The 115801-nt window shown below is 42.2% G+C and overlaps 5 protein-coding genes and 1 non-coding gene across 8 annotated transcripts; 3 read left to right on the top strand and 3 right to left on the bottom strand.

Moving 5' to 3' along the window:
* Positions 1 to 7759: 7759 nt before the first annotated feature.
* On the top strand, positions 7760 to 7846 carry trnay-gua (transfer RNA tyrosine (anticodon GUA)). The gene is given in 2 exon segments: positions 7760 to 7796; positions 7811 to 7846. It is a non-coding gene; the product is annotated as a tRNA-Tyr (tRNA).
* Positions 7847 to 7947: 101 nt separating this feature from the next.
* On the top strand, positions 7948 to 31247 carry LOC113026554 (ETS transcription factor ELK3). Of its 2 annotated transcripts, none has more exons than XM_026175470.1 (5): positions 7948 to 8499; positions 26785 to 26993; positions 27309 to 28091; positions 29548 to 29670; positions 30441 to 31247. In XM_026175470.1, the coding sequence occupies exons 2-5, from the start codon at positions 26787 to 26789 to the stop codon at positions 30537 to 30539; spliced, it is 1212 nt and encodes a 403-aa protein (XP_026031255.1). In that variant the 5' UTR covers positions 7948 to 8499; positions 26785 to 26786; the 3' UTR covers positions 30540 to 31247. The 2 variants fall into 2 exon arrangements, with proteins under 2 accessions (XP_026031255.1, XP_026031254.1); XM_026175469.1 differs by lacking the exon at positions 7948 to 8499 and adding an exon at positions 23401 to 23822.
* On the bottom strand, positions 10281 to 17098 carry hal (histidine ammonia-lyase). Its single transcript, XM_026175468.1, has 20 exons — positions 16775 to 17098; positions 16517 to 16577; positions 16277 to 16304; positions 16121 to 16195; positions 15957 to 16029; positions 15776 to 15842; positions 15622 to 15659; positions 15399 to 15524; positions 15131 to 15270; positions 14910 to 14957; positions 14408 to 14555; positions 14194 to 14289; positions 13864 to 13922; positions 13574 to 13654; positions 13354 to 13419; positions 13107 to 13272; positions 12740 to 12874; positions 10952 to 11060; positions 10764 to 10833; positions 10281 to 10688 (listed from the first exon to the last, which is right to left on the bottom strand). The coding sequence occupies exons 1-20, from the start codon at positions 17019 to 17021 to the stop codon at positions 10557 to 10559; spliced, it is 1965 nt and encodes a 654-aa protein (XP_026031253.1). The 5' UTR covers positions 17022 to 17098; the 3' UTR covers positions 10281 to 10556.
* A 66-nt stretch (positions 31248 to 31313) lies between the features above and the next one.
* LOC113026555 (cyclin-dependent kinase 17-like) lies at positions 31314 to 67060 on the bottom strand. 2 transcript variants are annotated; one of them, XM_026175471.1, is made up of 17 exons: positions 66859 to 67060; positions 53456 to 53604; positions 47170 to 47337; positions 46341 to 46474; positions 42319 to 42444; positions 38765 to 38821; positions 38495 to 38609; positions 36525 to 36619; positions 36276 to 36338; positions 35406 to 35529; positions 35156 to 35276; positions 34637 to 34734; positions 34367 to 34472; positions 33861 to 33903; positions 33575 to 33665; positions 33340 to 33417; positions 31314 to 32596 (listed from the first exon to the last, which is right to left on the bottom strand). In XM_026175471.1, exons 2-17 carry the CDS (start codon positions 53571 to 53573, stop codon positions 32559 to 32561), a joined length of 1575 nt encoding a protein of 524 aa, XP_026031256.1. In that variant the 5' UTR covers positions 53574 to 53604; positions 66859 to 67060; the 3' UTR covers positions 31314 to 32558. The 2 variants fall into 2 exon arrangements, with proteins under 2 accessions (XP_026031256.1, XP_026031257.1); XM_026175472.1 differs by having other exon boundaries at positions 47170 to 47334.
* Positions 67061 to 71988: 4928 nt separating this feature from the next.
* ucmab (upper zone of growth plate and cartilage matrix associated b) lies at positions 71989 to 81504 on the top strand. The gene is made up of 5 exons (XM_026175467.1): positions 71989 to 72161; positions 72285 to 72347; positions 72442 to 72537; positions 80445 to 80543; positions 80620 to 81504. The coding sequence occupies exons 1-5, from the start codon at positions 72104 to 72106 to the stop codon at positions 80715 to 80717; spliced, it is 414 nt and encodes a 137-aa protein (XP_026031252.1). The 5' UTR covers positions 71989 to 72103; the 3' UTR covers positions 80718 to 81504.
* Positions 81505 to 82183: 679 nt separating this feature from the next.
* Positions 82184 to 109830, bottom strand: camk1db (calcium/calmodulin-dependent protein kinase 1Db). Its single transcript, XM_026175465.1, has 11 exons — positions 109016 to 109830; positions 96034 to 96165; positions 93776 to 93850; positions 90857 to 90995; positions 90155 to 90281; positions 89822 to 89897; positions 88297 to 88409; positions 86227 to 86305; positions 85415 to 85502; positions 85142 to 85304; positions 82184 to 83536 (listed from the first exon to the last, which is right to left on the bottom strand). The coding sequence occupies exons 1-11, from the start codon at positions 109108 to 109110 to the stop codon at positions 83385 to 83387; spliced, it is 1239 nt and encodes a 412-aa protein (XP_026031250.1). The 5' UTR covers positions 109111 to 109830; the 3' UTR covers positions 82184 to 83384.
* Positions 109831 to 115801: the final 5971 nt, after the last annotated feature.

Below are 115801 nucleotides of genomic sequence, written 5' to 3'. Positions count from 1 at the left end.
ACATTGGAATGTCGTTCGGACTGGAGAAGTGTAGTCGGATGGTAACAAAGAGAGGGAAGGTAGTCATAACTGAGGGGATTGAACTACCAGAAGGCAACATTGCAGACATAGAGGACAGTTACAAGTACCTGGGGATCCCGCAGGCGAATGGGAACCATGAAGAGGCCGCTAGAAAGGCTGCAACCACCAAGTACCTGCAGAGGGTCAGGCAAGTCCTGAGGAGTCAGCTGAATGGTAAGAACAAGATCCGGGCCATCAACACGTACGCCCTGCCCGTGATCAGGTACCCTGCTGGGGTAATAGGCTGGCCAAAGGAGGAGATAGAAGCCACTGACATAAAGACAAGAAAGCTCCTTACCATGCATGGAGGGTTTCACCCCAAGTCCAGCACCCTGAGGCTGTACGCTAAGAGGAAGGAAGGGGGCTGGGGACTGGTGAGTGTCAGCACCACAGTCCAGGATGAGACAACGAACATCCAAGAATACATTGGGAAGATGGCCCCAACTGACCGAGTGCTCAGTGAATACCTCAGGCAGCAGAAACCCAAGAAAGAGGAGGGAAACGAGGAACCATCATGGAAGGACAGGCCCCTGCACGGTATGTACCACCGGCAGATAGAGGAGGTGGCTGATATCCAGAAATCCTACCAGTGGCTGGACAAAGCTGGACTGAAAGACAGCACAGAGGCACTAATCATGGCAGCACAAGAACAAGCTCTGAGCACAAGATCCATAGAGGCTGGGGTCTATCACACCAGGCAAGACCCCAGGTGCAGGCTGTGTAAAGATGCCCCAGAGACAATCCAGCACATAACAGCAGGGTGCAAGATGCTAGCAGGCAAGGCATACATGGAACGCCATAACCAAGTGGCCGGCATAGTGTACAGGAACATCTGTGCCGAGTATAACCTGGAAGTCCCGAGGTCAAAATGGGAGATGCCCCCAAGGGTGGTGGAGAATGACCGAGCTAAGATCCTGTGGGACTTCCAGATACAGACGGACAAAATGGTGGTGGCTAACCAACCGGACATAGTGGTGGTAGACAAACAGAAGAAGACGGCCGTAGTGATCGATGTAGCGGTTCCGAATGACAGCAATATCAGGAAGAAGGAACACGAGAAGCTGGAGAAATACCAAGGGCTCAGAGAAGAGCTCGAGAGGATGTGGAGGGTGAAGGTAATGGTGGTCCCCGTGGTAATCGGAGCACTAGGTGCGGTGAGTCCCAAGCTAGGCGAGTGGCTCCAGCAGATCCCGGGAACAACATCGGAGATCTCTGTCCAGAAGAGCGCAGTCCTGGGAACAGCTAAGATACTGCGCAGGACCCTCAAGCTCCCAGGCCTCTGGTAGAGGACCCGAGCTTGAAGGATAAACCGCCCGCAGGGGCGTGCTGGGTGTTTTTTTATATATACGTATATATATATACACATATATACACACATATATATAATGCTTCTTTTTAGAGTTTGGAAGGTGACAATATAAATCTAAAAAGACACTTTGAAGTGGCCGACTGTGATTCTGCTGTAGAAACACGTACAGATGGAAACTGAGGTTTCAGTGCTGCAAGTCTGATTGTTCGTCACTTCCATTGTTACCCATTGAAGATCAGGGTCTGGATGCTGGGCTGGTATTGGCAGACACTCAATTTAATGTCAGTCTGGGTTCTTTGCTAGCTTTGCCTTAACATGTCGTGTCTGTATAACACAATTGTTTCTGCAGTTTGCACTTTATCACTAGACTTTTGTCCTTTCATGCAATACAAAGAAAAGTAATTTTCGTATCTGCTTTCCTCAAAACTTGTAGCCGGAAACCATTTTTTGGTTCTTTTTATTTCTAATAAACAAATAAAGAATCATCCGCTCAACACAACATTCATGAATGTGCCTTCCTCCCTAAAGCAGGATTTAGAATTCCATTCAAAATCCACACAGGTGTTACATTCCTGCTACATATCAGCACTTATTTCTAACTGCAGCTCATTAACCACACTTTATCTGTCTGAAGTTGTCAGACAGGCAACAGCCCCAGACCTGAGGGGGTCACGCAACCCTTGACCCAAATAATTATCCGGTTGCATGCCTTTTTTTTCTTTAGCTTTTGTTGTTACTTAACCCCGAGATTCAAAAGAGTCATTTCAAAGAAGAAGGGAAAAAAAATGTGACAAGCAGGGAGCAGATTTATCGAGCTCATTTGATACTGTGGAAAAGGTTTAAAGTGCAGATAGATAAAAGAAAATAAGAGTAAAAATGCCAGAGACATAGTGATGAGTGATGAAAGGAGGAACATGCTGTCAGGACTAATGTTTTCTCACAGTAAAATAAAATAAAATAAATGCCTATTGTATGACTCATCCTCTTACACATGTGCATGTATATGTTAAAGGAGAGCAAGTGGCGCGGTTATGAGCAATCTCAGTCTCTTCCCTAAGGCATCCCGGCCCCGATGGATCAGGACATTCCTGGAATACTGTGACTCTCGTCACAGTGACAGCGTCTTTAAAGGGGACAGAGTTCATGTCTGTGTGTTTTTAGATTTACCACGGCTTATTTTAGGTTTCTCCACATGATCCACTGGAGCACAGGGTGATGCACCTTGAGCCTCTTTGCGCATTGCTTGCATGTTTTTCGATCTTAAAATCCCAGGAGTCACCGTGAAAAATGCTGCAGGAAGGATGTCTAATCTTGGCCAGTCTGCGCTGTATTCCCCTGGCAGGATGAAAGCGAGGCACGTTGCAAGAGAATTCCTCTGCTCGCTTTAACTCCAGCTGTTTGTTGTTTTTCTTTGTTACACAACTTCCACTCGGTCATATTTGATACTTTGACATTGTTGGGAAATCACTTTATTGAGCTTTTTAGATCAAAAAGGCAAACACCATCTTCAAAATTTGATCTGGTTAGCAGTCAGAGAAAAATGTTGAGTAAAAGCTGCCCAAAGCACATGATTAATTACGTAGCTTGTTGGTGTGGCAGACTGCTTTTCATGCGGTCATGTGTAGGAGTCCTTTTCCACCCAAAGGTTGCTCCCACAACCTTCTGAGATGCCGGGAAGTCCACTGAAGAACTAGCTGTGCACAAAAACTTCTGTAAAAAAAACACAACTTGAACTTTTGTGACATATAACATGTTACTAAAGGAGCTTTAGAGCGTCTGGCAGTCTTTATGCTGGCTGCTTCATAGCTACAAGTCTGTGACAGTTTTTCTTAACCAGGAATTATATTTGATTTCTCGCATATATACATAAATGACCAATGTTTAAGTGCATGTCAAAGGCAAAGACAACTGTCTGATTTGTTGTTTGGTGCACATAAATGCAGTTATAGATGTAAAAGGCCAGTCTGGGGAAGTTCAGTAACACATGAAATAATGCTTCCCATGTCAAATTACCTCCCTGCCTGCTGCAGTCTGGCGCTGGACCTCCAACAGCCAGCGCTGCTGTGATCCTGTCATCTATGGCCCAATAAGAAGACAGACACAGGGCTGCTGGCCAGCTTTATTTCCAGACTATAAAAGGATATGGTTCCCTCCCCTCCCGTGCTTCCGTGTCACCTAGTACCTTCAGCCCACTGAACCATCTCAACCTTTGCAAGTAATCTGTCTACTCTCCTGTAAAAGCCAGACAAAAAGCCAGACATGCTCCAGGCAAGCAAAGAAGGTGCCCTGCCTGCAGGGTAAGCATTAAACAGATGGCTCTGAACACCCGCTGTCACTGCTTTTCCTGCCGTTGCATTTTTATGACATTTATCACTACTATCTGTCTGCTCGATCCTAGCCATAACATCGCTCCCACCCACATTTCATCAGGCAGTGTAATCTGCAGTGCCAGCTCTAAAATGCAAATCTTCTTGTGATGTAACTCATTTGGAATTTAATGCTGTTAGTAATTCATATCATATAGTAACAATAGCAACAGCCCAACACATATTATTTTCTGCTCAAACACTTCTAGGAATTTATATTGTGTACCAATGAGCTTATGACACATTAGGAAAGAATTAGCAGATAGCTGAGTGCAAGCTCGATGTAAAGACAAGAGTGGACACAGAAATAGGGAAGCTGTGGAACTTTCACCTTCATGTAAGCCGAGCAGCCGGACGTGTCCCATTTTTTATTTTAAGTGTTGTGAGAGGGGAAGAGTCCCACAGAGAGATAAAGTGTACTGATGTCATGTCATCCGCTCCATGACATGAACAGTGGTAAGAATAAAAACGGAAAAAAGAAACTACAGCAGGAGGGACGCTGTAAAACGCTTTAACTTTGCAGAAGTAGCAGGTGTGAGTTCCTCGTTTTGTCTTGTTGAAACGAGATAGCCGAGGAAGGAAACGTTAGAGAGAAAAGACTTTGCAGATGATGTGATTAGTTGGGTGTATAAGCGGGATGTTTCGGGTGAACGGACCTGTCACAGTCTCATGATTCAAAATTTTAAAGGTTTTCAAAGGGAACAATAACAGTATGAAGCAACCAAGTATAAAGCGCAGCTTCATTTTAACTTTCACTCAAAATTGTTTGTTGCCATCACGTGCATGCTCACTGATTCTGCTGATGAGCAGTGCTTGCATGCTTTAGTATAAAACTAATTGTGTATTTACATTTCATTGACTTTTTTTAGGTCTCAAATTGTTTATGCAAGACAGAAAAAGTTGTTCAGGTTTTTTGTTTTTGTTTTTTGCTAAAATATCTGTTTTCACTTTTCCTTTTATAATATGAATATGACACTGGTTGCAGTGATCTTCAGTACAAACACTTATACTCTACATTAACTTATTGCAAACTAATATCAAAGAGAGTGCATAGTAAGTGAAGTAAGAGAGAGGGCACCAATGCTGTGGCTAAAGGTAGGGGCATGGGGAGCACCAAAACTGTATATAAAAGATGGATGTAGCCATTGTGAAATCACTCATTTGACAGTGAACAATGTTGGGCTCTTTAGTCAAAAAAAGGAATGCATTACACATTCCTTTATTACTCCCCAGAGGAAGTAAACTGTTAAACTACTCATCACTTAACTTTTCTGTTATTCTGTAACATCCTGAAATGCATCATCATCAGTTAGCAATATAAACTAAGGCTAAAGTTCCACATAATGACACAAATCCCTATTGTAACAGGCAAATACATACGATGCTTCTTTTAGAGTTTGAACGCAAAGCTGAAAACCAGGTCAAAGAGACTTTGAAGCGGTCGCCACTTCCACTTAAACTCTGCTATAGAAACGCGCAGGTACAAATTAAGGTCACAATGCTAAAAACCCGATTGTTCATTACTTCCTTTGTTACCAGTTGACTATCACGGTCGGGTTGCTGGACTGCTGTCGGTGAACACTCAGCTTTAACGTTACTCTGGGTTCTTTGCTAGCTTTGTGTTAGCATGCCATCTTTGTCGATCCTTGCAATGAGCTGATGTTATATTAGCAGCACAACACAACATCAGTTATTTTGCATTCAGCATTTAATGCTATTGCTACTTTTTGAACCTAGAATCAAAAATGTGGGGTGAATCTTTCTGAGGAAAACCACTTGGTTATTAGCTACCTGGCTCTAAAGCATACTCTGCTTTATTGGCATTTTTTACTGTAATAGGGTAAAAAGTTACATTTAAGTTGCGGCGATTGAGACAGTAAACCAATTAGAGGAGCATTTACTCGGTTCCCAGTGCAAGTGAGGTTAAGACCATTTGTCCTATATAATTGAAAAAGCCCTTTTGCAACTAGAGAAGTCAATGTCTACTGCCCACATTTAAGGCTCTTCCTCACCTGCCTTACTTTCCAGATCAGAAGGCTACATCCATCTTTTCTTCCCTCCCAAAACTGTGTCATATTAAGAGTGGAAATTAAGAGTGGAAATTATGGGTGGGACACAGGGGAGCAGATCCCAGTATTGTCTTTGCCAGTGTGCTATTACAAATATAGCAACATAATATTCAATAATATGATCATTTACATTGAATGCTTTTGTGCTAATTACAGACGCAAAGCAATACCCTTTCAGTCCACAACCAAAGGCATTTTTTCCATTATATATAGTCTATGTGAAGGACTGAGGTCACACTGCTTTCAAAAAGCCACGTGATGATTTATGAATTATGGGATGTCAGACAGCAAACTAATGACCTTAGCCAGGTGTCCATCACTGTTATTTCAGGCTAAAACTTTAGAAACAGCTGATAATTTGTATATAATTGCACCACTAATATCTTCTTGTTTATTTACTACTTTTAAACAAAGTTCACTGATAAGAAATGTGCAGGTTAAAAAAGTTGTTAGCAAATGCGACTTCTCGTGTTCCTGATGAAGACCCACCCTTTAAACCTGCCGTAGGGTTTTGGCTGGATATCTGTCGCTCCCAGTTGAGACCAGTTGAGACTGGATGATAATCTGGGAAAAGGCCGGGGAAGATCTGGGGATTGGAGCCTGTGTTATGAGAAGAATGTCTGCTGCCTCACAAGCGTGACCCTGTGGTACATACAGTACAGACATGTAATGTAACGAATTGCCTCACTGTCAGACAGGTCAGGACAAGAATGAATACATCAGAGAGCAGCCCGACAGCAAGCCCTGTTTATAATTAAAATCCTTTTTTTTAAAATATGGGTTGTGTTTGTCAGATGGAAAATTTAGGACGTTTAGAAAAATAACACTCACATAGATATCCCACTGTGGGATGTGCTGGTTGTGTTAAAAATGTTAATTTTTCCTGGTCCTAAAACTGAGATATAGATTTATGGTGTTTATGAATATTTATGAATAGAATCATAGAAACCAGTCACGTTTTGACTGTATGCAACAATTTCTTTTTTCTTTTTTTTACAAGAAAGAAAATGTTTGTTAACATATAACATGTGAAGTTCAAGGAGATTTTTTTTAATTTCCTTACATGGTGAAATATTACCACCTAGTGGTTGATGTTGGATATCCTCAACTTAATTTGTTTTTTCATAACTAAGCAGAAAGCTATGTCTCTAAGTCTCAGAATTAAAATAAAATAAATAAAATAAAAATTAATTTATGTTTAATTTTCAAGTTTTGCGCTTAAAAAGATAAGCAGTTTGGATTTTTACCATATATAATTTTTTTTACTATATATCAATACGTTTCTTTCTTTCTTTCCTTAAAAACAAACAAAACAAAACAAACTTTATTAGCCATAAAAATGACTCCCAATCAAATGAAAGATTTTCAAATCTTTCTAGCTTTTCCGCAAAGGATATTGCAGAAAAGCTAAAGCATACCTGCCTGCTGAGACGCTCCTCAGCAGTGCTAATGGCCATTAGCACTATATGTGCAATATATGTAACTACTGTCCACTGTATTTAGCTTGAGCTCTCACCTGCGGAAGATTACATGCAGGTTCGTTTCGTTTCCCAATCTTTAGCTAAATGTTTGTCACTTTTGTTTCAAATAGAGAGCGCCGTTTAGCAAAAATATCTCAAAAAAATAAAGTCGTTATTCAGTGTTTTTGTTGTTTCGGTTGTCACAGTTCTGCTGTAATGGAGGAGCTGTTGACTTGGTACTATTTTAAGTTATTTCGCCTAAAACATTAGCTACAGCTGGACAGTTCAGTTTTTTGCGAGAGACTTTGAATGGAAGCAGTGTGGTAGCTAGCTAGCTATTTATCTAAAACCAGTCGTTGTGTGTTCGCGTTTTCATCAATGATTGTACCTCAGCTGTGAGAATGAAATTTCATACATTTTTGAAATCTATGATATAATATTCCGGGAATGGTACATTTTATTAAATACTGTGGAATGAGAAGGATGGACACCGTCCCTTCGATAGCTCAGTTGGTAGAGCGGAGGACTGTAGAGGCGAAAGCTGAAATCCTTAGGTCGCTGGTTCGAATCCGGCTCGAAGGAGACATGTTTTTTTTTTTTTTTACACACTTCTCAGTAAATGTTTTGACATACGGCCAGTCGTTTTTGTACTGTTTAATTTAAACGTGTGCTCATTCATCTTTCATTGACAGAGGAATGCGATCAGTTCAGTTGTTCAGCAAGATTACTGTGAAACTCCTAAGCCAAATTTAATGAACCTTGGTGGAGAGGTGGCGCACTGGAAAAGCAATAAAGCATTAATGCTTTAAAACTGCAAGGTGAGATTGCTGAGAATGCCTTTGTAATCGTCCATGCAATTAATGTTAGTATGCTATTATTCTGTAAGCTTCTTTCAGTTCTTGTCCTGCTAATCTGTCTCACCCCTGTGGTAAGGCATACCCCACCTCTTACTGAAATGTGCCCCAGCTCTGCCTCACTCTGGCTGGTAAAGTAAGGAATGGAATGAGTGCATATATGTTAAACTGAATCTATAATTGTAGAGCTATAGCATTTTTTCTAACGTTGAACCGCCTCTGTGCATGTTAGATTTCTGCTCCTGTGCTGCTATCTTGTCCTGAGCTGTTTGTTGAGCTGTTTGTGCAACCTTTGAGTTTATTGACTGCAGACCTTCTGCTTTATTTTCCACAGGCTCTTCCTTTTGGCACCTCAAGGTGGTGGAGCAGCTGTCCAGCCGGGTAGGTGCTGTTTAACTGGGTAAGGAAGCTTCTGCCAACCTAACTTTGCTGAAGTTCAACACACACAAAGACAGGACAAATGTAGCACCTCCAAACTAATTAGCATGTTATTCTCAGGGTATGCTGATGAGAGGCTGGAAATCACTGGCACATTTACTAATTTTGTGTTACTTCACTGAAAACGGTCAGGTTTGATTGATTTTTGAGATATATTTCTACAAATTTGCCTCTCTGTCCCTGATAATAGTATAAGGAACATTATTCACACAACATGACCTAAATGGATGAGAATAGGAACGCTTAAAAACTTTAATTATGTTAAGCTGGAAATATATTAATGACAATTAAATAGGATTTAAAATACATCAGCAAAATCACAGGTTGTGCTAAGATAATTATGACTTGAAAATTGTACAAGAAGAAATCATGTGACAATAAAGAGTCAATTAGGCACGTTTAAAAAGGGACAAAAAAGTTTAGATATAAACAAGTGGAATGTACATCAGGGTAAGGTGCAGTATACACAAGTTAAACCCGATTGACTATGTGCACGTTAGCATATGCTACTTCCGGTGCGGAAACTCCTGTGGGGAGCTTTGTTTCCGGTGTCCTATTCACGACCTGTTTACGGTCCAAAACAAGTTAAGCAAATGAATGAATCAAGCGGCGATTTACATTTCTATAGATGTCTTGGGCATTTACCCAATATATCTGTAAATGATGTTCATCAACTTGTCGATATTTTTTCCCTGTGCCTCAGAGCAAAAGAGAAAAGGGATTCAAATGTTATATTTCTCAGCTGTCCCTCGTTTATCGCGGGTGTTATGTTCTAAAAAATAACCAGCAATAGGTGAAATCAAGTAGCCAATTTTATTTTTTGACGGTGCAAAACGTTTCGTGGACATACAGTACTGCACTTCAGAGTCACACTGCTAGCGATCGATGCAGCGATTCTGTACTGTACAGGAGAGACGTCACGGAGGAGATCGTCTGCAGCGATCAGGACGCAGGACACATTGTGATGTAAAAAAGCATGCAAACTTGCACTAAAAAAATCTGCGAAACAGTGAGGTAGAAGGTGAACCGTGTTATAGTGAGGGACCGCTGTAATTTTGAAGGTAAATCACAACATACCCTTCGTAAATGCTAATGTGTAGAAACCTTTACCAGCAATCATTCATTTTTTTCACGGTTTGTTAACATGCTGTGTAGGTGTGTACTTGACTAGCTGATCTCGACATAACGGGGGAAACATCTGGTTTAACTATTCTTCACCTGTAGTTTGAATGCTGAACATTTGCCTGTTTAAATCATAAGACGAGTCACTATACAGAGATGTGCTTCTGAATGTGGACGAGTTTTCTGCTGCAGTAATGCAGTTCTGCTTGTGTTGAGTGATGTAAACAACTGATCGATCTAAACTCTTTAAACGTCAAAATTGATCATTAGATTTTTTATGACACAACAGCGGTGAGTGTTCCCACCTTCTGCTCTTTGTAACTTAATGCGATCTTTCCGTTTTCGAGTTTTGGACATGATTTTGTATATCTTCGCAGTAGCGATTGACCGCAAAGTAAAGCTACCGGAAATGTACAACCCTACATCCGGTCTCAAACCAGGAAGTTAGCATTTTCTCGTGCACAGGGTCAGTAGTTGCTTGCATAATATTCTGTATGTAGAATAGCCAGTTCATAAGCTCGTGAGAGAAGTCAGTGTGTACATTTAGTCTTCAAGGGACATAAGAATACAGCATCCTGAAATCACATCTCCTGAGGTTTGGGTGACTTTCTAACAATTCTTTAATGGGAATAGAAAATTCACAAATCCAACAAACTCAGATGCAAGAAAGAAAGAGCCTGCACACCGCTCTTATCAGTGAAGTGTCACAGTGAAGCGTAAGGATCCGTTTCTCCCATTCTGCTCCAGTTGGTCTCAGATAATGGCCACACACTTTTGACTAACTGTGGTGTTGACCAAGATCACTGTGTAGGATCTTTGTTTTTTTGTGACTGAAGTAATTGCCAAAAAAAAAAAACAAACTTGTTTGGCGTGTGCTTTCATTCGTGGCGAACACGCTTCCTGGGGGAGGCCGGAGAGTCCAGGGAAAAGGCAGTGGGAGAGACGGGGCGGGACTCGGGGATGTACTCTGTCTGGTACTTCTCAATGTAAGGTTTGGCCACATTCCACACCTGGGTTGAAAATATAAGCACATTTAACGACATGCCACGTGGAGCACGTGCACTGAACAACTTTTTAGAACTTGCCTTTTGATCAAGTAGCAGGCGGTGAACCGCTTCGATATCAGGCGACATGAATCTGTCTTTAATCCACGGTCTGTTTAACAGCAGGAGAATAAAAGGAGAAAGTGGAACAACGGGTAAATATTAACTATTAGGTATATAGTTTCAACAGGCTCAAAATTTTGTACCTTGGCCGCATCTGTTTGACTTACTTGACCACGCTGCGAACAAGTTCATAGACCTTCTCCAGTGGAGTGGTGGTACGGAGTGGGCGGAGGAACTCGATGCCCTGACATGCGGCCAGCAGCTCTATAGCAAGGACTGGTAACAGGAAGTATCAATTCAGTTTGGCCAAATCCCAAAAATATATCTCTCATTTTAGTGATAAATATTGAAAACATTAAATAACATAGATCACAGCCAATTGAAAGCCATCTATGGGTTTTTACTGCTGTTTGAGCCTTTAGTTTATTCCATGACTTACAAGAACTGTGGATTTTTTTCCTCAAACTTTTTTCAAAAGACGGAGAAAATAATTTTAAGCACAGAGATAAATTATATTTGATGATAGTTTAATCATTTATCTGTTTTTTAAAACCTGTTGGTTTAAGGTTAACCTCTGTATCCGCCCAGTAACCTGCGGTTTTGTCTTGTCGGTGTACACTGGCATGGTTTTCAGCAGCGACCTTTGCACTTTTTGCAACAGAAGCAGCGGAAACTGACCGGTTAGTCTCTTTGATTCAGGGACGCTTGTTGTTTTCAAAGAGTTACAGTAAAAACAGTTGGTTATTTGTAAATCTGATAGTGGTAATGCAGCAGAACTATGGAACAGATTAATCATTTTACTCACTTATTTGTTGTCTGTATAGAGTTTTATTGGAATTTTAGGATTCCCCACCATAAATCTATTAATTATTATACATAATCACAGAATCACGTTGTTAGGAACACCTGCTCAGTTGCTCGTTAGCACAAATGTCTAATCACCCAGTCACATGTTAGCAACTCAGTGCATTTAGGCATGAGACATGATCAAGACAGCCAACTGAAGTTCAAACTGAGCATCTGAATGTGGAAGAAAGATGATTTAAGTGAACGTGGCATGGTTGTTGGCACCAGATGGACTGTCCCAAGTATTTCAGAAACCGCTAATCTACTGGGGATTTTCCCAAATAATCATCTCTAGGGTTTAGAAAGAATTTTCCAAAAAATATCCAGTGAGTGGCAGTTCTCTGGGTGAAAATGCCTTCTTAATGCCAAAGATCACAGTAGAGTGACCAGACTGCTTTGAGCTGATATGAAGGAAACTGTAACTCAAATACTGTTGCTACTCATTAGAAACACAACAAATCACACTTTAAAGCAGATGGCCTACATTAACAGAAGACCACTCAGGTGCCATCTATGTCAGCTAACAACAGGAAACTAAGGGTACAGTTTTCACAAGGAAAAAAAAATTGGACCACATAAAACTGGAAAAATGTTGCCTGGTCTGATGAGTCTTGATTTCTACTGCAAAAGTTAGATCCTTATGACTGGTAGGGTCAGATTTTGGCATAAACAACATGAAACCGTGGATCCATCCTGCCTTTTATCAACAGCTCAGGGTTGTGGTGATGGAGTGGTGCAGGGAACGTTTTTTGGTGCACTTTGAACCATTTCATACCAACTGAGCATTGTTTAAACACCAAATCTTACATATTGTTCATCTTTTAAATGCTTCTTACATCAGAAGATAGACACAAAGCTCAGATAATCTCAAAGTGGCTTCTTAGACATGACAGTGAATTTGCTTCACAGTCACCAGATTTAAATCCAACAGAGCACATTTGGGATGTGATGGAGCAGGAGATTTACGTGATGGATGTGGAGACAAACCGGCAGCGCCTGTCATGATAGTATGAGGAATGTTTCCAGCTCCTTGATGAATCTGTGGCACAAAGAATTAAGCCAACCCAGTACTTGTGAGGTGTACATAATTTAACAATGCTATACCTTACCTTGCTCCACATGCTCTATTACCCTCAGGGCCTTCCTAGCAGCCCATCCTCCCATAGACACGTGGTCCTCCGTGGCAGCACTAGTAGACAAAGAGTCCACAGATGATGGGTGACACAAAACTTTGTTTTCTGAAACTGAACAGCGTGAAAGAGTTGAGATTAATGTCAGTGCTCCTGCTCAAATATTGGGTAAGAAGAAAAAAAAAACCCTACAAATTTATAACATTAGAGCTTTTATTAAAAAATGCACTCTGAAGTGTAATATTCAATATCAAAGCCTGTTTAGTAAATAATGTTATCATAATCTCATTGAAATTGGAATAATTTAGTAGGAGATTATATGTTACTTCATGTTTTTCACACAAACCTAAGGCGGCTGCAGTGCAGTGGGCAATCATGAAGCCTGAGTTGAGTCCACCCTCGTTGACGAGGAAGGCAGGCAGCTCACTCAGAGAGGGGTTACACAACCTCTCGATCCTCCTTTCGCTGATTGAAGCCAGCTCGTGGACTGCAATGGCTAAAAAATCCAGAGCCTATGAGAAAGAAAACAGTTGTTTAAGAAAGAAGAATCAAATCTAAAGCGAACCGAAACAAACTATCTTATTACTACATACCTTAGCTGGGTATTCCCCATGGAAATTCCCACCTGAAATGGTCTCACCTCTTTCTGCAAATACCATCTGGTGAGACCGTTAAGACAAAATTAACTGATTTCCAGTAAAATCCTGTGTGCAGTTTGTGGCAGATCCAACTTCAGTTATCAGACTTGAGACCAAACTGGCTAAATTTCATAGATCAGTCTTTTCCTCTAGTTTGAAAGACAGAAAAGGATACAGGGTTGTCAGTGGCACTGTTGATTTCTGTGTTGATGATATTCTGGACAAATGCAATTGTGTCATTGGCAATTCCATGAACCTGCGAGCAGAGAGAGGACACAACACTCAGAAAGAGATGTACGATGCTCAAACATAGTTTTGCTGCAGCTCCATATCTGCTTTCTATGTGGTAGACCCACTATCTATCATGTGAGAAGTTTTCCCTTTCCCATCTAGAAGCTGCAGAAGCTTTAAAACGCTGTGGGAGAAACCTGTGATTTGGGGATTTATAAATAAACTTGGGGTTACCTGAGGACAGCAGCGCATGGTGTAGGCATCCTGGACTCTGTCACAGAACCTGTGGCTCTCTGTAAGAACACACCAGAACAATATGACACTCATTAAACACAGCATATTTAAGGCTGCATGATATTAGAAGGCTATACTCCATTAATGCCTGTTGGCAAATGCACCCCCAGTAACTCATGCATCTCATCTTGAGGTGGTGCAACTCTGAAACCACTGCCAGTGGTAAGAGCATTTCTAATATGCAAACAAGTTTTCGGGAGGAGGAAGGCACACAAATGTAAAATGCAGTGATCAGAACTTTACATGAATACTATTTGATGTTCATCAAACCTGCAATCTGGGATGGGTGGTGATCAGAGTCCAACAGTGAGCGGAAGCGTTGAGCCACCTCTATTTGCCCCGGATGTGGCCGCAGTGCATGGATGTCTGTGGGAAGAGACCAGAAATTGAATAAAGATGGATGACATGTAGTGCAGTTATACAATTGGAGGTAAATAATTTCATCTAGTTTCTGGTTTTCTTCGGGTTTATAGCTTCTGCGCACCACTGTCAAAGGCCTTGGTGGTTCCCTTTAGCACCTCCAGGGTGAGAGCAGCAATAATATCTGCCTGCTGGGCAATCGCCTGGGCTCGCTCCACGGCCTCTGCCCCTAGAGAGGTAATCATCTGTGTCCCATTGATCAGAGCCAGACCCTGTTAGGGAATCCCAGAGATTGAGATGGGTGTACAACCCCAATTGCAAAAGAAGAAAAAATTTGAGTAGGTGTGTAAAATGTAAATATAAACAAAACGCAGGGATTTTGCAAAGATAATTTTTTTAAGGATTTTTTTACAGTGTCATTATTTTTACAAGTTAACCCTCATATTACCTTTTATTTTGCTAAAATTATTTTAATTCCATATATTTGGCCTAATATGTATTTTATTGTATATTTATGATGCAAATGCAGTTTATACTTCAAAATCTGTTATCAGTGAACTCTGGGTCAAATCACAACAGTGCAGACAAATCAAATAGATGAGCTTTTCTTTTTTTTTGAACATTACCTCTTTAGGTTTTAGTGATATTGGCTTTAGTCCATGTGCCTCCAGGACCTGGTCAGGAATGAAAGATGAAAAACATGTAAAAAGTCCAGGGTCATCAGAAAGCAAACAATGTTTCCATTTGCACCCTGAAACCTTTCACTCTTGTAAACAAGAGACACGTTTTCCTACGATAGTAGTTGCCCTCTTGTTTTACAACTCCAGAAAAGTCACTCTGAGCTTACGTATTTGGCATCAGCCCACCCGCTCGTGGGAGACCACATTTTTCCCTCTCCCATGAGTCCGAGGGCCAGGTGAGAGAGGGGTGCCAGGTCACCACTAGCACCTACTGTTCCCTTTTCAGGGACAAAGGAGAGGCAGGAGGCTGAGGGGACAAAGTTATGGAGACAAAAGTAAGTCCTATGACAGCTGTCCTACCCCTGTCCTTAAATAAAGTTATCCACAGTTTACTGAAGCTGATATCTCACATCAGCTAACTGGTTTGAAGCTTACCGTTAAAGGCCTGGATCATGGCCTGGAGGGTTTCAAGAGAAACACCACTGTGCCCTTTGGCCAAAACATTGATCCTCAAAGCGAGCAACATGCGGGTCCTCTCTGGGCTTAACGGGTTCCCCACACCTATGCGTCACAGCATAACTCTGATTAAGATGATTGACGTACAGAGGGCCTGAAAACATTAAAATCAACATATCTGCGTCACAAAGAGTATCATCACCTGCTGAGTGTGAGCGCACCAAGTTTTCCTGGAGCTCCCTGTGGAACGAAAAGTGCATGGCATCAGTCAACAAACAAAAAGGGCTCTGTGTGGGTGATTACAAAGACCAGAAATAGATCGTAAAATGTATTTAAGGACAACTTAAAAACTCTACTTGAGTTTGCTGACAGGAATGACAGTTCGGGCAAATTTGCCAAAACCCGTTGTGATCCCATAGACAACTGCAGGAAGAACACACATAGGGAACTGAACACACAAAGTCTCCTATTTTTCCAGATACTGTAATTTAGCCAGTTTAAATTAAGCTCATTTGCACTGAATCACTGTATTTTAACCTTTGTTTTCTTTGACAATGGTGTCCAAAAGCTCTCTGGATTGCACAACCTTTCTTTCTGCCTCAGGAGTCAGCTAAAAAACAATGATAAAGGGAGACATTGGATCAAGTAAAAGATTACAACGGAGCAGTTACGGACAACAAAAGAGGTTTGTTGATCATTACCTTTATCTTGTAGAGTCCTCTGCCTAAGTTGATGAGATCTGTTGACGTCAGGCTGTTGCCATCTAAAGAAATATACTGGACAGAGAGTTTCACGTTTCACGGAGTTAGTTAATATGATATGAATATGTTTTCAATTTTATCGGAAAATACACTTACCTCTTCAGGCTCTTTGTATGCTGCTGTGCTAGTTGACAAACTTAATTAAGGATAACATTTGGCAAAATGTAGTGTCACTCTCAGATTAATTATAATTTCCCACAAGGACAATTTTAACCCGAAATTAAAACAGTATGTGAAGAAAAAATGGCATTAAAAAAAGATTGAATCGTTTTTAGTGCACACTACAGCACCTACTACAGCTGCTATGGCACAAATATCCAACAAGTTTAAGGATACAGATGAGAAACTCCCGGTTCACACGGAATAAAGTCAGGAGACATGGTATCTCCTTCAATAGCTGAAATGCACAGGAAAATAAATCACAATGTGTGCATTCCCCCCTTGGTTCACACAGTAGTTATATTTAAAGTAAATTACTTATTATACACAATTACGCATCACTGAAGCAGAGTTAAAGGTAAACCATCGTCACCGTCTTTTAAATGTGTTGCACACATTTTTAATATATGCATTCTTCGTGTAGAAAGTTATTACCAAGCTCGACAAAGTCGTTATCCTCCAGTACATCTTCGATGGTGTCATCCGCGTCCAGCAGACCCAAACCCTGGCACCTGCGCACAACAAAACGAGTGTCTTTCACAGCCGTGATGCCGCCGTTGTCCGGTTTGTTCTTTATGTAACGTTTAAGCGCTTCCTGTCCGAGCCACTGGATGGTTTTGGAAGTGTCCCGGCAGGGCACTGCCAGCCACTCATCTCGAATGTGTACAGTAAAACGAGGCATCGCGCATCAGCGGGACTTGGCTGCAGTGAGTCCTGCGCGCCGCTCTCTGAGGTACCACTCTGGGCCGTTTACAGTTCGGCCACCAATAACACGCAGCTGGGGGAGCCACGCCTCCCCAGCATCACACCTCTAGAGATCATTGACCCACACGGACCGGTCTCAGTCTCACAAGTGCTTCCAATCCAATCGATGCGTTCACGTGATGTTTGAAAGTGCTCAAGTGTCTATAGAGGCTAAACACAGTGAATTAGATTAGAGGTCACCAGAGGAGTATGGGGCACCGTTTGTAAAGTGAAACATGCTGAAATTAACATCAACATTTTTCCACATTTAGCTCAAAACCTTACAAAAACATGTTTTTTCGAGTCATTTTTTTTACAACATTTAGTAAAATATTTGTAACTTTTCATATTTAAAACACAATTTTAAATGTTAAATCTAAATATTAAATTTAAATCTAAATGTTAAATCTAAATATTAAATTTAAATCTAAATGTTAAATTTAAACGTTAAATGTTCAATCTAAATGTTACAGGAAAGTAAATATTTAGCTAACGATCGTGGCTCAAGAGTTGGGAGTTCGCCTTGTAATCGGAATGTTGCCGGTTCGAGCCCCGGCTTGGACAGTCTCGGTCATTGTGTCCTTGGGCAAGACACTTCACCCGTTGCCTACTGGTGGTGGTCAGAGGGCCCGGTGGCGCCAGTGTCCGGCAGCCTCGCCTCTGTCAGTGCGCCCCAGGGTGGCTGTGGCTACAATGTAGCTTGCCATCACCAGTGTGTGAATGTGTGTGTGAATGGGTGGATGGCAGGTTGTGTAAAGCGCTTTGGGGTCCTTAGGGACTAGTAAAGCGCTATACAAATACAGGCCATTTACCATTTACCATAACATGCAAATCTATTGTACGGGTCAACAGAAATACCAAAATATAAGCTTTACGAAAACCTCCGGTGCAAAATTGTGTAAGGAGCTTGGAAAGAAAAGCGTCTGGACTTCTTACTTGAAGACGTTTCACCTCTCATCTGAGAAGCTTCTTCAGTTCTAAGGGTCAAATGGTGGAGAGTCCCAGATATAAACCCAGTGGGAGTTTCCCCCCAAAGAGGGACAAATGACCCCCTGATGATCCTCTACCTAATCACATGAGCCAAGGTGTGAAAGCGGGTGTGGGTCACAATCAGCCAGGATTTCGGGTGAGCTCATTGTGAAACCTGGCCCCACCCTATCATGTGATTTCCTGAAGTCAGGTGGCCCAGGATGTGAGTGGGCGTTAAGGCGTCTGGGAAGGGATCTCAGAACTGGATTGTAGATGGCAGACAGCTGGCGTCGTAAACCACTGCCTCTGTTCAAAGATGGTCGCGCACAGTGGACGTAAATGGCTTCTTTCACTCCTCTTTCAAACCATCTGTCCTCTCTGTTCAAAATGTGAACGTTGGCATCTTCGAAAGAGTGACCTTTGTCCTTTAGATGCAGATGAATCCCTGAGCAAAGACCACAACATCACTATATTACCAGCTGATAAGGGAAGGTGCACCGTGGTCCTAAACACAACGGATTACCACACAAAGATCACTACTCTCCTCAGTGACAACAATACCTACGAAGCCTTAAAGCGAGACCCCACAAGCAGCTACAAAAAGAAAGTTATAGCTTGCCTTCAAGACCTTGAAAGAGACAAAATCATTGACCGCCTTACATATCACCACCTTTACCCAGGGGATGCCATACCCTGCATTTACGGACTTCCTAAGATCCACTCAGACCCATTGTCAGTAGCATAAACTCAGCCACTTACAACATCTCGAAACACCTTGCTACCGTCCTAGCACCTCTCGTGGGGAACACCCCACATCACATCAAGAACACCGACTTCACCGACAAGGTCCAGAAACCTACCCTGGACCCAGATGAAACCATGGTGTCCTTTGATGTAGTCTCCCTCTTCACTTGCATACCCACCACGGAGGCAGTGGAGACTGTCAGAAAACGACTACAAGAAGACAGCTCCTTGGAGGACAGGACCAACTTCACACCCGATCAGATTTGCACACTGTTAGAGCTCTGCCTCACCACTACATATTTCAAATACAACGAGGGTTTCTACAGACAAAAACATGGCTGTGCCATGGGTTCCCCCTTGTCACCTATTGTAGCCAACCTTTACATGGAGGAAGTGGAAAGGAAGGCTCTTGGCTCTTTTAAAGAGAGAGTACCCAGCCACTGGTACAGATATGTAGACGACACATGGGTCAAAATCAAAAGACAAGAAGTGGAATCCTTCACCGCGCACATTAACGCTGTGGATAAAAACATCAAGTTCACTAGGGAAGACACAAAGCACGACTGTTTGCCTTTCCTGGACTGCGCTGTGCACATTGAAGAGAATGGCAACCTCAACATTGAAGTTTATCGGAAGCCCACACACACGGACCAGTACCTCCTGTTTGACTCCCTTCACCCTCTGGAACACAAACTTGGAGTAATTAGGACCCTACACAACCGGGCAGAACATGTTCCCTCTAAGCCTGAAGGGAAAAAGAAGGAACACACACATGTAAAGGAAGCACTGGAAAACTGGTTATCCTAATTGGGCGTTTATAAAGTCAGCAAAGAGGCAAAGAAAAGAAGATCAGACACCAGCGAGGGAGGATAAGAAAGACAGACGCAACAACATTGTCATCCCTTATGTAGCCGGTGTATCAGAGAAACTCAGGAGAGTTTTCTCCAAGCACGGCATCCCGGTGTACTTCAGACCCAGCAACACGCTCAGACAGAAACTGGTTCACCTGAAAGACAAAACTCCTAAACACAAAGTTAACAATGTGGTGTATGCTGTACAGTGCAGCAAGGAATGCCCAGACCTCTACATTGGAGAGACCAAACAGCCATTTCACAAGCGCATGGCACAACATAGAAGAGCCACCTCCACGGGACAAGACTCAGCAGTTCATCTGCATCTAAAGGACAATGGTCACTCTTTCGAGGATGCCAACGTTCACATTTTGGACAGAGAGGACAGATGGTTTGAAAGAGGAGTGAAAGAAGCCATCTATGTCCACTGTGCGCGACCATCTTTGAACAGAGGCGGTGGTTTATGACACCAGCTGTCTGCCATCTATAATCCAGTTTTGCGATCCCTTCCCAGACACCTTAACGCCCACTCACACCCTGGGCCACCTGACCTCAGGAAATCACATGATAGGGTGGGGCCAGGTTTCACAATGAGCTCACCCGAAACCCTGGCTGATTGTGACCCACACCCGCTTTCACACCTTGGCTCATGTGATTAAGTAGAGGATCATTAGGGGGTCCTTTGTCCCTCTTTGGGGGGAAACTCCCACTGGGTTTAAATCTGGGACTCTCCACCATTTGACCTTAGAACTGAAGAAGCTTCTCGGATGAGAGGTGAAACGTCTTCAAGCAACTCAAAGAAGTCCAGACGCTTTTCTTTCCAAGCTCCTTAGACTACGATGACCTGGATGACTGAGAACCTTCACAGACATACTCCGGTGCAAAAGTGTGCCGGTAGTGGTCAGATTGTGTCTGCTCTCCCATGATGGTCACTTCTCACCGCCATGAGCTGCTTCATTTCTTTCCTACCAGCATGTCCAGCGATTTGGCTGGACATGTGCTGCAGCGATTGTGAAGTGGAGCCAGCAGCTGCCGAGAGTCCACTACTGCTGAACCTTTGGATGGCCGACAAAAGGGATCTTCCGATGTTTTCAGCTAAATCGCTGGACGTGCTGGTAGACAAGAAGTGAAGCAGCTCATGGCGGTGAGAAGTGACCATCAGGGGAGAGCAGATACAATCTGACCACTACCGGCACACTTTTGCACCGAAGGTTTTCGTAAAGCTTTTATTTTTTGTATTTCCGTTGAGCCGTACATTAAATTTGCATGTTAGCTAAATATTCAGTTCTCTGTAACATTTAAATTTAACATGTAGAATATAATATTTAGATTTAACATTTAGATTTAGATTTAAATATAATATTTAGATTTAACATTTACCATTTAGAGTTAAATATAATATTTAGATTTAACATTTAACATTTAGATTTAACATTTGGATTTAGATTTAAATTTAATATTTAGATTTAACATTTAGATTTAACATTTAACATTTAGATTTAACATTTGGATTTAGATTTAAATTTAATATTTAGATTTAACATTTAGATTTAACATTTAAAATTGTGTTTTAAATATGAAAAGTTACAAATATTTTACTAAATGTTGTAAAAAAAATGACTCGAACAAACATGTTTTTGTAAGGTTTTGAGCTAAATGTGGAAAAATGTTGCCGTTAATTTCAGCATGTTTCACTTTACAAACGGCGCCCCATAGTGGAGAGGTAGACTTTTTTTTAAAACTTAAAGTGTAATAGTGCAATCAGTGATGGTTTAACACTGAGATCAAGTTTTTAGCTGCTTCATTTTATGACATGCTCAGTTCTTAGAGCGCAGTCACAGATTAAAGGAATTAAAGCAGAACCTTTGTACCCTGCTGCCTTCACTTGTTAGATATTAAAAGAGGTGTTCAGTGCCATAGCAGCCAGACAGCTAATCAGCTACTGAATAAAATGCCAGCTATATCTTCACAAGTTCTTTCACATTACAACAAAACCTCACAATTTAATGTAATTGGATTCAGTTCTTGCAAAAACGGACACTCTAATGCAGGCTGTAACCTCTGCTTTACTTTTTCAACAGTTATTAGACCAACAATTATTTCTCCTTTTTTCTATGGGAGTCAAAAAGGCCACTTATCTACAAGGCCAAGCTTCAAGTGGCAGCAGCTCAATATGTCGAGAGGTCAAAATCATTTTAACTTAATGTATTTAATTTCAAACTGATGCAACACCATCAATATCCAGTAGCTCCGAAAGTTGCTATAAGTTTGCAAGGATCAACTACATGCAATGATAAACCTCAGGAGCCCTGTAAAAGTACTTAAAAATGATTACAGGAGCCACATCAGTACATCAGTCAGATTTTTTTTCTGTCTTTCATCACAAAGCAAACACAAATAAACAACCATCCAGGCTTTTAGGAAAACATTATTACCAACAAACATTTATTGCACAGTCAGATTTAATCAGTGCAGTGTAATTGGTTTAAAGGTACAAAGGACAGTCTTTTTTTTTTTATTTAATAGGAAAAAGAATATTGTAGTTGTAGATATACACTGATTAGTGGGTAATTGCATGATTAATGGGTAATTGCATCTTCCAACAAAGGGATCTTAAACTTAGAATTAATCCACTAAAAATCCACAGGAGCATGGACGGCTTGTAAACTGCCATGTTGCTACACCATCTTGAATCCAGTGGTTGAGATGGACATCACCATTCTGCCTAATTGTGTTTTATGTCTGTGGCTGGAGACATAGTGCGCCAAAGGCCGAGGACAGTCAGCAGAGTAGACATGCGACACTCCACTCTCAGGTTAAACAACCTCATCATTTTAAGATAATGTTAGGCCTTAACAAAATCACACCTTCCCACACTCTAAGGAGTTTAAGCAGTTCAGACTGATATGAGGCTATGTGAAATGTAAAAGCATCACAAGTACATTTCAGTGATAAAGATATTTAACTGTATTTAAATTTGTCAAACATAAATAAACCCCTAAAACAGTGTTTCACAACTTGCTTGGCTTTTAGACAGAAAACCTGTCTCACTGTCAGACCTCCTCCGCCTCATTGTGCACTGCATCAGCAGAGACACGCTAATGCTGACTGAGATCACAATGCTATATTTATTTGTGGTGAGGATAATTGGGTTTGCAGATGACTCAAAGCGCAAAGTTTCCTAGTACAAACATGCAGGATGCCTTTTCTTTGTGCTCTCGAAGTGCTCCAGGAACTGGTCATTCTAAACTGGCAGTAGGTGCGGATGTGAGTGTGTGTGCGGTGCCTCTCGTCCTCTGACAGCTGGGATAGACTCCAGCCTCCTTCTAAGCCCCAGGTTGAGTGTTTGAGGTCATGGATGGTTAATTGTGTTTGCCTTAAGAGGTCCGGTGAACACATAATTCACATTTTAGAAGTTAAAAAAAGACCTATTACGGAAGATAAAACACTCATCACTGTCTGAGACATTGTCGCCTCGCTGAATAGTGTTATAATGCGTGTCACTCAGTAGTCTCTTCTTAAAATTAGGAGGCTCATGTCCCATGCATCTTCCAAAATATACACATATGCATTCCTGCTTCATTTCCTTTTTGTTGCACAGGTTCCAATTTTGCCTTTTCTATCTGTTTCTGAAATCAAATAACCAGAAATATGTCTAAAATGTATGAGTTCCAAATGATGTGATGTAAAAAGAAAGTGTGTCCCTATTCAGATGCAAATATAGTCAATTATAATGCGGTGTATCAGCAAGGCATATTCAGCAGTATTGATTGGGGGAGGACTTCTGGCCTGCTAACGAGGCGTGCCTGAACGCATCACAGTCTGCAGACCGATGATGTCAGTTTACGAGATGTAGGAGTCTCTGCATCACCATGTGTGCCGACACAGTATAGGCCTACTGCTGACCGTCAGCGGGCAAGCAGTGGAGAAAGAGGAGGGGAGGAAAAGTGTGTTTACACAGACGGCAAACTGCCTGGGGAATCGTAGGGGAGAGGAAGTCAGCCGGCTCTGTGTCTGCCTGCTCCAACTTCCTGCTCAGAAAAAGAAAAAGCACAGGATCCTATTTCAGTCCAGCACAACTCCTGTAGACCAGAAGTAAGCATGGAAAAACAAGGAATCACACAAGCGTCGCCGTAAACTTTTTCGGAGGGACCAGACCGAGCCGGAGATCGCAGGTAAGGTCAAAAATAAGCGGGCGTCTTTCCGTGAACAGCGCTTTGTTGCCTGATTGGTGGCTTGTGTGTGTGAGAGAGAGAAATAACGCATGCCGAGTCGGGCGAGCGGCCGTAATTGCGTTTCAGTTAATTGTCTTGGCTGTAAACACGTTTGGTTTTTTGTTTTCTGCTTCAGCTTAAAGTCTTAAGGTCGAGCTGGTTTCTAAGTTTCTACACAAGAATGGCACAGATTTGGGGTCAGACAGAAATGTATCGTCTTCCGGTGCGAGCAACATCTTGAAAATGAGTCAGTGGGGCAGTGTAGTGATTCAGACCTCCGTGCGTAAAAGTGAGTGTAACTTTGCAACTGAGCAAAGAAAAAGAAAAGGGAGAGGCAAATGAAAAAGCAGTGGAAAAAAACAACAACAGAAAAATAGCCTCAGAGTCATTAAAACCTGTTTTCAGATGCTTTTTTCTTGCGGGTCCCCCTGTTGAATTTTCCACCGCCAGTGAACAGGAAGAGAGCAGATTTAGTCATGGCTAAGTAATGTCTGCATACACCATCTAATCTCATTAGGAGTTTCCGTTCAGCCAACACACTGGATGGCTTTGTGCACACGCGAGACTTCTCGGGGCGAGCATCCCGCAACAGGGCTCGTCGTGCCCCGACCAAAACCACCACAATATCCCCCAGATATTCTTAGAAAGACTCCTAGCACTATTTCATTTGCGGTTCTCACAGTGACTTGTTGCCTCGCTGCAGAGCTGAGATGTGGGCTTTTTAATTTCTGTTTTGCTAGGTTTAACTCTCTGTTGTTTTTTCCTGTAGTGGGTTAGTTGTACTATATTTAATAGGTTATACTCTATGAAGCTACTACTGAGGTCTGACCTGCTGCAGCAGCAGCATGCTTAGAGCATCTCGCAAAGCGGAATTTTCAAAGTCACACTGTCCTAAATTGCAGATCTGCCTGCTCAGTGGCCCCTTGCTGCAAGCGGAAAGCTTTACTTTCTAAAGTCGAATTGAAGGCTGGGTGTAGAGTGGGTTAACGGGTGGAGCTGTGAAAAAGGGGACAATGACGTGCTCTTTTGACCCTTATCCCTCTGGGAATTTTGTGGGAAGTGTGGCAGGATCAGGGAAGCACTCCCCTGCTGTGGGATCCCCTCTCCTCGCCATTTGTCCTTGGAAGTAGAATAGGAGGAAGTCCTGACTTTGACAGGTTTGTAGTTTCACATGGCAGATAGAAAACTCAGGGGATGGCTTGTGTCGGAAATTAGTTCAGCCCTCTCTCTCTGCCCGTCCTTTCTGGACAAAGATAAGCAGCGGTTGAAAATCTTCTCCATAATCTCAGTTTTCTTTAGTGGCTTGTCATTTCAATTTCATTCATATAGCACCAAATCACAACAGCAGTCATCTTAAGATGCTTTATATTGTAAAGTACAGAGCGAAACCCCCAACAAACAAACCACCCCATTTGAACAAGCGCTTGGCGACAGTGGGGAGGAAAAACTCCCTTTTAGCAGGAACAAACCTCCGGCACAACCAGGCTCAGGTAAGGACAGCCATCTCCCGTGACCGGTCGGGGGGTGATGGGAGGAAGACACGATAATGAAATGAGAGCACAGTCCTTTCCATCAGTATTCAGACTGTATTATGTCAAAGGTCTGCTGTAATCATTTCCAAAAAAGAAGCTTTACATCATTCACAGTTATTTGTTGCATACTGGACTCCTCTGTTCATTCTCCACCTAAAACAAGCCATTTAACCTCCTTGTGTTTTTTTTTTTAACTTTCTTCTTCTTTCTTGGCTTCTCCGCACAAACAAAAGATTTGAACTTGAGTTGGGTGAAAGTTCTGTTTTAATAGTTAGACCTTCATGACATCACAAAGAACCAACAACACTTTCGTCTCAGAGGGGTTTTTTTTTAACGGAAGCTAATCTCATTCTTTGAAATTTTGGCCAAAAAAAAAAAAAAAAAAATCCAAATCATGTAAACGAGAGTAGCGATATAAACATGAGTGAGATTAAAACTAACGTACTGAAAATCATTCGTCATCAATCACATAAAAATAAAAAAATAAATAAAAATGGCCACCAGTTTCTCCTAAGGTGATCTCTCACCATGTTATCAGATAAACGCACTATTCAGAGTGACACAACTACCGAGAATAGCAGCGCATCACCTTACAGTAAAATTCTGGCCTTTGTTACTTGAACTATGACTTAACACATCATCTGCTTTATTGTCAGTTTCTTAGTAGTCATGTGATTTAATTTTTGTATTTTGAAATCAAGCAGTCATTCGAGCTCCGCTCTCGTCAGAGCTGTGGGGACAGAAACCCCCACTGCCGTTACTAGCATATGAGCTCCTAGCAGGCAGGCAGACAGGAGCTCCGAGGCTGCACATTCCTCTATTAAAGGAATAACCCACCCCGGGCCCGTCGTACTTCCTCTGGAGAGAGGGCCAGGTTGAACCGCAGCATATTTCTGGCTTGAGCTGTTGTTAGCCCCCCCCTCCCTTATTTTTTTCTCTCCTGTGGCTCCTGCTGCTGTTACATTACACTACACTCTTGACACACACTGTTCTATTCATTGGCGGTCTGCTCTTTCTTGCACCACATGTTGGAGCTCAAACAGATCGGCCCCTCTTTAGCCAGTAACTTAATTTAGTCTGTGTGCAATAAAACACAGTGGCAAGGCAGAACTGAGAAGGGGCGGGGGGGATAAAGGGATTATATTTAGATGAAATGTTGGGTTGTTTTGTTATAAACAAGTTATAAATGGACCTAAAGTAAAGTGTAAAGAGGGACTTGCCTTGTTCCCCTCCAAAGCTTTAATTTGTGTGCTTATTCTGTCACTGTGGCACCAGGCAGGTGTTACACACGCCAGTAATTTGGGTGCTTTTTCAGTAACGGCTCGCATCTGTTAGCATGTTTGGTGCTACTCTCCACACGCTGACCTAATCATTTGTGCGTCTCGCTGCAGGAATGGACAGTGCCATCACTCTGTGGCAGTTCTTGCTGCAGCTGCTGCTCGATCAGAGTCACAAGCACTTGATATGCTGGACGTCCACAGACGGCGAGTTCAAGCTCCTCAAGTCGGAGGAAGTGGCCAAGCTGTGGGGGCTGCGCAAGAACAAGACCAACATGAACTACGACAAGCTGAGCAGAGCCCTGCGCTACTACTACGACAAGGTTAATTAAAGTGATTCTAGTTGCCTCTCCATAATAGCACAGCTAATCGTGTGACCGCAGCTGCTGTGATAGGTTAGCCGGGAGAGGAGTGTGACGCCACGACACATTCTCTGTTCTTCCCTTTAGACTCACAAAATCCCCTGATAGACACTTCTGCTTCCTCTTTCTTGTAAAGCGCACACACAGATCTGACTGTGATGTAACAAAGCACTACTTTAGTGTGGCCCCAAACACTCCTCTGATATTCTATGTGTGTACCTGGTTTGTTTTTCATAATGATCTTATCGCGGTGAATTGTGTTTGCATGTTTTGCAGAACATCATCAAGAAGGTGATTGGCCAGAAGTTTGTTTATAAGTTTGTGTCCTTCCCTGAGATCCTTAAGATGGACCCGCAGGCGGTGGAGATGGGCCTGGCTTCGGGAAGGCTTCCCCTTCAAGAACAAGAGGCCCAGGAGCTGGAAGTGGAGGAGGAGGAGGAGGAAGCTGAGGAGGAGGCCCAGAGGAGGACCCTGGCAGCCTTGGGGGCACAGCAGTGTCGGAATGACTACCTCCACTCGGGTCTCTACTCGTCATTCAGCATCAGCTCCCTGCAGAAGCAGCCCGAACTCCTCCGTGCCCTGCAGGAGCGTCAGGAGGAGCAGCGCTCCGTCATCCGCTTCGGCACCAACGCCAACGAGAGGAGCTCTCCTCCCTCAGCCAAGCCCGAGTCCTATGTCTCACCGGGGCCATCTAAACTCGCCTCTCATTCCCCCTCCCCGTCCTCTCCTCACACTCAGCGCGGCCGGAGCCCCGCTGCTGAGGAGGAGGAGCAGGAGGACTCTGACCAAAGCGCTCAACCCCTCAATCTGTCCTCCGGGCACAGAGGGCGAGCCCTGCAGCCTCCTGAAAAGAGGAGCAGCAGCGGCGGTGGCAGAAGCAGTTCTCTTAACAGTAGCGCTAACCACGGAGATGGACTCCCCCCAAAAAGCAAAAAGCCTAAAGCTCTGGAGATTTCAGCACCGCCCCTGCTGCTGGCAGGGAGCGACATCGGCTCCATCGCACTCAACAGCCCGGCGCTGCCGTCTGGGTCACTCACTCCGGCCTTCTTCACTGCACAGGTGAGCTGAGCAGCAGAACTCTACAGATGCTACAATGACACTAGTTCCTCCCTCATTTCTAGACATGAGTCATATGTTGAGTCTCAACTGTGATTATGTGAGCACTTTGAGGACTAGTGACTCATTCATTGAGTGTCAAGGTGCTTTCCAGCATTTTGCCATCACATTGGATTAAATACGATTTGATCCCTAATTTAAGATCTAACACTTCACTCACACCTAGGATTGCACTCTTCATCTTGCTACAACTTTCCCTTCTCACGAGCACTCAGTCGCTCCCTTTTTTCCCCTCTTTGTGATTTAACACAAACCCAGTAATCTCACTCCCTGCCAGACCACAGCTGAACGATACAGAGTCTGATAATAATCAATCTCAGAAAGACGATATTTCTGCCCGTGATGCCATCAGTGCCGTCCCCCCTGAGCGGTACTGTGGCTGATGATTGAACACCAGAGTATGACATCAGCGTCCCCAAAGCCCCTTATAGCGCTTTCTATATTTAGTCGTGCCTTCAAAAAAGGTTTTTGCGCAGTTTAAAACATCATTAAAATATTTGTGTGATGTTTAGACCAAGTGCCGCATTTCTGTGTGGCAGTAATGTTTTGCTTTCGTCTGCCTGTGGAGCCATTGTTTTTTTTGTTTGTTTTTTTCAAATTTTATTTTCTGCCACAAGTTTAGAGCCAAATTCATCGAGCTACAGCATTTTGGGATTATACCAAAAGATCAAAACGGCCCACGGCTCCGGCACAAGCACCAACTTGAGTTTCATCATCTAATTTAGTTAATCGCGTGTTTGTACTGGAATTGTTACAAAGAGAGAGAAAAAACGAGCGCCACATCAGAGAGGGGTTCGTCCGTGCGTCGAGGAAGACTTCGGAGCTACGCTCACACCGCCCGCTGACAAGGGCTGCGTACGATGAGATCAGAGGAGAGCGAGCGATTTACGCAAATCTTCGGTGAGTCCAACCTGCGAGAGGAGGGGAAGAGGCCCTAAGCGATGCCATATGCTCCAATAATTCCGTTAATACTCGAGCAGCAGGGCTGGGTCCCCTCGCAACACTGGCTCACTTCTCTGAGGTGACACAGGGGAAAGTAGGGGAGGAGGGGGGGAGAAGACTAGGGGAGACGGAAGGAGGGAGGGAGGGAGAAATTGATTTCATATGTTTTCTCTCTAGTTCCAAGTGCTTGACGACCACTGCCCCCCCCCCCCCCCCCTCACATCACCCCTGTATTCGGGAGTAGAAACCACAGACTTCCTTCCTGCTTCGTCAGTTTGTTTTTCCAAACGCTGATACATGTCCGTTCACCATTTTCAGCATGTTGTGCATTAGCAAAACCCTCAGAGCAACATTCTCAATCCGCTGGTTGTGAGTTTTGTTTTTAATTTTGTCCCCACTAGTTTCTCTCATTTATATAAAGCCTCCCTCCCTGTGTGTTTTTCCCCCCACCCGTCAGACTCCCTCGGGTTTGCTGCTGGCTCACAGTCCGCTGTTGTCAGGCATCCACTTCTGGAGCAGCCTGAGCCCAGTCGCTCCGCTCAGCCCCGCCCGGCTGCAGGGCCACAGCTCCCTCTTTCAGGTAAGAAACACATACAGGTGTAGCGGAAGACAGAGGGACAAAAATAGCAGGAGATGAGAATAGAGGGTGTACTCAAAGGATTATTTACTGGTAGCGCTTTAAGCAGAGGAGGAAGTTGGAGAGGCTGCTGGGGCCAAATTAGTGCTTCTGCAAAAGCCTCATTGTTTCCAGCGGTTGATAAAAGAAAAGAGAGCAGAAGACCAGGGCAGGAAAAGCTTTTAGAGAGGGCGATTATGTGAGCTAGGTGAACCAAACTTTTTATTAAATGATTTCTAATGCTGCCCAAATGTTATGCAAGTATTTACCAGGAAGCTAACAGGAAGCAAGAAAACTTTTTTTGTGTGTGTGTGAGTGTTATTTGCAAAGCAGCAGTCACAAAGGGTTGTGAAACTAGTTGAGACTCAGTAAGCAGGTCCTGCAGAGGTGTCCTGTTTCAGAGCTTGTGAGAGGGAGAGGAAATCCTGTGAATACTTCCTGTTTGAGCCCAGGGGAGCCAGTCTGAACAGGGTGGACTGGTTTGAGAGCTGCTCCTCATTTATGAAACACACACACACACATTATACCGGATTCATTGTGCGTAAATAAGACGACTTCTGTTGTAGAGTTGGAGGGGAGAGAGACAAGAAGGAAGCGGCACAATGAATTAAAAAAACAAAAAACAAAACAGGAAACCAGAGCAGTGACAATGCAACAGTTCCTTACCGGAAAGCGGTTTTCATAGAGACTCCATCCCCTCCCCACTAACTCTGTCCCTTTCTCTTCCTCTGCAGTTCCCCAGCCTAATCAACGGACACATGCCTGTCCCCCTGCCAAACCTGGAAGGAACACCCTCCTCCCTGCTCCTGTCTCCCACCACTCACAAATCCTGATCCAGGATCTGTGGAAAATGCCGCAAATTCATCGTTCTCTTGTTGAAAGTTTCTCATCATAATAATCAGCAGCAGCAGCAGCAGCAGCGATCTCTTATTCATGATGTCAGATTTTGTCTCAGAAAAGCAGAGACAGTTATGTGACCTCACCTTTTTTTTTTTCTCTTTTTTTTTGCACTTGACTTGCTTCAGATTCTGAGTGGTTGAAAGCACTTGGTAAAAGCCATACGCCACGATGTCTCAGAGACATCTGGCCTCTTTATGATAAAGAACAGCACGTTTCTACACCAGCCTGTCCGCGACGGACAGAAGCGCAGCTGCGAAAGGCTAACCAGCCGCTCAGCCTGCGCAGAGCCTGGTTCTTTTAATCTTTAGAAAAAAGAAAATAAAAAAAGAAACAAGTCTACTTGTTAACAATGTGAAACTGATCGTTTCACTTAACGTGGTATTGTATGTAACGTATGCACTATGCTTCTCAGATAGTACCGGCTGTGCCTTGTTGTCCTGTTTTTGTTTTCACTTTATTTCAAAATCTTTTAATGAAGACGAGATTTCAAATGAATGAAAACCTTGTAACACTTACGTTCTTGTTTTTTTTTGGGTTTTTTTATACTGGACTTGGTAATACAATATGTATTCTGTATATTTTTTTTTTGTATTGTGAAGAATGTCATTTTCAATAAACAAAGCATTGAATGCTTAAACAGAGTTGAAACTTTGTAGAGCAGCTGAAACAAACAAAAACAAACACTTTTGGTTTTAAACCTTTAGATTTAATTTTTCTTTACTCTGGAAAAAAAACTGAAATATGGGAGGGCATCTGCAATGAAATCCCACACCAACAAAAATTATTCACAAATAAAGAATATCATACAAAACATGTCTTGTAACACTGTTAAATAAGGGCAGGACTATAGCTAACGCTTCCTGAATTAGGGGTTCGGTGGCTGTTGTGTGCTTCCTCATAGAAAAGAGCAGGCATGCACCACAATGACAGAGGAGGAAAAAAAAAAAGATCTACTTTTACAGATGAGGGAGATGGGAATGGCAGACAGGTAAACCATGGACAATACACAAACAGGGCACTGCAGATTCCAACAGTGGGAGCTCATTTTTGCAGCTCCTCTTTGTAAGAGTGGAGAAAGAACGAGGACAGGAGGGTGATCAGTGTATTTCGTAGGTGTAACTATTCCTGTAATGCCCTAGTTGACAATCTGTGTTGCTCTTTCCCTCCTCTCTCTACTGCATTTGTTCATTGGTCACGTCAGAGACCGGAGCATCCCTGGAATGATATGCCAGCAAGTTGTTTGTTTTAAATGCACAGATCTACCAAGTTTTGTGTGCAAAAACATAATGTCGTCAACAACAACAACAACAAAAAAGAAATTTCACATTAATCTTCGGCTGGGATAAAATGATTAGTTATTATATCAAAGCTGGCCTCGGAAAAACCTTCAGAGTAAATGGTCACATGTGATTTGTGCAGCTGAGTACAGCACCATGGCAACAGAGACAAGAATATGAAACCCCTTTGAGCTGCTACAGAAACCTCCCTCCGTCTGTGTGCCTCACACACCCACACGTCGTCCAGGAGCTTCGAGGTGGAGTTTTAATGTATGAAAATGGAAACGACGACCAATAAAAATAAAAAAAAAAAAGACAAAAAAAATATATCACCCACTTCAAAAAAATCTATACACATTGCATGTTCTCATTAAAGTGACTGAGCCTGTTAGAATTCTAGACAGTAGTTGGATTTAGCAGCAAATTCACTTGTCAATAAATATAGATGTACAGTGTACAAATGTCTCTCTGGAGCCAGTTTCAGACTAAACTTGGGACGGGGTCAGACCGTGGAAAGCCCCCCCACCTCGCCAAAAAAAAAAAAAAAAAATTCTGGAGGGGGACTGAAGGTGACTACGACATTCCACGCCAACTCTCATCTCCGCGTTCTGATCCAGCGGCAAGACTGTACAGCCAGTATATCGTTCCCAAATAACTGTATCCAGTCCAGAGATTTTAAAACAGCATGCTTTGTCTTCTGCTTTTTCCATTGCCTGATGGGAAACAGAAAAATAAAGTCTTTAAATATCGATTCAGCTATTTTAAATGACAGAAATCTGCATTTTCCAACTATTCCGGGCCATTTGATAAGCAAATTGGAGTAAATCAATCCAAATAACAAGGTTAAAAAGTAACTTACTTATCACAGTGACTGCTATTTAACCTGTTCGGTGGGTTTGCCCACGAAGGAATAAACAATGGTATACACATTTCATTTTTAAATATCACCGTTATCGTGACATCCCTGCTTTGGTTGTATAAATCGCCAGGTTCCAGGTGCTCTGCGGTCATAAACAGGAAGTGTAATGTGGGCTACAACTTGAGCCTTTGTTAGCCTGTATGTGTTCACATTTCATGATCCTTCATAGATCTTTGCACTAGTTGTTTACAGTGTACAAATGTTACAAATACAGTGGTTTGGTTTTTTTAATTTACATGTGAGCATCAGTCTTTGAAGGACAGCATGAAATTTCAGGAAGTAGAATGTAACAAAATTTACGAGCACATGTTTAATTATACATGTGGCACTATGGCGGTTTAATATAGTTAATCCTCATAATGAGTTTATGCAGATTGTGGCAATTATGTTAAAGTATCTCAGCTTCCTCCATGAGCTGTGTCTATTTGGCCAATTGAGTGGGCCGTACTACAAAAACCTACGCTTGCACTTGTCTCTTTTCGCTCACTCGGTTTCTGTGCTTCCCACTTCCCCTCTTCTCGATTCTTTATTCCTCACCTGATTCGGGGTATGATGAGTTCCGATAGCCGGGATCTCTCTGCAGCTGCACCTCCTTCAGTGTGAATATGGATACGGCTGCCAAAGACACAGTCAGTCAGTGCAACAGAAGAAGAAGACAGTGTTTCTGTTACAAGGCTGTAAGTGATCCTCTCTGTACACTGCAATACCCTTCAAGTTGTACTGAGCGGATGGTGCCAAGTCTGCATTACTGTATCACCGTTTCATTACTCACTCTCTGGCAGCGTGTGCACACGTGGCCCCAGGCTCCTGAAGTATGGCTGCCTCATTGCTTCATCAGCAGAGATCCTCTTCTTCGATTCATACTGAAATTTAGGGCAACAAAAGTTTCAGCCATTAAAGAACAACAAAAGAACTGGCTCAGCAGCCTGCGGTCGCATGCGAATGTGTTGGCACGCCTTCGTGCGCTTCTTTCCAAATACACAGTCCTGACATAGCTGCAAAATGTGTCACATGTTTTTAGCGTCTCTTTAATTCCTGGCAGATATTGCGAGACTTACCTTTAGGAATGACATCAGCAGGTCGATTCCATCATTGTCCAACCTGTAGGTGTGGGGGAGGGGTGGGACAAGAGTTTGGAGGTGGAAAAAAGAACAGGAGGGATGGGGGGGGGGGGTCAGTAAAGGTGGGCTGACTCATGGATAGAGGCGAGTGTTAAGGAAGTCAAACAGAGTCAACTATTCCACAGGATTTCCTTACAGGAAATGATAAAGAGCACACGCTCCTAACTACACAAACCTCCAACACTCATGTCTAACTAAAAGCTAAAACAGCTCTGCTTACAAGCTCTCCTCTTATATTTGTGTCACAAGAAACACTTTTCCACCTCCAGTCATCAGACAACCAGGCAAGAGAGGTGAATGGAGGGGTAACGGTAAGGTTTATATAACTGCTCCATAAATACCTGAAACAACCAGCAGCAACACAGCCTAAGCTGGGACATGTTGCATCTGGTGTAGAAGTAAAGTTATTAAGATAAAATGAGAGAAAAAAGTATCAGGCTTACCTGGGGGCATGATTAATGAGGGACTGTGCCTTGTACTTGTGGAACTTGTAGGACTTGAACTCATCAATGGAGGATATTCCAGGCCAGCTGTCTTCTGTAGGAGTGCCTGTGGAGGGACATTTAATAGACCTTGTTAGAGCCCGCGTCAGCTGGATGGGGCTTTTTCATGGCGCCGCGGAGGGGGGACGGGGCTACATGCCAGGGTTAATGCGATTAAAGGCTCTGGTTAAAAGGCTGAACGCTCCTCTGTCAGCAGAGGGCAGCACTCACCTAGCAGCCTGAAGATGAGGTGCAGCTCATCCTCCACTGTGGAGCCTGGGAACAGCGGCCTGCCTGCAGCCATCTCATAGAATATACAGCCCACACCCCTGACAGAATGACACAAACAGGTGGGAAAGGTCACAAAGATGCGTCTGACTGAAGCTTAAACAGCAGCCTGACTCAACAGGTGTTCCATCTCTAAACCAACCCTGATGTTTCTCTCAATTGGAGATCGGAGAAACCATTTACAGCTGCATTGTCTTAACAGCGAGGCTGTGTCCATCAGCAGCAAAGTCTCTTTACACCTGCGCGCTAATAAGGGCGCAAACTAAACGAAATGAGCTCCAGACACCTCTGCCCGTTCCACAAATCACTGAAGTGGCAATTTCACGACAGAAAACCAATCTGAGAGGATCGCATCGGCCTGCGCCGTCGCTGTGCAGCCATACGGAAATAAGAGAGTAACCACGAGCATCGTTAGCGTTTCCTAATAGTTGCAATCCCCCCCGTCGAGCGAGGCCCACTCACCACATGTCGATCTGTGTGGAGTACTCGGAGGAGCCGAGCAGCACGTCAGGGGGCCGATACCAAAGAGTTACCACCTCGTTAGAGTACGTTTTAGTGGGCACAGACTTCGCCCTCGCCAGGCCTGTGGAGCAGAAATATGGACATATTGGAAAAATGTCATGAAATTCATACAAAGGAAGCTATTTAGAATACTCCAAAAAAAAAAATTTGCTCTGTAGAAACATTTTAATGTAATGTACTGATTTTTTACCAAAGTCAGCCAGTTTTAGTTCTCCTCTGTCATTGATGAGCAGATTTTGGGGCTTCAGGTCTCTGTGGAGAACTTTCCGCCTGTGACAGTAGGCCAAGCCTCGCAGGATCTGGAAGAGGAAAATCTAAAGGAAGAGATTTTCTCGATCAGTACATATGATCGTGTTGATAAAGTTATTATAAAATAGTGGTGATCGAGCCTTGCTGCGTGTGGGAAGTTGGAGGCTAATCACTCACACACATTTTGGTCATGTGCCAAAATACGACGCGCTGATACGAGATCACCAACAGTACTGAGGTCTTGTATTTCTGTCTACTTAATGAGGATGTGGTTAACAAAAAAAAGCGACTGGTAACTGAAATTACTGTTAGCCAGGAAGAAAACAATTAGAAAAAAATTCACAAAAACCAGAATCACCAGGCCTCAAACGATGGATCCGCACCATCAGTATTATCTATGCGATGGAACAGATGACCTTTAGCCTAAGCTCGCTTTACTTAAAAGTGCGAGACTTCATAATACATCAAGTAAAATTATATGGACCCAAATATATATGTATGCTTAGTTGGGGTTGTTTTTTTTTCTGTCCATGAACTAAAAACTCTAAAATAAAGAGTTAAAAAAAACAGTGGTGTTCAGCAAAGTAATATATTGCAGATGCACAATCATGAATGAAATTCTTTAATTAAATACTCTAAAAACAGGGATGTTTAAAGAAGGTTGCAGCAGCCCATTTTACTTATCCCCTTGGGTCTACACTTCTCCACCAGGGGGCACACTGACAATGCTTCTTGCACCCACACCAGCAGCTACAAACTCTTGACAGGTGATGAAGGTGCTCAGGCCAGCAGGCAGCCTGCGGAGTCTCACCTTGACATTCTGCATGCTCAGGATGTTCCCACAGTCATCCATGTACTGCTTAAGGTCTTTGTCCTAGAAGAGAGGAAGGGCGTTAGAGCGGGGACGCTACAGGCACACAAACTGCAACAGTTGGTAAGCCTTCATACTCCGCACAGAGTCATGAATAATAATAACGTCAAATATTTTAATCTAAGCATCCCTGCAGAGAACATCGTGAGTCATGCAGGAGGGAGGCTGCAGAGGTTTTGCTGGTCTCACCAGGTATTCAAACACCAGTGTGAGCGACTTGTCTGTGTGGACGATGTCGTGCAGCGTCACGATGTTGCCGTGCTTCAGGTCCTTCAGTAGAGACACTAAGAACACACACGCAGAAAAAAAGAAGAAGAAGAAGAAGACGACAGCTGTTACAGCAAGGGTGTGATTACACTCAGCTTATTTTTTATTCTCTCAAAGTAACATTAACCAACATTTGCTTTACTTCTTGCTCTGATGCCTCTGTGTTCACGCTGATTAAGCCAAGAGAGGTTTATTTATAAATCCTTCAATCTTACAAAAATGTCTGAGACTTACAAAGAAAGCTTATCTGGCTCAAATTAATCAACAAAGTCTCAAAACAAGAGTGTGCTGCCAACACCGCTCTCCATATAAGGTCGCATAAAACTGCAAAATAAAAGAAGAAAATGCCTCCAGTTCAACCCCAGTGAAGGATCCATATAGACTCTCAAAGATGACAAACTCAACGTTTTTTTGTGAAACGTGCTAAACCTGGTGATGAAGAAACTTGAATAAATACATTTATCCATCTAAAAAAACACAAAGCACCGTCAGTGAGCGCAAACTGAATTTACTCAAGCTGCCAGAAGATGACACTGAAATACAGTGTTTTGCAAAACTCTTAAGCCACGGCTCATTTCTTTACATTTGGTAGGAAACTGGAAAATAGGTGCAACGATTTATTAAAAGTATAAATGGAAATGAGGCGTATAAGGCATAAAGAAAGTTTGTAGAATTGTAAGTAATCTTCAGGAAACGTTCTTTCTGAAAGACATCCAAAGCTCTTCTTTGGATGTTGGCTGCCTTGTATTCAATTCTTTGTCAATGCTTGAATAAAGCCGAGGTCAGTCTGTGACTAAGTGTCGCGTTGTGTGATTTTCTGTCCAGGTATGCTTTCACTGCACTGGCAGAAACAAACACTGCCAGTCAGGCACTGCACGATCAAAATCGGACTTTATTTGCATTCGTAATTTCACCAATTTTGACAAGCTCTCCAACATCGCTGTCTGAAACGCAGCCCTGATTCATGGCAGCGTCTCCAGTGTGTTTTACAGATGGATGCAGACACTCCTGACCTTCTCTGTACATACTGACAACGACTTGAACCAAAAATGTCAAATTTGGTTTCATCACTTCGTACGACGTGTAAGTCAGTGATTTTCAGTTCACTTCTTGTGTAATGTGGCATGCCACAGCATTTTCTCACTATTCTTCTTCTTGACAAATAGCTTCTTGATAGCTCTCCGTCCACTGAGACCACGTCTGATGAGGCTTCAGCAAACAACAAGCAGGGCCAGATGCATCTCTCAGGTCATGTGACAGGTCTTTGCTGGACTGTTTTCCTATTTCTTAAGGATATGACTTCAAAATTGAGTTCATCTGTTGCAGACACATTTTTTTAGGTCTATCACTTCGTTTGTCAATCACTTGTGCAGTTTCCTCAAATTTGTTTTAATCACACTGCACACCACATAAAGAGTTTTAGGCTAATAGCTCTTTGGGAATCACCTTGTTGGTGCAAAAATATTATTTCAAGCATGTTAAACTGTGTAATCTTTAGCTAATATCTAAGTGTAACTAAGTGGATAAAGATACAATTTAAAATCGGTCCTTGCTAAGTTGTCTGTTATGTGCAGACTCGGCTTGTGTAAAAATTCCACAAAATTCCAAATCTACCAGTGTCTGCTCGTGCTGGGATATATTTACAGACCTGACCACCTACAGGCACGACCTGTATGTTTGTATTTGAGGTTGTTTTCTAGGAGCATTTATTCTAAAATCTGCTTTTCTATTTCAGTTAACTAAGTTGTTTTTTGCACTCCATCTTGCTGCAGATGTTCAAACGTCACTGTTCAACGTAAAACAAATCAGCTTATATAAGTAAAAAAAGTTCAAGCACTTATATTTGACTGCTTGGTGACCAAATAGCGTTCTGTGGCTAAAATCTTTTGTACCTTCTCGGATAGCCGTGCACGGTGCTCCTTCTTCATGCTCCAGTCTGATCTCTTTCAGCGCCACGAGGTTGTCTGTCAGCTTACTCCGCCCCTTGTACACAGTAGCATACGTGCCCTATACAGCAGGAAAAGAAGGGGGGGGGGGGTTCAGTGTTTCAGGTTAAAAGTAAACTCCACAACTGTGCCTGTGTGCACTTTAATCACTCACTATGAGAACGTTTGCACCTGGGGTGATAAGGAAAGGCTTTCAAGGTAAACTGTGCCACATACCTCCCCCAGTTTGTCCAGTTTGATGTAGGTCTCCAGCTTCCCAAATCCAATTTCTGACTGGAGGGAAGAAAAGGACAAACAGCATTAATGAGGGTAGTGTCTTTATTAGCAGTGACAGGCTTACACACACCAGGACAAATCCTCATGATGGCCTTGCAGCATCACAGAGTGGGGCGTGGGGGTCACACAACCAAACCAGCATCCCGACTAATTGCTTGTGACAAAGACCCGATGGCTTTTTACAACGTGTCTATGGGCGAGTCGAACAAACAACATGTTTTCATTTATATTTTTGAGCTAAATATATAATAAAAAAATAGCTAGTTTCAGTTTCTCTAATATTTGGATTTTTCTCCGTTTCTTATGTGTGCTAAGAAAAATATTTGAGGTTGTGAAGAAATCCCATACGGTTGTGTCATTTTACATCATATTTTCCTACTCTCATCATTTAATATACCAAGGATTGGTTGATCAATTGACCCAATATTCTCCACGATAAATAATAACTGAAACAATCATTACTTCCACGCATAATAAATCACTAAACGCTTCACAACTATTCAGTTATAACCAGAACACACACAAACTACTTAATAACTGAGCTATAACTGTCACTGCTGCAAGCCAGCATCTTCACAAGGCTTAAACAGACCTGTGCACTGGATAAAGACCAGCGCCAGAAAAGCTGAGAGGTCTGACAGCCAATCATCTGAGCAAATCCAGTCAGTGCTTTTGAAAAAACTCTGCAAAGGGGTGTGTATGCAAATAAAGTTGGGCCTGGGCGAGGCCGAGTGTTACTTACTCCTCTGTTCTGCTTTTGACAGATGCACAGGACAATCGTTCAGGCTCGTGACAAAAATGAGTGCTGAGAGGATGAGCTCTGATCGGCTGAGGATAAGGTGTGAACTCTGACGCTCTCACTTCTGTTTCTTGCTGCATTTAAATAAAACATTACCCTCAGAGCTATCTTTATCCATGTGCAGCCACTTCCTGACTCTTGCTCTGCTTCCATTTCTCTCATTCTGGTCCACCCCTGATTCTCAAATTAGCACTCTTCACTGTCGCTTTTGCCAAAAGAAAGAATTTAGTTTTTAATGTTATTACAGTTTTATCTGCAAAATGCTATATGATGAACCCTGAAGCAAATATGGCTCTGCCTTTTAGAATTTACTACTAAAAACTCCCAATAATGTAAAAATCAATAAGCAGATCTTTAATGATCTGTGACACAGAATGTTGTACTTACAAAACTGACACACTGCTAACACCAACAACATTAATTAATGAATACTTTTGGGGAAATTAATTATTTATTGAGTTTATGGTGTCGTGGTTATTCGGGTGACATGAAGAGATCACTTATTCAAGACCCATCCTCAAGGGGTCATGAGCTAGTGTGATCACTGTGGCAGGATGGCCACTGAAGCTGCAGTTATGGTTGATGCACTCGCTATACAACAGATATGCAGTCATCAGCTGCTTTTGTTAGGTACACATGGTCAACTGAATGTTATCTATTAAGCCAATCACATATCAGCAATTCAGTGCATGTAGACATGTACAGGATGACTTGTTGAAGATCAAACTAAGCATCAAAAGGGGAAATAAAGGTGATTTAAATGACTCTGAATGTGGTTGCTGGTGCCCGATGGGCGGGTCTGGGCATTTCAGAAACTGAAAGCTGAAAAATGCCAGCTGAGGTTTTCCTGCACAACCATCTCTGAGCTTACAGAGAACAGTCTGAAAGAAAGAAAATATTCAGTAAGCAGCAGTTTTCTGGGAGGAAACAACAAGTGGAACCTTGAAGCAGACCGGCAGCAGCAGCAGAAGACCGCACCAGGTCCACTCCTGTCAGCTAAGAACAGAAAACTGAGACTACAATTTTCATTAAATGGCCAAGAAAAGTTGTAAAAACCTCGCCTGGTCTAATGAGTCTCAACTGTTGCTCTGACGTTTGGATGGTGGTGTCACAATTTGGTGCAAAAACATTAAAGCGTGGATCAATTCTACCTTGTGTCAAAAGTTCAGTTTGTGTCACAGTCACTGGATATCTAATAGATCACCTTAACGTAATGGAAAAGGGAGATTCGTATCATGGATGTAGCTGACAAATCTGCAGACATGCTATCATGATGTGATGCTATCATGTCAATATGGACCAATGCCTCTGAGGAATGTTTCCAGCACCTTGTTTAATCAGTGCCACAAACAATTAAGGTAGTTCTGAAGGCAAAAGAGGGCCAAACCCTGTACTAGATGTACCCAATAAAGTGGTTGGTGAGTGTATACTCACACTTCAGGTGTGCTTGTCTCACCTTCTCCTGTTCGCCTAAATGATGGATTCTGCAGAGCATGTAATCATTTCCAAGTGCAGCCGTTGCTCTCTGTGCCATATGGAAATGCACTGCATTGATGTGGCTTCAAAAAGCTCACAGGGTTTGTGCCTCCAGCCCAACCTCACCGCCCACGATGTGCCCGACAGGTTACAAAACTTGGGAGATGCACAACAAGCCAGTAGTTGTGCCATCACTTCTGGCTTGCACCACACACAAGGACGACTACAGCAAGAATAAACCTGCTTTCCAGTGAACCACACAGGGAATTTCTCTGTGTTTCCATCTTGGCCCAGATTCCTAGGCTTGCAATGACTTTGATGACTAAATAAATGAACTAAATGCACATTTTACTTTTAACTATTTTGTCGTAATTTTTCTCAACCAAATTCCAAAAATAAGGAGAGTATATTAGCCAATGTGTCTGTGAAGGTTCTCAGTCATCCAGGTCATCGTAGTCTAAGGAGCTTGCAAAGAGAAGCGTCTGGACTTCTTGAAGTTGCTTGAAGACGTTTCACCTCTCATCCGAGAAGCTTCTTCAGTTCTGTCCTCTCTGTCCAAAATGTGAAAATTGGCACAGAGAGGACAGATGGTTTGAAAGAGGAGTGAAAGAAGCCATCTATGTCCACTGTGAGCGACCATCTTTGAACAGAGGCGGGGGTTTACGACACCAACTCTCTGCCATCTATAATCCAGTTTTGAGATCCCTTCCCAGACGCCTTAACGCCCACTCACATCCTGGGCCATCTGACCTCAGGAATTCGCATGATAAGGTGGGGCCAGGTTTCACAATGAACACACCCGAAACTCTGGCTGATTGGGACCCACGCCCAGTTTCCCACCTTGGCTCAGGCGATTAGAGGATCATCAGGGGGTCCTTTTGTCCCTCTGTGGGGGGTCACTCCCACTAGGTTTATATCTGGGACTCTCCACCATTTGACCTTAGAACTGAAGAAGCTTCTCGGATGAGAGGCGAAACGTCTTCAAGCAACTTAAAGAAGTCCAGACGCTTCTCTTTGCAAGCTCCTTTGACTATATTAGCCAATGATGTGACCCCTGCAAGTCCAGCTTCAAGGTGAAGGACATGTGCAATAGGCCGACTTCCTGTTTACAGTATCACTCTGCACTTGTCTCCTCTCTGACAACTTGTAATTGTCTCCCGTGTGTTTTCAGCACCTTCTCTCTTACTTCTTCCCCTCTAATCCCTCTTGTTCTTCTCACCAGTGATGCTCTGCGGGAGCGTCGGCTCAGCGGCTGGTCGAAGGGTGGGCTGCTCATTTGAAACTTCTCCAGGTAACCGTCAGGTATCCGGATGTCAGCTGGCAGGGACAAACGTTTGTTCAGGTCCTACACAAAAACAAGAAAACTCAATTAAAAAAAAAAAAAAAGTCGGTATATCAACCTGAATGAATAGACAAACAAACCCTTAGCAAACAACATAATCTCTGAATAAATACCTCTGATTGGATACAAAATGGCAGAAACCCAAAGTAAACAAGCAGAATCTGTGGGTGTACTTTAGGCCTCACCGGTTAACAGAGAAGCCAGTGTGGTACGTGCGTGTGCAGCCACACAGTGACAGTTTTAGACTTGTGTTCATGGTAAAGGCCGTATGTGGAGCCCTTAAGAGTTCAGGGTAAGTCTTTTTAAAGAAGTAAAACAAGCACAGAAAGCATGATTCTAATGATTCTTTATATAAAAATCCCTCAAACACACATAATACAATCAAACAGTTAAAATCTAACACCTGGATTCTTCCCATCATGCATTTCCTCTGTTTGTTAGATTACTATTAATCCCACGTTTCTCTCTGTAAATCTACTTCCACTCCCTCTGAGGTAACACCGGACACCCCACTGCTTCCTCCCTCCATCTTAGCCAACACGCACAGAAGCAAAACGCAACCTCAACCTTTTTCAAATTTCAACACAAGTTCAGAGACAAGCTCATAAACCCGTAAACTGAAATTGACCGACTTCTAGAAGGATCGGTGACTTTCAGCCTTTGCGTTAAACGGTGACTGTGAGTCAGCTTTCTGCTCTGTGGTTGTTAACAGCAAACACATTTAGCCATGTGATCAGCTTCCAGGAAGTGTAGTCTTCATTAAAACTTGGAGCAAGTTGACATCCTGGTGCAGATTCGGCATCTCTATTGTTTTGTGTGCGTACAAACTAAATACAAACTCATAAAAACATTCATTTCAAGGCAATAAAGAGGTTTGCTTATTGTTTTAGCTTTAACTGTTCACAAAAACATTTTTAAGTAAAGACACCACAGCTCTGGATTCTCAAAAAGAGAAAACAAAAGCACTCTGCACATATCAACATAACAGGAACTCTGCTTGTCTTTATTTGTTTAAGAATATACATTAGATTTCGCTCTGCTGCTCTGTGGTTTCAGTGTGCAGGGCCAGGATTGGTGGCTTGTCCTCAGAGTAAGTGATGCCGTCCATCACCTGACCTTTGCAACCCCTCCACCCCCCTCCAGTTTGTCCAATCAACTCATCCTAATCTGTTACAACAGGGGCCCATCTGGACCGTATTACAGTAATCCTCGTGATGTAATCCCAAAATGGCACTGCTTCCACTGCAGTCCGAGGAGAACAATCTGCTACCTGACCAGCCCAAAGGGACGTCCTCGCTCCTCCTCCTATTTTTTCTGCTCTGCCGTCCCTTCTCCAAGTGTCACAGTGGCACAGAGGGGACAAAGAACAAGGCCGCACACTGATTTCACTGTTGGATCACTTCATCAACAACAAGCCTGCAGTCAATCACTCTGTTCATTCAAACAGTACACTGGATTTGCTGGGCTGACAGAAGCTGCAAGTAGAACTGTGAGCGTGTCCAAAAAACTAAAAACTTTATCTGGCTGTGAAACAGTCACAGGAAGTGTGAGGTGTGCTGCTTGCAGACACGCTCAAAAAAGCAGCAAGAGGTGATGTATCATCTCTCTGTGTGGGCAGCCTCAAATGCAGCTTAACTAAACCTCAAGCATTTTTTTCCCCTCTACTCGTGCAGGTTTGCATGCTTGGTTTGTCTGTGCAGATGCTGCTATCTGCTTGTAAACTCCCACAGGGGTTGCAATCAAAGCAACCAATAAACAGAAGGAGGGAAGTGTGTGTTGTTCAATCAGAACTTTTCCTTCCACCCAGCAGCTAGTGTGAAAACATGTGGTTCAGTGGCATCAACTGTACCTATAAAAACACAAGACTATAAGGAAGCCCTTTTCCTTACAGTTTCTTTTTTTCCTCTCCTTTGACTCCTTTTATGTAAAACTGGAAAGTCTTTCTTTGCATTTTATATTATATTTTGTATTAACACAAAGAAAAATAAGTCTCTGAAAAAGAGAAAGACAGAAGGTGAAAAAGTGTCTAAAACAGTGATGCAGAAAAAGGAAATGAAAACTATGGATGGATATGAATCTATTTTCCTGTCATGCTTTTTTTTATATAATTTGAGTTGAGAATGGCGATGTTATGAAGTAACTCCTGCCACAGTTCAGGGGGAAAGTGGGCGGCTCGTTGCATTACTTTATGTCAGCTGCACGGCCTGAAGTCCTATTGGTAGAGCTTACGTTGGGCTAAAGGGACCAATTATTGGTTTTGGGAGGGATTGGGTCAGATATTGATTGAAACAGTAAAATGACATGTTACCTCTGCTTATATGTAAAGAATAAAACTTTAAACAGCTGTTTGACAAACTTCTCTATGATGATGATGACAATCCGTCACCATTTCCTTGCAGATATGAATTAATACAGATATCTGCGGATCACTGGAATAAATGAGTTTTGCAAAGTTTGATGTAGTAGTAGCGTGCTTGAGTCAAAGTAACATTTGTTTCTCAGTAAAAGTAAATCTACAATAAGTTAAACTGGACTAATAAAAACATACATAACAAGTTGTTTTTTATTTAAAGCAGACTTAATGCGCCCATCTTTGGCTCCACAGCTATATTCTTTGCCTCTGCTAGACCAGTTTTGAATGTTTAATAAGGCAAGGCGACTCTTTACCCATTGAAAGCCTACCAGGACTAACGCTTCACCCTCTTTTCTGAACTGAGCTCTTTGCGTCATATTTCAGGCCTGCTGTTAGAACAAAATTACAAAAAGGTGTGCATCAGAAGGTAGTGAGGCTGGCCTCGGCCTATCCAGCTACCCTATAAAAACTTGGAACCTTTTCAAATGGTTCATGGTTATTGAGTACAGAAGTCTTAAGTACAGAAGAGGTTGTCAAATGTTGTCTCTATGTGGGGAAGAGATAAGGCTAACTTTCTTCTGATTGGCTGCACCTAGCAAATAGATTGTTTGACCAACAGGTGGGTAGGGCACCTCCATGTGACATCATAATGATCCATGAGAACACAAAACAGGGGGTGCAAACACAAACACACATTTGTGTTTATTATTTGTTGTTGTTGCACAGGTACTCTGTGTCCATCTCTGTAATCTACAGTATGTGAAACAATCAGATTCATGCCACAGATTCTTCTTGTTGGCTTTGAACATACAGCTTTAATAAAGGAAACTATTTTGGAATCATGTTCATGTAGGAACAAAAATATAAATCAATGAAATAGAAAAGAATTACTGTTGTTAATATGTGCAGAAATAAACGCCCTGGATCCAAAAAAATACTTGTGGGAAAATGGAATGCCTTTTAGATAAAAGCAATTACAGTGAGATGTCTTCTGTAATGTGTTGAGATTATGTAACCACCGGAGAAACGCAATCGAACTGCCCATGTCTGGCTCTGTGTGTTTGAGAAAGAGGAAGTAAATCAGAGGAGGTTTTGGGTGGGTGGATGTGCTGACGAATAAAAGATTCTTTAAAGTAGATTTCAAAACCAACTTGAGAGGAACATTACATGAAATCAGTCTGAACATTATGTGTGCGCTGCTCACATTGCAACAGGAGCCGAGGATTTGTGTATTTGTGCAGTGTGTGTATATGACACACTGCACAAATACACCCACGCCGAGTTACAGCACGGAGCTCACATTCGCGTCTTACAGATAGGTCTATTGTCATTTATCAGTGAAGTCATCGCAGCGCACGCTTATTAACAAAGTGGAATTTGAACCATCACACCGGGTGAGGAGATGTGTGGCAACACAGTCAATCGTCCCACTGAGTTAAGTGTAGGCCCTGCAGTGACTCACACTACAATATATCCACACTTTGCAAAGCAGAGAGGCTACACGAGGACAACGACGGAGCTCTGAAAACACAGAGCCAAATCTCACCTCCGCAGAGATGCGTCTGTTCCCTCTGTTCCTCAGACAAACACCCGTGGGCGACTGCACCTCATCAGAGGAAGTCCCGGATGCCTGGTCGCTCTCTCCGTCTGACCCCATCTTCAGGTTCTCGTGGACGATATCTGGAGATGAGCGAAGAGAAAAGTTTACAGAGAGCACGGGGGGTTGACAAATGGAGCAGGTCTGTAAAAACAGGGCAGGGTGCAACACCAGATAATGACTTCAACAGGAAAGAAAAACACTCTCTCGGACACTTTTATGACTCCCTCTTTTCTTATCAAGCTACTGGCTGTATCAGACAGACGATATACAAGAGGTAAATATTCTTAATGAGTTTGACTTAGATTTTATTTCAGTGCCACAGGCTTTATGAGACAAAGCCATACATCACGGAGTAATTTACCCACGCCTGAGAAAACTCTGCTCTCATTCATACACTATTGCAGCATTTTCATTCCCTCCAGGGGTTTTATTCATATTTTGAATTTGTATCTGGGCTGAAAATCCAAGTTGACAGCAAACTTGGTTTTCAGAGTCGTTATTTTTAGTTATATTTCTTTGCAAAAAGGACAAAAATGCGGCCACAAAAGCGGATAAATTGAAGTGCATCTTTGCATAAAGCAATGATTTCTTTGAGCACATGCGTGATACAGTTCCCTCAACAGAAATGGGTATGACAAGGAATTTAGGCCCAGCAGCAGCTCAACACCTTCCACGTATGGTCACAAAAGAAATCGTTGGCTATTTCTTCATTTCAAGCCAGAAATATAAAAGTCAAATATTAAATTTGACAGCAGGCAGGTTAGGCGTGACTCACCAAGGCGACTACCATTGCGAGGCATGACCATGAGAGAGCCTAGTCCTCCTCCGATGACGCTCTGAGGCCGTCTGAGTGGTGGCTTTTTAAAAGAGCCTGTGTACTGGTGAAGAAATGAGTGGACACTGTGGGCTGATGGAGGACGGCCGTTCCTCACAATGGGCTCTGCTGGAGAAGAAAGAGTTTGTTGTGTTTTTTTGATGATGACAGGACACACAGTATACAAGCACATATCAACAGATGAGAACAAAATACAAAACCCCCAAAACAAAACATTGTAGTCATGGCGCTGAAAGAAAGTGGTATTAATGTGAACAAGACTCATCATGGCCAATATGTGATTAATGCACTTCAAAGCAATCCAATGATAAATTCATCCTGAGGTACTCTGACAATCTTATGTGTCGGATGATTTATCTTGCTGATTGCGTCACTACATAACAGCCAGTTCTTATAAAAACTGGGTGGCGGATGGGTTGTTTTCCCCTTTCTAAATGTTATTAAGCTCAAAATTTGCATTATGGGGATCACGACTACTTACTAACAGCTAGATACTGACACAGAGGAGGCACTACCCATCTGCTAGACGGCACCTCTGCTTATTCAAGTCCCTGAATCTTACCCACCAACAGCGTTTTGTGGCATTTAAGTCTTTTTGAGTGGTATTATCTAACAAATATCAGAACACGCTGGATGCTACAGACCATCCAAGAAGTCTACTTTAGTTTTGGTGATGTGCCTCGCTAAGCTATAACACTAGTATTACCAACTAACTTAGCACTTTACCGCTCTCATACTCCTGGTTCTAACAAAAAGAAGACAGTGGCATTATTGAGGGAAGGTCAAGGCTTCAAATTTGGAATTAACCAAGGGGCAACCTCCAGAGATTAAAAATGAAACCCCCCAAAATGACAAAAACTGCAGTTCCTCTAAGTGCCACTTGAGGCTCCCTCCAAAAGGACATAGTTTTGGTCAATTTGATTACATTTACAGAAAAAAAATGATAGTTTCAACTTTCATAACAACTCCAGGTTTTATAACTCATCCACCTGGATAACTGAGCATGGCTGCACTGACTGAGGCAGCTGGAGCCACTCAGAGTCTGGTAAGCATCCTCTTCTGTCAGTTATTAAACTGGGCCTCTTCACTGTGTGTGTGTGTGTGTGTGTGTGTGTGTGTGTGTGTGTGTGTGTGTGCGTGTTTCCTGCCTTCTGTAGCATTTTAATAGACTGACTGATATTACGGCTTGCTGAGTGGTGCAGACCATTCCAGGTATTTGTGCTTATTGTGACTTCTGTTACTTTATTAGTGCGTTCTTAGCACTTATTTTGTGTCTCTGTGCTGCAGCAGTACAATTCAAGCATACAGCTTGTTAACCAGCCTTGCTACCAATAGTTGATAAATTAGTAGTCCACCCTTTGATTCATCAAAGTAACTTCTAAATCAGAAAGAAATTCTACATGACTGCAGCCAAAACCTTTTATATTAAGGCCTCAAAATGTGCCTCTTTGATACTTTCCTTATAATTACCAAACCACTTGGTGTCACCTTCCATCTTTTATATACACACTGTATTGTTAGGCTTTGTATCAAGGTGACCAATAAAAATGAAACTGCTGGGTTGATATACATTAGGTTCTACACTGTAAATTAACAAATTTCTCACTAAAAAGAACAAAACAACCCCCCCCCCACACACACACACACACACACACACAAAACAAAACAAAACAAAAAACAGTGAATTAAATTGAACCTTAATCTGTTTTGATATTTGAGTATCACATCTTCCCAATGAACTTCGGGTTACCTAATTGTACACATAGCCAGGAGAACAGCAATGTTTTCTTAATCAGTGTAACCCCTGTACTGTAAATAATCAAAAGTGTATGAAAGTCTGTAAACAAATGCCTGACAGTCTAAGGCAGGGGTGGGGAATTCGGGGGCCGGTGTCCTGCAGGTTTTAGATGTGTCCTTGATCCAACACAGCTGATTTAAATGGCTAAATAACCTCCTCAATATGTCCTGAAGTTCTCCAGAGGCCTGGTAATGAACTGATCATTTTATTCAGGTGTGTTGACCCAGGGTGAGATCTAAAACCTGCAGGACACTGGCCCTTGAGGCCTGGATTCCCTAACCCTGGTCTAAGGTGTGTGAGTTTGGCTTGTGGAAAGGATCTACCACTGACAATGAACAGCTTTTGTCCAAAAGCACGACTAGAGCTGACAAGAGTTGAATGATTTAATATCTGGAAGATCTAGCACCCAGCAAAACACCAAATATGACAATGAGGAGAAAAGAACACCCAGGAGAAGATGAGCAGAAGTCAAAACTCAGACAGAGGCCCATGTATGCAAAAAGAGCAGACAGGACAAGGACAAGACATAAGTCAACAGTTACAGAGGAGATAATTACTTCCCAAGAATAATGATTATTGATTAGATAGATTGGTTTATGTCCCTGCAAAAACAAACAAACAAACAAACAAAAAACAACTGTCAGGCAGAAAAGTGTTTGTATGTGTTTAGGACCTGTAATGCAAGGGCTTGGGTTTTACAGTCCACCGCTGTTTGTCATGACCTTGTTTGGTAAAGCCATTAACATCATCAGCCTTTGAACACAGAGTGGATTACCTGGTTTATCAAGAGTAGATCAATTTTGTTTAAAAAAACAAACAAACAAAAAAAACAGAAACAAAACCCACACAAAAGCAAGTTAATAGTAGGCAAAGTTTTCGTGTATAGAGAAAATTTAGGGAACTAACCAAAGTGCTTTTAGCTAGAGTCAAACGCTCATTGCTAATTTGAGGTGGGTAATGGTCCAGTAAAGTCACACCAAACAAATGGTTGTATTACGGGTATGTACTCCTGCACGCTCTATCCGTGCTGCACTCTCTCCTACAACAAATTGTTGAGCGTTTATAGACAAGAACGCATCTGAAAACATGGTTAGACCAAAGGAGGGATTCTCCTCTCCAGCACCTGGGAAGGTCTAGGAATACTGCAGAGAATAAGGAGTTGAGGAATTTCATCCTGGCAACAGGACATTGAACCAGATCTTTACCTTCTCGAGGTGTGGGGGAGTTTCTCCAATGTTAAAGTGTTTTATTGACCCACAAAAGGGGCTTGAGGAGGACGGAGTATTGAACTCACTGTTCAACCACAGTGGCAGCTCGTTTCACATAAATCAGACCTGTTTCCAGTCAGACTGCCAGAGCATCCCTTTGTCACCAAATGTGCTCATAATTTTTATGGATTTAATTTTTAGACACAATCATAGGTGGAGGGTTCTGTGGTCAGAGGATCTCATCTTGCTTTTTGATGTGGTTCTGTTAGCTTCACCAAAAGACGACTGCCATCTCGCACTGGGTCGGTTTATAACTGAGTCCGAAGCAGCTGGCATGAGCACCTCCAAGTCTGAGGACAGTTTTCAGTCATAAATGGCGGACTGAACACTTGGGGTCTTGTTCATGAGTGAGGGAAGGAGGGAATGGCAAATGGAGATCGCCGGACTGGTGCAGCATCTTCTTCAGTGTTGTTGATGCTGTACTGGTCTGTACAGCAACCGCAACACTAAAGAGAAATGTGCACGTAACAGCAAAGCTGTCGATTTACCCGTCAGTCTACGTTACTAGTCTCACCTATGGTCACAAACTCTGGGAAGTGACGGAAAGAATACGACTGCAGAAACAAGTGTTGGAATCAGCTCTCCCCAAATGATGATCGGCCTCTTCCTTAACCTGCCAATATACCCTCTGCAATGGTCACATCGCTCACTGCCACGCCGTCATCACACATATGCAGCCATTTATACCCGGCATTACAGCGCAAGAACTCGCTGCAGTATTCTCCTAAAGGTGTCGCCACCAGGATAATATTGCATCATAAGCGCTGATAAGGAGAAGTCAAAACTAACAAATTTGTAATTTGTGTGTGTGGGGGGTATTTTACATTTTGACAGATTTTCCTGATTACAGCTGAGTGAGATTGCTAATGATTCTATTCAACAGTTTCTGAATTACTTTTTAACTGGTCACAACCTCCACATACTTTCTGAGTTATACATGTCTACTTTTTTAAAAGTACCCCCTCTTAAAGTCCCACTCTGGCCAGGAATAACAGCGTAGTCATTACCAGCCTGCATATCATCACCACCAGCCTCAACAATATTAGCTCACCAGTTGTCTGGTTTCCAGTTTCCAGATCCAACAGATTCTCAGTGAATTTTTCTGACGTAAATCCCCATTGCCAAAATTAAGCTTACAAGATTCAAGCTGCCTTTTCGAGACCGATTCAGACTGCTGTGGGTGTTCAGGTCTCGTTGGGCTATAAAAACAGATTTTACTACGCCAACACAGTCGCTGAAAATTCGGAAAATGGCATGTTACATATGTATTACAACCATGATTATCTTTCTTTTTTGTTGTTGTTGGGGGGTTTTTTGGCACATCATGACAGACTGACATCATATATGTGATTTAGCAGGCATGTATTATCCCGGCCCTTATACCACCTCTCCCTTATCGCTGGGCAGCTGCTGCTGCTGCTGGCCTCAGTTATGAGCGTTACATAATCAGATCAGGACCACAACGCTTTCCCCAATCAGAGAGTTCAGATCAAATCTCATCTGGCTACTCCATTCTGTCTCCTCTCTACCCTACTTGCTGTTACACAGGCTGCTAAAATCCCCCACACGCAAGCAGGCACACACAGGAACGCACACACACACACACACACACACACACACACACACGTCATAGTTCTCTGTCCCCACTCAACAAGCACAGAACACTCTGGCCAAACTTGGTGTTAGTCGCTGCACAAAAAGCTCTTTACAAAGTCTAGTTAGTTCTCAGAAGGCGATGGGGGGAGGGGAGGGGCTTCGTGGGAGCTTAGACAATCTGATTGATTGAAAAGGGAAAAAGGGGGGAGAAAGGGTGGAGGGGTGCTGAAAAGAGAAGAAGAGGAGCAAAAAGATAAAAAGAAAAAAAAAGTGGGGGGCAGCAAATGGATCAAGATGCTTCGCTGGTTTCACCAAGTCATCCAAGTCGCCGTGGCAATGTCATGGAAACTCTAAAATGTTTCCAGACCATGAGCACCATGGCAACAACTTGCTAGCACACCGAGACGTGCTCCCTGGCTTGCTTGCTCCGTGCAGATTTTGTAAATATCAGAAGAGATAGGCGGCTGTGCCACGGCTTTTATTTGACGTCTAGAAGGCCACAACCTTCAGCAGGATGGAGATGAATGGTAAATAAATAAATACAGTGTCTGCCAGCAAGAACGGAGTGTCTTTACAGTAAAAAATAAACTGACAGATTGAGCACAACAATCAATACAGAGCTGGGAAGTGGAAGAAGTCATTCCTGTGAAATTCACATTTATTGTCTGAACAGTCAGTATTAAAGGAGCAGTTCCCCCTAAAATCAAATTTGCATAAGGGGTGGTTGTAATATGCAAGAATTGTGGATTTGTGGACTTTTTTGAGTAAATGGGCTCTTTTTGGCAGTTTAGGTAGTTTATATTTACAAGAAGGCAGATATGCCTACCTTTTTTTTTTTTTTAAACAGCTTTTGTAATCAAAAATATGATCTGAACGCAGTGTTGTGCCAAACACATTTGGCTTTTCCAAGATGAGTTATTTAAATTCTATATAGGCTCCTCTTGTTCATGTGACTCTTATCTTATGTTTTTAATTCAGTTATTAAATTACAGGTCTTATATGATTATATGAGTAGACATCCCTACAATTCATTTCAAATCTGAGCAACTTCCACCAACCAGTACCAGCCCCTTTAAAAACTGGCATTCAGAGTCTTGAATGGACATAAAACTTATTCGACAGGTTCGTTGTAGCGAGCAAATTCAGAAAGAAAAGGAAGAAAAGGACCTCAATCATCAGTGTAACATCTTTTTGCTAACGCCAAGCTGAAGCTAAAGATTACACTTTGAGCAGTTTAAACTTTCAGATTCTGGGTCAGCAATAGATAAAAATGTGGATTTGGATTTAGATGAAAGTGCCAAACAAATTAAGTCCATTAAAATTCAGCCACTAAATCCCATTTCAGACACGGAATTCATTATATAAATGTGCTGGAAATTCTGCATGGCAATCTGGTGTTTGAAATAAATCACATCAAACAGACTTTACAGACATTTTGACATTTTGTATATAAATCTTAAGCTGGGTTCCTCCACTTGAATCGCTTTATTTATAAAGTTGTGACAAGCTGTGCTGGTAGTGGCAGTATACTTGATAGACGCGATTTAAGAGTTTTAGGCCTCACCGCTGTCCTTCAGGCCGTTCTCCTCGATCGTTATCTGCTCGGCCAGCTCTGACAGGGACTCGTCGATGGTGTGACTGCCTCGAAGAGTCTGAGAGAGACGTCGCCGGAACCTTTTCATCTTCTCCACAGAGCTCTCAGGAAGGGGAGGCCTGAAGAAGACAAACCAAACAAAAATGTATACACATTACAGGTGTTACCCACTTACTGCAAGAATAAGGAGAGCTACAGCTCGTTTCAACCACAGAGGAACAAGATCAATATCGCTGAGCTGTTTATCTAAGCTTCGTGGAAATGCAATGTAAACTGCCTGTAATTACAATTAAAACAAAACAAAAAAACGTCTGGCTGCCATCATGCTTCACAATCCCACATTCAGAAAGAAAATGTCACTAGTTCACCAGGAATCTGACTGGGCGAACAATGAAACGCACTAATCAACAGACGTTAATTATGACTCAGCTCACACTGCATTCCTCCTCCTGGGAAAGCATGACAAGTCGGTGAGAGATTCTTACGGCCGAGTTTAGAATACAGGCCCTGGCACACAGGACTGTAAAAGCAAATCCTAAACCGGGGGGATTAGCGGCTGAATGGCACAGGGCTAGCCTGGGCCGCATCGAGTCCACATCACACATTCCAGACACATTTATTGTGTGCGCGAGAGCGACTGATTGTGAGAGCCTGTACGTGTGAGCGAGAGGGAGAAATGCAGCGAGACAATTTATGGGAGGAAATGAAAAAAAGATTTCAAATCAAGACAGGCAATATTTGAGACCGATTGGCTGGAGGAGATACCAAACAAGCCTCTCCCTGTGACTTCAATGCAGATATCATGACTCCACTACGTCTGCAGATCAGGACATGTGTGTGTCTGTGATGCTGATGAGTAGAGCCAGACAAGAAAACACATGAGCGCAAACCCTGAGGGCTCGCCTGACTGGCAACTACTCCCTATTGACATCCTTTGTCTTGAAATACAACTAATAACCCATATTCTGTCCAGGGACGCAACTTACTCACTTACCCAGAGCCAAACAGTAGAAAGTAGTCTTTGGAGGACAAAGTGGACTAACATGGCTAAAAACCATAATTGACCTTTAAATGATGATGACTCATCAGTGAGGGACCATGATTCGGACTCGTATGAAGACTTTTGCTTTGTTTTTGTGCACAAAACAAAAGAGGATACAGTTGTTGCAAAGAAGGCATGCAGCTGAAAACTAAGTGTAATAGGAAATCCACCTACAGAGACGGGAAAAAACTGTGAAAAATGACTAACATTATAATGTGAAAGCCCAAGACGATGCCTAAGAATTGCTCATTTTGTGCAAAAAAAGAAAATAGAAAAGAAAAAAAACTGTAACAATGTGAAATGAAGAAAAGAGGAAATCCTTTCATTTGAGATGCGGGGAGGAAAGAAACTGGAAAAACTGGCAGATCAGGTTGCAAATCAATAATCAACAAGACAACAACAGGTGACAACAGCAGTGTTTGTGTGTTATCCACATAAAAAGAGCAAAAATCTGTCTGTGCACATCTTTTGCTGCTCTGTTCTTTCCTCTGATCTGCTAATAGCTGCCCCTCTGTTATCTTGGTTCTGCTACAGGTGTCTTCCTCTTATAAAAGAGTTGCTCCTTTTCAACATTGCCAAGTGCTCATTTCAGATGTTTGGGGTTTTCTCTCCAATGTCTTTACTTTCAAAAAGCAGCTCGAGATAGTTTCTGCAAACTGGAGCTAGATAAACAAAACTGAAACTGAACAGCTCAACATCTCCAAGTCGAGTGAAACAGCAGCTGGTTTTAAAAAGTGATTACACACAGAGGGTTACAGGCTCTTAAAGGGGATCCATTTATCTTTTTTTAGCGTCACATTGTTGGTCTTGTTCTGCAAGATAGTAGCTTTAGTTTACATGATTTGCAGTTCCTTAAATCAGCCTTCTTAAGCTTCCTCTAGACAGGAAAGATTTCACAGCGTCCAGGAAACCATAGATCATAGAAAGTAAATGACGCTGAGCAATTTCAAGCAACTAAAGTTTTTTCAAATTTGAGGTGAGCAACTAGAAACGGAGGTCATAAGATCTGCTAGCATCCATCAGTTTTAAAGTGATAAGCAGCTTTATTTTTATCCAACATTCCTCTAATTGGCAGAAGACATGACCAGCATATATCCACTTTCACTGACATGTTACAGTATAATTTAAGATTAAAGTATCTCCATGTTAGATCACGGTTCTATTACTATTATTAATATCAACAGTATTCTTGGTAAGTGCACCTTTATATAGGTTCACAGTGGTTGGCTCTTGTGTCAGGATGTTGTTAAAAATAACGAAAAACAAAACATAAACATTACATTTGGTACGGGGTTATACAGTCAATTGCCTGATTTGCTCCAAGGTTAAACGTAATGTCAGAGTGAAGCTCTGGAGAGTCTGACAGAGCGTTTGAAACAAACTGTCACAACAGGTGAGGAAATGCACGTCATTATTACATAACCTCTCCTACCTCAAAGTTAAAGACCAGCACAGAAGCAGCGTGACTGCAAACAACATCCTACCAGGAGCAATTTTATTTAAACTGAAAAGCTTAGCAAATAGCAAAGTTGCAAAGACACAGCTTCTCTTTAATGTCACTGAATGTAACCACAAAGCCCCGCCCAACTGTTTTAACAGTCTATTATGATCACTCGATGGTTAACACAAATTGTTGCATGTCACGGTGCATTCTGTCAGACAATTTGACGTGTAAACCCTTTGAAACCCACAGCAGGCGATGTGTCCGTTCAATGATTAGAGGCATGTGAAAAAACGCATATCATATGAAATTAAGGCTGGCACATAAATGTACCAGTCTTAAACCAAGCATTGAGAACAGTGTGAACCCTGAGCTTTTGACTCACAATGGACTACATCGCACTAATGTGTGATATTCATATTCACAACAATATTTAATTAACAACTCGATGTCAGTGTCCACAAAAAAGCTGAATATTTTAGAGCTCATCAGTGCAGACTTGGATAAAGAAAGCTGGCTGTTTTACCCAAATATGACACGCACTGTGGATGTTTTTATGAAATTATTTTGCGCAGCTTTTCTCGTACATATATGATTACTCCCAATTAAAATGCTAAGCAAGAAGCATTGTAATTAATCCAGGAATCAAGATGAGAGAAAGCACGTCAGATCTGCTGTCATAAGAGCTGCACGTCACTCAGTTCAGCCTCATAGCACATCAGCTCCAACGCGGTCAGCCAGCAGTCTGTCATCTCCGGAACAGCTCACTGCGTTACCCTGAGTTACACACACCCTTCGTGCTAGACGGGAAACAAAAAAAATTGCACTCGTAACTCTAATAAAAAGGCCTATTTATCCGTCACAGCTGAAGCATGAGATAAGAAGTGAATTACTCATCGGCGAAAGTCCAAAGAAAATTTACAGCATGTTTTAATCAATTACTTAATCAACAAACAATAATATCAACACAATCAAGATTCTTTAGCGAGTAATGAAACGATTCAGCTGTTTAATCAAGCAGAAATGTGAAATATTTTCTTGCTCAAGCTTCTTTATCACTGCAAATTAAAAAGGGGAGTTGAAAGGGCTTACACAAGTCTTACAGTGGAAGATAATAAACAAATGAAGTCAGCTCAGGCTTCAGACTGCTCTAAAGGCTTTTTTTGTAGTCTTGGTTCAATGATGTCAGGGAGAGTGGTATGGGCAGCCAATCAGAACAAGTTTGTCTTAAAGGGAGGTCCGCCTTAAAGAACAGGCGCTAAATCAGCTTGTTTCAGTTAATGGATGAACTGATGAGACAGTATAAGATGAATAAAGATGATTCTGCCATGTGAAAAGCTACTCTGGTAGAGTCCAAGAACAAAATTATGGAGCTGAAAATATGTTCGCCTTTAAATACCGTCTTTGTCTGAAAAACAAGAAAAAACAAAAAAACTACTTTGGGTTCTCTGAACTTCTCAATCACCAAGCAGAAAAAAACATAATTCACAGATTATTCAATAACAACAATAACCACAATCTTTTCAGACCTAATTCTGATATTACTCTAGACAGCCAAAATCCTTTGTTGTGATTACAATCACTGCGATAAGCTCAAATCAGGATTATGTGGCACCAAGTTGGGATAAACTGACAGGCCTCTCACTTTTGGCTTTTGTAGTTGATCTGTCCTCAGTTCCACGGTAATATCCACAATCCGCTCTTAATTTATGAATGTGCTGAATATGAGAGGGATTGGAAGAAGCACATCTCTTAAACGACAAAACCTGCTACTTAGCAGACTATGGATACAAATCACCTTCTGAGGGGTTTGAGTACAAAGTAAATGGCAGCAATAGAATAAAGACGAAGAGGGAGGAGAAGAGGGAAGACTGTCTGCTGCGCACCAGTATCCGCTGGCACATGCTCCTGCTCTGGGATCGAGAGTGGAGCTTTGGACATGATCCCTGGTCTGAGCCTGATCCCTGCTCCCCTAAGTAGGCCGGTCTGAGGTCGCAGCTCTCGATCTGCTGAGAGGTGGCCAGGGAGGAGGAGGGGGACGGGGGGACGGGGGGGAGGGGGGGGGGAGGAGGCGGCTGCAAGGGTGGTAGGGGGGTGTGGAACAGAGGGGTGTGCGCTCTGTGCTGATTTGGGATTTGTTGCCACGGCAACCCCCGCTGCTTTTTCCATGTTGAAAATGCAGAGCACCGCAGGAGACTGCTGCATGCTGATTTTCCGATCCCTCTCCCCACACTCCCCCACCCCATCCAAATATCCTACCATAGTGTGCCTGAGATGTTACAGACTCTTGACATCTTCACATGTGTGCGAGGCTGTGTCTTTGTAGAGGGGGAGAAGAGAGAGTGGGACATTAGATGCTGCAGTGGTGCGACAATACCATTCGCCGCATATGGATTCAGTCCTTTGCGGTCGTAGCTGTGCTGATCATCATGAGCCACTTACAAAGGTAGGAGCCAGAGTTCCTGCTGTGATAACCCACCAACCCCTACATCAGCAACGCAAGGCAAGCACTTCACACGAAACCATTACACACACCATGCAGCCACCAACCCTGCCATACGATGACGGCTGTCTGGGCCACAGACACAAACAGGAAACTCCAGGTCACAAACCCTACCTGACCCCTACGGGGTTCAGTAAACCAGCTAAGGTCAATGCCTTGAGGAGCTCGGGGGCCGCCCCCGAGAAAACACCCACCTCTCTTCCCTGGCAGCCTTCCTCACAAAAGACGACAGAGAACAAGCGTGACTGCTGGCATGATTCACGGGTGAGCTCAGCCCTGGTTTTCTAAAGAGCAGCCTTTTCTCAACCTGGCCAAGACAATGAGGACATGAGTGAAGGAGTTGGCTCCATTATGTGGGTCTTACATAAAGGTTGCATTGTACACAGTAAAAAGTGGGCTTTTTCTAGTGATGCGGGATGTAGTGGGGTGGTGCGTGGTGTCGAGCTGAGGAGCACTGAGCATGGCAACCAGGCAGGCGTGCTACCCCCCCCCCCACACACACACACACACACACACACACACACACACACACACACACACAGAGCAGGTGAAGCTTTAAAGCTAAAATGTGTTTGAAATTGGCAAAATGTGTCATCGAATTTGCCTTTTTTACATCATACATCAGGCACACACACATCATCTCCTCCCCTCACCTTGCTTTCACACTTGTCCCACATTGTCACCTACGTGTCCAAAGAGCTGAGATGGGCTGACAGACGGACAGGTCAGGTTGGAACAAGAGACCAGGCCACAGATCTTATAAGATTCAACGCTGCTGCTGTGGTTAAAGCAGCCTGAGTGACAGGCGTGCTCCTCTTTAAGCTCCTTCTGTGAGCCAACACTGCCAGAAATCAGGCATTGGATAACTAACTTCAATCCTGCATGTCGGTGCATCACGTTTCGATACTAGCGCGGGAATTATTTCATTACTCATCTTTTCCGATACAGTCACGGCTCAAAGATGTGGGCGACGCCACTTTAACAGATGTGCAGACAGGTGTGTTTCAGGTTGCTCTTAAAGACACCTGTTCAGACTCTGTTTAAGCTTGTCCAATAAAGTGACGTCACGGTTGTTAGTCAAGCTGATAATAACTCAATGAAATTACTGTAGGTGCTATAAAAGTTTTGAAAAAGACAAAGATGACAACCAAATAAAGGTGAGGCCGAAATGACACTTTATTCTTGCCACCAATCTTCTTCTTGCAAGTATGCATATTTAGCCAAGATGAGCTACTTTGGAAAAAGAAACAACCATGTAAAATTATCTTTTAGATTTTAAATGTCATTTACGTGGCATACTAAAATAAACATGAGTGTGAACCGCAGCTACCCCTCTCCGTTTGTGTTTAATTTAACAAGAAATTTTTTTGTACATGAGCAAAAATAAAACAAACAACCACAAACACCACCAGTGTAAACCGCTTTAGAATTACTATAAATATTAAATTGCCATGACTGCATTAAGCCGATGAAATTGAGCCCAACATTGTGTTCAACTGCTGTTTGTCGCTCTGCTCTCTGTTTCACCTCTGCTCGGATATTCCCTGGGTTAATGGAGTGACACGCACGGCCCCAATTCCGTTCCACCACAACCCTCCCACTCCACGATGAGTGTTACTCCATATGGAGTCACACTTGCAGCTGCTGAAGAGTCTCTTAACTAAGCGGTTAGTGTAGAAATACTTTCACCTTTGCCTCTCTCCTACAGAAACAAGAACATGTAACTGCCGTCTTCTGGGATTTATATTGCTGTGAAGGAGATCATCACTTATTGGAAAAAAGCATCTATTTCATTTAAATTTTGTTCAATTTTTAACTACACTTTCCACTTTGTTCTTTACTGAGACAGTCCTGAAACAATCACAGTACCGGGAATCCTTTAACGCCCCCATACTTGACATAAAACCGGTGCTTCACCTTCGCAGAAAGCAGTTAATGAGCCTGATGTAATGCAGATTCTGTGTTAGAGGGATTAAAACCCACCTACACTTAATGCTAGTTGGTGAAGAGCAGCTTAATGTGGCGGGCCCTCCACGCAAATACACAAACAGTGAGTAAAGTGTTTACGGGGCAGGTGTAGAGGACGGATTGGATTCGGGCCATGATGAAACAGAGGAAAGTATTAACTACCCCGCAAATGCAACATAAGTTACGCAACAACAAAAAAAACCATAATAAAAAAAAGACAAAAAACCTTTTTGTCTTTTGCTAAAGAGCCAACATCCAGATCCAGACACACGAGCGACTAAAAGGCTGAACAGAGACGCTTGGAATAAAAACCATGCACCAATCCTGCTGCTGTAAAAAAAAGAAGAAGAAGAAAACGACAAAATATTTTAAATAAAATCACAACAAAAACTGGCCTTATTACGCGTACATCATGGGAATAACTCTGAAATTAAGCATGCGATTTGAATAAAACCGGTGCTTACTAAGCAGCTTTCACAGCGGACATGATAACAGTTTGTGAATGGGATGAAAAGACAGCATGTAATGTGACAGATAAGCCTTGGGGACCCAGCTTGGTTCAAAGCAGGGCACTGAGATCATAAGATTATGATTTTATCTGGCAGGCAGCAGACTAGCATCATTTCCATTGTAATAAAAGATGACCAAATAAAAACAAAAAAGAGAATATTTTTTCCCCTAACAAGTGGAAAATCCCTGGAGGAGACACAGATCCCTTCTGAGGTTGTACGTACACAATCAAAACACGTGGCAACCCCTTGTGAATGATGTCCCGGTTAACACTGTCCACAAGTCTGCTTGGATCCCATAAATTTTGTGTGGAAAGTATAATCAACGCTTTACAATGCACCAACTATAAATGCGCCCCAGGCGGCGAACTTAAGAACGCCTACTCGGCCATCGGGTCTCCAGCTGTCTGTGTCCGCATCGGAGTATAATTTAATCTAAAGGGAGCAGCAGAAAGAAGCTTCTTCTACTTACACAAACAGTAAAACTGCACAGGTAATCGCAGTACATGTTGTACTTGAGTCAAATTATGAAACTAAAAATTTACTGAACGCTTTAGACACATCAATACCTTTTGTTCGTACGTGGTTATTACCCACTTCTGTTCATAATGGAGTGGGCTCATCTGATCTGAGGCTGACTCAAGTCACCTGTTGTCTTTTTGTTGGCAGGCATTAGCATCAGAGAGAGTGACAGTCAGCCTCCCCCTCACTGCCCATCTGTACTCATCCACCTCCTGAAAGCCTTTCATGGCTATTAAAAGAGAGCTGGCTACTATCTAATTAAGCCCAGACAGCAGGATGGGGTTATCACAATATTAGTTTTTATATATAATCAGTCTTATCTGGGAAGATAAAAAAGCTCAACGTGATTTGATTACGTTTTTACACTTGGTGTTTGAGAGTGAGACAAAGTGACAACATTAGAAAGCTGCTCAGGTACGAAAGAAAAGGAAACGATCACAGCTAGAAGGTGAGAGCGTCCATATGCTAAACCTGGTTTTACCAGACCCCTAACCCCTAACCCACATGCTGATATGACCTTTGAAAGCTTAGCAAAAATGTAATTTTTCTGTCCATGGCATTAAATGGTGCAGTGAAGCTATGATATATCCCATGGTACCGATTCTCAGGGGTGATCACGGTGCAAAACTGTGTTTTTTGCCTTTAGCTTGTGACATTTGGAGTTGATCTGGATGCAGCAGAGTTCAATTGTGTTTTTCAGTCCTGAAACCCTGATGTACTTCCAAAACCTCAAACACAAAAAATATTTACAGTATGGAGGTAAAATTTTGTGAGACTCACTGACTTTTCATGGAAGGACCCATATCAAAATGCAAACACAAACTCTCAGCTAGAAGTCTTTCTAGTAATTTCATGCAGCCCACATACCAGAAATTGTTGTGTATTAGAGCAGCCGAGCAAAACTTGGCAGTAGTTTGAGGCAGTATACCTTTTTCAACTAATTATTTTCTGCTAGTGTTGAAGCTGTATTGTAGTTTCATAATTTGCAAACCATTACGAAGCACTGATAAATTCTCATTAACCTCCTAAGACCCGAACTCTTCCACTGCATGCATTTTTAATTTCTCTTTGATATTTGGACATATTGGGGCCCGATGAATGTAAAAACAAAGAATTACCAGATTCTTTTTTTTTGCCTTATTTTTGTTTTTAAGAAAAATGAGAGCCACATATGAGCATATTCATTTAAAATTTTGATAGAACAGTAGCAGCATAATGTCCTCGTAAGTGGATATCAGGCCCTTGTAGAGCAAAATTCTGTATTTTGGTCTAAATAACCCAAAATGTGATGTCCACATAAGTGGACGCCTGGTCCTAGGAGGTTAAAGGGAAACAAATTTGCCTCAAATGAATCAGAGGATAACCAATCTAGTAGCATGTCATCCGTAGTGCCAGATATTATGTAAACTTTTGGTAACACTTTAAAATACGGCCCACATCTAAGGCTACGTTCACACTGCAGGCGAAAGTGCATCAAATCCGAATTTTTTGACCCTATGCGACCCATATCCGATCATGGTATGACAGTGTGAACGGCACAAATCCGATATTTTCAAATCCGATCTGGGTCACTTTCGTATGTGGTACTGAATCCGATACATATCCGATGTCTCAGAAAGCGACTGCTGTGTGAACGGTCAAGTCGCATTAAATCCGTCTTTTACGTCACTGACACAAGACAGACGCCAATTATCAGCGCCAGAGAAGCGCCTGATAAGACATCGCGAACGTTTCCTGGCCATCCGGTGAAACTGCTGGGAAGACAACGCTGGAGAAACGTTAACATTTTATTTGTACTGCATAACCTGCAGGTTCTGACAGAAATCTGCAACTATCCTTTGAAGCACCGCTCCTCTAAAACAGCAATAAGGATGATTATTAGGTTATCTACATTATTATGTAAATAACAAAATAACTTAAAGCAAAAATCGGGAAACATGAAGTCCGAAGTCTTTATATTAAGGCCATCAGTCAAACAATATAGTTTGTTCTGGGTCTAAACAGAGCGCGTTGTGTATGACGTCTTCGTTTGCGCATGCGGGACGCTTTGAGCGTTCACACTAGAGCGCGTTTGCTGTCGCATTTTATTTGTAGTGTGAACGAGCAGACAAAAAAATCGGATTTGATCAAAAAATCGGAATTGAGCATTAAGACCTGCAGTGTGAACGTAGCCTAAGGGTGTAATAACCATGTAATTACATGGAATTTCAATGTATTTTGTTTCAACTTACAATAAGTATATTTACATAAAATACTTAAAGTCAGGCACACTGCAATAAGGTGATAACAAGACAGGCTTTTGCAGGAAACAAAGAAATAACTATATTATAAGTAATTTTAAGTAGTTTTGCAGGATAACAAAACAATATTTCTCCGTCTCCCATCGGAACCTTCAGCCTCTGAATTAAGTCATCTTGCACATCAGCCTAAAAAACTGTCTGTAGGGGGAAAAAATATTAATTTTACCTACTGTTAATTTTACCTACTGTCTGTTTTTCTTTGCTTATTCTTTGTTGTCATTATTGAAAACTGCTTTAATCTATAATGAATAGTGATAATGTAATTACAAGGGAGAAGAACATTTATTTATTTATTAGGTGTTGAGCGGCAGTCTGCCCCTGATTAGAAGGAACAACCAAGCTGAGATTGGATTGGCCCGAGAGGCAGGGGGTAGATTTGGCTAATAACCCCCCCCCCCCAAGGAAAAAAACCAACAGCAGCATTTTCACTTGGATTTCTGTTAAAGAGCCGTCACAACTTTCCGTGAACACAAGCATCTCAAATATGCAACGCTTCTGCAGCAGTACTTTGAATGAACATGTGTGCTTCCAAATAAAGAGAAAATAAGTGTTTAAACAGCTCCTGGAAGTTCTGCCAAGAATGATAGGGAGAAAAAAAAAAAGGGGGGGGGGGGAAATATTTGTCCCTCACCTGTTTCAGACATGAATGCTACAGATGATGACCCAGATATGTGCTGTGAGGTATTACTGATATAGCTCACACAGGTTCTCAGCCAACTGGCTCCAAGCTGGACAAGGAGGAGGAGGGGAGAGGGGTCTTTAGCATTGACAGGCACTTCCAGATTCAGACACAGACAGAGAATGAGGGTGTGGAAGTGGTCAAACTCGAAAGGATCAGCATTTGTCTTCTGGGGCTGCATGCCTGCGCCGCAGCTCTTATGTTAACGCATCGGAGAAAAGAAGTAAAGTTTGTATTCGTGGCTATCTATAGACAGGAGCGGTGCCCTCAGCTGCTACCCAGAGAGCAGTGACACATTAACCTTCAGCCAGCTGCCTTGACCTGCTGCTTCAACCTGAGCTCACACACACACAGAGAAGATCGGTAAGAACGACTTCTTCCATCAGTCAAAACACTGAATAGATACGAAAATAATTTCTCTCAAAAAGTCAGTGAATTTCGGTTTAAATTGACTTTAAGCATTGACTTGATGCCCTGAAGGCATGAAAACCCATGCATTCAAGTCCTCGCTCTCTCTCACACACCCACCCATTCACATACTGGAGCATCATCTGATCTGCACTGGGACTCAAGGGATCAGCACCGAGTGGCTACAGCTGTTTCACAACGGATCACGTTACCCTGCCGCCACCATCCCCGCGGCCCTCACCAAGGGAACGACCCCACTTCAAGCCAACCCTCGGGCACACTGTCCTCCAGCAGCTCCCTGACCTCCTGCGGGCACCGAACCCGAAGCAGACACACTTTCGAAAGGTCCTCAGGGACACCCGTGGCTCGAGGAAGCTCAGCAGCTTGAGTCTGTCAAAGTGAAACCTGCTTACAGGAAACTGAGAAAGTGGCAGCCATCAGTAAACACTGTAAACGGTGTGGAATATCACTGTTTTTGTGTTGTTTGTTTTTTGCAGGGTATTACTAAAATCAGTCAGAAGTGACCTCAATCATCATTTTTTTGTCCCGGAAGTTTGTGGCCACATGTTTTTGGCTGCTCAATATTGAAGCGTGCCAAGCCTGAAAGTAAAACAGGCATTGCTTTTCTAAAACTGTGCTGAATAAAGTTCCATTTTGAAAGCAGCGGCTCCTCGTGTTAATCTAAAACTGAAACAGTGAGCTGTTTCAGCTACTGAAACACGAAATGCACAGCATTTACTGGCAAAGGTGCTAAAAAACAATAACGAGAATATTTTTCAGATATTTCTATATACACTTCTACAAATTAAACTAATTTTAGTTGCTGAGCATACCCATGGATTTAAAAAATAACTGCCTTTTATTGAGTTATTATTTGTTTTCCAGAGTCAATCTGACATAAACTTGAGTGTTAGACATCAGTTTGCTTGACTTTTTACATAAAAGTTGGTATATTCCCATAAGCACCCGTGATAGGTCTGTTAGTAAAGTGACTATTATTATCTAAGTTCCGTCTGAAATGCTTTAAACTCCATTGCATTTGCAAAAAGCTTAATTAGAGTCAATCCCCCGGATTTCTCTTACTTCCAGCAGAAATAAGCCCGCAGTGAGGTTGGTTTTGCAGGACTGATGCATTAACTTTGACTATACAGAGTTAGCATGTACTCTCAGTCAGCACACTCTCCGTAAGGTTGGTGAAACTTGGGTGCTTTCACACAGAAATCAACGTGCCTTAGGGGGTGTTTTGCTGTAACAATGCTGTCTCCCTGTAAAACAATTATTCTCTGCTACACAATGACAATCGGGTAAACTCCCCATAGAAACCCACTGGAAGCTCAATTTCAGGGTGAGATCCCTAAAACACAAACTGCAGTGGTGTTTCTCCAACCATTTTCCGTGCAGGCTCTCTGTCTGCTGCTGTCTTGGCCTTCACACAACAACAGCTGAAACGGCTTAAAGCTGTCAGTAATGGCTGTCAGTGAGCTCAGAGACTAGTACGGTCTGTGCCCTGCTTCAGGTAGTTTGAGAGGGTGGGGGGCGTGGAGCAGAAAGACTGGGCATCTCTGAAATGTGGGGCAGTGACTGTGCAAGACGATACAAGCACAGCAGCCAGTCAATCCTCCTGTTTTTTACAACCCCAGCCTCACACAGTTCGCTGACGAGCAACTGCTCTTGGTGGTATTTGACAACAAAGCTGACACTTGATATTTAACCAGCAGCTCTCTGTGGCAGTGAGGATAAATTATAACCCTCTCTAGAGGTAGTTTAGTCGTTATTCGTCCAGCTCGGAGCTCCTCTCGCTGTTTGTCTTAGTTAGAGGTGGCCATTCGCCGGTGAATGGGGCAGGCTGAAGTGCTCACACACAACAAACGCTGCATTCAAACTGCGGCTGTGAAGTAAACATTGCTACGTTGTTCAGGCTGTGTGCGCCTCTAACTTGCTCTAACTGCGTGGTTTAGTTCACAGAAACTAGTCCCACAGCGAAAATGTGCGGACTCTCACCAGAAACGATTCGCGTTGGTCCGACCGGAGTCCCCGACCTCGGAGCTTCTTCTCAGGCCGGATGCCGTCTTTCCCTCCGAGTGTGAAAAAAGAAAGCACCGACTGCTTCTTCTTCTTTGTGGTTTCGGTGAGGTCGTAGATACTTTCTGCTCCGCAGTGTCGCTTATATCCGCGGGGCTGTCGCGTCCAGCGGCATGGCTTGTTTACGGGCTTCAAAGTTTCTCTCCCGGTAGAAAATAGGAAGTGCTGTCGTTGGGTTTTCAGTCGAGGAGAGCGTAAGCAGTGCGGGGGACGACGGCGATTACTAGTTGATCTGAGTGTGTCCTCTGCCAGCTGACGCTGCCTGCCTGCCACCACACTGCCGTGCTGTCGAGGTGTCAGCGGGGAAACAGCGACACTCGATGGTTGTGCACAGGAGAGACCGAAAGGCGGCCAGTGCAGAGCTACAGCGGCCCCTAGTGGAGAATGTTTGTATAGCAGGCTACCTAAAGTAAGGGGGTGTCAAACACAAGGCCCGGGAGTCACGGATCGGCCCGAGAAAGAACCCAATCAGATCCACTGGACAGCTTTGGAAAAGGGCGTAATTCCTACTGATAAAGACCTTCGCCACTGCCATTCATAAAACATCATTGTAATTAAGCAATAGATAAGCAATAACAACTAAAGTTCAAAAAGTTCCTGTTTGTTCACTATCTATTATAGAATTTATATTTTTTTATAAAAGGTCCATGGGGAGGAAGGGACATTTTCTGAGCAGTGAGCTACCAGAAGTTTATCTGTTATTATTTATTTTTCCTGACATATTTACTGCATTTACTACAGCAGCATTTCTGTATTGTACAAGGGGAAAACCAGATTTACTCATTTAATTGCACTTTTTTATTATAATCAGTTGGATTAAATATGTTAAACATCTTTACCCTGACAAAAAAAGGAGTTTTGCTTGTTCTGCATACTTAAAATCAAAGTGAGCTGTATGTAGCCCATATTGTAAAATGAGTTTTAAATCCCTGACCTAATCCATTAAAGATGCTTATTTCAAATTTGTTTATATAAAAATAATGGAAAAACTCAATCATAGATGTACTGCTGCAGGAATAAACCAGATCCTGCAAATTAAATGTGGAACAAAGAGTGAAAGGAGTTTAATAAATATATTTTATTTGATTAAGACCTTCCATACCCCTGCAATAATCAAATACAGTGAGCATAAAGGGAAGCTAAAGTTCAGTAACCCAGTCATTCCAGTAACAAAAACTGCTGTTGCTGGTTTTTCTAATAGCCATTTGGTTTCCTCAACCTCAACCTCAGTCTGCGACTGGGGAGAGTGCCCGCCCTATGGAAGACATCCTGCATCGTCCCGGTCCCCAAAAAGAACCGGCCCAATGAGCTGAATGACTTCCGACCGGTGGCACTGACGTCACATCTTATGAAGACTCTAGAGCGGCTCTTCCTCAACCTCCTCCGACCACAGGTACAACATGCCCAGGACCCACTACAGTTTGCATACAAGGCGGGTGTCGGAGTGGAGGATGCCATCCTGTACCTCCTACGCAGAGCCCACTCACACCTGGATGGGGGAAAAGGCACGGTCAGGATCCTGTTTCTTGACTTTTCCAGTGCCTTTAATACCATCCGGCCCTGTATGCTTCAGGAAAAACTGAACAGGATGGAGGTGGACCCCTGCCTGGTGGCTTGGATCTCCGACTACCTCACCGACAGACCACAGTACGTCAGGCTGAAGGACATCACGTCTGACACTGTGGTCAGCAGCACAGGAGCACCACAGGGAACTGTGCTGTCCCCTCTTCTCTTCACCCTGTACACCTCTGACTTCTGCTACAACTCTGAATTATGCCATATTCAGAAGTTTGCAGATGACACGGCCATCATGGGGTGTATCTGGGATGATCAGGAAGAGGAGTACAGAAGTCTGGTGAGGAACTTTGTCGCATGGAGTCACACAAACCACCTGCAACTCAACACCTCAAAGACTAAGGAACTGGTTGTGGACTTCGGGAGGTCCAGAGAAGGTCCACTGCCGGTTCAGATAGAGGGGGAGGAGGTGGAGGTGGTCAACAAGTACAAGTACCTCGGGCTGTGGGTGGACAATAAACTGGACTGGTCATGCAACACAGAGCACCTGTATAAAAAAGCCCAAAGCCGACTGTACTTCCTCAGGAGGCTGAGGTCTTTTAACATCTGCAGGAAGCTCCTGAGGATGTTTTACCAGTCGGTGGTTGCTGGAGTACTTTTCTATGCTGTGGTGTGCTGGGGGAGCAGCACAGCAAAGAAGGACTCATCCAGGCTGGAGAAACTGATCAGGAGGGCTAGCTCTGTGGTCGGCATGAAGCTGGACACTCTGGTGACAGTGGCAGAGAAAAGGACATTAAAGAAACTGATGGACATTATGAACAATGCTGGGCATCCTCTGCACACGGCCATAAACAATCAGAAGAGTCTGTTCAGTGACAGGTTGCTTCTCCCCAAGACAAGAACTAACAGACTTAAAAACTCCTTTGTCCCACACGCCATCAGACTGTTTAACTCCTCTCTGGAGGGGAGAGGGAGGGGAAACAGGAGGACAAAGGAGGGGGGAACAACTAAGCTGTAGTGCCTCTTCACCTCACTGTGCAATACTTTTGTTAATAGTCAATGGTGCAATAGACCTCAATACTTGAAATGTGCAATTCACTTGTATTTTTATTTTTTATTCCTATTTATTCTATTTATCCCCTTCGTATATTTTATTTATATTGTCTCTGTATTTATATATGTGTGTGTGTGTGTGTGTGTGTGTGTGTGTGTGTGTGTGTGTGTGTGTGTATATATATATATATATATATATATATATATATATATATATATATATATATATATATAACAATTCTGTAACTGTAACTTCGGTCGTTGCTGTGCTTTTTGGAAGTCGAATTTCCCAGAGGAACCCACCCGAGGGATTAATAAAGTTCTATCTTATCTTATCTTATCTTATCTTTCCTCCATCAACTGGCTCATCTCTTTTTGATCCACAGGTTTCTTGCATTATTTAAGAGAAAAAACAGACAAAATGATAAGCTCAGCGAGTAATCCTCCACCAGGTTCAATCAGTTGTTAAAAGTTTATAATGTCGCTGAAGTTCCTTTTATTTGCTGCAATTTTCATCATAATTCGCAGAAAACAGCTGTTAAATTGACATTCAAAGTGTTCACTGACTCAGGACTGAAGCTCCTGCATTAAGTAACTTCAATAAAAGAAAAAAAAAACACCCCACCTTTCAAACTGCACGTAGCTGCCGGTGTCAACATTAATGAGTACAAATAAAATGCTTTTATTTCAACCATTTTTTCATTTAGAGGAATAATTAGGAATAGTGTTGCTTTTTTCACATGGACACTTTATTTTATCCAGTGGTCACTGACCTGTATCTCACTCATCTGCTAAGGCTTTTCTTTCTTCCTGTTTGATATAAAACAGAGTAAATAAGAAATCGTCAGATATGTTTTCTTTTGATCTGCTTCCACGCTATTAAATTTACTGCATTATGCTCTTTATGGACATTCGGCACTGCTTATATCTATTTCAAATTAAAAGCCTTTAGTCTTTTACTGCACAGAAACACTTCATTTCTTAACTAGGCTCTGCATCAGGCTAGATCAACAGTTGAAAAAAAGAAGTGCCAGCATGGCTGCAAAGGCTCAACTATGTGCATGGAAGTGGGTGAACATGTGATCACACATAGCACTACATACCTGGACTTGATGTACAAAATGTGTGTGTTGTAATGAAGTGACATCTACTGAAGCAGAGCTGGAGCCAGGCTGTACTTTCATGCAATTCCACCCCGCACCACAAGATGGTGCAGTGAGATTTTTATTTTTGTATTTTTCTTAAACAGGCATGACATTATGACCATATTCGTATTTACAATAACAGCCCAGGAGCAGGAAGCATATAACTGAAAACATCTAAACACACATACTGGTAAAATTCTGCCTCCTGCTGGTGACAGCTTTAGTTACGGTCTGCAGAGAGTAATTAGTGAATGTACCTATAATGAAATGAATGAAAATTGCCCTATGAAGTAATATCTTTTCACAGTTGCTCAGATATTGTAAAGGAAGGCGTGGAAAGAAACACAGACACATGTATTTTTTTTTAATTTTTTGAAAATATATTTATTTATTTAACAGGGGCGGTGCATGGTAATAAACATGAGTATAAAAATATAATGTAAACGTGCCAGATTGTTGCAAAATTAATTGTTTGCAGCTGTAGCCCCTGAGCAGGTCACAGAAAACTTTAAATTATTCAAGTCACAGTCTAGAAATATATAATCCAAATGCATGTATTATCAGCACACTGGGTTTTTTTCCCCTTATGCACTCGCAGACATTGTTGTTGCTGTTTAATGTTGCAGTTTTCTTCAGTCCCTATGTTGTTCTGTTTCACACCTACCTGAATAAAATACACTCACCACATATCTTCTCAAAACCCTCACTCCAGAATCTCCGTATCTCTCTGAGCACCAGTCCCCCGACTCCTGGATTTTCCCTCAAAACAATTTAAACATTCACTCTTTTCTGGGGCCCGGCCAGAGTACAGGTTGGAAGAAATTCAAGCAAACAGAGGGCTGCATACTTTCCTGCACAACTCTTTGCCTAGCAGAGAGAGCGGCCTTGTTGAGGGGGCCCGTTTCAAAGGAGACATTTGGCAAGGAGTCCCTGCTCCGGCTCCCGGCCTCAACTGTTTTCTGTCACTTTTTAAAAAAAAAAGAAACATCAGTATTTTTGTTGTCTCCCATCCATCGTCTCTGGAACAAATATTATCCAGGAAGCCAGAGCATAAGCAGCCCGGACTATAATTTTTCTGGTTACACCTACAGTATGTTTTCTCTTCTTTATTAATGAAACAGTTGCAAGTGTCACTGATGCAATAGTTCCATAGATTGTGTCATTTCAGGTCATTTTAATTTCAACTAAAATTCATAGAAAAAAAGAGAGAAGCAGCATGTTTGCTGAGCTGAAATGAAACCCTCGGCACCTTCTTGTGACTTGGAAGCCCTCTGGCATGTTTGTTGGTTTCAGCCCCTTATCAGATCTGCACGATCACTCCCTCCCTGCACTGAGAAGCAGTCGATATCGCCCCAGGCGCCCCATCCCACCTCTCACATACGTCTTACTCCCCTCTCTCCCTCCTGCTCTTCTTCATCACTCACATCTCTCAGTATTTCAGAGTTTAAAAGATGTCCTGGACGTATGCAACCCTCTTGGCTCTCCTCACTGTGCTTTTTGCACTTTCATGTGAGTATGATGCAGGAGTGAGATTTTTTACCAAAAAAAATTGTCTTATTAGTTGGTTGCAGGCATGAGAAAAACTGGAGTCCTTTTGAATTTAGACCTTTCATGTTTTGTGCTTCGACACAGGGTCTCCGGAGGCCAGCTCTGCAGCTGTGCCCGGTAGCACAGGCAGCACCAAAGATCCTCAAGGTCAGGGGCTGCATCAGCTGCGTTTCTTTCCCTGCGTATCGCCCTGTGTATCACTTTACACTGTGAACTAAACTCCCTCCCGCTTCCACTGCAGGTCCACTGAAAAGGGTCTTTATGAAGCAGGCCGATGCCTCAAACTTCTTCAGAAGACGCAGCAGACGTGGTGTGAAGTCCCAGGATGAGCTGGACGGTGAGTTCACTTTGAGTCAGTTTGCAGTCGTTTGGAGTCTGACATGGTCAGCCAGACTGTGTTTGCACGGTGAAGTCTGTTTGTGGTCAATTCTGGCATAAAATGCTAGAAAATGCTAGCTTTTACCTGTAAAAACAAGAAAAAATTACTTCTGCTAATGTTCTGCTAAATGTGCTTTAGGGCTGTACCTTTAATACCCACACACAATTCAAGATGTGACAGAAATAAGCTACAGTGTCATATGCTGTAATCAGATCTAAGAGGACGTGGACAGACAAATTACCGGCATCAACAGGTCCTTAAAGACTCTCAGAAGAGCTGTTTATGTGTTATGTCATGATTTAAAATCACGTTGGAACTTCTCAGAGAAGTTTAAATCTAGATGTGAGGGACCAAGCAGTGAAGGCATAGAGGACACAGGAAATACAACCTGAAGGTGGGTTCTATTTTATTTTACCCCAATAAAAGAGCTAAACTAAATATGATTCTACTCAAAAAATGACTTACAGAAAATTCACTAGGCAAAAAAAGTATACACAACTTAAACACAAAGACACAAGAGGGTAACTTGGATAGTGGTTTGGCCAAACCGTTAACATACAATAAGGGAAACAGAAATAAACACTAACTAAGCACAAAATAACCTAACTAGCCCTAAAACACCCCCTTGCTGACACGCACATAGTTGGTCCTGCTGAGCTGGCGTTGTACTTTCAAAGTCATGCCTTTTGCTTAGGCAGGAAACAGCCAAACCAGGTTGAACAAAAGAAAGAGAACCATGATATAATATACATTTAATTTGACAAAATACATTTTAGAAACCACACAGCGCTACTATGTGCGGACTTCATAATATCACTGTTAGGTTTAAGTGAAGAAATGAATGAATGACATTACTGAAATACATTTTTAACTGCAAAACCAAACCAATGAGGTGAGTGGACTGGTTTTTTACCAATGTGTGGCTGAGGCCATCACACCAGGTGTGACTGTAGTTGGTTATAAACAGAAAAATGAGCCTAGAAATGGGCTTTTTGTAAAGCTTTGAATATCTGATTGTTTAAAAGATGGTTTAATTGTCAAAAAGACAGCATGGGTGAAGTACAGGAACATGCAGAAGACTAAAAAGAGCAGGAGGAAATCTTCACTGTTACTTGAAGATTTTTATTTTTATTTTTTGGCACTGAAAGAAAGCCTGATACGTCAGGCAGATAAAATATCTCTGAGATCCACAAGCCTCAACATTCATCATGTGCAGAAGTGAAAAATGTAGTGGTGCCGAGGCAAAGATAATAACGTTTTACACATTTGTCATCCTCATCCTGAACATAAAGATGTTTGATACTGTGATGGGAACAAGTGTCAGAGTAAGATAAGATAAGATAAGATAAGATAACCTTTATTAGTCCCACACGTGGGAAATTTGTTTTGTCACAGCAGGAAGTGGACAGTGCAAAAGTTATGAGGCAAAAATTAGAATACAATAACAATAAATACAGTACACAACTGTACAGAATAGAATAAAATAAAATACTATGTACAGTAGAATAAAATAAAATAAATATACAATAAGATAAAAATAGAATACAAATACAAATACTATATACAACTGAGTAAAAATACAACGATGACAGAAAGGATTATTGCACTTAGTATTATTGCATATGTATGGATGTGTGTGCTTGATCAGTTAAAGTCTTTATTATGGAGTCTGACAGCAGTGGGGAGGAAAGAGTATTGCTGAACCCCAGTGATGAATGTATTGAAATAGTTTTATTGTATTACTTGTTTTATTAAAAATGCACTTCTGGTGTCTGTATTAATGATGAGATGACTCATAGAGATGCAGCCCTTTTGTTTCCTGACTCTGCTGTGAGGGAACATGTTTATGGCAGCCTGAAGGATTTTATAGTCATGGCAGCCAGCAGCTGTTAACCTTATTGTGGACCTGGCATGAACTTAGACCATCCCAGACCTCAGTTTCCTGTCCTGGCGCTGCAGCAGGACACACGGGGCGGGACACACCAGTTTGCTCCTGTCAACGTATTCGCATTACTGAACAATGTGTGGCATTCTTGAGCGTTTTACCGCCGGCTGTTATGCACAGTTTTACCAGCAGGAAGGTGAGAGCGCACAACAATGCTGCTGTTCTGAACTGCAGTTGCATAATGTGCCGTACGTGTGATAACAGCGAGACACTTTGTGCAAAAAACCCCAGAAAAAACAGGAGGAATAAAATGAGCACAAAGCAGAGAACAGACTGAAAAGACAGAGATGGATGAGTGAGTGGGTGAGTGGTTGTGAGTTGAATGTGGAATGTGCCAACACACAGGCAGAAAGGGGTCAGAGGGGAAAAAAAGCAAGTACCAAGTGAGAAAAACAAGCTGCTCACTTTGAAGAGCCTCTCGTGCTGCATTAAGGCATTTACCTGTCCTGCAGTTGGATGAAATTTTGAAGGGAAGTATTTGATAGAGGCAGCTGTTTCAGCTGGCAGATATGATGACATATAGTTTCTAGTCAGAGTTTTAATATCCAAAGATGGACATCGCAGTCCAACAAATGATGCTGTTTGGCTTTTGTGGGAGTAGGTCAGCAGTAATGTGCAGGGTGGATAAAATGATGGATGATTAGCTCTGCTGTGCAATTTCAATGGGGCGATCGTGGCTCAAGAGTTGGCAGTTCGTCTTCTAATCGGAAGGTTGCCGGTTTGAGCCCCGGCTTGGTCAGCAGAGATGGGCAGTAACGCGTTACTGTAATCTGATTACTTTTTTCAGGTAACGAGTAAAGTAAGGGATTACTATTGCAAAAACGGTAATTAGATTACCGTTACTTTCCCGTAGGAACGCTGCATTACTGCGTTACTAAAACCGTGATTTTTTTTGCGAGAATGTTTCATGACAGTGACGTAAGCGAGTGCGCCGTTAGTGACAACAGCTGTGTGCAGATCAACAATGGATCACATATCGATTGTGGGGGAGAGTATGAGCATGCAGCGTTTAAAGCATGGAAGTACTGACCTTACTTTGAGTTTGATTCCATAAAAAGTGACAAAAACATTAGCGTCCGTTGTGCGTGGGAAGAAAACTTCTTTTTACAGCGAAAAAAACCCTAAACAAGCACCGAGTGCGCAACGACGTAATGGAAAACTCACAGAGAAACTCGTGGATTCTTCCACTGACCGCTGCGGCACACCTGCACCAGGGTAAACCTCCGCCTACCGCAGTCCTGCTTTACAGGTGAAAATAGAGCAACAGGACCGCTGAGTCTTTGACTTTATTTATTTTCTGCTGTGTTTTACTTGCATCTATTTGAAAGACTGAGTGTAAACACAAAAATATTTTATTTTATGTGCTGGAATGTGCAGAAAATAGGTTTAAATATTAAACTAATTTATTCAAGTCAGAGAATGTTGCATATAATTAAATTTTTGCTTGATGCATAAAATTAAAAGGTTAAAACTAATAAAACAATTTTAAAAATTTGAATTTGAATACATTTTGTATGATGGATTATGCAGAAAAAGTAGAATTGGGCTGAAAGATCTATTGCTTTATTACCTACTCAGGTTGTAAATCGTGTTTTTAAAAAGTAACTAAGTAACTAAGTAATTAATTACTTTTGAAAATAAGTAATCAGTAAAGTAACTGGATTACTTTTTTAGGGAAGTAATTGGTAATTAGTTACTGATTACTTTTTTCAAGTAACTTGACCAACACTGTTGGTCAGTCTCGGTTGTTGTGTCCTTGGGCAAGACACTTCACCCATTGCCTACTGGTGGTGGTCAGAGGGCCCTGTGGCGCCAGTGTCCGGCAGCCTCGCCTCTGTCAGTGTGCCCCATGGTGGCTGTGGCTACAACGTAGCTTGCCATCACCTGTGTGTGAATGGGTGGATGACTGGATGTATAAAGCGCTTTGAGGTCCTTAGGGACTAGTAAAAGCACTATACAAATACAGGCCATTTACCATTCTGAAAGAGATAAAATATAAAACTAAAGTCAGATGACCTCAGTACTAACTGTGCTGAATAAACTTTCACATGCTGGTGACAGATACTGCTCTGTAAATTAATCTCTAAATCTTTTTCAGTTTGGTAATTTACAACTTGAATTCCAAGCAGCCGCACGTGTGCATGCCAACTTAAGCTGGGAATTCTGATGAAAGGTGAAAGGCTGTTCAACTTCTCCAGTGTGAGTGGTTCTTCTTTGCTGAAATTGTGGTTAGGGTGTGGTCATTTGTTTGTTGTCTGTCTACTTGCAGCGAGCAGACAGCTGTCGATGGAAACGGCGTACAAAGTATGCGGTATAACCGGTCTGACAATAGACGTCACAGCTAACTCTGCTGTCACCCCTTGTGGTTCAAAGTGGTATTACATGCAGGTCAGGCCATAGTTCTACTTCAGCTGATACCTCTTTAACACAATACCTAGATATTTTTGGACATAACGTCTTATTACAGCTCGCTTATCAACCAATCAGCTTTCAGCCAACACACAGTATCATCCACGTCCAGCAACATGCAGTTGTGATTGTGCAGGACTGCACAGAAATATGTCTGCGTTGGGTGAAAACCCTCCTCCTCTCTGAAGCCTTGCTTTGAGTGCTCAAGCAGGGCAGAAAAGCACTATAAAAGAACCAGTCCATTTACACTGTCTGCAGGAAAATACATACAATATGTCAACAGACACAGTCGTGGTATAAAATCCACATTACTTGCCCTACAGGAGTGTTTTCTTCATTGTCTACCTGCTGATCAAGGATCCAAGGAGGATCTCTTTGCATACTATTAGGAGACGTCAGTGAAAGTTTTAATTCTTCTAACTATCCATCTATTGTCTTCGACTTATACAATTCATACACAGTGTTTGCCTCACACTTCACAGGTCCTAGCTTCAAACACAGGCGTTTGACCTTTTCTGTGTGGACTTTGCATTTTCTCTTTCTTGTGCTTGATTTCTCCTGTTTGTCCTTCCATTAAAACACAATAGGTTAAAGGTACTTATTAGGTAATTATACTTGTCAGAATTTCAAGCGGTTCTTTTGTGGTTACGCATTTGTCTAACAAGTGGAAGATCCTTGTTTAGTCCCAAAAGGAGACACATATCTCTTTAGGGCATGCACAATCACACTGGATGGAAGGCCATCCAGTGTAAAAAATCCACCAAAGCAAACATGTGGAGCTATCTGCTGTGACAACCCTTGTAAATAAGGGAGCAGTTGAAAGTAACATTCAGTACTTGGCAGAATTTCACTAAAACATTTACCAGTAGGGGGCAGCATTTTACCCACAAAAGGGGTGTTTTGTTTTGTTTTCTTCTGATATGCACTGATATTTTTTTTTTTTATTATTCTCATTTATTTTCTGATTTGTTTTAGCTACACCTAGGGTGCTTTCTGAAGGTAACTCCTATCTCCTATTCCTAACCTCTTTTCCTTGACTTGACTATAAACATCATCGAGATCAAGGGAAAGTGGGTAAGAGAACTGCTAAGGACTTAGGAAAAGAGAAACACCGTGAGAATTGGAACACTCTCACACTCGTCTCTCCTAACAATATGACATTGTGTTAAAACTACAATGTACAGAAGATGAACTACAAAACCCGCATCATATTTTGCCACAGTGTGTTCAAACGCTGTTGTTTTATGGGCGTCATATAAACGAGAACAGCCTGTGAAAAACAGGAGTGTTTTTGTGGTCTGCCTTATGGAATACGTATTTGTAAGAGGAGGAGAGAATATTCTCCTCATCACTTTCAGGAGGAGAATATTCAAATGTGTCACGCAAACGTGTCTGTGGCACACAATTTCTTGCAAATTGCACGCTGAAAAAAAATCCTGTCTTATGCCTGTTGTGGTTGTGATAGCTGCTACTAGGAGAGTTCATTTTTAGGAGGGCGAGATGTTATCAGAAGGAGTGTGTAATCGGCACTTTGCATGGATGGCTCAAAGCTCTTATCGCAGTGCCAAAATTTTGTCTCTGTCCTAAAACTCTTCACGCAGTCGTCACGCTGAGTGTTTAGAGGTGAACGCCACATATTGTGCCTCATGCAAATGCGCCTCATGCAAATGTACTGTTTATAAGATTGAGGAAACCTGCAGTCAGCTGAGACTGAATCACTTGGATGAGTGACAAAACGTTTTTCCCACGTAAAACGCTACGTCCAGATGAACAGAATCAACTTTTGGGGATTTACTTACCTGGATGATTGAGCATGCATCAAGACATATTGTGCTTCAGTCACATGGGATTTTACTGAAACTGAGCAGAAAATAGGTTCTTTTTCTTAGCACTGCACACACAGCGAACAAATTTCCTCTGCTGCATCTGTAAAGAATGAAAGTGTTAGTGTATTAGATTATTGTTTGAGGAATCAGTCAATGACACACCTGCACCATCTTGTGGTTCTAAGTGGTATTACGTGAAAGTACAGTAAGGCCACAGTTTTCCTTCAGTTGACATCTCTTCAGCACAGTACCTAGATCTTTGTGGACATAAAGTCTTGGGTGATGGTTTGCTCACGTTAAACTGATAGCTTATATAATTTTGGCTTGCTTGAAAAGATTTGCTGGTTAAACAAAGGTTAAAAATGATGATTTATATGCCCAAGTAGGTTAAAATGTAAAACTGAATCGCTGCCACAAATCTTCATCCCCTGGATGAAGGAACAGCCCATTCCTCAAGTGATGCCAGTGTGAGAGCAGGCGATCGCATTTCACAGTCTTTGTTACAGAAATCAAACACAGCAGTTACATTCCAAGTCTTATTATTATTATGAAATTTCCTCTTTGTGCTTTTTTTCAAAGCTCAGCAGTGCAATGCAAACGCTTTCTTCCTCTTCTTCTTCTTCATCTTTCTTTTTTGGAACATTGTAATGTGTGAATAGCGAGTCAGCGTGAGACTTTTAGAAGTCAGTTGGGGGCCTGAAATACAATACAGAAGTCTTCTGTCTCCTCTTCAGTGCTTTAGGCGTCTATAGCTCGTCCGTGTTTTCAAAGTGTCCCTGGACGCAGTGATTCAGTTCTGTGGATTTGTTTGAGGGAGCAGTTTTGTGATGTTTAACAGCTTGTGTGAGTGCGTGTAAAAGTATGTGAGCATTAAATTTAAACTGGTTCTCTTTTGTAGCTGCTGTATTTTTCTGCACTTGTACGCAGTGTACAACTTCATGCCTCTACTCTTCTACTTCCTAGCAGCTCCATCTTTCCAGCTGATAGGAAGGCATTAGTGACTCAAATCACCACTTGTTACAACAAAGGTATGCAGAAGAACATCTCTGAACACACACTACACTGTAACTTGAAGCAGGTTACAAGCTACAGCAGCACAAGACCAAACCGAGTCTACAATTTACACATACTCATCAAAATTGGACAAAAGAAAATTGAAAAAAAAAAAGTTCAGTCTTGATTTCTGCTGTGATGTTCATCAAACAACATGAAGACAGCCTACATGAGTGTGGCTGTTGACTGCCTCCATCCTTTTATGACCCAGTTTGGGCCGACTTTTGTTTTTGTTCTTTAATATCACAATAATCGTCTCACTAACCTGCAGATTCATTTCTTTATCCAACTAGATGACTGGTGAGACACAACTGGACTAAAGTACCTAAATAAAACCAGCTCAAACCTCGACAAACGACATCATGCATCAACTGGGATTATTGACTCTTCTCAAGAATAAATACTTGTCCTTCTGACATTTTTGTACTTTGAAGTCACGCATTAAATGCAGCTCATATTTCAAAGGAAACAGTCCAGATAGTCACACTGAAAACTGGACTCAAGTAAATGAGTGCTTCAGTAATTTTCCTACCAATTAATCATTTCCTTTTACATCACCTTAAACAAGATTTTGGCGTTCGTGCTTCTTACGCCTTGAAAACCTGACCATTTCATACTTGCTGTGCTTGCAGCTGAGCAGAGGCAGATTTTGGCTGCAGATGAGCGGAAGAGAGAGTTTCACGAGGAGAAGCGGAACGAGTTTGAGAGCTACGCTGAGGAGGAACATGACGGTACGTGGAGCATTTTCATCGGACGCAGGTGAAAAAGAAGAGTTCGTTCACTGAAATTCTCCTCCTCTACTTTCAGAGCAAAACGAGAGGAGCAGAGAGAGCACCGAGCAGTGGAGGGAGTTCCACTATGACGGGATGCATCCTGCCTACGAGTACAACCGTCACTCCACCTAAGAGTGATAAGAGGAGACGTGCGACTGCTACATAGCGATGCTTTTCCACACAAAATGTGACCGCTAACATAGTAAAGGCAACGACTATGCAATGTATTTTTCATTTTTAACTAGATTAATTATTAATCGATTAATCACGTGGTGTAGAAAATGTTAGAGAAGTGTTTAAAAATGGTCTGACAAAGTGGACAATGAAAACCAGCATAACAAGTTAACATCAATCGAAATGAAGAGCTTTCGGAAACTCATTTACCCCAATTTACAGCTGAGATCTCCTAGATCAGGGATGTCCAACTCATTCTACATCTAACCCTAACCCTGAGTAGGCTGCACAAACTAAACTCCCTTTTCTGTCACTGTAAAAAAGTTTAACTACCATTTAATCCTCAAGATTTCTTAACACAGGAAAGAAAGGTGTGTGATCTCAACAGTGCATCTTAGTTTTTCTACATGATAAAGACATGCTCTTTTAGTAAACTAAAGAAATCTGTCATTGGGCTAAAATTGTAAGAAATAAATAAAATCCAGTTAAAAGCCCAAATGTTTATTCTTTACTTCGCATTTCCCAGACCTGTCCCATGGGCCACATTCCTACAGCCCTATTCTGGCCCCTGTGCCTTATGTTTGACACCCCTGTTTTACATAAATAAAATAAATGTGCTGTACTGTGAAGAAATGTGAAGTGTTTTATTCAAAGTGTTCAACTTTTCTGGATGCCCCGGACTCCTGGATTATAGATAATGCAGTTGGGGGGGGTATTTGCAGTATGCCATATAAACTGTACAGGCAATGGGTACAAAATCTAACTTAAAGAAAAATGACAACCACCACACATGCAAACAAGCTTCTTTTTAATGCACAAATCTCTACAACTCCAAAGCACATTTCAGTAATAATATGTAATACATGCATACTGAGGGACTTCCAGTGCTTTATAATTTGCTTTCTTTTGCCGATCCAGGAGAGGTGGTGGGAAATATAGGGAAGACCAAAATAAACACAACCCAAAGCTTGTTGAGATTTGTATTTACAGTAAGTAAAAGCTCAAAGTCCATTTTGATATTCACCACATTTTCTTCTCTTTTTTGGGGATAATTCAAGACTGCAAAACCCTCAAAACTGGAGATGCCGTCGTGAAGGGTTTCTTTCTTTTCTCCTTTCATATTGAGCTGGTAAAAATCCAGTGGTTACCACAGAGAAAAATACAAAGACAGATGCCTTCACTGCTCTGTGTGAAAGTCTGCAGAGAGCGAGCGGTAAGGGAGAGAAGGAGAAAGAGTCTTTCTGCTAAATTCAACAGGCTGGTATGAAAGCACAGTGATTAAACACAGAGTGAGTGAGCCGTTTTCAGACCAGCCACTTCACGAGCGGAAGCAGAGCACGATATTTCAACTACTCAACTGGACACCACTGATTGGATTGGTCTCGACTCCTGAATACATTCGCATTCATTTGTAATTTTTTTCATTTTTTTTTAAAAACTACAGACATAAATTCACACGTCACTGGTCAACACTTTCTTTACATCCAAATATGATTCCAGGTTTTTAAAGGGAGAAAAAAAAAAAAAACTATTTAGCAAGACTGCTTTAAAAGAAAGGAAACATCTCTGGCACATCAGAACAATATGCAGTATTTTAAAGGAATAACCTCACCATGTTCACCGAAACAGCAGAGCTTGATCACTTGGAGTTTGGTCAGCTTCACCTTCACGTCCCTGCAGATCCCTGAGAACTGGTCACAGAGCAACAACGTGTGGTCGCCCTCGTGTGGTTAAAGAGGACTTCACAGTCACGTCAATCAAGTCATCAAATAAAACAGCAATTACAAACTAACAACTAGTAGATACTGTATCGTACAATTCGGCAACTTCAGTTTGATTTAATAACACATTTACATGATTCTGCGACTGGTATTCTTACAAAAATTCATAACGTATTATAAGAAAATAAATATTCCAATACATTAGTGCAACGCAGTAGTCCCCTCAGCGATCGCCGCCATGATTGAAAACACACCGTCCTGCTTCACGTCCACTCACTGAAAAGCTAAAAAGGAACAACATCACTACCGTCAGGAGTTTACGATGCCGTGAGCCAGAAAAAAAACGAGAAAGTTCAGAGTGCAGATGATGTCACAATTAGTAACCACAGCTTGAAGCTTATATTTCACTTGCATAACACAACTCCACTCAGCAGCTCCAGGCAGGACATCGACACAAGGCATACAGTGGAAGGTCCCGTCCCAAAACAACAGAAAAGACAGCAGCTTCAATAAAGAGTTTCCTTTAGTGTGGCACTTCGAGACCAGACACTCTTTTATCTGCCAGGCAGCCCTGATCCAGGCTGAGCACGGCCTCCACACAGTAACACCTTCGGTCGAGAGGCTCCCTTCACCCCACCTCTGTGCTTCCAGGTCTAAATGACAATGTGAAGGGAAGCAGAGGGGGAAGCTGTGCTGATCCAAATGGAGCTGAGCCAGCGCTCCTTAAATTCCTCCCGTTTCTTGTTTTTCGTTTTGGCAGAAACTGATGGGAGGTGGCGGGACGGGCAAACTGGGTAACGACACTGAATCACGAGGCCTGGGATGGGTTTTTTTTTTTTCTTCTTTACCCACCCAAGTCTCAAAGCTCCGTGGTCTCCCAGCTCACCTCCCGCGGAACCTGGCGTCATTTAGTCCCCGTGTGGATGACGGTAACAGTGGAGGGTCGTGGCCTGGGTGGCTCGGCCGACGCTGGTGGCTCCTCTCGAGTGGGAGAGGGGGCATCTGAGTCCTGATGGTACGCTTTAGCAGCACATGGCAGAGGATCTATAGGGTGACCTGTGGGAGAAAAAGATTTCCTTCAGCAATGAATCACATGCCATTAACTCTAAGATAAAGAAAGTTGCCAACAAATAATAATGAGCACGACCACAACTGCTTGCTAGATCTCCTGTAACAATTGAACCCTGTAGTTGTAAGTTAAACGAATAAATACTAAAATATTGTAAATACTGGATTATTTAGTCATCTATACATGTTAATCACAACCCACAGTGCAGCTGATTTTTGCGTAAACAGCCCTTGAAAAACAGATCTACAGATGCTTCAGAGAAACAGTGTTTGTGAGCCTCTCTGTACGCCAATAAGAACCCATCATTTTATTCAGCTTCTGCCTTTTTATGGCTACTTGAGCCTTTATTTGATCCTGGATCACATAAATGGTAAAACCATTGATAACACTTTCATGTTGTGCATTACAGCAGAGTGATTCAACTGACAGCGTTCCTGCTGGTTATTTTTATTAGCTTTTAATTTAAAAAAAAAATTTAATTTAATTTAAAAAAAAAATTTAATTTAAAAAAAAAATAAAATCCTCACATTTGAGAAGCCGCATTGATTTTTTTCCCCTTTGTCAAAGATGTGTTTTTGTAAAAGTGGATCATTTTTATAATAACATGCAAAAGTCTTAAGACAATCTGGATTTCTCTATAATTTTCTACTTTGGTAGAAAATTATAGCCAGCCAGCTTGTGGTACAAGCTGGCTGGACGCTGAACCACTCTTCTTTGCACAATTTAGATCATTTAAATGGGTTGGTTTCCTTAGTCCACAAATTTTCAATATGATTGAGGTCGAGGATTCAGGAAAGCCATTCTAGAAGGTAAACATTAGCTGTCTTTATGCATTACTACACTAGTTTTGATGCGTGTTTAGGCTCATTGTCCTGTTGGAACACCCAGTTGTGTCTAAGTTTCAAATAACTAGCTGGTGATTTGAGGTGAAGTTGAAGAATTTGGAGGAACCATACTGTTGTACCTCTAATTACTGATGACCATTTGAACCAAAAATTTTAAATTTGGATTAATCTGACCTGTTGCCACTGATTTTCAGTCCAGTACTTGTATAATGTGGAATACATCAGCCTTTTCTGTCCGTTTCCCTCCCTTAGATATGGTTTCTTAACAGTCACTCTTCTACTGAGACCATTTCTGATGCTTCAGCGAGCACTGGGCTGATCAACCGAAGCTTTGGTGGATTTTTTTTTTCAGTTTCTTAAGAACGTGCCTTTCAGACTGAGTAAAGAGCAGCCAATGTCCAAATAAAAACTCTGAAAGGCTTTCAGAAAGCCTGGAGAGCTAATGCTCACGACCACTTTCAAAATCACTCCTTGTTAGGAAAATAGAAAGAAATAGGGGGGTGGTGGCTCAAGACTTTTGCACAGTGTTGTAAGCGCTGACATCAAACTAAATTCAACAAAAAATTAAATTAGGACCACATTTCACATGTTAAACTCCATTTAGACTGTTTAATTTGAAAAAACTCACAGCTCGAGAGCTTGTTAAACAGTTGTCATTTAGCTTAATGAAGTGGGCAGGAGAGTGAAAAGGCTGCGCTGAGCGTGGCGCTAAAACTGAGACGTGGTCGTGTGTGAAATGTCACTCACAGTCCTTCAGGGAGAGCGGGGCGCAGTCCACAGACTGGCTCTTGGCTGGACCTCGGCTCTGAGAGCTGGACACGGAGCTGGAGCTGGAGATGCTGCTGCCAAAGCTGGTGCCCAGCTGCAGGCGTCTCATGTGGCGGATCACAGCGGTGGCGTTAAAGGCTTGCTGTGAAGAGATGTTGTAAACAGACAAGAGTAACCAAGACAGAGAAAATATTAGAATATAGTGTTTTTTTCTTTTGTGATATTGAACAACTGAGAAAAACGAAGTCTCACCCTCCATTTGCTTTTGGCAAAGTTTTTCCTCATCTGTCGACTCACTGACTCGTGTATGTTCTTACACAGAGCAGTGTCTCCAGCAATCCTGAAAACAAAACAAAAAAACAGATCAAATATAAAAGACAATACACACAAACCAAAACAGCATTACCCAGAGGACTTATATTTGTATGTGTAAAATCCTCATGCTGTTTTCCAATTTGCTGCCGTGATTTTTTTCCCCATTCAGCGAAAACGTCTTTGATTGATGGGGCGATGTTTCAGCAGGTGCTCGCACACCGTATCACGTTCTGCCTCATTCATCACAATATCTCGGCACGAAATATCGTCAATGAAAGTCATTTCTCTCAGTTACGACACCTGTTACCGGTGTCACAAGCCACATATTTATATCAGAGGGACCACCTGCCCGAAACCTCGAAAATATGCATCGCTGGCTAAAGGACTTATTGGCCACCTCAGCTGGAGACAGCAGCCCACGCCATTTTTCTCGTTAAGCTCTGATGCAGGCCTGGGAAGACATCCCAATTGTTCATCAGAGTCCACATTCTTCGAGGATCCTTCACGACACCAGCCACTAATTGGCAGCCATTTATTCAGCAGATTTCTCTCCGAGGGCCGGCGATGCAGAGCAGAGGTGGACTCGCGGCTCGAAGCCATGGTGACAGATGACAGTGGGAGGACGAGCACTCCGTGATAAATGCGTAAGCCCGGCAATCTGCGTAACACTGCTGTGTAATCGCACCGAGATGTGTGGTTCCCTGTGATTGTCTGGATGGGACGCAGTGTGGCGACGGTCAGTTTCTCACCAGGGGTGCTGAAGGGCCTGATCGCAAATAAATCTCTTCTCTGGATCCTTCTCCATTAGGCAGCTGATGAAGTCTTTGGCTGAGGAGGGAATTAAAAAACAAAAAGTCAAAAGTTCATCCAGATGAGAAAAAAAACTATATCATTCAGTAACAGGCTCCCACTCCTCCTGCGACCCTGAACTGGATAAGTGAATTTATATGATATTAATACAATTCTAGACAAAACGCATGTAATTAAATAGATAAAGAGAAACCAAAACTGCACAATAAATTCAGAGTTGAAGTCTCCAATTAAGTATTATTATTAGTCGACAACCATTAGAGTATTAATAGCGAATTGGTCCCAAGCCTGCATTCTTTCTAATGCCCAGCAGGTGGCAGTGAAAAGAAGTCTAAATATATGGAGGTCTATAGGAAAAATGAACTTCTGTCTCACTTGGTTTATGACCTCAGTAAACACTACCCTCATCAGTCTATGGTCTCATTCAGTAGTTTTAAGTCTTACTGAACTCAACGTGATGTTCATTTAGTAAATAATGACCCACATTAGAGTCAAAAGAGATGATGATGCAAAGTATGCTTTAAGCCGGGCCGGCATGAACATGCAGTGTCTTTAGGTTTCTTAGTTATTTCTGCCCTTTGCTCAGCAGCCTCCTTTTTTTTCCTCATGATTTAAGCCCTCATTAAACGCTTTCCTAATGAGTCTCTTGTCTCAATCCCTACTTTCATGCCGTCCATAGAGACTGATCATTTATGTCCCATTTAGAGTAAAATAAAGTAAACAATAACAAGCAGGGTATTCTTTATTATCTGGCTACCCAGATGGCTACCCCGTGGCTAACATGCTGCGACCATACGAGTGTGCAGCAATGTGGGTGTCTCTGTCAGATCCACATATTGCTTGTTCAGAGATAAGATGCAATAAGGTATGCAAGGGAAGCATTTCCAAAATTATGTGCCGTGGCCCCCTGGAGAGCTGTGAAGTTACTGCAAGGTGGCTGCAAGAAGTCACTTAATGACAAAAAGCTTTTAATTTGTTTTATACGTCTTCTCTATAGAGGAAGTAAAGCTTCTACAAATTTACAATGTACATGTACAAAGCAAAGTGTCTGTAGATTAAAGTGAATCAATGAAAACACAAAGATGGAGATCCTTCATAGTCTCACATGATGATCAGAGCTGGTATTATAGGTTTGGACAGATGGCAGAAGATTTTGAGAGATTTCAGTTCGGGAATGGGCCCATGAAAGTACAGTTCTTAGAGTAGATTCCTTTTTGTTCTAAGGCTGTCGCTAGCATCCCAGCTGATTTCACAAATACACCTTGGCAAGGAAACTAGCCAGCTTGTGCTAACATTAGCTAACAAGCTCAACACACCTTTCAAATTATCATTACACCCAGTTTCAACAGACAAAAATATCAAAACTGAAAACTCTGGACTTCAAAACACACACAGAACCTAAAGGTGGCCAATTTTGATATATACACTTAGTGGCCACTTTCTTAGGTATCTGGTTGGACGCCCTTTTGCCTTCAGAATTGCTTTAAGTCTTTGCAGCACAGATTCATCAAGGTGCTGGAGACATCTCTCAGAGATTTTGATTCATATTGACATGATAGCATCACACAGCTGCTCCAGATTGGTCAGCTGTACATCTATGATGTGAATCTATTCCACTGCACCCCAAACGTCCTCTGCTGCACATATATACAGTGACTGTGAAGACCGTTTGAGTACAGTGAACTCACTGTACTGTGCTTTGAGGGAAGGAAACAGCAACTGAAATGACCCGTTGTTACAACCAAGGTGCGCACAAGAGCATCTCTGAACTGAGCATCTTGTAGCAGATGAGCTACAGCAGCAGTAGACCACAGCAGTCAGCTAAGAACAGGAAACTGAGGTGATGCTATCATTTCTTCTATTTAGTGACACAATTTACATTTTTGGATTTGGCTAACCATGGTCTAGTTATTTCTTCTACATAAAATTTCTAAGTAAAGTACAGAATTCATGAAATAGAAATGTTACCATATTTCCCTCCAACACAAAGACTGACAGCTAAAACTCACCAGAGTCAGATATGTCGTCCCAATACGGCGCGTCAAACTCATAGTCTGCCTTGAGGATCTGCTCAAACAGCTTCGAATCGTTCTCATCGTAGAAAGGAGGATAACCACAAAGCCTGAAAAGATGAAGAGGGTGCGATTACACAACGACGGCCAGTGTGAAAGCCATCATCAAACTTTAACCCAAATCTAAAAGGATTTGCTGTGGTCCAATCTCATTTACAAGCAGTTTGATTTTTCGCATAGCACGCAACAAGAGGCGCCTCCGAGGGATTATGGCGAGCACATGAATACAGAGAGAGAACAGTCAGAGGCACAGACGGTGCGGGCATTCAAATTACACATGTGCAACATGATTGGGAATTTTTGCATTATTATTATTACTAAACTTTTTTCTACAGCAAACATCAGGCAGAAGTGTCTTTTGTTAACATCAGAAACACTTAATGACCTTAAAATTCGCTGCACTTAAGGAAAAGATCATTACACCAGGGATCGACACCACTTTGCATAATTAGGTTGGCGGCTTTGTGTAACACTTTCTACTGAAAGCCTTCCAGGCTTTGAATTATAGGAAGAGCAGCTGTTTAGACTGCTTTTATATACTGCACTTTATTACTTTTCTTAAGATATGAAATCCTAATTGTCCCCAATTGCACTTATTTTATAATTTTATATACACAAGGTCAAGAAATGGCACCAATAGTCAGCCTGCAACCACTTCAGAGATCCGGGCAGTACAGAGGTGATTCCTAATAACTTAGTTGAATCACTTAACCGCTTTTCATCTTTGTCCAATTCTTGATCTGCTCAAAAATACCGGCTTCCTAGCATTTAGCTCGTAGCATTACTGCGCACAGTACATCCTAATAGATCAGCTGACTGCATGACTAGAGAGACCGCCGTTTATCTTTCATTTTCAATCTTATTATCTATTTCATTGTGTTTGCTCACTAATATATCTCCCTTTCTTAATCAGGACACTTTGAGCAAAGAGGTTTTTAATCTCACTGAGGTTTTCCGCTCAGTTTCTGATCTGAATAAAGAGTTTCTGTTTAAATGGGGGCCTATTATGCTTATTTACAGCTCAAAGCTTCTTCTTCTTTTTAATTTAGGAACTTCACTAGAGGGGCTTTGTTTGCAAAAATCCCTACAGATTTTATGCTGGCAGTAAATAATCATTTTTAGCCATTTCGTCCCATTCACTCCTAATTGTCAAGGAATCCCCATGAGCACACTTTAGGGGAGATGCAGCTGGTTTTGGTGTTGTGGTCCATAAATAGGCTCTGTCTACTTGCTGGGTATCCCATGACTGTTGCAGATTTCCCTACATAAAAATGATAAATAAATAAATTTAAAAAAGTAGGAAGTAGAAAAACAACAAAGCTGTGAATCACAAGCTGATTCACTTTCTCATACTTTTACCTCTTTATTTGGAAGTTTGACCGTCTGTATAATAGGACAGAAACAAAGGAAAAGCATGCTCCCTGTATGAGAACTAAGGCAGAATTTTAAAATGATTACTCACAGAATATAAGCGATGACCCCAATAGACCAGCAGTCCACAGCTTTACTGTAAGGTTTCTGTGCTAAAACTTCAGGAGCTGCAACAACAAAATGTTCTTTTTTTAAAAACATCATATATATTTATGCAGTAAAGCAATGCTAGCAGTTTTCTGCATGCACGACGCCACAGAGGCTGGAGGACAATGTGAATATTTGGTGGAGTGCCTGAAGCAGATGGCTAAGGTTAACCTGCAGCTACTGGCAGATTAAATTAGGTCACGTTCAGCCAGCGAGACCATCTAATTGTCTCTGAGTAAGTTTTCAGCAAAGCCAGGGCGTCAGAGGGCATCCTCACCGACGTATCCTGGCGTCCCACAGGCGGTGGCCATCACGCCACCTGTTCCCTCCATCTTTGACAGGCCAAAGTCACTGATCATGATCTTTGAATCGTCGTGAGGACTGAAATACAGCAAGTTCTCAGGCTGAAAGCATAAAAGAAGACAAAAGCTGAAACCTATGCATTTGCATGTCTGTCTGCGTTTAGTTAGAAGTCATGTCATGTGTGCGCTGGCAGCAGTTGTGGCAGTTCTTTGTCTACATTTTGCTACGAAAGACATTACTTAAGCTATTTTTAACAACTTTTTACACAGTCTCTAATTGGATTAAATCATAAAGCCGCAACATTTTACATCTAAAAGGTCAAGTCTGGACACACATGGCTGTAAACGTTAACTTGAGTGGTTGGTGGAAGGCAGCCACCAGATGATAATCAGATTCTTCCGATTAGACTGATGTTAGTCACCAAGACATTAAGATGTCAGGCAAAATGTGACATCCAGGAAGCTCTGACGGTTTTTCAGAAAAGGAAAATCCCTGACATTTAACCTTTGCGGGTCATGAGTACTGAGTATAATGGCACTCGCACAGGTTGAACAGCGGGGATTTCCTCCTTACAGGGTGACTGAAGAGGTTTCCTGGTTAAGCACTAAAAGTGCAGTCAGCTCATCAACACCAACAAAAAAAGAAGTTTGACTATGAATATCAAATACCGCAGTACCTTTAGATCTCTGTGTACTATGCCCATGGAGTGCAAATAGTTGACTGCGTCCAAAACTTGCCGAATAAGCCGACTGGCATCCATCTCTGTGTAGAAGCCCTTTTCTACAATGCGGTCAAACAGCTCGCCTCCAGACACCCTGTCAGTCCACGCACACAACAGCAGAGGGAAAGGTTACATAAAACTGTATTTGCAGTGCTTTACAAAAAGCAGGCGTAAGGCAAAGAAAGATTAAACGCATTACTGTTTTTCATTTTATGTATCACTGTTTGCTCTTTCTAATTTGATATTTCATTTTAACACCACAAATTCTTGCCTGTTTGCATTTTCCCCTTGAAGCTGCTGCACGCCTTACATGCAGCAGTGAATGAAAGGGCCCTTGCACAGGAAAAGTGTGGGCTTCTTTACTTATTTGTACCTGCACGAAAATCTCCAAACCAACACTCCGGATCGCTCAAACAGCCTTCCTGTTGAAGTTCACCCTCAGGGATTTCCTCTAAATCTCTACTGAAGCTCCTTGCATGCATTTCTATAGTTTAGTCACTTCTTGTATAATCCAATTTATGCCTGCAGTTTAAATTTGTTTAGCTTTTAGTCACTTCCCAATGTAATAGTTTTTTTTATTTGATTAAAATAAACAACTTATAAAACACAACAACCTGTAAGAAGGAAGGAAAGGAAGCTAAAAATAGGCATCTTCTTGTTTGCTTCATCTGTATGAAATGATCTACTTTGCGGCTATGAAATATTGCTAAAGCTCTAAAATACCTTCTTTTTTAATTCCATCTATGATGACTCATTATGCAGCAGTCGTTTATTATTGTTTGAAACTGATGAACCAGCTATTTTCAATGACTTTAAACTGCAGCTACAAAAGGCAAAACTCCCACCAAAAACACTGACTCATATTAAGTTAAGAATATGCGCCTTCATATAGTGCTACCAATAAGATTTACGTAAGTGAGACTTCGGAAACACTAAGCACCTTTGAGAGATACAAAGAGGCCGGGTAATGGATGGCTAAATTGCTGGTGCATCACTCACAAATGCTGTGAAATTATCCGGGGAGGGAAAAAGGTGTCAGAAATCATGAAGACGTGCAGTTTGCAGGAAAACGGCATAATGGCAAAGAAGAATTTCTGCAGAGTGCCTTTTATCCCACAACTTCACTCCACAGACAGCTATGCATGTGCTCCTCATTGTTGCTATAAGGATAAATTGATCATCTTTCTTGTAGACAATCGGATAAGAAGACTGATACCATCCTCCCATCTGTCCCCTAAAAGTGATTCTTAGCTGCACAGTGAGCTTAAACAACCGTGGAAACAGCCATACCCGACAATAAACACGAAAAATCTTATTAAGTAATTCATTCATGACAACAACGTGGAAAAATGGAAAAAAAAGTGCAGCTTAAAGGTCTGAGAAGTGATGGCAGAAGTGCCTTAAACCTGCTATTTTTTTGAGGAGGCTAGCAGTTAGCAACTTCTTTGGTTAGAAGTCTGCATAAATGTCTATGAGAAAATAAGCCTACTGTTCATTTGATCTACAGCCCCAGTAAACCTTTTCCTGGTGAGTCTGGCATCTCAGTAGCAAGTTTCACATGTTCATTCTGAAAATTACTTGTCCCTGTTACTCCTTGTCCCTGTTAGAGACAAGGAGGACAATATAGCAGGCTGTGCTACAATGTAAACATGAGTTATCCCTTGTTTGTTATACCCTCAGAAGCTACTGCTAAAATGCCCGAAACTTCACTTGAGGCTGGATCCAAAAGTCAAGTCAGTGGGCCCAGTTTTGGTGAATAAAACAGTAATAGCTTATCAGTCCACTACTTAGCATTTGTTAGCAAGTATCTCCTGCTGTGAGATGCACCCACCAAACCTGCTTCCCTTACTTCAGGGGTGTCCAACTCCAGGCCTCAAGAGCAGGTGTCCTGCAGGTTTTAGAGGTGTCCTTAATCCAACACAGCTGATTTAAATGGCTAAATTACCTCCTCAACATGTCCTGAAGTTCTCCAGAGGCCTGTTAATGCAATAATCATTTGAGTCAGGTGTGCTGACCCAGGTTGATATCTAAAGCCTGCAGCACACTGGTCCTTGAGGCCTGGAGTTGGAGACCCCTGCCTTACATGATACCGCTGCACTCTCATTCAAATATCGTATCGTTTAGCTCCAAAATAAATAAATCAATAGCCCGCAAGTATCCCATATGGCAATGCTGATGTTACAAAACAGTGACTATGTCCATCTTTTATATACAGTCTATAGCCACCATCCGATTTCAAAAACACTAATATGGCAACAAGGTCGATCCTCAGCACAAGGTCTGAAAAAGGCACTTCACTGACCAGCAGATCAGCTGTCACTGTGGTTACGTCCATCTTTTATATATAGCCTGTGGATCTATGCACATCTATCACATTATCTGTGATATTTGTTTCTTTCTTAAAAATAAAATTCAGTAGTGTCCATTATAAGCATGTAGCTCCTTGTAAAATCTTTGTAAAAGCTCATGCTTTTTTTTGCCTCTAAAGTTAAGCCAAGCTAGCTGTTCCCAAGTGTTTCCAGTCTTTATGCCAAGCCAAGATAACTCGTGGGCTCAGCTTCATGTTTACTGAACATATAAGGGAATGTCAACAATATACTGATTATTATCTCTGCAAGAAACACAAATGTGACCTAAAGTACTGCATGGAAACATACTCGTTAGTTGTTGTTGTTTTTTTAAATTGCACTACTCTTACAGAAATGGACTCCTGTCTCTTTAAAGCATTGCTGCATTTACTTCAGCAAAGATGTCTCAAGGATATTAAAGACACTTACTCAAGCAAAAAAAACAAAGCAACAAAAAACCACATTATCAAAATGACAAGCCAAATGGGAAGCAAAGAGCTGACCAGTGGTGGCTTGATGTACTTACAGCTGCATTATGAGGTACAGGTGGTTTGAGCTCTCATAGATGTCCTCCAGAGCCACTATATTCTCATGCTTTATCCTGCAGAAGGAGAAAAGAAAATTCACTTTTCTTGCTGTCAGCTTCTGTTCATTTCAGCACAGGCTACAAATGAGGTCTAATTAGACTTTTCTTTGGTTAAAATGATGCCCTGTCGACTGAAAGCCCTTTTTGCTTTCCATTATAGAATGTGTGCACGTCCACAGTTACGAAAAATGAACCTAGTGTAATGTATTGTTCATACAGGGTGGGGGAAATTAAAAAAAACCTTTTGTAAATGGCAGCGAGTGTGGGGATTCTTAGATGACACGGAGCGATGAGTCATGAACGGCAACCCCTGTTAGCAGGAGCACCTGAAGAAAATAACACAGATGCTGGGAGAGCCTGTGTCCAGGTAACCAAGATAGGGGAAAAAAAAGTGTGCAAAGGCAAGGTGATACACAGATGACAGAGCATCTTCAGAAGGGCCAGTGTGGGGGTGGAAAAAGAGGAGGCGGGGAGAGTCTCAAAGGACCAAACAATCTTCACAACTTCTCTCCTTTTCAAAGTCCAGAATGAAAATGAGGTTTCGGTTTGAGGCCTGTTAGACTAACACAGACGAGTAAAGGGTAAGAGGACGAGAAGGAAAATGGATGCGTAACCATGACAGGGAGGGGGGGGAAAAAGAGAGGAAGTCAAAGGATAGCAACTGTAACCAGGCACTCACTTCAAGAGTGAGTGATAACTGAGCTTCTTGCAGCAATTACCCATCAGGCCCTGGAGGAGGATGGAGTGTCACCTGGTGTCAGAGCAATCCTATCATACCCTGTAGGTGTGTGGGTGTGTGTCTATGTGTGTACACGCAAAATAAATCGATAGATGGGATTAGGTGAGGAAGTCACTTAAGCCCGACAATGACTGTTAAATAAACTGAGACTAAATAAACCAGCTCAGGGTTGCAGAGAAAGAGAAACAAGTTTCCCCAGAGGATGACACGAACCTTGCTAAACAACCCTGCAGCTGGGTCAACAAAGTTCCTCGAAAGGCCACTTGAGTCTCGCTTCATCATTCAGTGAAGTTAAAATACCAAACTTTAAATCAGAGATAAACATGGCACAGTAAAAACAATTTAACAGAGATTCTGCCAGGCTTCACTGACTTGGAGTTCAGCAATGTTAGCTTGAGATAAAAGGGTTTTTGTTTATTAAGGGCACCATCTGTCAAATATTTTTTTGTGTGTGGATTGTAAGCATAGACTGTATATAAAAGATGACCACAGTCATAATTAAATTACCCACTGGTGACTGCTTAACATTTTATGAACACCATCTTGGTGTTTTGAAACTTGATGGCATTAGCGCGAGGCGGCTCTAGCTGAGATTTTTATGGGGACAGAGCAAGTTCGTAGAGGGCCGTGAAGACCTGGTTTGGTAGCCCCTACTGTTCATTCAGCTGAATTCTATTATCATGCTTGCACTAAGCAATGCAGTTCGGTAATAATGAAAAACTTAAACATCCATCGCCTGATAAGTTACTGCAGTGCAAGTTTAATTTAATTATTTGGTTAACAGTAGCAATGTGCAGCAATCATGGTAACAAGCATGACGGAGCTGATGGGCCTGTGCAGCTCCAGCTTCTACAGCTACTTTTAAACCGCTGAAAATTGCAAAACAAATTAAATGTGTTGAGGACGTTGTGCGCTCACAGTCAGCTGTTCTAGTGTGTGGTGAGCTCATTAATTCACTTCTGCACCTAAACAACATCTCTCTCCTGTTCGCCCCCTGCTTTGCCTCTGCAATCTAGAAGATATTTTTGCACTTTTATGACTGCTACATTTCTTTATGAGTCCACTGAGCGTGTATGGTTGTAATTATGTTTAGCATGTCTGAATGGAAGTGCATTTTTCAGCTTTGTGGAATAGCAAAGTGTCTTGAGTCAAATGTCCCCCCCTGTCATAGCTAGCTGTTCGCCCTCTGTATACGCTCTGCTCCCAACCCTGAACCCAAGTCTGCTGTCTTTTTTATACAGTCTCAATGATTGCACTGTCCTGAGGTCTGTGCTCCAGTTCTGGTGCATGAAATTCTACTTTATGAGTCAGGTTCTTTTCCAGATTAGCAAGTCTCTGTATCTGTGCAATGTGCAGTCTTCTCACGAGCTTGGAAGCATTAGCTGATAACTAGGGCACTGCATCATCCAAATAGGGTCACTTCTGGCACTTTTACATGCAGCCTATGTGAGGTACCTACTTCCTTAGGACGGCAATTTCGTTTTCAATGCTCGTCTCCTTCCCCTTGAGCGCTTTTTTCGGGATACACTTGATTGCAACCATCTTCCCCGTGGCCTTCTCCCGCGCCATCACCACTTCAGAAAACGCACCGCTGGAAGAAAGCAAGACAGAAAAAGAGAAAGAGTCCTGCTTTATATGCGCTCAGACAATATTGACACATCATCAGTGAGTAGATAGGGGGCACTCAGAGGCACACAGGCCAGAGTACACAAACGGCATATTGGGAATATTTACTGAGAACTGGCCAAGTCCCCGACTATGGCCAGCAGCCTTCTGTGCTGGCGTACGCTTGACGCTTGCGCGCAGCCAAAAGCACAGCAAACACTTTTAAAACCTCGAAAAACACCCATTTAGGATGGCAGATAGCGTGTCTTCCTCTGCCATCTGCTTCCATACGTGAGCGCCTTTAAAACCAAATACCAAATTAGGGGAATATTTGCTCAAGCAATCTGTATCTGTTGCCATGATACCACATAGATAATAAAGCTTGCTGAGCAGGAAGCGTGGTGACTTTTTTCCTTGTTTTTATTGCACACCTTCAGGATGGTTCGATGTCAAGCTCTTAAAGATTTACTGGGTCACGTGAGCTGGGCTTATTATGATCTAAAAGGCAGATTATTGATTAGCACACAGTCTTACAACTCTAATGTCTTTCATTAGGATTAAAGGATAACACAGAGGAATTATTATTCAAAAAGGTGGTGCTATAATATATCATGTAATTATTATAAGAAGACTCCTTATGACAAAATTACCGAGTTTCTTTTACTCAAGTTGCAAAATCAACCATCACATTTAAGCCCAAAATAGTTTGAAATATTTAGGTTACTTCCTGTATGTTCCTTTTACATCTGAAGGAGCAGACATTAGGGCTTCCTCTTGCAAGTATATCTATATTATCCACTTTTCCGGTTTCTACGTGCTTTTACATGTTGTTCTTATTGTAATGTTAGAGTATTGGTCGGTTCTCGGTTGGTGAGAACGGGTCTCCACCGGAAGATTCTGGCAGCAGATCCAGAGCACAGTAAAGACCACAGACACCAGCTGCAATTCAAGATAAAGGAACTGGAGTCTGTGCAACCTGCAGGATGAGCTCCTTCCTGGAGAGGCATCTGAATGATAAATGACTACTACTAAAGTACCACGGCCAGTAGGGCTGTGCCACATCATGTTACTGAATTTCCCGGAGGAACCCACCCGAGGGATTAATAAAGTTTCATCTATGTTGTCTGCAACAATACCAAGTTTAGCAACAAAATCCATCTACATGCAGGCTATAACGAAACAAGCCCAGGCATGTCTGAGACGGAGAGTCCATGTCCGCCTGACAACAGTTTAGTTCTTCAAGTACTAAATTGTTGTCACAGCTGCTCCAACAAAGCATAGTATGTTTCAAAATATGCAAGAAAACAGTTCCAGCTAAAGATGGAAACAAAAAAATGCTTCACAGAAAGAAAAATATCCACATCATTTATTACAACCAGGCTACCGAGGAAGAGCTGCTACAGCTGGCGACGCGTCACCCCAGGAAATAAATGTTTCTCTCGTGCATAGATGATGAGTATAGGCAGTAGGTTAAACTCCCTTCAACCCAACGCCATAACCTGATGTGCACCTCTCAAGAAAAGTAACTGCACATCGGGTTATGTGGACACAGCACGCTGAAGTGGTTTAGATTTCCCGCTGAAGCATATTTTTTTTCAGTTTTATTAGGTGACAGTACTGACAAGTTTTTTTAACTATTGTCAAAACTGGAAACTTGTTTCAATAGATTCACACTACTAATTGGGAAGTACGTGATATTAATGGCAGCTCATTGGAAAAGAAGGAAAATGCCCTTCGTTTATTACATTACTGGATCAAAATTAAAGTCTATGTGTGGATATACAGAAAGTGAAGATCTACAGTGTTCCCAAACCCAGTGCGACTAACATCAAAGGCTCCATTATGTTTTCATAGTGTAATCACCACCTCCCAACAGGCTGTAAACTCAGCGCCACTGGCTGCAGTAAGTCCCACCATGGCCATCAAATCCACGCTAATCCCCCATCCCTCCCTCTTACAGAGGGGGGAGGGTCAGTCAGTATCGTGGTACACAAACAGAGGCCTGTGTGGGCAAACGCACACTACTTTGTTGCAAAGCCATGCTCCAGGTGTGATGAGGTGGAGTGCACTCACCGCAAACAGAACGGTGAAGGCTGGAAGCGTGCGCCCTTCTGACTTGACCTCATTCTGACATATGATGTGGGACCATATGCAAATTCAAGGGCTTGTGCAGGTGAATGAGTTGGTGCACTACTTGCTGGCCTGTTACAGCACTATCTTCCCACCACAGCTGCTGCTGCCATTAAGGCAATGGGCGTCATTCTTATTCAGCACACGCCACCAATTTCCACAGCTGTACGGACATTCGAAGTGCAAAATTCCTCCGCCATCAGCACGCGCCGCCTGACAAGCAACTCTCGAGCGTGGTTTTTCAGAGCATGTGTTCTGCTTTCTGCAGCAAAGGAAACACAATGAAGAAAACCACAGGAAGCCTATGAACTCACTGAGAGAGCATGGTTAAGGGTGTATAACACGGTTTCGGTCCCCCTTGCTCACTAGACTGACAGGCAGCAACATCACTTCCTGTGAATGACAACTTACAATGTCAATGCATGAAGCATGACAAACTGTGCTGCAAGCTCTGACTCAATTAATTCTATTAGTTCATCATTCACAGGAAATAATACGTGTGATCTCTGCTAGAAGCATGCATATGGCAATGCTGCTGCCCACACACTGCGTGTGCACATGCATACACATGGATGCAGTTATGCAAGAATTAAACTGATCAGACAAAAACTAAGTTTGCCAAGTAAAAAACTATTAAAGCAAAAGTGATGAATATTTTCAAGCTCCATGTTTCAGATTTGAGAATTGACCTACTCCAATCTAGCAAGTGGAATTAGTTTAGTATTTTATAAGCTGCATAATTAACTGAGGAGTGACAATAATCATTAGCGAAAGTGCAACTTAACTAAACAGCCATTTGGGAGCAGCACTAAGTGATGAGAGAAAGAGTCATCGAAATTGGACCCTTTATTGAACCTTATCTCAATATATTACGCACAATGAAAATGACTGTATGCCTGCAAACTGTTCCTGACCCAGTGTCAAAGACTGCACAATCAAGTCAGCACACTGACTCAATAATGTCTGAATTTTAAGTTCCTCCCAGAGCCACAGAGCTCCCCGTTTCGCTGCTCTTGGATGACAGAACGAGCTGTGTGTGACAGTCTGCAGTCACACAACACCACCATGTGCAGATATCCAACTCAAACTGGCTGACTAATGCGAAATGTGGGCTGCTCTCTGTATGAAACCAGAGGCTGATGCTGCAGATGCAGATGCAAAGCGAGCCTCCTATCTCTCATCTAGAAGAAAAAATAAATAAATTCTAGGCCACGACCTCAGCTGGTTGTTCTTGGCGATTATAAAAATGCGGGGCAATTTTGACGGAGGAAGTACGTTCATGGAGGAGGTGGCGGGCTTTGACAACAGAGCCTTGCTTACTGATATTCACAGACGGTGCCTGCATTGTGTTACTGCGGGGTAATCACACTGATTCATCTTGTGTAAGATGCATTAGAGCGGGCAGTTACGCAACATATGGGATGGAAGAGTCGGAAGTCGATAATCCAGGTAAGGTAATACCTAAAGTCATTCCTGAAAAGTGAGGCGACACCTTTAAATCAGACACAGAAGCGATGATGAAACCTGAGTCGAGTTCGAAATCAGTTCAGGGAAACCTTGTGGGCTCCCTCATTAAGACTGGAAACCAAAATCTAAAGTCAGGCTTGTAGGATACAACATTTTCTCGCAGAAGGCTAAACTGCTACGATGGTGGCTTAATTTTACAAATTTTCAGCCACGATCCCTCAAAATCTGCTATCATCAGTGTGCAGTCTTTTATTGTCTATGTGGAACACATAAAGTAGTGCCCTTCAGCCATAAATGAAACCATAGAAAGTCTGGTGATTACGCTTCTCCACAAAGATGAGTCAGGCCTTGAGCACACAAACTTTCACAGGACCTGAAAATGCATTACAGAGAATGAACACACTACACAAGAATTTCTAAAGCCTAAATTGTTCATCAGTCCACAATAAGGCAACGTGTCCACAATGGAAATTCAGGAGTGTTACTCCTCTCCCTAGGAGTGGGTGTCCTGCAAAGCTCGCACCAAGAGAACAGCGTGTAATCCTGAACGAGGTGATAAAGAACCCGAAGTAACAGCTAAGCACCTGCAAAAATCTCTACAACTTGTTAAAAATCCCATTATTAGGGGGAAAAATAAAATTCTGAATAGAAATGATGTTAATGGAAGGACATGAATGTTCCACCAAACTTCTGGGATGTTCTGCAGGCAAGGTGAGTTAGAAGCTGAATATGGCACACTATGTTTGAAGCTTAGTTGAGGGAACAATGAAAAAGCAAGAACTTTTAGAGGAAAGTGCGATGCGAGGAGAGGTTGGCAGATGCAGATATGACAAAAATGACCTGAAGCAAACCACTGAACGGTCAAAAGAAAAAGACAAAGATTCAACATCATTGCCCTGATGTTAACCAATATGGGATGCTGTGGCAAGACCTGAAATAAGAGAAATTTTGATGATATCTGACTGTTGTCCAAGTCTCGTCAGCAGCTGTAGGACTCATCTAATGGAGGTTGGTGCTACTAATGGAGCATAAGCTGCATCTGTGAGCTTGCAAAATACATCCAGTCCCTTTAAAACTTCAAACTTCTGGGACTGATCTGGTCAGTTAAGCAGAGGGGTTTGTTAATCAGTTTCAGCTGCTTTGGTGTTATTAGGTAGTTCGGCTCCACCCGGATGGCATATCAATATGTGCCATCGCCAGAAGGTCTGCTGTGTCTCTCAGCACAGTCTCAAGAGCATGCAGGAGATTTCAGGAGAGGTAGTTACTCCAGGAGAGCTGAAAAGGGCCGAAGGTACTTAACCCATCACCAGGAACGGTATTTACTCGGTTATGGAAAGAGAAACTGGATCAGTACTGCCAGAGAACTACAAAAAGACCTCCAGCAGGCCACTGATGTCAGAAACAGAGTTCATGAGGGTTGTCTGAACGCCGACGTCCACCACTGTGGAACCCAACTGGCATTTACCATAGATTACCACAACTGGCAGGTCGACCTGTGAATAAACTAGAAATTAACAGTTTTTCAACAAAAATGAATCTGGCTGAATCAACTGACACAAGAGTTTGCCACTTACTGAATGAAGAGATTTAGCACTTTAGTAATAGAAAAGAAAAATGCAAAATATTGTCTGTAGTAGAGTAGGCTGAATATTTTAATGTTGGGTTCTGGTTTAAGAAATGCCAGTTTGCAGAAAAATAAATCAAACATTCCCTGCAGGAGGGGGATTTCTCTCCAACCAGCCAAAAATGGCTTTCTGCCTGTTAAACGAACTCGACTAATACATCCAGTGAAATCCAGCAGCTGTTAAGGTCCCTACAAGTGGAGCTGGGAGCCATTATTCTAATACCCTGTGGACCTCAGGCTACTTTCCAGTAATGTGCAATTTGAGGTCACTGGACTGATGATGAAAAAGAGAGCGATGGTCAGTTTACAGGCTGTTAAGAGCTACTGGTGCCCACAAAGAGCTGAAAAAAAAAAAAAAAAAGGTTTCTGCCAAATATTTCCCAAGAGCACAAGATAATCTTGTCTGAAACCACAGATCAGTCTGTCAGATAGCAGCTGAATTATTTTAATAAGTGCAATTACATTTCCTGTGCTCTGATACAGGGCAGCTTTGTATCCTTCCAACTCTCCGAGTACACTGGATAACACAACATGGCTGTGCAGGCATTCACTGCGGTCAGAGGTGCCACGGATGCAAATGGAAATGTCTGTGCACAGTCAGTGTAGATGGAGAACAGCAGTGATGGTGGGAAGTGGTAAACAGTCTTCTTCAGGCAGAGCAACCAAGGTCCTCTATCATCCTAGTTGCCTAGCTTCCACTTTCACGGCATTCATGCAGCTTTCAAGGACCCAACTTGTTTCAGAGAATTATCAATGCACAGAGGCAACAACAGTCACTTCAAAACCAACAAGTGGGGCTCTGTGAGAGGACAGCTCAGTTTAATATTGGTGTTTATTTATGAATGTCAAACTTAGAGAAAAAAAGATAATTTTCCTAAACTGGAAGCTAAGTGAGGACAACTTTGACACTGCAATTTCAGAATGTGGGATGTAGAACACATCACAAAACACTCAAAGCAGATGTAGTTGGAAAGCATTTTGGACTGCATTTGAGCCACAAAATGTAGGGAAATAAATAATGTTTTAGAAGATTTGCTTTAGTGAAGTACAGGTGTGCAGTGCTCTATGCAGTCCTGTGAAAGTGCTAGGCACACCATTACTGCTTCCACGGGAACTGATAGGGTAAGTAGCAGCCAAGAGCTGATAATCAAATACACTTGATTAACTGATCATCAGCAAGCGGGAGAACCTCTATAAAAGGAGAAGTTCTGGCAGTTTGCTGATCTGGAGCATTAAGGTGTGCATTAACACAATCCAAAGTCTTCCCAGGAGTGGACGTCCCAGCAAATTCACCCAAAAATCAGACCATGCAATGCTCAAAAAACTGCAAAAAAGCCAAATATCTGCAGGTCTCAGTTAGCATGGAAAATGTTAAAGTTTATGACAATATGATTACAAAAAGACAGAACAAGTCTGGCTTGACAGGACAAAGCTTCTTCTCTCAGAAGAACATGGTAACACAAGTTAGCTTAGCAAAGTTACATCTGAACCAATCACTTCTGCAACAACGTCCTTTGGACAGATGAGACCAAACAGGAGATCTTTGCTCATAATGAAGATCAAAGCAAAGCATATCAGCACAAACACCTCATATGAACTGTCAAACACGGTGGTGGAGGGGTGATGATTTGGGTTTCTTTTACAAACACAGGACCAGAGGCATGTACGACAAAGCAGAATTATATCTTATCCAGGTAACTTTGTGGTTACTGGGGTTTTCTGTACTTACAAAGAACAATCATTTCTTACTAGGGTGCATCCCCCATAGTAACTTATTCTGCAAACCTAGCCTGCTCAAGGAGTTGAAAATCAACAGGTATGAAATCACCGACTATTGACCAATCAATTCTCTGGAAATCAGCATCACTAATCAGCAGCAAGATCGATTTTTATTAGTGTCTAAAGTTTTTGTGTTTCCCAAATGAACATCAGTAATAAATACTAGAGATGGACCGATCCGATATTACGTATCGGTATCGGTCTGATACTGACCTAAATTACTGGATCGGATATCGGAGAAAAATAAAAAATGTAATCCGATCCATTAAATATCACGAAAGCACCTCACAAAACTTGCAACACGCAGTAACTCACCTCAGAAAGTTAGCACGTCGGAGCAGTATGCATCACGTGATAGAGCGGCTGTGGCATGCGGGACCTGTCGGTGGTCTGGATAGCATTTGGAGCTTCGCTAGCAACCCGGCATTTCATCTCCGACAAAGTTATCCCCGAGAGAAGTAAAGCAAGTGTGTAAGTCCATCTCTGAATGTTTGTAAAGCATTCCTACGTTAAGCTTAACAAGCGATATATGGAGCGACTGCCTCTCCTGCTGCTACTTCAATCATGAAACTGCTTAACGATCAGCTGATCGGCTTTTCTGTCCCGAGTCCGTGTCTCTAGTTTGCTTTTGGCCCACTTTGCACCAGAAAGAGGAAACCAGCGGCTGAACAACAGCAGCACGTTTAAGCTTGATCAGCTGTTGTTAGAATGTATTTAATATTACTTTCTACTAGCTGACGCTGGTAACTGTGCAGGGGCGGATCTAGCAAAGTTTAGCCAGGGGGGCCGATAGGGCATGAACAGGGAAAAGGGGGCACAAAGACATACTTTTCTTTCTTATTCTCATTTAAAATGTCTAGCTTTTAATAAATAATTATCTGACACCCAAAGTTTTAATTTGATGCAAAATGAATAGAAGTCCATTATTGTATATAGTGACTATTAAGTCTAATATATATACCCTAGTAAGCTATAGTACTTTTTCCTTTGGGAAGGTACCATCTGTGCAGTCTGCAATTTTGTTGAAGAAAGATGTTGAATCTATTTAATATTTCTTGAAAAATAATTGATTTCTGTGCATTCTCTTTCACACTGCATCAAATTAAAGTTGATTACGTCGATTAAGCATCATGAGGTGGAGCGTGAGGGGTGGTTCCCTATTTTTTATTTATTTATTTTTGTTGTTGCTGGGAGTTGGAACCCTATTAGTTAGGTTGCTTAATATTTATGCTAAGTACTCTTTAAAATACCAGAATAGGGAGGATGGTGTAGGTTTAAGTTTATTAGATTGATCAGTATTGCTGAACTATGAAATATTTTTTTTTTTCATACAGGTATAACAGAATAGCTTTAGTGTAGTTGTTGTTTTAAACTTGAGTATGAACTTATACAAAATGCAGCAAGATATTTAAAAAACAGTTTTTTTTATATCGGATTCATATCGGTATCGGCAGATATCCAAATTTATGATATCGGTATCGGTATCGGACATAAAAAAGTGGTATCGTGCCATCTCTAATAAATACAGATTCTTAGATGCTGTTTTCTTTCTTGACTTTTTCAACTTTTTTTTTTTTTACCAATAGGCTGTAAACAGTCTTGCTATTCAATATGCATCAATAGATGAATCAAGTCACCTATTTGTTCCTTTGGACTTTATATCAATCACAGGTAGACTAAGCCTACATTTGAATTCTGTTTTTGTATTTACATGCCATTAGAACATTAAACATCATTGGGGCTTTCGATGAAAGAATAAAAACTAATGGTCCAACGAGATCATAATCCATCAGATTTTCCCACAGTTGGCAAACAGAATAAATTTTATTAATATAAAAGTTCTTTTCCACTTTTACTGACCACAAAAGGAGATCGATCAAAACAAATAAATGTGATTGGTCAGATGATGCCAGCACCACCCCTTTCATGTGAACTTGCTCGTATCTAGATCAGGACAACCAGGGTTAACATAGCGAGTTGATAACACTGGCTTCACACAAAGCTGGTTAAGGTAAGTGGATCCAGGTAACTGGAAAAATACCCTCTGCATGTCGGGTTTTCCTTCATTGTACCTGGGCACGTTGCAGTCACCGAGTTAACCATGAACTCATCTGCATCCTAAAGTACTGTAAAGTGAAATGTGAAGCCATGTTTTCAAAGCTTGACTGAAAAACTGCTGAAAACAAAAAGAATCAAGGTGGTGCAATGGTCCAGTCCAAGCCCAGACCTCAAGCCCATTGAAATGCAGTGACAGGACATTAAGATAGCTGTGCATAAATAAATGCCAACAAACCTCAATGAACTGAAGCAGACAAGGGGGACAAAACTCCAAAATTCCTGCACAATGATCTGAGAAGCTGATGACGCGCCATGGAAAACAACTACTAAACATGCAAGCTCTAAGGAGCCTGAAAAGAAAGTGACTGGACTAATTTAAATTTCTTGAAGACATTTCATCTTTTATCCAAGAGACTTTTTCCAGTTCTAAAACCAAACGCTGGAGAGTCCCAGGTATTTAAACCTTATCGGCATTTAAGAACCTGTTCCTTAGACCACCATGACCTGGATGACTGAGAACCTACAGATTTACTAAACATGCAGTTTTTATATCCCATTGACCTCCGACAGCTATGGTTCACCCCTATTCATTTAGAAAGGGGTCCTCAAATAACTCCTAATAAGCATTACCAAAATGGCTTGCTTTAAAAGAACGGGTTCATTCTCAAGTCTCTCATAAAGTCGGGAGGAAGCTGCTGGTGGAGACCAAAACAGAACAATTAAACTGGGGTTAATATTAAGCCTCTGTTCATCAAGTGGACACAAACGTAACTCAACCTGAAGAGAAATGTGGCCAGTGTGTTAACAGTAAGTTCAAAATTTTAAGCTTTAAAGATAATAAACTATGTAACAGACACATTATCTATATCAAACTCATCTGTGGCATTAAATACAATCCAATTATCGGGTTGCTGAAGTGTCTCACCTCACTGCATCTTACATAAGACTCACTTATACAAGAAATCTTGCATAATGGACTTAAAATGTTTACACAATGGGGAAAATAGCGTGCTGACAGTCAGACTCTAGTATGTTAGTAATATCTCAGTCAAATACTTCAAAATCTCACAACTCTTCGCCCACTGGGATGTCTGAAGCTGCACTCGGGTAACGTCAGCTTACTTAACTTGCTCCAACAGGCTATCAAGCAGCTTAGGGGCCTAAAATTAGGCCAAAGTCGAGCAGAGCTGAAGTGATGAGGACTACCTTTCAGTGGTGAAGATCTCATTAAATCAACAACAACAAAAGAGCTGGGAGAGAAGAGCGGCCAAGACCATTATAGTGTCACGGCCACAAGCTTCCTGTTCTAAAAGTCCTATCAGTTTCTGATCAGCCGCTCTGGCCTCCAGCTACTGTTCGGATCTCATCTCTTTGTTCTCGTCTTGTTCGCACCGATGTGAACTTTCTTTGCAAGAGGGCATCCAAGCATCTCAGAAACAATGCGGGCAGTCGTTGCAAAGAAACATTCACCTCCTTTATCTCAGGAGGTGTGATCATTGCGGTGTGCGTTTGAGAACGATAACACATTCAGAGCGTTTCGAAGAATAAAGGTGACAAGGTTAAAATGCAAAGATCCACTCCAAGCATGAAATGCATGATTAAAGATCAGTAAAATTTACTTTAACAGGCAGAATAGCCATTAGTCCAATGTTACTATGCATCAGGTTCTTAGGTTTGCCATTGTAACATAAGAAGGAAACACTTGTGAAAAGCACATCAGAACAAGAGCACAGTAAATTTTTTAATGAGCTTTCCATGTTTTCTTTGGCAGCAGGACACTTCCAGAGGGATGATCCCTCTCGGACAGCGATTTGGAAGCCTAACAACTGAACCAACAGTTGAAAGGTGGAGCAAGAGGAGGAAGAGGAAGACAATCTGTCCCCTCCTTCGACCAGCAGCACTTCCTCTTCCATTTTAATCCCCAGCGAAAGCTGCGAGCTCGCTGGGCTTTTGTGCCCCAGGTGGCCTGTTGTGAACCCGGGAGTGCAACAACAAGCCACTTCCTGATTAAGACGCGTAGGAACAAGTAAAAATGGCCCTCACTCGAATTCAGCCAGCCAGGCAAGAGGAGTACACGCTGTACGGTGTGTGCCATTACAACCGAGTGCTGACGAACCAGCCCCACAGATGTGTGCTGGGTCGTGGGCGGAGGGTTGTGTGTTCCTCCAACCTGGCCATTGTGTGGACAGTAAGTCTCAGTGAAGATGATGATGATGATGATGATGATTCACTGGTCTTATTCAGAGGCTCTTCACACACAAATGAAAGCCTTGCAGGGGGGGGGGGGGGGGGTGAAAAGAAACAGAAAAATCAGAATTGCCTCTAGGCAGGAATGTCTGACTGTTTAGTCCAGCAGCTGAAGTGTTGAGTGCGCTTTATGAATCACCAATCTCAGAGAATTTTATGATGCTGCTAGAAAAAAACCAAAAACAAAAGAAAGCACAGCAGATCTGCAGTCACGCTGAACAGCTCAAGTTTCCCCCAAAATGAGAGGATGATGATAGGATACAGACTAATCAAAGTTTACACAAGGGGACGATGCTCCGAAGAACAAGCCACATAACCATAGTGACCAGAGACCTGTCTTTTTGTTTTTTTTACTGTGCTTCACACCAGTTTCAGCTAAATTAAAGAAAACAAACACGTTTCCTTGGGGAGACTCCATCCCTCAGCATCTCATAACAACATCAACACCACAATGACTACTTCTCAGGAAAGAGGAGGGGGAAAGCATCTCTCTGGGGGGGGGGGAGCAGAGCAGCGAGAACTGCACTCTGTTAAACGTGTGATAACACCTAGCAGTCTATCACAAGGCTGCTTGGATCGTGTGAGCACGACCTGCTCTGGCTGTCTCCTGTCGCTCATTCACTCAGGCTCTTCTGTCTGTGCTGCATGACTTATTCAAAGAAGAAAAAGGCATGAAGTCAGGCAGCACTAACAGCAGACCAAAATAAACTGTGGAATTCGCCTGCTCTGTGGTCCAAGGGCAAGGGACTAAGTTCAGCCAAAGATGAGGGGAGTGGAGGAGTGGAGGGTGGGGAGGGGAGGTTTCCCTAAAAACAAGTCCACACAAACCAGAGCACAGCAGTTTACTGTACAAACAAGAATCTGCCACAGTGACACAGATCCATAAAACCCCAGACGTGATCTTTCTCAGCTCAAATACATCCCTCTGTTTGGAGAAGAGAGTCAAGAGGCCGACAGAACAAGGCACAACACCCACTAAAGTCCTCACAGATGGCCCCCTTAATTTGGGGGAGCTGATTTCTTCATCATCATCATGTAATGCAAAAGAGGCCCCCGCTGTCTTTGTCACAGTTGCGCCGATAAATAAATGTCAGCCTTAACAAAGCTCTGGATACACGCGTCAGTCCTGGGAAAAAACATAAAAGCAGAAACATGCCGCAGTAGTTTCTGAATGAACCATGACATAACGGGGAGGGGGGGCATCACGCGAGTCTGACTTCACACATGATTAAGATCCCCTTCTCTCCCCCCCCACACACACACACACACTGAACAATAAACTCATCAGGCTCCAGGTCTGGGTTTAAAACGCCTCTATCAGCGGGCTGTAAGTTTCTGCCTGCGTCTGTCACCGTCAACCAGTTAATTCAGCACACATTCAACAGCTGTCAGTCAGCGCTCATTTCCGCCAAAACCGCTACACTGTGGCATTGTTGTCTTGACACCAATTTGCACAAGTGGACACAAAGTTGTTGGTTTTCTGTTGTTGTTTTTATCCGCCCGCAAAGCCTGCGTGTATCGCGTTACTCACGTCCCAAGGACTTCCTTGAAGTCAAAGATTTTCTTGATGTCATCGACATGCTTTTTCCAAGATCCATCGCTGGACTCGCCGTTTTCTTTCGCCATTTCGCGCAGGGGTGGGGGGAGGAGAAGAAGAAGAGAGAGAGAGACAGAGAGAAAGAGGCTGCCGGAGGATCACCAGTCGTCTCACCCAACCCAGGAAAAAAAAAGAAAAGAAAAGTAATGCACTTCTCTATTTCGCCAAGGGCTTCCTGGCTTTCTGTCAGCACAGTCTATCTTGCCTCCTGAGCCCTTGCATGCAGTCAGGCAAACCCAAAGGGGGTGTGGGGGGAGGTATGTCCTACTCCGAGAGGTTATTTCACTAATCTGTTTGACGTAGCGGATCCCAAGCCTGAGCTTCCCCGGTGCTCAGATCACTGTGACGGGGGAAACACAGGCTCTCCCCCTCCTCCTACCCCGGGCGGGATTCAGTCAGTGTTCATGCGGCGATGCTTTGAGCAGAGGACGGGCTACTTGCAGGAGGATGACACTTGGCAGTCGCATCCGAGCTGCTGTGCCATCGAGTCACACCGACCGCCCTGTGGTTGTTATAGCAATAGGAGGAGTGGGAGGTTGCTGCTCCCGCCTATCTATCTGACAGCGCAGGCAGCGATTTAAGTGTTCGCATTGCAGCAAATCACCGGCCCGCTGGAAAGTCCTGGAGTCATCGGTGTCAGCGTCCGTCTGTGCGGCAAAAATAGATTGTCACAGTTAACACAAGTCTGTGTTTCTGCGTCTGGGTGTTGCACATGTGCGTTGGATTTAGAGGCAGGTGCGTAGCTAGGAGCAATAAGGGTTCATGAGCAGCAGGGGATCCTTGTTTCCACCCACACCCCCATTTCGATTTTCTGCAGGGTTTGTTTTTTTTTTGTCTTAACTTTTTTAAAAACCTAAACTCTTTTATAATGTCAATTGTTGGTGTCTCTACTGAAAGTAATTTACAACTTTTTTTGTATTCTTAATTGTTGAGGAAAGGTTGAAATAGTCGTCTGCAAGCAGAACTGCACCATGGAAAGATAAATATTTATGCTGTTTCCAAGTACACTAGCAGTCCAATCAGATCGTCTTTTACAAAGCAGGAAATGTCCTTTCTGTGTGGACTTTGCATGTTCTCCCTGTGTTTGTGTGGGTATTCCAGCTTCTTCCCAAAGTCCAAAGACATGCATTTAGTGGAGTTATGTTAATTAATTATTCTAAATTACCCATAGCTGTGAATGTGAGTGTGAAAGGCTGCCTGTCTCTCTGTGTTGGCCCCGTGACAAGCTGGTGACCTGTCCAAGGTGTACCCTGCCTCTTGTCTTATGGTCACTGGGATAGGCTCCAAACAGCCAGAAGACATTTTTAAACCATTTAACTTTTATCTGTAAATTCTATTACAGGTGTTGCCTCTTTGCCCCCGACATCAGCTTTATAACCTGCAATGCAATGGGCTCAGTGTCTGGATTAGTTGGCTCAGAAGGATAAGAATTAAACTCCAGAGCAAGAGGTCAGGAGTTTGAGAAGTGTCTCCTTCTTTGGGCCAGTATGATTTGTGTTTACAAATCAACAATTTTACAAACACAAAAGTAGTAGTTAACTAGGGCTGAGCTAAGACCAAAATAACAAACACCTCGACAACAGAGCTAGCCTAACCAAAAGCTTCCCCCCCCCCCAATCTTCCAAAACAAAAGGCATCTCAGCTCTACTTACTCCTTCAACCATGCACACAATTATAATTGATGTTACAAAAAATACTGGATTTGGAAAACAAACAAGTGAATGATCCTCTCTACAGACCGTGGCTATCTTGACTCCTTATGTAAGGTGTGGTCACCAGCCTCGAGCCAATCGTGTTTGAGCTGCACCTCCACATTTCAGCATATTCTACCTCTTCATAGAGGAAGGAACACAGCAGTTGCACACAATGACACAAAAATAACACAGCAGTCATAACAGTTCTAATCAATAAGACCATAATATAGATGAATTCTTGAAATTCAAGAAAGTCCTATAAGGATGTCTGGGCAACAGCGAGGTTACGTCTCTGATATCGGCACAGCTTTAATGTCGGAACTATTAGCACAACTTTTGGAACTATTGAACCAAGACATGAAGAAAAGAAGGTCAGCTGACGGTTAATCAATTTCTAAATGTTCGCCTGGTGGCCTGACATTGGCCTGTTGTTGTACATTTCCTGTTGTCAAGACAACCGTTCTCATTTGGCTCAACATAAGCACCATCTAACGCCATCCCTCAATTCAGACAAAGAAAAATATTTTTTTAAAATAACACTGACCTTTTATTTAAGTAAAGTTTGGATCTTCAGTCATTAATTAATGATTTAGGAAAAAATAAATAAATACAAAAAATTTCTGGCTTTTGAAGTAGAGCATGCTCCACATCAGCAATCATTGTGGCCTTTTTTTCATCTTCACTAAACACAGAAACAGAGTTTCAAAATGACAGTTTACAACAACAGTCATCTTTGGACTCTCTACATTGAAGGGTGGGGATCTTAAAGTGTAATAGAGAGAACCTGGAGAATCCTCTGTGAACAAGAAAACAAAAAAGGGAAATCGTCCAGCAGAACCAGGCTCAGACAGGGTCAGCTTTCTCCCATGACCAGCTGGGGGTGAGAGGAAAAAGAAGAAAGAAAAGTGAAGCATAGAGAAAGAAGACAAAAAACAAAACTACAGGAGGAAAAAAGTTAAAAGCAAAAGCTGCATATAAAGACATCAGAAGTGAAAGAGAGGACAGTGGGGGAAACACCTCAGGGCATTGTGGGAAGTCCCCCAGCAGTCTGACCCTCTGCTAAGTGATGTTTCACGCTCGACTGATCCTGCCCTAACTACACAGCAAATTCAAAAGTGTTACATTTTTTGGTGTTAATAGTCTCCTTGCAAAAGTAGAGTTAATTTTACTCTAAGTAGAGTCACATTCTTTTAATGTAACTCTGAGGTGCAAAATGATAGTAGTTAAAATCGAGTGTTAAAAATGAGTGTTTCTCTGTCAAATCTGGAGGTGTTACAATGGAAACATTAACTCCTGACCTCTTAACTCTGAACTCCTACAGGAGCTATGACACCAATAGAGTACATTCACAGACTCCGCCCCCAGCACGGCTCCAATCGAAGCTGAAGTGAAGCCGTTTCAGAACATTTTGCTCTACATATTTGAGTTGTTTGCCATGCTTGGTAAGTCATTTTTTCAAAGATTGTTTCAATTATTATTATGAGCTTTTACTTCTGTGGCTCTTTGGAGTTGAGACAAAGCTGTGTGAAAGGCATTAGCCATGTTACTCGGTGATAGCATAATATTCTGTTTTAGCTAGCTGAAAGGTATTGTTTGCGGGCAAATACCACAGCCTTGGAAAAAAAGCTTGCATGTGAATTTTCAGTCAAACTTTTGGTCAAATACACCTAAAGCAATGTCTAGAATGTGAAATGTTGGTATAATGGTGCTACTTGAAGCCTGAAAACGATCGCCCATAAAAAAAAACGAGCAAACAGCAATAGCTGACGTCCTGACTCGATTCTACGTTAGCATAGATCCCTTCAGAGATTTGTGCACACGGTTTAGGTAAAAATGAAAAAGGTTGAGGTTTTACATTTAGTTCAGTATTACCTGTTGCCTGTGTCTTTGTCTTTTGGGAAAATACTTTACACAAGTAATGGCTCAAAGAGGATTCCTTTTTTTTACTGTGCTGCAATTGTTTACTGGATTATTTGTGCCGTTAATTAGTGTCAACTAATTTTTATTCAATCTCTGCACAGGATATGCTTGTGAAGATGGAATATGGGGGAGAGCAGAAGTGCGTTGAAGTTCCACAAAGTGATGAATGAAGGACATGCATATTGTATTGAAGAAATAAGTGTTGAGAATGCTGTTATTTGCATTTACCATGTCAGACCTTTTGATAAACAAAATTCTAATGAAAGTGAGAACATGTATACTGTTACATCTTTCAGAAAATGTTTTGAAATTGTGGTGCACAGTTCAGAATAAAAGTTTTTTCAAAAACCATTGCATCTTTTTAGTAAATGTTTATTTCCAAAAGAAATTTCTAGAAGTTCAGAACAGTAAAATTCCTGCTTTTTAGAATGAATTAGAAGATAACTCTTACGTAGTTAAACTAAAATACTCTTTGAGAGTTAATATATAAACTCTTAACACCAAGTGTTAAATTATCAACTCCAGACAGATTTGGTGTTTAACACTAAATCAGAGTTAATGTACCAACTCTCCAAAAAGAGTTAAATTAACACTCTCTGGTGTGGACCCATATAGACACTTTAATAGTGTTGAAATCAAATCTGACAGTGTTAATTTGGACATGCTGGATTTGCTGTGTATAAGCATGAAATCACAAGCTTAAAAAAACCTTCCTTTAATGATGTCACACCCTCTATCACATTGCATCATATCCTGTCTATCTGGTAGTGTGTGTTAGTGTGTGCCACCCTTCTGGTCTGTGTGACAAAACCATTTAATCTTTCACTTACTGTATGTGATCAAGATTTCTTGTAAAGAAACATTTCATGATCATCTGAACGTGTATTAATTATGTTAGATTCTTGCATCCTTTCACCTTCAACACAATAAAAAAAAAATTAAAAAAACCCCCACCAAATTATGTCATCCTGGTTTATTTAATCCTGAACCCAAAATGGGAGATTGGCGGCCAGGACAGGGTACTGATAGCTGAAGGCTCCGCCTCCCATTCTAGTTTTGAAACCCCAAAATGCCTTTTGTTAGGATAACATTGTACTATGAGGTATTTAAGATCGATGGGGCATTGATGGAGTTTGTGTGTAGAGAGAAGGATTTGATTCTGGATTTGACAGGAAGCTAATAAGAAGTTGAAGTGGGAGAAATATGATTTTATGGCTCCTATTAATGCTCTTGCTGTTGTATTTTGGATCAAATGAAGGTTTTTCAGGAAGTTATTCGGAAAACCCGATGACATGGATTTACAATAATCCAGCCTAGAATTTATTCTGGAATAGCCAGACCTAATATACCTCCATTATGAAGTTTTTCAGATATACTGTAGCTTAGTCACTGAGAACTTTGTATGGGAAGAAAATCACTTTAAATTGTTCCCTGTTTTCAGTTGAACTGTTGAATACTGTAATTTTTTTTGAAGGATTCCTCCTCTGATCAATTGCGTAACTTGTTTGGGAGGACATTGTCGTTTTATTTAACTGAATGAACAATCAAGCAGAATAAACACAACTAATTAAATCAAGGTCATGACTTAAAGCTAATTTTCCTCATTGCTTTACACAGAGGTGTTGTTCCTTCAGTCTGCAGAAAAATCATCCACCCACTTTGTTTTTGGATTTTTGAATCCAGCCTCCAAAAGTATCGATTATCTCATGTCTTTCTTTAACTGGAAAACAGCCATTTAAGAGTGCGTCAGCCTTTATTGAAATCTCATGTAAAAAAATACGAGAAAAATATGAATGCAGGACCCAACAACTCTGGGTCCACTCTAACAATATCCTGTCTTAAGCTGAAGTATGGTTACGCAACTGTAAAATGGTAAATGGCCTGTATTTGTGTAGCGCTTTACTAGTCCCTAAGGACCCCAAAGCGCTTTACACATCCAGTCATCCACCCATTCACACACACATTCACACACTGGTGATGGCAGCTACATTGTAGCCACAGCCACCCTGGGGCGCACTGACAGAGGCAAGGCTGCCGGACACTGGCGCCACCGGGCTCTCTGACCACCGCACCACTGACAGAGGCGCCCCAGGGTGGCTGTGGGTAAAGGGATCTATTATACTCCTTTACAACTGTGCATTTTTACTGTTGCTGAGCATTATCATGCTGAGCCTTGGTGATGCCCCTCAGTTGAACCTCTGTCTGAAAAAATCTGCTTCACTTCTTTTCCCTTTAAGCCAGCTTTCATCTAATTTGCTCTCCGTCACATAATGGTTAGAACCTGTGTGCCAGATATGACCACATAAGTAATATTCACTGTCAATGAAATCATACAGAAATAAGAGAAGGAAAAAAAATGGACATTTGTGAAGCCTAAAGTTACTGGCTCACAGTAATTCCCTGTACATATGTTAATTTATTTGAAACTATGCCTGCAGATGAAGTTCATCAGACCAAAGATATGTTGGAGTTATCTGGCTTCACTCACCAGAACATCATCAGGTTACAGGAAGGTGGTTATAAACTTGGTAAGTCAATCACGGGATTTCCCCAGTCTTATTACAAGCCATTCTCATTAGAGGGGTAACACTGACCAATCACAAACAGCAGTATTTGAAGCAAGGAAGGACAGGGTGTTTACACTGTGAGGATTATTTGACATCACCGTCACAGCTTTATCAGTAAGAAACTGGAGAACCACATAGATTACAAGTGTTATCCTTTTAATGTTTAGTTAATGTGCATAAAGACAGTTCATCCTTCCATCCGTTTGCTTGCACTTATCCACTTCAGGGTAGCAGGGGAGCTGTAGTCCCTGCAAGGAAGCGGGATTACCTGGTGAGAACCCATGCAGACTCAGGACCTGCTGCGAGGTAACGGTGTTAACCAGCATGCCCCCTGCATAAGGACAGTTTTAGTTTTTATTCCTTCCAGCTGCAGTCTTGGTGGCGTTTGCAACCAAGAGGGAAAAAGATATCCAGAAATAGGGCTGCATTATTAAGTTCTCTTTGATATTTGGTCTGATTGGGACCTGATGAATGTAAAAACAAAAAAATACCTGATTTTTTTTAACCTAAATTTTGTTTCTAAGAAAAATCAGAGCCAT

The sequence above is a fragment of the Astatotilapia calliptera genome, chromosome 7 (assembly GCF_900246225.1).
Source record: "Astatotilapia calliptera chromosome 7, fAstCal1.2, whole genome shotgun sequence".
In the NCBI taxonomy this organism is placed as follows: domain Eukaryota; kingdom Metazoa; phylum Chordata; class Actinopteri; order Cichliformes; family Cichlidae; genus Astatotilapia; species Astatotilapia calliptera.
Note: the sequence above shows the minus strand (reverse complement) of the source record. Positions and strands in the feature narration are given on the sequence as shown.

Coding starts and splice junctions, on each gene's coding strand:
- hal (XM_026175468.1), bottom strand. CDS start 17,021: ATGCCTCGTTTTACTGTACACATTCGAGATGAGTGGCTGGCAGTGCCC. Junction 16,578..16,774: donor TAACGACTTTGTCGAGCTTG/GTAATAACTTTC, acceptor TGTGCATTTCAG/CTATTGAAGGAGATACCATG. Junction 13,420..13,573: donor ACAGTGCCACTGACAACCCT/GTATCCTTTTCT, acceptor CGGTCTCACCAG/ATGGTATTTGCAGAAAGAGG.
- LOC113026554 (XM_026175470.1), top strand. CDS start 26,787: ATGGACAGTGCCATCACTCTGTGGCAGTTCTTGCTGCAGCTGCTGCTC. Junction 26,994..27,308: donor TGCGCTACTACTACGACAAG/GTTAATTAAAGT, acceptor CATGTTTTGCAG/AACATCATCAAGAAGGTGAT. Junction 29,671..30,440: donor GCCACAGCTCCCTCTTTCAG/GTAAGAAACACA, acceptor CTTCCTCTGCAG/TTCCCCAGCCTAATCAACGG.
- LOC113026555 (XM_026175471.1), bottom strand. CDS start 53,573: ATGAAAAGGTTCCGGCGACGTCTCTCTCAGACTCTTCGAGGCAGTCAC. Junction 34,735..35,155: donor TCCACACAGATCGACATGTG/GTGAGTGGGCCT, acceptor TCATTCTGTCAG/GGGTGTGGGCTGTATATTCT. Junction 33,418..33,574: donor TGTGCACACGCTGCCAGAGA/GTGAGTAATGAA, acceptor TGTCTTTGGCAG/CCGTATCCATATTCACACTG.
- ucmab (XM_026175467.1), top strand. CDS start 72,104: ATGTCCTGGACGTATGCAACCCTCTTGGCTCTCCTCACTGTGCTTTTT. Junction 72,348..72,441: donor CAGCACCAAAGATCCTCAAG/GTCAGGGGCTGC, acceptor CTTCCACTGCAG/GTCCACTGAAAAGGGTCTTT. Junction 72,538..80,444: donor GTCCCAGGATGAGCTGGACG/GTGAGTTCACTT, acceptor CTGTGCTTGCAG/CTGAGCAGAGGCAGATTTTG.
- camk1db (XM_026175465.1), bottom strand. CDS start 109,110: ATGGCGAAAGAAAACGGCGAGTCCAGCGATGGATCTTGGAAAAAGCAT. Junction 85,503..86,226: donor CAGGCCCTTCAGCACCCCTG/GTGAGAAACTGA, acceptor TTTTGTTTTCAG/GATTGCTGGAGACACTGCTC. Junction 85,305..85,414: donor TTGCCAAAAGCAAATGGAGG/GTGAGACTTCGT, acceptor ATCTCTTCACAG/CAAGCCTTTAACGCCACCGC.